Genomic DNA, 144,179 nt, shown 5'->3' with positions numbered 1-144,179 from the left:
AAGCAGATCCAGAAAATAACTTCCCATTTCACAAATCATTTCAGTTTCAGAACAAGTCAGCGCTTCAGTTAGATCCTCATCAGATTTTACTTTGGGCAACAAATATTTCCAAATGTTTGTCACTCTGCAGAGCGCCGAGGATTTCTGGAAAATGTAGCAGGTCATTTCTGCTGGTTGCTCCGTTCGGTTCTGATCCGTCGACCAGCCGAGATTTTCTCTGATTGTCTTCAGTTATAAACATGTTTCTGTGAGCAGGAGGAGGAAAGCAGGCAGTTCATCCTAAAACGTTAAAACGGTGATAAAAGTTTATTAGAGAAATCTAAATCAGACACATCAGTAACAACTTCTCTTTTCCAGTCATGGTTTCTACAGCGCCCCCTGCTGGGCAGGAGTTTCCTGAGGGAGTTGGTTGGAAACATCTGTGTTGGTGGATAAACTGGAAGTTTTACTGAGGATCTTTATCATCACTTCACCTCCAGTAACATTCTGGTTATTAGAAAAACATAAATACATCAAATACAAGCAGAGAACAGAAACACTGAACAGTTCTTTAAAGATCCACTTGATGGCGCTGTTGTCCAATAAAACAGCCAGCGTGAAGGACGCCACCTGCAGGAAGCTGGAGTCCTAGCAGCCACCTTCAGATTCCACTGAAATGATTTGATTCAAATCAGAAATAAAAACACAGAAGAAAGAAAACTGAGGAATTGTGGGATGTTTTAATTTCTATCGGTTTATTTCAGATCATCAGATTAATCTCTGTTAGACACCAGCTGTAATGAAAGGATGAGAGAAATGATGTTTTATTAGAGGAAATTTATATTTAGAAACTTTAAGAAAGAGAAATAACCTGAGCTTCTGTAGCTTTATTTGTTCTGATGGATGTTTAAATGATTTTAATGTGAATATTTTGTATTTTATGATCGTTGAAGCTTTTAGAGTCTACTCACCTGGTGATCCAGACACTTCTGTGTTTTGTTGCTGCTGGTTTGTTGTTTCCAGTCTGAAGGAGGCTGAGAAGTGTTTCTGTTGACCTTTACAGAAACCAGATCAGTGAATCGTCTTGGGTTCAGTCACTGACTGGTGAAACTCAGCTCTGAAGGTTCTGGAAACAGAAACATGATTCAAATAATCTGATCGTTTCATGACTCAAAACAATCGTCTCGTTTCTCTGAACAGGAAGTGACTTCAGACTTCATTAGCAGGAAATCCAGAGGATTGAAATCAACATCAATGATTCATCAGGTTGATGCTCAGAAATGTCATTAAGGCAATATTTAATGTTGCCGTCATTAAATGTTGCTTTGTAAACCTTCTGAAGATAAATATGATGAGATTATAATCCAGAACAGAAATAAAAACCATTAATATGAGCCACAGGGGGAAACATTGACAGTTAGCTAGCATAGCTACAGTTACATCCAAAACTATTCAACTCCAAATGAAAATTAGTTTGATGTTTTTCAGGTTCCAGAAAAACTTTTGATCTCAGGATTTGATCAAAATTCAGCAGAAAACCTGTAAATTTTACTGATTACTTTTACTTGACCTCCAGCTCTGTTCTGAACCCTGATCATGTTTTCATGTTAAAAACTTTTTTTTTTTGTTTCTGTATAAAAATTCATTTTATCTCTAAGAATCTGAACTTTTCTGGGTTTTAATTAAATTATTCAAAGTAATTAAAAGTTTCCCTTTTTACCACAAAGCAAACTGAATTAAATCCTTTTAATGTTTATGAAAGCATATTTTATTAATCTAAGTTAATCTGATGAAGGTTGATAGATTGGATCTGATTAATCTGATCATTATTGATCCTGTTCTGTCATATTTCATAAACATTAAATGAATATTTACAGTAAAAGTTGTTTTGGTCTGTTTACTGTTGACTCTGAGGTTCTGAGGTCAAAGGTCATCCAGATGTTATTTAATCTAGATTTTCTTCCTGCTTTAATAATTCTGGTTCCAAACTGACAGTTTTAATCCAGATTATAGATGTGAATGTGTAGCGATGACCAGCTGCTGCTGTGGTTCATGTTGTCATATTTATAACTGAATGAATGATTCTTGTTTCCTGGAAGTTGCAGCTGCAGGTTTTTTTTTTCCGTCGGAAACTTTCTGTGGTCGAGTTTCTCTGGTTCAGCCGGATGTTTGTCAGATTCTGGGTCGACCACGAGGCTGCAGCGCTGCTGCTGCTGCTGCTGCTGCTGCTGCTGCTGCTGCTGCTGCTGATGATGATGATGATGATGATGATGATGATGCCGCCATCGACTCGTTTCTCAGCTGCTGCCTTCCGGTGCGGTTGGCCTAGTCAAAGCAACAAACAGCTTCTGCTGAACCTCTGACACAAAAACAATTCAAACTGATTTCTGTAGTTTAATGGACGCTGCTGCTGCTCATCCTGGGGAGGGTCAAAGGTCATCTCCAAACCGGCCCAGCAGATTCAGGCCAAGGTCAGAGGTCAGAGTGTGAAGCGAGCCTCAGTTAGCAGGCCAAAGGTTAAAGGTCATGGTACTGACGGTATCCAGAAACAAGATGGCAGCCGGATCTGAAGAACATCGCCGGCTGGACCAAAGTGTGATGTCATCAGGGTGAAAGTGATGTCATCAGGGTTAACCCAGCTGAAGGCTCGGCGGTGGAGGAGTGATGCTGTGGGCCGCAGAGTGACCAGGACCTTCCTGTTAGCTTCCTCTGTGTTGGTCTTTTCTTCCTGACATTAAATCATGTTGAGCTTCTCGTTTTTCTGATTCTTCTGGTAAATTAATATTTAAACACGTTTATATTAAAGTCGTATTTTGAGGAAAAAGCTACGGCGGCCTGGTTTCGGCCCCTGCGCCTCATGTTTGACAGCGGGGCTCCAGATGAAGTTTTAGTGTTTATTGAAAAATTAAAAAATATATGATAATAATAACAAACAGCAGCAAACCCGACTGAATCCAGGTGCTGCGATGGCCTAGTCAAAGTCGAGACGTCAGCCACAGACTCAGGCAGAGTAGAGTGGACCTGATGGTTCTGATGGTTCTGATGGTTCTGAAGGTTCTGATGGTTCTGATGGTTCTGAAGGTTCTGAAGGTTCTGATGGTTCTGAAGGTTCTGAGCTGCTGAGTGACTTTATGATCGTTTGAATCCAGAAGAAATGAAACAATTTTATTTATAAAATATTTTAATTTCATATTTAAATATTTTGACCTTAAAACCATAAAAGTATCAATAAGTTAGTTATGGATCTAATCAATAATCAATAAGTATCTGCTGGTTCTTCCAGTTATTTTATGATTTAAAAAATATTTCTGCTGTTTAACATAAATTCCTCTAGTTAGTTTCTCTTTTAATGCTCAAATATATATAAATATTATAAACATTATAAATATTATAAATATTGTAAATATTATAAATATAAATATTATAAACATTGTAAATATTATAAATATTATAAATATTGTAAATATTATAAATATAAACATTATAAATATTATAAACATTATAAATATTATAAATATTGTAAATATTATAAATATAAACATTATAAATATTATAAACATTGTAAATATTATAAATATTATAAACATTGTAAATATTATAAATATAAACTTATAAATATCATTTTAAATAAACTCAGCTGCATCTTGAACATTATTTCTAATAACTGCAGAATATTTATGTTCAGTATTTTTATTCTTTATTCTGTTTTTTGTTTTTTATTTTCTATTCATTTTGATTTAATCGTCACTGATTGATAATAAATTAAGTTCTAATTTATTCTAATTTATAAAATAATATGTAATGTTGGTAAAAAGTTTATTTAAATATCTGTAGTATTTATTTTTAAATTATTCGGTTTGAATCACTAAATCATTTAATTATTTATGTAAAAGCAGAAATGACCATAAAATGTGTTTTATTCTCATTTATATAAAGATGACTGAATGAATGAGTGAATGAATGAATTCATCTGCAGGCTGCTGTGACCTCTGACCTCTGCTGCTCCACTGTGGCTCTGAAGGTTTCCTGGATGTTTCTGCAGCTGCTGATCGTTCGCCTGCTGCGCTCTCACCATGTTGGCGGCGGCAGGAAGTGTGTGACCCGCTCCGGTTCTGATCGGGGCGCCTGGCCCGGTTTGCCGGCTCCGCCCCGCCCGCTTCCTGTCCCAGAGGCTTTGAGCCGCAGCCGCCCTCGCCTGTGACGCTCGAGCGACCGCATCCTGTGGAAACTGAGAGCAGAAGATCCTCAGCAGCCAATCAGAACGCAGGAGCAGGCGCCCACGCCGTGACATCACAGCCGCCACAGGAAGTCTGCAGCTTCAGCTCACAATAACATGATTTTACATGAACTTAAGCTACTGATTTACAGGAAAATATGTGGATTATTTAGATAGAAATTATGTTGTTTTCTGATTATTTTCACAATTTCTAAAACATAAAATAAAATAAATTTTATTTTGATTCATTTAAACGGATTCAGTAAAAAAAAAAAAGATACAAGTTTTGAATGTTTTTATTCCTCTGAATGTAAATCATCCACGAACCAGACAGGAATAATCATAAAGATAATAAAAACAATAATAAAGATCATAAAGATAATTAAAACAATAATAAAGATCATAAAGATAATTAAAACAATAATAAAGATCATAAAGATAATTAAAACAATAATAAGGATAACAACAACAGTAATAACAATAATAATAAAGATAATAATGGAGGTTTATAATGTCATATAAATCTCTGACTGTAATTTAAGGAACAGAATTGATTCTGTTATGGATCAGAGAATAATTAATAACCAATATTTTGGTTGATTGATGATCTGCAGGGATCCTCATATGACCAAGTTATTATTATAATAAAATAATTTCTGTTTTCAGCGTCTTTAATGAACCTTCAGGTTCAGGATTTAAGATTAAACGATTTTTATTTATCTAAAAATCTTAAATCTTGAATTTAACTTTAATAAATAATAAATTTATTAAAATCCAAATTAAACATCAGATTTTGAGTGAAAACAGAGAAAACTGATCAGAACCTTCAGCCACTGGATCAGGATCTGAATGGTTGACCCAGAACCATTTTGGACCCAGAACCATTTAGGACCCAGAACCATTTTGACTCGGAACCATTTTGACCCGGAACCATTTTGACTCGGAACCATTTTGACCCAGAACCATTTTGACTCGGAACCATTTTGACCCGGTTCGGCTTATTTTAGCTCCTGGAGGTTAAAATACTGTATAAAATCTCCGGTTCTGGTGGGTGGTTCTGTTGGGTTCTGCTCCAAGTTCAATCATTCAGACATTGGATCAAAGCTTTTATAGAAGAACCAAATCTGTCCTGATCAGAACCAGAACCAGAACTAGAACCAGAACCAGAACCAGAACTAGAACCAGAACCAGAACCATGACCAGAACGAGAACCAGGACCAGGACCAGGACCAGAACCAGGACCAGGACCAGAACCGGAACCGGGACCAGAATCAGAACCAGGACCAGAACCGGGTCCAGCCTGGCAGCATGTAGCAGGCCAGACGTCTGAACTGCAGCAGAAACAGAAGCCTGGATTCGGACAGAACGACGACATTTATGAAAATATTTAACACCAAAGCAAAGAAGAAGAATGAGAGAAACTGGAGCTCAGGTCAGAGGTCAGAGGTCAGAGGATCCCAGACTTTTACTCCTAATTAAACCCTCCAAGCTAAGATGCTAACGTTCATAATCCTGTTAGCTTCTCCTGTAGCGACATATTAAACGTGACGATGTCTGAATTATAAATGTCATAAATATCATCAAACTGAAGACATTTTACAAAACAATTTAAACCCAAATATAAAGAATCAGTTCAGATGAATCAGTGACTGATTCATTCAGTCATTCAGATCAATTCAAATTATAGTTTCAATAAACTTATTAAAGTCATAAATGGTGAAAATTCATCAGATGATTTTATGAAAACGTATTGATCTTTCAGCTGGTGACATGTTGCTGTTTTCTGAAATATTTATGCTAAAATAATAATAATAATAATAATAATAATAATAATAATAATTAACGAGACTCGGTTTAACTCCTGTTACCATGACGATAAAAATGCCATGTTAAATCTTCTCGTCTTTTAACTCCAACATTCTGGAAATCAGTTTTATTTCCTCATAATGAGGTTTAAACAGCCGATCAAAGTTATAACAGATATAATGAAACAAAATAAAAATATAAAATATGTTCAGATGTTTAAATAAAACTGTTTGTAATAAATGAGATTAAAATAATGAGGCCATGAATGATCCAGAGATCTGATCTCAGTGGAAAACAGGTGGATCACACACACACCAACACACACACCAACACACACACCAACACACCAACACACACAAACACACACACACACACACACCAACACACACACCAACACACCAACACACACAAACACACACACCAACACACACAAACACACACACACACACAAACACACACACCAACACACACACCAACACACACACCAACACACACACACACACACACACACACACACACAAACACACACACACCAACACACACACACCAACACACAAACACACACACACACACACACACCAACACACACAAACACACACACACACACACACACACCAACACACACAAACACACACACACACACACACACACAAACACACACACACACACCAACACACACACACCAACACACACACACACAAACACACACACCAACACACACAAACACACACACACCAACACACACACACACAAACACACACACCAACACACACAAACACACACAAACACACACACACCAACACACACACACACAAACACACACACACACAAACACACACACACACACACACACCAACACACACACACAAACACACAAACACACACACCAACACACACACCAACACACACAAACACACACACCAACACACACACACCAACACACACAAACACACACCAACACACACAAACACACACAAACACACACACACCAACACACACACACACAAACACACACACACACAAACACACACACACACACACACACCAACACACACACACAAACACACAAACACACACACCAACACACACACCAACACACACAAACACACACACCAACACACACACACCAACACACACACACCAACACACACCAACACACACCAACACACACACCAACACACACACCAACACACACACCAACACACACACAAACACACCCAGCTGCTCTGCGGGTTTCCATAGTTTCCATTCGGTCTCTGAACAGGAAGTGATGAAACTCGTTCATCAGATTCATCGCCTCACAGTCGGGATCTGGATTCTGCCAGGAAACCACAGAAGAAGAGCGCGGCTCCTTCATCGTCTCCTCCTCCTCTTCCTCCACCTGCTCAGAACCGCCTTCAGGACATCCTGGAGTTTTTGGGTCAGAACTCTGAGCAGCTTCACATCCAGAACCGGGTCAAAGTCTGGCCTCAAATTATTTCAACTAAACACTGAATATAAAATAAAACCTGATAAAAAACAAAATACTGAAACAGGCAGGAGGGTTGATGCCCCCACCTGTTTCTGAGTCCTGATCAGACAATATTCTGATGATTTTCTGATGATATTCTGATGATATTCTGATGATATTCTGATGATTTTCTGGTTATTGTGGTGTGAAATTGCTGGAATGTTTTCATTTTTTATAAACTTCTCAATCTGAACCTGGAGACTCCCGACCGTTTAGATCAGGGGGGGCAACTCCAGGCCTCGAGGGCCTAAAAGCCTCCTGCAACTTTCAGATGTGTCTCTACTTCAACACACCTGAGTCAAATAATGAGGTCATTAGCAGAACCTGGAGAACCTGACTGCACTTTGGAGGAGATCCAGCTGTTGGATTCAAGTGTTTTGGACCAAAGAGAGATTTGCAGAACACCGGCCCTCCAGGACCAGGATTGCCCTCCCCTGGTTCAGATAAACAACGATTAACCAGGAAGAACGTACCGTTTCCAACTGATGGAAGTTTATAACAGACACAACAGGTCATTAATGGATTACTGACAGCAGAAAGACATCAGAACCAGAACAGAACCAGAACCAGAACCAGTTGAACATTTACCAAGTTTTTTTCCTGAATCCAGATTCAGTAAAATAAAAATATTTATCTCGTAATTTTTTTCTTTGTATTTTTAGGCTCCGGATCTTTAATTATTTTGATCATTTCTAATATTTTCTGTCATTTCTGAAATGTTCAATAAAGATTGTTTATAAAAAGATAATGAGTGAAAGTGTGGAAGATCGCAGCTCATCATGAAGAGCAACGTTACACCAGGAGGAACTAAACCAACGTCATCTGCATAAAGTCGGATATTCTTCTTATTTCAAAGAATAAAATCATAGAGATTCACAACAGAACTGCTTTTCATTTTGTGAGATTAAAACCAAAATATGAACTTATTGTAATGAGATTTTCTGTCACAGATGAACATAGCATCAGTTTTTTCAGCTCTGTTGGATTTTATTTGTCAGACAGGAGAGCAGGAAGAGAGCAGAGACCTGTCGCCTGTCATCATGGAAAAATAATATGGAATGATAAGATCATTTATATTTCTATTTTCACCTGTGGTTTGTACTATAAAATATTTATTTCTCATTTAGCTTAACCAATTTTGATTATTTTTTCTTCAAAATCGCTGAATTTTTGCATTTTCCCATTTAAATGCTAGGAAGCGCAGCAGGTGAGGCAGCAGGTGAGGCAGCAGGTGAGGCAGCAGGTGAGGCAGCAGGTGAGGCAGGCAGTTCTCTGGTCTCATGGCAGGGGGCGCTCATGATCCCAGACACTGAGAGTCCACAACTGCAGAGTAAGAGACAGCGAGCTAGCCGTGGAGCTAACCGTGGTGCTAGCCGTGGAGCTAACCGTGGTGCTAGCCGTGGAGCTAACCGTGGTGCTAGCCGTGGTGCTAGCCATGGAGCTAGCCATAGAGCTATCATGGATGGAGACAGTAAAGTGCAGCAATATATTTATAGTTTTCTCCTCGTACCACAACAATCATTTATTAATAATCACAAAATAAACATTAAGCCTAAAACCAAACTGCTGCAGCAGACTGAATGTTCTGCTCTTTGTGTTTCAGTGTTTTTTTAGGGCCGTTGTTGTCAGTTGCTATAGCAACGAGTCCGGATACAGAGAGCGAGGAAGAAGAAGTTTTGAGTTTTACTTTAACGGTTTTTCCCTTTGCTGTGGAAATTAATAATATCTACATGTTCGATTGAAATAACGGAGTTATTCTACGGCGGCTATGATGACATGTAGAAGAAAAGTATTTTTGCCCTCCATCGTTGTCTGCATGCGCAAAATTTCCTTATGTAAACAATAACATGCAGGGCGTCTATATTTGTAAATATGATTATGATTAAGTCAGAGCCTCATCAGCTATGAACCTCACTGAACGTCACTGGTAGAGAGAGAGACGAGTCAAAGGTCAACAGGCTGGGAATCGAACCCACTGAAGTTCAGTCGCCGCCACAACGCAGCTCCAGTTTTCAGCTCCATCCATCCCACAGAATGCTGCTGCCACCACCATGTTTTCCTTCATGTTTTAGGTCTGCAGATCAGAACATTTCTATTGGCTTTTATTTCAGAAATGTTTTGCTCCACAGTTCCTGCCGTCGCCTGCCGGCCCGTCAGAAAGCGACTCGCTCTGTCATGACGAACCTGTTGGCGTTAAACCTGGACGGCTCAGAAACAGACGGTTGGTGCCTGATGTCACTTCATTTGGTGGATCTAACTGTTAGTCAGGCCAGGTTGCTGCACAATCAGCAGGATGCAACCAAACAAATCATTTTACTGCAAACTGAGGAAACAAGATGGATACAGATGGCAGCCATTTATCAATTCATTGATTTGCAGCAAACAGTTTATGGGAGGCGTCTAATCATCAGTAACCCTGGAGCTCCACCATCATGTAGCCTAGCATGTAGCTAACGCCGCTAGCTAACGCCGCTCCCTGTGAGCTACATCCCAGTTAGACTAACAGGAACCAGTAGAAGCCAAACTGGTCGCTCTGATCAATTCTCCCGTCCATCACTAACAACGTCCATCATGGCGCCTCAGCATGGTCAGGTAGAGTCAACACCTGTTTGACCTCAGGGGTCAGAGGTCACTGATTCCATCTCTGTCAGTCACCAGGAGAGAGACGGGGGACGGTCTGGACCCGTCTGGATGGGTTCAGACGGGCCCGGACGGGTCCGGAACCACCTGGACCGTCTGTGTTCTGGTCAGAGGAAGCTGGAGGACCCAGAAACGCCTTCAGTCTCCATGCAGGCCGGGATTCAAACCATCAACCTTCTGTCTGCAAGGCAGCAATAATCATCATAAACTCATTTTTATATTGTGTGATATTTATGATTCATCCATTCATCCATTCATCCCTAACTGGGTCACCAGATATTTATTCTTTCATTTGATCTCATTTAATTTCATAACTCTGTGAATTTATGACCTCAGAACAAGATGAGCAATAAAACATGTTAATAAAACATGATAAGTCATAAATTTATTTCTGACAATAAATAGACTTTTTCATGTAAATGTTTCTGTCACCAAAACCAAACAGAACCAGTTAGGATTTTTATTTGTATTTTCTAAACATCTCCATTTGTTTCTTTGGTTGTTTCCCTTTAATTCAATAACATTTTATGCATTTTCTCCCTTATGATTTATTAAACTAATCATTTAGTCCGTGGAGGCAGAAGCTGGTTGGTTTCTGCAGCATCAGAAACTGTTTCCCTGATTTCAACATAAAGACATTTATTCTGTTCATTAGTTCTGGTTCTTTAGTTCTGGTTTATCTGACCCGTTTCCGTGCTTGTTGCTCACCCAGCTGTCTGAACAAACACTTTCGTATCTCAGCTCTGCAGGTTTTGCAGCAGAACAAACAGGAAACCACAGAAACATCAGCAGCTTGTTGCAGTTTGAGTTGCTCTGCTGACAGATTACAGATTATGGCTCTGCTGATCTCTGACAGATTACAGATTATCTCTCACATCACTTTGATAATATGTGATAAAATGACTAGAAATCAATAAATCAGGTGGATTCTGCAGCTGAAGGATGAAAAGTTTCATCAAAAGTTTCACTAAAAACCAACCAGATGGTCTAAAGAAACTTTTATTTTTATTGAGCAACAGGAGGAAGTTGAGTTGTGTCAGAGTAAAGATGGCCGCCGCTGCTCAGAGGTCGACCTTTGACATGGTCGGCCATGATAAACAGGCTGAAGGTTCTGGATCTCCCAGGACGTTCAGACCGACCCGTTCTCCTCTGACTGCTTCCTTAACTGCTGAGGTTCCACAAGGTTCTGATTTAGATCCACTTTTATTTTCCTGTTTTATTATTTCACTCTCTGGTTTCATCCTGTTCAGAAATGACTGATGACCCTGAACTGTAATTTCATTCAGATCACATCAGCTGGACGGGTTGGACGGGTTGGACGTGTTGGACCTGTTGGACGGGTTGGACGGGTTGGACGTCGTCCCGTTTGTCCTGATCAGTGATGGTCTCTCCAGTAACTCTCTGGTTTTAGACTCCAGTAAGACAGAAACTGGTTTTTGCTCCCAGTAACCCGAGTCAGAACATCAACTGGATCCTTCTGCCTGTTAGTGGAATGGAAGGAAAAACTCCAGGCGACTCGTTTGACTCGTCATCAAGGTGCGACTCACGTTGAGGCCGTTTGTGTTTCATTACAGAAACTTTTCTAAGATCAGACAGACGAGCTGCTCTGGAGGAAATCCTTCCTGCTTTAGTCTCACCTGCTCTGTTACTGTAACGACCTTTGACCTGCTGGACAAATCCTTCGTTTCTGGTTTGGTATGAATGCAGAACAAATCCTGTCGTCCCTCCGGTTCTGTTCTCTCCGCTGGTCGGTTTTAGGATCGTTGTAAAGTTCTAGTGCCGACCTGCAGAACGTCACATGGCCAGGCTGCTGGTTCTGCTGCTGGTTCTGTAGTAACTAAAAGTTCTGCTGGTTCTGGTTCTGTTCTCCTGGTTGAACCTGTTAAAATCAGTGGGAGGTTTTGGACGGTTTTCTCTCTCAGCTCTATTTTCTGACTGCAGGTTTTTAAAAACCAACTAAAACATTTTATTTTATTTTATTTTATTTTATTTTATTTTATTTTATTTTATTTTATTTTATTTTTTTATTTTTTATTTTGTTGGTTTTCTGGTTTTATGTTTGTGAAAATAATTTTAGAAATAAACTTTACTGACTAGAGAGCAAAGATCAGGTGAAACGAGTCAGACGTGTCTCTGGGTCGCTGATGCTGATCGATCGGCTGCGACCTTTGACCTCTGCAGGGGTCATCGTAACAACGCGGCGGCTTCACTGGAACTTTTCTCTGAATATCTGCATCAGATTTTATGACTTTATTTCAGACAGTTTAGTTAAATTTGCTTCAGTTTAACACAAATGTAACTTTTTCTTTGTAATGAAGATAAAAATAAATCATAAATGTTTCATAATGACTCTATTCTGACCCAAACAAACAGCTTCAGCATTTCTCTATAAATCAGAACCGGATCAGAACCAGAAAAATCTGTTGGTAAATATTAATATTTGTTATCTGAGTTCAGCCTCTGGTTTCATTTCCATCACGTCTTTATTCATATTTCACTTTGATTCTTATTTTCTCCCTGCTGGTTGGTTTCGTTCCATCAGACGGCCGCCCGCCCGCCGCCCGCCGTCCGCCCGCCCGCCGCCCGCCGCCCGCCGTCCGCCCGCCTGCCGTCCGCCGCCCGCTGCCCGCCGCCCGCCGCCGCCGCCCGCCGCCCGCCTGCCGCCCGCCGCCCGCCGCCCGCCGCCCGCTGACGCCTGGGGAGGATTTACCCATAATTCAATATTCTCCTTCATTGATCACAGATTCAGCAGATAAAAGCGAATCCTTCCTGCCGGATCAAAATCATCCAAAGATAAAAAGTTTTTCCTGAACAGATGAAACCAAAACATTCATAAATAAATAAAACCCAAACCAGCAGCAGAACCTCTGCAGCCTCTGACCTCTGACCTTTGACCTTCATCTGACCTGAAGCCCAAAGTCCAACTGGATCTGTCGGGTTTTACTGTAAACATTTTCCTGGATGAACTTTGACCTCCAGCAGGAAAAACACCAAAGATCCAAACTAACCAGAGCAACTATAGATGTTCAATACTAGATGTTTAATAATAGATGTTCAATAATAGATGTTCAATAAAAGATGTTCAATACTAGATGTTCAATAATAGATGTTCAATAATAGATGTTCTGGTTCTGATGGTTCTGATCAGGTTTGTTTCTCAGATTAAAGGCAGATTTTAAACATTAAGATCATAATAATGTCGGACATGATGCTGCCATCGCCGCTTCACGTTTTATTAACAGGAAGTAATCCTGGATCCGTTCTCTTTTATTTTGTCTCAAAGCTCCAGTCGGTTCTGGTTCTGGTTCTGGTTCTGGTTCCTTCTCGTTAGCGGAGAGTTTTTCTCTCCACTGTCGCCTCATGCGGGTTTGTTAGGACTGAATGACTTTAAACTGAACCCAGTTAAACGACTTTGAGATGATTTTAGTTTTGAAATGACATTAAATAAATAAACTGAATCAAATTTAATTTAATATTTAAATCTTAACTGTTTTCTGTGGCAGAAAATTATCATAATTAATAAAAAATAAAAGTTTGAAGACAATAAACTGTGTTTAAATAATCTAATCTAATCTGAGAGATTTTACTGCTGGAATAAATGAACTTGAATAAATATTCTCATTTACTGAATATTAATAAATCATTTTTAATAAATGTTCCCTTATTTGGTGAAAATGTAAATAAAAACCATCAAGTCTCGTTTATTTTTGGTTTTTATTTTATTTTGAAGTTCCACACAGTCGGTCATAAAACTACATATTTCTGTTTTAGATGAAATTAATATTTACACAAACATCAAACAATAATTCATTCATCAGGAATAAAACATTAGAAGTGACTTTAAGACAATCATGTTTATAACTTCATATTTGCTCCGTTTAGGTTTTTAACAGGAAGTTTTATCTACAGATCCTCCAGATCCGGGTCATAACGGGTCATAACGGGTCGGTCCGGATCGGTCCGGGTCGGTCCAGATCGGTCCGGGTCGGTTCGAGTCGTTTCCTTCGTCCTCAACAAATCCTGAAAAACAAAAAGAAAAAATATTTTAATTGATTTGCTGTGAACCAGATTTATTAAAACATGTCAACATGAATCTGGATCTGTGAGGCGACCAGAAGAAAAGCCTGAATAAGAACTGAGACAATCACCTGGTCACCTGGTCACCTGGACACGTCCTGCCGCCGGTCCAGGTGACCGGGACAAAGTTCTGTCTTCATCAGAACCCAGGTCCAAAACATCAACCAGCTTTAACTTTCCTCACGGCGATTCGGACCAGAAGGAGGTTTATCACCGACCGACCGGGAGGTTCTGATGGACCTGATAGGTCTGAATGGGTCTGGTTCTGGTTTTGAACGGATCTGGTTCTGGTTCTGAACAGGTCCGGTTCTGAGTCCAGCTCCTGGACCGAACTTTTAGAAACGTTTCGTTTTAATTCTCTGACTTCGTTTCGTTTCTGCTGCTGGTTTTTATTCCTCTGAATCAGAACCGGGTCAGAAAACCCAAACCGGGTCAGTCGGTTTTCATGTTTCTCTCATTATGAAAATATTTACTGTCATGATAACTGACATTTATTTCCATCTGCTGTTCCTGTTACACTTTCAGAATAAAAGCACTCTTATGAGTTTTAAAGGCTTTTCAAATTAAAATGTTTTTCCTCTGGATGAATTTTATACTGGAGTTACTCCAATAAAACCCGACAGGTTCTGGTTGTGGTTCTGGTTGTGGTTCTGTTTGTGGTTCTGTAAGGTTCTGTGAGGTTCCTGTTTGTGGTTCTGTGAGGTTCTGTTTGTGGTTCTGTAAGGTTCTGTGAGGTTCTGGTTGTGGTTCTGTGAGGTTCTGGTTGTGGTTCTGTGAGGTTCTGTAAGGTTCTGGTTGTGGTTCTGTGAGGTTCTATTTGTGGTTCTGTGAGGTTCTGTGAGGTTCTGTGAGGTTCTGTGTGGTTCTGGTTGTGGTTCTGTGAGGTTCTATTTGTGGTTCTGTGAGGTTCTGGTTGTGGTTCTGTGAGGTTCTGTTTGTGGTTCTGTGAGGTTCTGGTTGTGGTTCTGTAAGGTTCTGTGAGGTTCTGTGAGGTTTTGTGTGGTTCTGTAAGGTTCTGGTTGTGGTTCTGTGAGGTTCTGTGATGTTCTGTGAGGTTCTGTGAGGTTCTGTGTGGTTCTGTGAGGTTCTGTGTGGTTCTGTAAGGTTCTGGTTGTGGTTCTGTGATGTTCTGTGAGGTTCTGTGAGGTTCTGTGTGGTTCTGTGAGGTTCTGTGAGGTTCTGTGTGGTTCTGTTTGTGGTTCTGTAAGGTTCTGTGAGGTTCTGTGAGGTTTTGTGTGGTTCTGTAAGGTTCTGGTTGTGGTTCTGTGAGGTTCTGTGATGTTCTGTGAGGTTCTGTGAGGTTCTGTGTGGTTCTGTGAGGTTCTGTGAGGTTCTATTTGTGGTTCTGTGAGGTTCTGTGTGGTTCTGTGAGGTTCTGTGTGGTTCTGTAAGGTTCTGGTTGTGGTTCTGTGAGGTTCTTTGATGTTCTGTGAGGTTCTGTGAGGTTCTGTGAGGTTCTGTGTGGTTCTGTGAGGTTCTGTGAGGTTCTGTGTGGTTCTGTTTGTGGTTCTGTAAGGTTCTGGTTGTGGTTCTGTGAGGTTCTGTGATGTTCTGTGAGGTTCTGTGAGGTTCTGTGTGGTTCTGTGAGGTTCTGTGAGGTTCTGTGAGGTTCTGGTTGTGGTTCTGTGAGGTTCTGTGAGGTTCTGGTTGTGGTTCTGTGAGGTTCTGTGAGGCCCGGTACTCACACTGACTCATCCACAGCCGCAGCGTCATCAGGACGTTGAAGGCCACCGTCTTCATGAAGATGACTCTCAGGCCGAAGATGGTGATGGAGGCCAGATTCACCATCTCATCTGAAACAGCAGCAGATGAGACGGTTAAAACGGAAACATTAGAACTCAGCAGAACCCGTTCAGGTCACTGGGTTTAACGTACCTGGTTCCAGACTGGCGTCACACTGGACCGGTTCTGTGCTGTTATCTGAACAGCAAACAACAAACAATCATCAGTAACCAGGAAACGAAGTGATGGTGGAAAGTTGGATGATTCCGACTCACCTTCACATTTAACTCCGTCTTTCTGAAAGGTCACCTGGCTGTAGAAACCTGTTGGTTCCCCTCTGTCATTTCTTATCGGGCTGGCCGATCCGTTCTCAAACCCGGCCTTGAGTCGAGTAAATCCAGTTGCCAGACAAACTGTGGTTCCGTCGTCATCCTGACCCAGATCGTAATAATCCGGCTTAATAATTTCCTCTGAAACACAGAAACAGAAATTATGAATATAAAACATTAAACCTTTTTCTTTCCTTCAGTGACAGAAAGCTTGTCGTGTTCTTCATGAGTCCGTCCGGTTCAGTGGTTCTGATCCGGTCCTGCCAAACCCGACCAGAACCAGAACATCAGATAAATGATGATGGTTTCATTAATTCACCGTTTTTACAGATTTTATTGTTTCTGTTGAACTTTGAACTCGTTTCTAGTTTTAGTTTAAAAACGTCGAGTTTTTTCTTATATTTGATCCTCAGTAAGATTTTTATTCAGCCAAACAAACGTCCAAAAAATAAAAACATAAAGAAAATAAAAACATAAAGATAATAAAAATAATAAAGATAATAAAAACATAAAGATAATAAAAATAATAAAGATAATAAAATAATAAAGATAATAAAATCATAAAGATAATAAAAATAATAAAGATAATAAAATCATAAAGAAAATAAAAACATAAAGATAATAAAAACATAAAGATAATAAAAATAATAAAGATAATAAAATAATAAAGATAATAAAATCATAAAGATAATAAAAATAATAAAGATAATAAAATCATAAAGATAATAAAATAATAAAGATAATAAAATCATAAAGATAATAAAATCATAAAGATAATAAAAATAATAAAGATAATAAAATCATAAAGAAAATAAAAACATAAAGATAATAAAAACATAAAGATAATAAAAACATAAAGATAATAAAAATAATAAAGATAATAAAATCATAAAGAAAATAAAAACATAAAGATAATAAAATCATAAAGAAACATAAATGTAAATGTTTTATGGGTTTAAAGTGTCGGTACGAAGCAGTTAGGATTTTGTTTAAAATGATTCCAAACTGTTATTTCCTAAAACTTGATGTTTTTATTAAAGTTTCATATTTTCTGACATATTTAATGTCAGTTATTGGATCAGAACCAGGAGCTGCTACCACAACCAACCAGAGCGTCACAAAAAGGACCAGACAGTTTCCAGCTCAGATTTTAATATTTTTATTCCAAATTAAAAAATGTTTTTATTAAGATCAAAAATAAATCCTCGCTGAGTTTAAATAATTTTTTCTGTTCAGTATTTTTTACTGGATATTTATTTAGATTAATTATTCCTTTTAAACTGAACTTGAGGCCAAACTGCTGAATAAATAACTCAAATTAAATTTAATAACAATTTAATATATTCTATAAAACCCTGCAGCAGATTTTAGCTGCGATGAGAATCATTTAGTTTGTTTGGTGATTTTTCATAAATATTAAATGTTGGGAATCAACTTACTGGAAGAAACAAACAGTTTGAGTCCAGATCCAAACATCAGCTGAACGTTGTTGTTATTCACACTGGAGTGGAACCAGTAACAGAAACCAGTTCACACTGGAACCGGTTCCAGGGTTCATACTGGGCCAAAATGATCAATCTGAATTTCAGATTTCAACTGTTTCATCCTTCAATATTTTCTATGTATTTATAGAAACTTGAAGCATCTTTAAAGTTTGTTTTAATGTTTGGACCAAATTGTTGAAAAAATGAAAGTTTTTTGTTAAATTAGTGAAAAATGTTGAACTGGACTCACTTTGTTCCACTGACAGTTTGGATCCGGATCCAAACTGGATTTTATTGAATCCAGTTTGTGTCACACAGCGACTCAGCGCCAGACAGAAACACTCCATCAGATTATCCATCAGATTATCCATCAGATTATCCATCAGATTATCCATCAGATTATCCAGATTATCCATCAGATTATCCAGATTATCCATCAGATTATCCATCAGATTATCCAGATTATCCATCAGATTATCCATCAGATTATCCATCAGATTATCCAGATTATCCATCAGATTATCCATCAGATTATCCATCAGATTATCCAGATTATCCATCAGATTATCCAGATTATCCATCAGATTATCCATCAGATTATCCAGATTATCCATCAGATTATCCATCAGATTATCCATCAGATTATTTTAGCTCTAATTCTGAGAAAATATGATAATAATGAACAATATTTACATGGAATCAGGTGAATTATTAATTTGTTCCCTTTACTATAAAATCATGAATTTAATGTAATTCTGACTGAAAAGTTGAAAACTTCTGGATTATGTTGAAATTATTTTCTGAATGTTTTCCAGTTTATTGATCTGAATCTGAGCTTCAATTCAACAACATATTATTTAGTTATTAATCTGTTATTGTCATGAATTAAAGTGTAAATAAATTTACACTTTAATTCATGATAATAATAATAAATAAAAGCTGAAGTTGATTTTGTGTTTTTAGATCGTTTTGTTTATGACGGAGATTCTTTATTAAACTACATTTTGCTTTAGAAAATAATGAATTTCTGTAAAAGTGGTTTAATGAACTACAGATGATAAATCCTGTTGAACTGGACTCACTTTGCTCCACTGACAGTTTGGTTCCGGGTCCAAACTGGATTTTGCCGACTCCACTTTGTGTCACACAGCGACTCAGCGCCAGACGGAAACCCGACCGGTTCTGATCCGTTTAACATTTCTTCTAAATAAATCTAAATTCTAAACAATTTAAATAAAAGATTGTTGGTGAGATTAATAAGAACTAAAATCTTCTTCTATTCACATTTATGATTATTATTATTTACAAAAATTTACAAATGGCGAAAATTTGAAGCATCAATTTTGTGCTGCTGTGATGTTTAAAGTAACTTTAAATAAATCTGTAAAAATGGTCAATACTTCACAGGCAGCAGGTTTCCGGGTCCAACTCACGCTGCGACCCGGCGACCCGGACTCCGGGTCCAAACAGGACCAAGAGCCGCAGAACCTTCAGTTCCTCTCCGGTTCTGTTGGTTCTTTAGGGTTTAATTTAGATGAATCTGAGTTTAAAATCCATCAGATATTTTGGTTTAACTTGTAATCAGTAAAGAAATAGTTCTGGATGAAATCATAACGATATAAAATGAACTGGGAAGTTTATCGTTTTTCAGAATAAAAGCAAAGATTTAAAGAACATAAATGTGATTATTGCATAAAAATATTTATGATAATAAGTTTGATTCAAACATTTCAGTAATCAGCTTTAAACAGTAAAGATTTTTATGATTTATTTATGAATATTTTTGTGTTTTTGACCTGAACTCACTCGTTTCCACGGTAACTGAAACTCCAGACCCAAAAACCATTTTCAGATTTCCAGTTTGAGTCTCACATCAGAAAAAACTCCAACAAAAACCGAACCAGCGAACGTTTGGTCATATTTCATAAACCTGACATTATTCCTGCCACTGATTGAGTTGAAATCAATATTTAAATGAAGCTGATTGATAATCGATCATCTTCAGTCAATTTCAGAGTCAACAGCGTTTCTGACTGATGTTTGTTAGACTTTATTTTCTTACGGTGCTGAACCTTTAGCTCGGTTCCGGACCCGAAGTGGATCTTCCAGGTTCCGTCGTTCACACAACGACATCCTGCTCAGCAGAAACCGGCTGGTTGTAATCTGGTTTTAATCTGGTTTTAATCTGGTTTTAATCTGGTTTTAATCTGGTTGTAATCTGGTTGTAATCTGGTTGTAATCTGGTTTTAATCTGGTTTTAATCTGGTTTTAATCTGGTTGTAATCTGGTTTTAATCTGAGCCAGATTAGAACCAGATTAAAATCTGTAATTTGGTCATCAGATTACAGATTTCAACATTTAGAGCAAAACGTTTGGATTCTCTTTAAAGTTTCATATTCAGCCTTTTCAGTAAAATCATGTGCTGCTCTCTTTACAAAACAAAATCAGATCCAAGTAAAATAAACAGTTAATCTGTTTCCTCAGATGTTTGATTTAATAATAATTGATTTATTAATGACCAAAATGATCTGGAGTCTAAAGTGTAAATTATTTTTTTTATCAAGTTTCTGACGTCAGATTAAAAATGATCATTTTCAAAAGGTTTGAAATGATGCTGGAGTTGTATCGATTTATTAATCTCTGTCAGGTTTATCATGAAGTTTTATAAATTCAAATATCAGTTTAGACATAAATGTGAAATTCTTACTGGGCTGGATGAAAAGTTTGACTCCGCTGCCAAACATCATTTTTCTTGCAGCGTCGTTCACACAGTTCACACCATCAACTCAGAAACCTGCCGACTTTTAACATCAACAACTTTTCTCTCTGCGCCATAAAATCTGAATAAATATCATCAAAATACTCCATTATTAATACAGGCATGTCACAGTGAATCAGTTCTTTATAGATTTATCCTCTGGATCCTGACAGTTTCCCCAGAATAACAAAGTCAAAGCGTACGCAGATGATATGAACGTATTTTAACCCTAAAATGTAATAAATGGTCAAATTATTTTATTCAAATGTAACAAAGTGATGAATCTTTGAGGCCTAAATTGGAAATGTTTGTGTTTTTAAAGATAATATTTACTCACTGCAGACCAAACAGGAGGTTCTGGAGTCAAACTGACTGATCAATAACTGATATTGATACATTATCAATAACTGATTGATATGACCACTGGTCTGATTCCAAGCAGATTTTCATATTGTGGATGAAACAAACTTCAACAATAAAAGCCTTAATATTTAAACCATTTTCCATCGTTTTTCTGATATTTGGTGGATTTTGTTGCCATTTTGTGTAAAATGATTATTTATGACGGTTTGTGAAGCTGTACGTTAATAATCTTATTTTTAGCAGCTTCAGCTCAGTTTCTGGTCCAAACATCATTTTTCCAGTCCCACCAGTGACCCACTGGGAGCCACTGGGAACCACTGGGAGCCAACAGGAGCCACTGGGAGCCAACAGGAGCCACTGGGAGCCACTGGGAGCCACTGGGAGCCACTGGGAGCCAACAGGAGCCACTGGGAGCCACTGGGAGCCACTGGGAGCCAACAGGAGCCACTGGGAGCCACTGGGAGCCAACAGGAGCCACTGGGAGCCACTGGGAACCACTGGGAGCCACTGGGAGCCAACAGGAGCCACTGGGAGCCACTGGGAGCCAACAGGAGCCGTCAGAGCAGCTAAAATTCATTTAAACTCCTGGATTTATGCGCATAATTTGGTCTTTAATGAAACTGTATTTATGAGTTTGGAGTTAAAGTTTATTAATATGATTTGATCTTAAATGAGATAAAAACATTTTCAGGTTTTAGAATTAGTGAACTGGTTTCCTTTCCTACCAGTGATTCCAGTTTGGATCCTCAGTTTCACACAGTGAGAACAGGAACAGAATCTGAGCTGGGATTATAATCTGAGCTCCAGATTAACGTGGCGCGTTCAGGTGTCAGCAAGAATAATCTGGAGTTTAATGAATGAATCCAACACCAACAAAACACGAGATATTAAAGTTTATAGTGAGAATCTGCTCCCAGTACAACCAGTTTACCAGTTTAACTGGTTTCCAGTGAAATAAAAACACCTTAAATGTTAAACTGTTACTGGTTAAATGTGCTGGTCTTACTGGTTTCAATGTTAAGACTGGTTCCAGAACCGAAGCGGATCCTGACTCCGTCATTCACACTGTGGAACCCGACCCGACAAAAACCCGCCAGAACCACCAGAACCACTGAGTGGGCCCGGTTCTGTTCTTCATGTTTTAATGGGCAAACTGGTTCATTACCATTTATACTGGAACTGGGGATATTATGTGTAATATTTAAGTTAATTTAATTTTAATAATTTAGTTTTTAGTTTAAATTGAGTTTTTACAGTTAAAATGTCTGTTAATTTTAATAATTTAGTTTTTAGTTTAAATTGAGTTTTTACAGTTAAAATGTCTGTTAATTTTAATAATTTAGTTTTTAGTTTAAATTGAGTTTTTACAGTTAAAATGTCTGTTAATTTTAATAATTTAGTTTTTAGTTTAAATTGAGTTTTTACAGTTAAAATGTCTGTTAATTTTAGTAACGTTTCTGATTTTGATCTGGATGTGAAAGATTTGACTGAAATATGAACTGCAGAATATAAACCAACGATTAAATGAATGTTTATGAATCAAAATGTTTCTGATTTTAAACCATAAAACATCTGGAGTTTAATAAAACGCCGTGAATGAAATCAAACATTAAACTCACTGATCTCCACCAGCAGTTTGGTTCCGTCGCCAAACAAAAGTTTCCAGCCGGATCCAGAATCAGACACACTCTGCATCTGACCCGACCAAAAACCCAGCTGACTTTTTACAGTGTAACATTCAGCAGCTGCTCTAAAAATAAAAACTTTTATTAAATCTACTGATGGGATTCAGATTTCAGAAAAATCACATTTTCGTTTTCACAGTTTAGTTCAGAATAAACTAAATTAAAACATAATAGTTTTATTTTACACAGTAAACTGAATATATGTTTGTTTTCAAAATGTCTGAAGTTAAATATGACAAATAATAAATGATTCTCACTGGAATAGAATATGAGTTTAACTCTTTTACCATCACATTTATTTACTTTACTTTAAGTCTGAGGTGTTCATATTTCTATATTTTTCGATGTTTTTGTTTGACTTCAGATTAATTTGTTTTTAATCTATAAACAACATAAAGTCACAAACTCGCTCACAGAAACCGTTTTACCTCACAGATTAAATATTCCTCATTTATTGATTATTTTCTCATAAATAATAAAAACTTACTGGGTCCAATGTTTAGTTTGGTACCAGAACCAAACAGCAGCTTCGTGCTGCTGCTCGTTTTCACACAGCAGAAAAACTGATTCATAAATCCATAATAAATGTTCATGGAAAGAAACAATTTAAATATTTATTCAGGTTCATTAACTTTGTTTTGCAGAAGTTGCAGTTTAATAGTTTCAGTAAAATAAGATACTAAATATGAACTAGATTATTATAAATCCCCAATGAATGAATGAAATATTTTATTCACGAGTTTTTATGACATTTATGATGATTCTGAGTTGCAGCAACATGTAAAATGTTTTAAAGAATAAAAACTCACTTGATTCAACCGTCAGTTTGGTTCCTGAACCAAGAATGAATTTTGTGTTTCCAGACACACAATCAAACGACCAGCAGCAGAAACTGACAGAAATATGATCAAAATAAATTCAGATGGAAACTAATAAACCTCTGAATAATATAAATTATTATTAGTGATTAAAACCTAAAACCTGCTGTAACATTTAGAAGGTTTTATCTCCTGATGAAGATTTGATATTAAATTACATGAAACTGATAAACGTTCTGGACTGAACCAAAGATCCAGAACCAAAGATCCAGAACCAAAGATCCAGAACCAAAGATCCAAAACCAAAGATCCAGAACCAAAGATCCAAAACCAAAGATCCAAAACCAAAGATCCAGAACCAAAGATCCAAAACCAAAGATCCAGAACCAAAGATCCAAAACCAAAGATCCAGAACCAAAGATCCAAAACCAAAGATCCAAAACCAAAGCTCCAGAACCAAAGATCCAAAACCAAAGATCCAAAACCAAAGATCCAGAACCAAAGATCCAAAACCAAAGATCCAGAACCAAAGATCCAAAACCAAAGATCCAGAACCAAAGATCCAAAACCAAAGATCCAAAACCAAAGATCCAGAACCAAAGATCCAAAACCAAAGATCCAAAACCAAAGATCCAAAACCAAAGATCCAGAACCAAAGATCCAAAACCAAAGATCCAGAACCAAAGATCCAAAACCAAAGATCCAGAACCAAAGATCCAAAACCAAAGATCCAAAACCAAAGATCCAGAACCAAAGATCCAGAACCAAAGATCCAAAACCAAAGATCCAGAACCAAAGATCCAAAACCAAAGATCCAAAACCAAAGATCCAGAACCAAAGATCCAAAACCAAAGATCCAGAACCAAAGATCCAAAACCAAAGATCCAGAACCAAAGATCCAAAACCAAAGATCCAAAACCAAAGATCCAGAACCAAAGATCCAAAACCAAAGATCCAAAACCAAAGATCCAAAACCAAAGATCCAGAACCAAAGATCCAAAACCAAAGATCCAAAACCAAAGATCCAAAACCAAAGATCCAAAACCAAAGATCCAGAACCAAAGATCCAAAACCAAAGATCCAAAACCAAAGATCCAAAACCAAAGATCCAGAACCAAAGATCCAGAACCAAAGATCCAAAACCAAAGATCCAGAACCAAAGATCCAGAACCAAAGATCCAAAACCAAAGATCCAAAACCAAAGATCCAGAACCAAAGATCCAAAACCAAAGATCCAAAACCAAAGATCCAGAACCAAAGATCCAGAACCACAGATCCAGAACCAAAGATCCAGAACCAAAGATCCAAAACCAAAGATCCAAAACCAAAGATCCAGAACCAAAGATCCAGAACCAAAGATCCAGAACCAAAGCAGAAAGTCATCAGCATAAACTCTGATTTCTGACAGGAACTATTATTAAAATATCACTAATATCATTTATCTGAGGAAAATCACTTTGGTGAAAAGTTTTTTCATCAAATCTAAAGTTTATAAATTAAATCTGGATTTAAACCAAAATGTGACGTCATAGTTTGATTTATAAATGAAATGAATTAAACGTACTTGACTGAACGATCAGTTTGGATCCAGAACCGAAGACGGTTTTTGAGTTTCCATATCCAGACACACAGTCAGAAAGTTACCAGCAGAAACTCAGAGAACTCAACTATTTATAACATTTTAATAACCAAACAGGAATAAACTGATTATTTTAACATAATCAATAAACCCTGGAGACGCAACCAGGTTTTTTACCTGTGAACCAATAATCTGAGTGTTTATGATGTAATTTAAATTATTTGTGATGTAAACAATAAACTGAGATAAACTTACTTTTCTGAACCGTCAGTTTGGTACCAGAACCAAAGATGAATTTATTTCCATAATTATTCACACAGCAGGAGAAACCAGAGCAGAAACTCTGAGGATGAACTTTTCATTTCATATCAATAATTCAGATTAAATCTGAGGATTCAATTAAAATACTGATGTTTGTTTTCATGTTAAATATTAACTTATTCTGCACTTTAATGTCTTACAACACTAATATTTTATGGTTTAATTCTGTTAGTTTATTTTGGTGTCCATGATTTATTGAAGCCATAAATCGCTTTAAAATCTGACTTTTGTTTTTTGTCCATAATAAAAATTAACATTTTATTTCTACTCACGTTTCTGAACTGTTAGTTTGGTTCCCGACCCAAAAAATATTTTCCAGTTTCCAGCTCCAGTCACACTGTGCTGCAGCACTGAGCAAAAACTACAGCAACAAACTACAGCAACAAACTACCAAACTACAGCAAACAAACTACAGCAACAAACTACAGCAACAAACTACCAAACTACAGCAAACAAACTACAGCAACAAACTACAGCAACAAACTACCAAACTACAGCAAACAAACTACAGCAACAAACTACAGCAACAAACTACCAAACTACAGCAAATAAACTCTGAAACTACAGAGTTTAAATTTTTACTCCCAGTGGATTCAACATGTTTCCCAGATTAACATATTTCGTTTTTAGTGACCATGTTGATGTTTTATTGTGTTTTATTTTGTTTTATTGTGTTTTATTTTGTTTTATTGTGTTTTATTTTGTTTTATTTTGTTTTGTTGTGTGTTTGTATGAAGAGTCGTAACTTTATGTAGTAAAATATTGTTTAGATGAAACAAAATAACTGGAAATGATGAATAAACCCAGTCAGACTGGGATGTAAACGGTACAAATAGAACAACATCATCAGCAAATCATTTGACCTTCTGGGTCTGAACTCATTTTAACAACTAAATATTTGAAACTAAAACTAAAACGTTCAGAAAATGTTTCCTCCAGCTTCAAATCAGAACTAAATATTTTTACTCACTGTTTTCTATCGTTAGTTTAGTTCCTTCCCCAAAGATCAGCTTTCTGTTTCCTGCTGTTGTCACACAGTAACTCTGACCTGGACTTTAACTAGACCAACATCTGATGGTAAAAATAAAACCTTTAAAATTATTAAAGCTCCAGATTTGGTTTAATAAAATATTCCTTTCTAGACAAAAGTAGTCATGATATTTACAATACCAGCCAATAATCAAGTAAACTATGAATTTTACTCTTGATTTTATGATTTACTTTGGTGGAAAATATTTATAATTATTAAATACTAAATCAAACAGGTTAAAGAATAAATAAGGTTGAAAACATTCAGTTAGTGGATTATTTTAATCTAATGTGTGCAGCAGCTTTTTCCTCTAAATATTAACAAATGTTTTTAAATCTGGTATAATTTAACTCATTAATAGATAAATTAATAGTTTCTATCAGGAATTTGGTTCCTTTTCCAAATGTGGGTTTAAAGTTTCTGGAGCCGACAGACGATTACAGATCAGCTGCTGTTCAGGTTATTAGATTCAGTTAAAATTATTATAAAAACTTCCTGATTGTTTTCATTACAGTTTATGATTTTAAAATTAGTTTATTGTAACGATGAAACCGCTGGATGTTACTTATTAACTTTTATGTAGTTTAAACATTTATATACCAGATATAAATATTGTTTTCTAAAATCACTGAAGGAGCAGAAATAAAAACTAAACAAGCTGATCGAATTATTCCGTTTTTGAAATTAAAAACATTTCTTACTTTTAATCAGATTCAAAACCAAATTTTCCTGCAGATAAAATAAATGATGTTCACTAAACTTCAGTTTCTAATTTCACCAAATGATGACGACAATAATCGACTCACTGGTTGCTATGGTTACCGCGGCTCCTTTCCCGAAGCTCAGTTTCTAGTTTCCAGATGAAAGTTAAAGTTACATTAACTGGTTATTAACAGTTTATTTTATGTTTCATATCAAACCTGAAGTTCAAACCTGGTCAACAATAAATAATCTCAGTTCATATTTAACATTCATTTTCTTGGGTTTTTTTCATCATGTAAAGTTTGATGGATTAAAGAATAAACTATAAAAATAAAGCAGTTTTAGTTCAAATGTTGTTACTATGGAGAATTTTGTTCCTGAACCAAAAATGATTTTAGCTCCAGAGACAAACGCAGCGACAGAAACTGATTCAACGTCAAACCTTCAGAAAACCTGAACAAATTTATGTTTGATTATTTATGGAAATATCAGAATCAGCCAAGAGAAAAATACTGCAACAGTTTTAATAAAAGTTTGTTTATCCTTCTGATTAAAATAAGATCCTGATCAAAGCTGAGAGACAGAATCACATCATCTGCATAATGTCAACGTTTTTATGATCATCAGTTTTTAAGCTCAGAGTTGGATTAATATCAGTAGATGTTTTATTATAACATCATTACTGATCGATTACTGATCGATTATTGATTGATTATTGATTGATTATTGATCGATACTCACTGCTTTCGACTCTCAGTTTGATTCTGTTTCCAAAAACCAGTTTAAAATTATTCAGAGATTTTGGCCAGATTAATTTTTACTCACGATGTTCAACAGTTAACTTGGTTCCTTCACCAAAAATCATTTTCCTGTTTCCAGATCCAGACACACAGCGGCACCGTTCTCAACAAGAACCAGCAGAACCAGACAGAACCAGCAGAACCAGCAGAACCGAACAGAACCGAACTGAACCAAACAGAACCGAACAGAACCAAACAGAACCAAACAGAACCAGACAGAACCAGCAGAACCAGCAGAACCGAACAGAACCAGCAGAACCAGCAGAACCGAACAGAACCAGCAGAACCGAACAGAACCAAACAGAACTGAGCTTCAAACTGGTTTGATCTCATGAAGAAACTAAAGGTTTGAATTTATTTGTTTCTGTTGTGAAAATCAGTTTTAAAGACTTTTTATCTGAATAAATGAATAAACTGAAAATGTTTCGGTTTTATTCCTAATTTAAGATGTTTTATGTCTAAAACTGATTTTAATCCATAATTTGTCCAGTTTATTCATGTAATCCTGTCTATGAAATGGAAACATGGAGGATTCTGTTAATTTAACGTTTTATGACAAAACGAAGCAAAAATCAGCAAAAGAGCATCAAGTTTAAACGTTTTTATCTGAATGTTATTAATAATTTAAACCTGCCTGGTTCTGAACTTTATGTTTACGGATGAAAACGTTTCTCATCTCGTTTTCCGCCTGATGAATGAAACCGACTCGGGATCCAGTTTGACTCCAGATTCAAACGTTATTTTAGCTGAAACCAGAAAAACCTCCAAGTTTCTTCTGATCAAAAATCATCGACATGAAGGAGATGAAATATTTCATGTTCTGAGTCCAGAGATGGAAATAAATCCTGCCTGGTTTTCCTCCTGACTGATTTCTGCTCTCTGATTTTGTTGATCAGGTTTTTATTAATTTCTGATAAAAATCAAATGTTTAGATTCCTGTTTGGTAAAATCTGTTTAAATCTTTATATTAATTTGCTTGAGCAGAAAAATGAAAATATTTCCACTTACTGGAATAAACCAGCAGTTTGGTTCCTTTGCCAAAGATAATCCTGTTAGCGTTCACACAGCGATTGGAACCGGATCACAAAGTGATCAGAGAGTCAAACTGAAAATCCGTCAGAAAAACTTTAATTTGTCCTAAAACAAAACTGAAGATTTTATTTCTGTTTCTAAACTCCTGAATTAAAAGTTCAAGGAGAAAAATGAAAGATTTAAACTGAATTTTAATAATTTCTGACTCGATTCCATAATTAACCAGAAAACAAAGAAAACTGGTTTCTGTTTTAGTTTTTACAGTGCAACATCTCACTGTAAAAACCTGCTGGATGTTTTTATACTTTAATTTAAATTAATACTCATTATGTTCGAGGATTCATTTTGTTCCAGACGCAAACGTGATCCGGCCTGCAGCTCCGGAACCAGAACCAGAACCCCGGTTCTGATTCAACCCGGTTCTGGTTCTGAGATGAAAAACCTTTAGATTGAAACAGGAAATATTATTTCTGACGTGATTTTCCAGTAAATCAATAACAGATTTCTGCTCATTGATCAGATTAATAACTGAGTTAATCTCATAATCTCAGATTAACAGAAAACGTTCAGGAAATTCGGATTCATATTTTCAGATGTTTGAATTTAATAAAACGGTTTTCATTTCAACAGAACTGGAAGCTTACTGGGTTCAATGGTCAAACTGGTTCCGGTACCAAAGAGGATCCTAGTAGACGTCACACAGCATGAAGCTCCAGAACCAGAACCGGGTGATCAGAACCGGACCTGAGGAAACTGAAAACTGGATCTTTGTGGTTCTGAACGGACAGAATGTCGGTTCTGATTATTTCAGCTTCTATTGGATCTTTTGTTCCGGTCGACCAGAACCTTTACATTAACCAAGGGAGAAACTCAGAACTTACTGGGTTCAATGGTCAAACTGGTTCCGGTACCAAAGATCATCTTAACTCCACCAGTTCCAGTCACACAGCCTGAAGCTCCCCGACAAGAACCCGGTTCTGACTGGTTCTGACTGGTTCTGACCAGTTCTGACCAGTTCTTACTGGTTCTGACCGGTTCTGACCGGTTCTGACCGGTTCTGACTGGTTCTGACCAGTTCTGACCAGTTCTTACTGGTTCTGACCGGTTCTGACCGGTTCTGACTGGTTCTGACCGGTTCTGACCGGTTCTGACCGGTTCTGACTGGTTCTGACCAGTTCTGACCGGTTCTTACTGGTTCTGACCGGTTCTGACCGGTTCTGACCGGTTCTGACCGGTTCTGACTGGTTCTGACCAGTTCTGACCAGTTCTTACTGGTTCTGACCGGTTCTGACCGGTTCTGACTGGTTCTGACCAGTTCTGACCAGTTCTTACTGGTTCTGACCGGTTCTGACCGGTTCTGACTGGTTCTGACTGGTTCTGACTGGTTCTTACTGGTGAAACATAAAATCTGTTCCTTTCATTTCTATTTGGTTTGTTAATTTGATATTTTTTTTATTTAGTTTTAAATAAAATTTTATTTTATTTACTTTCAGTTTTTTGTTGGATTAAATAAAAAAAGATGAAATAAATTTTTTTATCTAGTTTAGAAAAACTTCATGAGCTGAAAATGTTTTTCTGAATAAACAGATAAAAACAGAAAATCTTACTGGTTTCAATGGTTAAACTGGTTCCGGTACCAAAGATCAGGATGAAGCTTCAGAACCCAAACCGACGATCCGGACCGACCCGATTAATTAAGTCAATTAAATCTGAACATTCTGAATATTTAGGAACCAAATTTAAAAAGTTTAATTTAGTGACGATTAAATAATAAATTATATGTTTGACTTACTGGTTTCAATGGTTAAACTGGTTCCAGGTCCAAATATCATTTTATTATATGAACTGCCAGCATTCACACAGCAGGAAGCTCCAGAACCAGAACTACCAGAACCGGTCCGGTTGATAAACTCTGGTACCAGAACTGATGAGATTAAAATCTGATTATTAGAATAAATTTAATCTTTAATCTGGATTATTTTCTAAAGGTTTTATCTGGTTCTGATTGGTTCTGATCGGGTTTTGATTTAAACGTTTTATTCATTTTTAAACTTTTATCATAAAAACATTTCAGAAAAAAACGACGAGGAACTAAATTTACCATTTGATCAGAACTTACTGGTTTCAATGGTTAAACTGGTTCCGGTACCAAACAGGATCTTATTAAATCCACCTGAACCAGTCACACAGCACAACGACTCAGAACACAAACAGGTTCAGCAGAACCAGAGCCGGGTTCTACAGATAGACGGGTTCCAGAGGCCGATTTCTGAAGTTATAAAATTTTAATATGAAATTTTTAAACATTTTTTATTTTTTTTCCTCTGAATCGAATAAAGATCCAGAAACTCCCTAATCCAGATGTTCTGGTATCAAACCGGATCCGGTTCTGAAGAGTCCAGAAAACAAAATCAGAACTTACTGGTTTCAATGGTTAAACTGGTTCCGGTACCAAAGATCAGGATGAAGCTTCAGAACCCAAACCGACGATCCGGACCGACCCGATTAATTAACTCAATTAAATCTGAACATTCTGAATATTTAGGAACCAAATTTAAAAAGTTTAATTTAGTGACGATTAAATAATAAATTATATGTTTGACTTACTGGTTTCAATGGTTAAACTGGTTCCGGTACCAAACAGGATCCTGTTCACACCTCCAGTATTCACACAGCAGGGAGGTCCAGAACCAAAACCCAAACTGACAAACTGCAGCAGGTTCTGATCCAAACCATTTAAATTAATTATTATAAACAGATTTATTGACTATAAATTAAATGATTTTAATAAATTTTAAATGTTTGTATTGATAATTTAACTAATTTATAAATTTAATTCAACATTAATCAGAACCTACTGGGTTCGATGGTTAAACTGGTTCCGGTACCAAACAGGATCCTGGCAACACAGCAAGGAGCTCAGGGACGGAAACCAGCTGGGTCCAGAACCAGAACCAGAACCAGGACCGGGATCAGAACCAGAACCAGAACCAGAACCAGAACCGGGATCAGAACCAGAACCAGAACCAGGACCGGGACCGGGATCAGAACCAGAACCAGAACCAGAACCGGGATCAGAACCAGAACCAGGTCAGAACCAGAACCGGGACTGGGACCAGAACCAGAACCAGGATCAGAACCAGAACCAGGATCAGAACCAGAACCAGAACCAGAACCAGGTCAGAACCAGAACCAGAACCAGAACCAGAACCAGAACCGGGATCAGAACCAGAACCAGAACCAGAACCAGAACCAGAACCAGGACCGGGACCGGGATCAGAACCAGAACCAGAACCAGAACCGGGATCAGAACCAGAACCAGAACCAGGTCAGAACCAGAACCGGGACTGGGACCAGAACCAGAACCAGGATTAGAACCAGAACCAGGATCAGAACCAGAACCAGAACCAGAACCAGGTCAGAACCAGAACCAGAACCAGAACCAGAACCAGAACCAGGACCGGGACCGGGATCAGAACCAGAACCAGAACCAGAACCAGAACCGGGATCAGAACCAGAACCAGAACCAGAACCAGGTCAGAACCAGAACCGGGACTGGGACCAGAACCAGAACCAGGATCAGAACCAGAACCAGGATCAGAACCAGAACCAGAACCAGAACCAGAACCAGGTCAGAACCAGAACCAGAACCAGAACCAGAACCAGAACCGGGATCAGAACCAGAACCAGAACCAGAACCAGAACCAGAACCAGGACCGGGACCGGGATCAGAACCAGAACCAGAACCAGAACCAGGTCAGAACCAGAACCGGGACTGGGACCAGAACCAGAACCAGGTCAGAACCAGAACCGGGTCTTTCCCACGGCTCTTGATGACAATAATCAGATTAATATTTAGAATAAAATATTTTAACTTTTTTAAGGTAAATAAAGATTTTTAGTTAAATTGATAATAAAACATAAACAATAAAATATTTTTATTTTTTCTGCAGGTTCCAGAACCTTCCAGAACTAAACATGATAAACTGACATTAGTTGGTCAAACAGAACCTTTGGGTCGGTGTACCGGTCCCACAGAACCAGTACTTTAATGGTTGTCACTGAAACAACCATTTTAAATGGAAAACCTTACTGGGTTCGATGGTCAAACTGGTTCCGGATCCAAATAAGATCTTGTATCCGGTTCCAGTCACACATCATGAGGTTCGGTACCAGAAACCCAGCAGCCGTTTGGACCAACTGGTTCTGATAGTTGGGCCATAAATTCAGCTTTTTTTAATTTAATTTTTACGTCCGGTTCTGGACGGGAAGATGCTGCACTGTAAAAAATAACTCCAACTTTAATTATTCATATGTTTCTGATCTCCATCAGAACTTACTGGGTTCAATGGTCAAACTGGTTCCAGTACCAAAGATCATCTTATATCCACTGGTTCCAGTCACACAGCCTGAACCTCCCCAACAAGAACCCAGTAATTACTGGTTCTGATCAGTTCTGACTGGTTCTTACTGGTTACTACTGGTTCTTACTGGTTACTACTGGTTACTACTGGTTCTTACTGGTTCTTCCTGGTTACTACTGGTTACTACTGGTTCTGATCAGTTCTGACTGGTTCTTACTGGTTACTACTGGTTCTTACTGGTTCTTACTGGTTACTACTGGTTACTACTGGTTCTGATCAGTTCTGACTGGTTCTTACTGGTTACTACTGGTTCTTACTGGTTACTACTGGTTCTTACTGGTTCTTACTGGTGAAACATAAAATCTGTTCCTTTCATTTTTGCATGAAATAATTTTTATTTGGTAATTTGAAAAAAAAAATTATTTTGTTTTAAATAAAATTTTATTTTATTTATTTTCAGTTTTTTGTTGGATTAAATAAAAAAAGATGAAATAAAAAATTTTCATCTAGTTTAGAAAAACTTCATGAGCTGAAAATGTTTTTCTGAATAAACAGATAAAAACAGAAAATCTTACTGGTTTCAATGGTTAAACTGGTTCCGGTACCAAAGAGGATCCTGTTCCCAGTAAACACACAACATGAGTCTCCTCAACAACAACTGAGCAGAACCAACCAGAACCAACCAGAACCAAACCGCTTCAAAAGAATCCAGTTTTGGGTCTCAGATTTAATGTAAATTGTTGAACTGGTTTCCATTAATTATTTTATTTTTACTGGTTTTATTCAATTTTACGTGTTTATTTTTCCATCAGTGGACGGATCCAGAGTACCAGAACTGGAACTGTTTTGGTTCTGAAACTTTGGATCTGAATTGTCTCCAACTGGAAAAGTTTATTTATAGCAGAAACACTCAACTGGTTAAACTGGTTCTACTGGTTAAACTGGTACAGAATCACCGAACAGAACCAGACCCAGTAAAAGAACTTTTTGATTTAAAGTTTTAAAAAGTTACTCCAGAACATTTTAGGACCAAACGATTCCATTTCCAGAACTGGAACCAGTAAAGATCTGGATCAGAACTTACTGGTTTCAATGGTTAAACTGGTTCCAGAACCAAAGATCATCTTTAATCCACCTGCAGCGTTCACACAGCATGAAGGTCCAGAACCTTATCTGTGATGAACAGAACCAGAATCTATTGCAGAACCTCTGGTTACTGGATCTAAACTGGGTTTATACTGGTTTTGTACTGGTTCTGCTGCTGTTTTGTCCAGTCTTCAATAAATTATTTTTTATGTTTTTGTGAAGTTTTGGCAGATCAAAAACATTTTATAATTCTGAAGAAGTTTTAGTAAAAACACATTTTGAACTTACTGGTTTCAATGGTTAAACTGGTTCCAGAACCAAAGAGGATCTTATTATATCCTCCATCAGTCACACAGCAGGACGACCCAGAACATTAACGGGTCCAGGAGAACCAGAACCGGGTTTTATAGACAAGCTGGTGACACGTGAAGGTTAGTTATAAAATATTAAAATAAAAATTTTAAAGATTTTTTTTTTTTTTTTTTAATTATTATTTTTTATATTTTTATTTCTTAATGAATAAAGATCCAGAAACTCCCTGATCCAGATGTTCTGGTATCAAACCGGATCCGGTACTGAAGAGTCCAGAAAACAAAATCAGAACTTACTGGTTTCAATGGTTAAACTGGTTCCGGTACCAAAGATCAGGATGAAGCTTCAGAACCCAAACCGACGATCCGGACCGACCCGATTAATTAAGTCAATTAAATCTGAACATTCTGAATATTTAGGAACCAAATTTAAAAAGTTTAATTTAGTGACGATTAAATAATAAATTATATGTTTGACTTACTGGTTTCAATGGTTAAACTGGTTCCAGTACCAAAGATCATCTTCTGCCCAGCAAACACACAGCATGAAGCTCCAGAACCAAAACTCAGCAGGTACCAACCGGATCAGAACCGCTCCAGTCCCAGGAAGTAAATTATTTCTGAGTCTTAAAGACTTTTATTTTGAAAGGCCCAAATCAATATTAAATATTTTTTAATTCATTAAAAAAATTGATTTCTTTTTTTATTTTAATTTTCTCTTTCAGAACCAAAACCTTTGGGTCGACTGGACCTCTTCTGTAATGACTGGATAGAATCAGAACTTACTGGGTTCAATGGTTAAACTGGTTCCGGTACCAAAGAAGATCTTAAATCCACCAGATCCAGTCACACAGCCTGAACCTAACCAACAAGAACCCGGTTCTGATTGGTTCTGACCAGTTCTGACCGGTTCTGATTGGTTCTGATTGGTTCTGACCAGTTCTGACCGGTTCTGACCGGTTCTGATTGGTTCTGACCGGTTCTGATCAGATTGAGGAGTAAAACATAAAATCTGATTTATTAAAGATAATTTTAATTTCCTTTGGATTGAAAAATAATTAAATCTTTTGATTAATTTTCATTTTTCAGAATTTTGTTGGGTTGAATTAAAATTAGATTTAAAACTGAAATAAATAAAATCTTTAAATAATTTAATCTGGTTGGAAAAGTTTCTCTTATTGATTCATGAAAATAGATTTGAAACGATTTTCCTCAGAAACAGATAAAAATATTAAATCTTACTGGTTTCAATGGTTAAACTGGTTCCAGAACCAAAGATCATCTTGTATCCTCCTCCAGCATTCACACAGCATGAATCTCCAGAACCAGAACTATCAGAACCGGTCCGGTTGATAAACTCTGGTACCAGAACTGATGAGATTAAAATCTGATCATTAGAATAAATTTAATCTTTAATCTGGATTATTTTCTAAAGGTTTTATCTGGACCTGAAGCTGGACTGGTTACAGAACCAGTTCTGTTACTGGTTCTGATTGGTTCTGATCGGGTTTTGATTTAAACATTTTATTCATTTTTAAACTTTTATGATAAAAATATTTCAGAGAAATTAAATCTGCAGCGTCTGAGACTGGAACCATTAAAGATCTGGATCAGAACTTACTGGGTTCAATGGTTAAACTGGTTCCGGAACCAAAGAGCATCTTAGATCCATCAGTCACACAGCATGAAGGTCCAGAACATAAACGGGTTCAGCAGAACCAGAACCAGGTTCTACAGAATAACAGGTTTCAGAAAATTCATATTTTTAAAAATATTTTTCATTTTTCCTCTGGAATGTAAAAATGGTCCGGTATCGATCCGCATTTTATAGAACCGACCCGGTTCTGAAAAGACAATTAAAGGCAGAACTTACTGGGTTCGATGGTTAAACTGGTTCCAGAACCAAATATGATCCTGTTCTGGTTTGAGTTCACACTGTGTGAAACGTCATGACACAATCTGGATCAATAATCCATCAATAATCAATAACCGATCAGCGGACTGAGCGCGCTCCGTTTCAGTCTGAATCATCAATAATTATTATTAATGTTAATAAACGTTTGTTATTCTGATACTGGTCAGAATCACAACTTACTGGTTTCAATGGTTAAACTGGTTCCAGAACCAAAGATCATCTTCACTTGATTCACACAACATGAAGCTTCTGATCACAAACCGGGCCGAGCAGAACCGGCCCGGGTCGGCTGGAAACGTTCACCGATATGAAATATTGATTTGAATAAAAGGCAGAATTTGTTTTAATTTTCCAGAATAAATATTTTAAATATTCAATAATTAGAGAAGAAATAAAATTTTAACTTTACAAGAAACGTTGATAAATTTATCATTTAAAGTCTTTTAGTTTCAGGTCTGATCAGAAAGTTCTGGTTCCGGTCCAAACAGCATCAGAACCAGAAAAACATTCAATCATTTCACATTTATTCTGCAGAACTTACGGTTCTGGACGCTCAGCCTGGTTCCGGTACCAAACAGAATCTTGAACTGGTTTCCACCAGAATTCACACAGCGTGAAGCGCCCTGACATTAAGCTGCAGAACCAGAACCAGAACCAGAACCAGACAACCGGGTCGGCCCAGACCTGGCAGAACCTTCTGGATTCTTTAAATTTAGTTCCTTAGGTTTTAGTTTCTGCCCGGTTCTGGTTCTAAGACCCAACGGGTTTGGTTCTGTCTCCAAACCAACTTCATCAGAACCAAACTGGAGCTACGAACGATCCAAACGGGCCAGAGGACAGAACTTACTGGGTTCAATGGTTAAACTGGTTCCGGTACCAAAGATCATCTTCTGACCAACATTCACACAGCATGAAGCTCCAGAACCAAAACTCAGCAGGTACCAACCGGATCAGAACCGCTCCAGTCCCAGGAAGTAAATTATTTCTGAGTCTTAAAGACTTTTATTTTGAAAGGTCCGAATAAATATTAAATATTTTTTAATTCATTAAAAAAATTGATTTCTTTTTTTATTTTAATTTTCTCTTTCAGAACCAAAACCTTTGGGTCGACTGGACCTCTTCTGTAATGACTGGATAGAATCAGAACTTACTGGGTTCAATGGTTAAACTGGTTCCGGTACCAAAGAAGATCTTAAATCCATCAGATCCAGTCACACAGCCTGAACCTAACCAACAAGAACCCGGTTCTGATTGGTTCTGACTGGTTCTGACCAGTTCTGATTGGTTCTGATCGGTTCTGATCAGATTGAGGAGTAAAACATAAAATCTGATTTATTAAAGATAATTTTAATTTCCTTTGGATTGAAAAATAATTAAATCTTTTGATTAATTTTAATAAAATCTGTTTCCAGATTAATGTTTTCACAGATTATTTTACTTTATGAACCTGAAACTTTTTAATGAAACTAAATTTTTAATAAAAATTCATGAAACATTAAATAAAAGAAGAACTTACTGGTTTCAATGGTTAAACTGGTTTGGTACCAAAGATCAGGTGAAGCTGATCTGATTGGTTCTGATCGGGTTTTGATTTAAACATTTTATTAATTTTTAAACTTTTATCAGAAAAACATTTTAGAAAAAACGACGAGGAACTAAATTTACCATTTGATCAGAACTTACTGGTTTCAATGGTTAAACTGGTTCCGGAATCAAAGATCATCTTGGTTCCACCTCCAGTATTCACACAGCATGAAGCTCCAGAACCAAAACCCAGACGGATCAGAACCGGGCCAGAACCGCTGCAGTTTCAGGATTATTTCCAAAAACTAAATTATTATTTCAGATCATTAAGCAAGGCTTTTACTTTGAAAAACTAAATATTCAATAAACAAATCAATATTAAATATCTAATAAAAATAAATATTTTTGTCTCATTTCAGTAAAACAAAAAACATCCAATAATTATCTTTAATTTTATCAGAACTGGTTCTGGACCCGGTTCAGATGAGGTTCTGGAACCAAACAGTCACAACTCCAGAACCATAGAGATCTGGATCAGAACTTACTGGTTTCAATGGTTAAACTGGTTCCGGAACCAAACAGGATCCTGTTTGTGTTCACACTGTGTGAAACATCATGACTCAATCTGGATCAATAATCCATCAATAACTGATAAGTGATGAGCGAACTGAGCGCGCTCCGTTTCATCAATAATTATTATTGACGTTAATAAATGTTTATTATTCTGATTTAAGGAACAAATTAGATCAGAATTAATATTTTTTAAATCTGGAATTTAAACTACGAATAATTAATGTGAAATTTAACGATTCAATAAAAAACATTTAATATTTAACGAGATGATTTATGAATAAATAAAATTGATCTGAACTGATTAATAGTTTCTGCCAATAATCAGGATTGATCAGTAAAAGTTCTGGTTCCGGGTCCAAACAGCATCAGAACCAGATTCATGTAAAGTCCAATAAAATAATGGATGTTAATCAGAACTTACTGGTTCTGATGGTCAGACTGGTTCCGGTACCAAAGAACATCTTATAGCCAGAATTCACACAGCATGAAGCTCCATGACGGTAACCGGGCCGAGCCGGGCCGGACCAGAACGCCTCTCAGAACTTTATTTATAATCAAACTATTTTCAATAAACTCCAGAAACAAATTTAAATTTTATTTTTGATCAAATAAATCAAAGTTTTTCTCTAAACGATTTTTATTCAAATCAAATTTAGAAAAAAAATTGTTTCACATTTCAGAGAAACTTTTTATTTTTAAACGTTTAATTTTGAGCCGATTCTCAGAACTGGACCAGGCGATGGTTCTGAACTCGGTTCTGAACTGGGTTCTGAACTGGGTTCTGGTTTGAGCCCAGTTCTAATCCAGATTAAATGTCAGAACTTACTGGTTTCAATGGTTAATCTGGTTCCGGTACCAAAGATCATCTTCTGCCCAGTATTCACACAGCATGAAGCTCCAGAACCAAAACCCAACCGGATCAGAACCGGGCCAGAACCGCTGCATTTTCAGGATTATTTCCAAAAACTAAATTATTATTTCAGATCATTAAGCAAGGCTTTTACTTTGAAAAACTAAATATTCAATAAAAATAAACATTTTTGTCTCATTTCAGTAAAAAAAAAAAATATAAGAATTTTTTGTTGTCTTAACCTTTTATTTTATCAGAACTGGTTCTGGACCCGGTTCAGATGAGGTTCTGGAACCAAACAGTCACAACTCCAGAACCATAGAGATCTGGATCAGAACTTACTGGGTTCAATGGTTAAACTGGTTCCAGGTCCAAACAGGAACTTGTTGCTACCAGTCACACAGCATGAAGGTCCAGAACATAAACGGGTTCAGCAGAACCAGAACCAGAAACAGATACTATGGATGAACCGGTTCTGGTTCTGAGTTTTTAAGATAAATAATTTATTTTTTTTACATTTTAAAAAGTTTTCAAAATCTTTCAGTTTTTCCCTGAAATGTAAAAATGATCCAGTTTTGATCTTTATTTTATGGAACCGGATCCGGTTCTGAAAAGAACAATTAAGAGCAGAACTTACTGGGTTCAATGGTTAAACTGGTTCCAGAACCAAAGATCATCTTAAATCCACCACCATCAGTCACACAGCCTGAACCTCCATAACAAGAACCCGGTTCTGATTGGTTCTGACCAGTTCTGACCGGTTCTGATTGGTTCTGATTGGTTCTGACCAGTTCTGACCGGTTCTGACCAGTTCTGACCAGTTCTGACCGGTTCTGATTGGTTCTGATTGGTTCTGACCAGTTCTGACCGGTTCTGACCGGTTCTGATTGGTTCTGACCGGTTCTGATCAGATTGAGGAGTAAAACATAAAATCTGATTTATTAAAGATAATTTTAATTTCCTTTGGATTGAAAAATAATTAAATCTTTTGATTAATTTTCATTTTTCAGAATTTTGTTGGGTTGAATTAAAATTAGATTTAAAACTGAAATAAATAAAATCTTTAAATAATTTAATCTGGTTGGAAAAGTTTCTCTTATTGATTCATGAAAATGGATTTGAAACGATTTTCCTCAGAAACAGATAAAAATATTAAATCTTACTGGTTTCAATGGTTAAACTGGTTCCAGAACCAAAGATCATCTTGTATCCTCCTCCAGCATTCACACAGCATGAATCTCCAGAACCAGAACTATCAGAACCGGTCCGGTTGATAAACTCTGGTACCAGAACTGATGAGATTAAAATCTGATCATTAGAATAAATTTAATCTTTAATCTGGATTATTTTCTAAAGGTTTTATCTGGACCTGAAGCTGGACTGGTTACAGAACCAGTTCTGTTACTGGTTCTGATTGGTTCTGATCGGGTTTTGATTTAAACATTTTATTCATTTTTAAACTTTTATGATAAAAATATTTCAGAGAAATTAAATCTGCAGCGTCTGAGACTGGAACCATTAAAGATCTGGATCAGAACTTACTGGGTTCAATGGTTAAACTGGTTCCGGAACCAAAGAGCATCTTAGATCCATCAGTCACACAGCATGAAGGTCCAGAACATAAACGGGTTCAGCAGAACCAGAACCAGGTTCTACAGAATAACAGGTTTCAGAAAATTCATATTTTTAAAAATATTTGTCATTTTTTCTCTGGAATGTAAAAATGGTCCGGTATCGATCCGCATTTTATAGAACCGACCCGGTTCTGAAAAGAACAATTAAAGGCAGAACTTACTGGGTTCGATGGTTAAACTGGTTCCAGAACCAAATATGATCCTGTTCTGGTTTGAGTTCACACTGTGTGAAACGTCATGACACAATCTGGATCAATAATCCATCAATAATCAATAACCGATCAGCGGACTGAGCGCGCTCCGTTTCAGTCTGAATCATCAATAATTATTATTAATGTTAATAAACGTTTGTTATTCTGATACTGGTCAGAATCACAACTTACTGGTTTCAATGGTTAAACTGGTTCCAGAACCAAAGATCATCTTCACTTGATTCACACAACATGAAGCTTCTGATCACAAACCGGGCCGAGCAGAACCGGCCCGGGTCGGCTGGAAACGTTCACCGATATGAAATATTGATTTGAATAAAAGGCAGAATTTGTTTTAATTTTCCAGAATAAATATTTTAAATATTCAATAATTAGAGAAGAAATAAAATTTTAACTTTACAAGAAACGTTGATAAATTTATCATTTAAAGTCTTTTAGTTTCAGGTCTGATCAGAAAGTTCTGGTTCCGGTCCAAACAGCATCAGAACCAGAAAAACATTCAATCATTTCACATTTATTCTGCAGAACTTACGGTTCTGGACGCTCAGCCTGGTTCCGGTACCAAACAGAATCTTGAACTGGTTTCCACCAGAATTCACACAGCGTGAAGCGCCCTGACATTAAGCTGCAGAACCAGAACCAGAACCAGAACCAGACAACCGGGTCGGCCCAGACCTGGCAGAACCTTCTGGATTCTTTAAATTTAGTTCCTTAGGTTTTAGTTTCTGCCCGGTTCTGGTTCTAAGACCCAACGGGTTTGGTTCTGTCTCCAAACCAACTTCATCAGAACCAAACTGGAGCTACGAACGATCCAAACGGGCCAGAGGACAGAACTTACTGGGTTCAATGGTTAAACTGGTTCCGGTACCAAAGATCATCTTCTGACCAACATTCACACAGCATGAAGCTCCAGAACCAAAACTCAGCAGGTACCAACCGGATCAGAACCGCTCCAGTCCCAGGAAGTAAATTATTTCTGAGTCTTAAAGACTTTTATTTTGAAAGGTCCGAATAAATATTAAATATTTTTTAATTCATTAAAAAAATTGATTTCTTTTTTTATTTTAATTTTCTCTTTCAGAACCAAAACCTTTGGGTCGACTGGACCTCTTCTGTAATGACTGGATAGAATCAGAACTTACTGGGTTCAATGGTTAAACTGGTTCCGGTACCAAAGAAGATCTTAAATCCATCAGATCCAGTCACACAGCCTGAACCTAACCAACAAGAACCCGGTTCTGATTGGTTCTGACTGGTTCTGACCAGTTCTGATTGGTTCTGATCGGTTCTGATCAGATTGAGGAGTAAAACATAAAATCTGATTTATTAAAGATAATTTTAATTTCCTTTGGATTGAAAAATAATTAAATCTTTTGATTAATTTTAATAAAATCTGTTTCCAGATTAATGTTTTCACAGATTATTTTACTTTATGAACCTGAAACTTTTTAATGAAACTAAATTTTTAATAAAAATTCATGAAACATTAAATAAAAGAAGAACTTACTGGTTTCAATGGTTAAACTGGTTTGGTACCAAAGATCAGGTGAAGCTGATCTGATTGGTTCTGATCGGGTTTTGATTTAAACATTTTATTAATTTTTAAACTTTTATCAGAAAAACATTTTAGAAAAAACGACGAGGAACTAAATTTACCATTTGATCAGAACTTACTGGTTTCAATGGTTAAACTGGTTCCGGAACCAAAGATCATCTTGGTTCCACCTCCAGTATTCACACAGCATGAAGCTCCAGAACCAAAACCCAGACGGATCAGAACCGGGCCAGAACCGCTGCAGTTTCAGGATTATTTCCAAAAACTAAATTATTATTTCAGATCATTAAGCAAGGCTTTTACTTTGAAAAACTAAATATTCAATAAACAAATCAATATTAAATATCTAATAAAAATAAATATTTTTGTCTCATTTCAGTAAAACAAAAAACATCCAATAATTATCTTTAATTTTATCAGAACTGGTTCTGGACCCGGTTCAGATGAGGTTCTGGAACCAAACAGTCACAACTCCAGAACCATAGAGATCTGGATCAGAACTTACTGGTTTCAATGGTTAAACTGGTTCCGGAACCAAACAGGATCCTGTTTGTGTTCACACTGTGTGAAACATCATGACTCAATCTGGATCAATAATCCATCAATAACTGATAAGTGATGAGCGAACTGAGCGCGCTCCGTTTCATCAATAATTATTATTGACGTTAATAAATGTTTATTATTCTGATTTAAGGAACAAATTAGATCAGAATTAATATTTTTTAAATCTGGAATTTAAACTACGAATAATTAATGTGAAATTTAACGATTCAATAAAAAACATTTAATATTTAACGAGATGATTTATGAATAAATAAAATTGATCTGAACTGATTAATAGTTTCTGCCAATAATCAGGATTGATCAGTAAAAGTTCTGGTTCCGGGTCCAAACAGCATCAGAACCAGATTCATGTAAAGTCCAATAAAATAATGGATGTTAATCAGAACTTACTGGTTCTGATGGTCAGACTGGTTCCGGTACCAAAGAACATCTTATAGCCAGAATTCACACAGCATGAAGCTCCATGACGGTAACCGGGCCGAGCCGGGCCGGACCAGAACGCCTCTCAGAACTTTATTTATAATCAAACTATTTTCAATAAACTCCAGAAACAAATTTAAATTTTATTTTTGATCAAATAAATCAAAGTTTTTCTCTAAACGATTTTTATTCAAATCAAATTTAGAAAAAAAATTGTTTCACATTTCAGAGAAACTTTTTATTTTTAAACGTTTAATTTTGAGCCGATTCTCAGAACTGGACCAGGCGATGGTTCTGAACTCGGTTCTGAACTGGGTTCTGAACTGGGTTCTGGTTTGAGCCCAGTTCTAATCCAGATTAAATGTCAGAACTTACTGGTTTCAATGGTTAATCTGGTTCCGGTACCAAAGAAGATCTTATAAACTCCTCCAGAATTCACACAACCAGAACCTCCAGAACAAAAACCCAGCAGAACCAACAGAACCATTTCTAAAGCTCAGGTTCTGCCTGGATTAAATTACCGTTATTGACAATATTAATAGTTTAATCTGACAATAATCTGACATAATTTAAACTGGGATTATTATTCTGGTTGCTGCGGATTTAAAATGAGGAACAGAAACTTTTATTTAGAGATTTATGATGAAAAATGTAAAAAAATCACTGAAGGAAGCAGGATTATTAAATATTCTGAGTAAAATTAGCAGATTATGACTGGGATTATAGATTATTAAACTCAAACTAATCAGTTGGTTTAATTTTTTTATTTTACTAATTTTTTACAGTGAAATTTAAATGTTACTAAAGTTTTTTCCAGTTTACTTACTGGTTTGAATGGTTAGTCTGGTTCCAGAACCAAAGACGATCCGGTTCACAGCTCCAACATTCACACAACCAGAACCTCCAGAGCAGAAACCGGGCCGAACCAGAACCAGAACCTTTTCTGCCTGCTGGTGAAAAACTTTTCTGATTTTGTTTTTTTTAATTTATTTTAATTTGGTTCTCAGTTTGAAATAAAAATAATCTGAATTTATTTTCCAATCAACATTTTCTGTAATTTTCATATTTTTCCTGTTGAGCATAAAATGTTCTGATGGTTCTGGTTCTGGTTCTGTTTGCAGGTCCAACATGAAGCTTCATGAATCAAAACCTCATTTAAATTTCATCTAAAAATAATTTTATCTGATTATTTCTGGTTATTTTATCAGTTGGGTGATTTTTATTTTATCATCTTTTCTTAATTCTTATTAAATTCAGAGAAAAAAATATAAAATCAGCAGAAAGTTTCTGACAATATTAAATCCAGTTAAACGTTCTTACTGGTTTCAATGGTTAAACTGGTTCCGGTACCAAAGATCATCTTCCCTGATCCTCCTCCGTAATTCACACAGCAAGAGAGCTGGTGTCAAGAACCGGACCGAACCGGATCCAACCAGAGCAGAACCGGACCAGATCAGAACCGGACCCGATCAGAACCGGGCCAGAGCAGAACCAGATCAGATCAGAACCGGACCGGATCAGAACCGGTTTAGCCTCAGAATAAACTCGACATCCAGAATCAGATCCAGATTTTTATCAACAAGCGTTTTTAGTTTTAACTGCATTTTAAATAATCCTTAAAGTTTTCTGTCAACTAATCAGAACCGGCACCAAACGGACCCAAACAGAACTTTATGGTTCTACTCTGTACCCGTCCGTAGAGACAACAATCAACACTTACTGGTTTCAATGGTTAAACTGGTTCCAGCAGCGAACAGAAGCTTCCTCTGGTTGGAACCAGTCACACATCATGAAACGCCCCAACATAAACCAGTTCAACCAGTTCAACCAGTTCAACCAGTAAAACTAAAACTGGTTTAGTTTTTTTAAAGGCTGAATTTGACATGAATCATAAATTATTTAAAAAGGTTTTTAGTTTTTTAACTCATCGTGTTTAAACATTTTTATTATTTTCATCTTGTCATTTTATTTTAAAACATTTTGGCATAAAAGTTGTAAATGGTGTCAGAACGCACTGGTTTCACTGGTTTCACTGGTTTCACTGGTTCCAGCTCTAACTGGATCCTGTTTAGTCATAAAATCTGGTTTTAAAACTGAAATTTATTAAATATGAATTATTAATTAAATATAAATTTAGATATTTACCTAAAATACAAAACAACAATTTCTTACTGGTTTCAATGGTTAAACTGGTTCCACTGGCAAAGATCATCTTATTCTGGTTAGCACCAGTCGCACAGCACGATGCTGCCCAACATAAACCAGTTCAACCAGTACAACCAGTACAAACCAAACTCAATACTTGGTTTTATATAAATTTATATAAATATTAATATTAATATGTTTAGATTTATTTGTATTGATGTCTTTGAGTTGAAAAAACATTTATAATTCTTTACTTACTGGTTTCAATGGTTAAACTGGTTCCACTGGCAAACAGCAGCTGGTTTCGATTAGCATTAGTCACACAGCAAGAAGCTCCACAACATAAACCAGTTCAACCAGTTTAAACCAGTTCAACCAGTATAAACCAGTTCAACCAGTATAAACCAGTTCAACCAGTATAAACCAGTTCAACCAGTATAAACCAGTTCAACCAGATCAAATCAAATCTTTCGCTTAAATTTAAACATTTTCTTGGGAACTGAAGAGTTTTTGCTTTAAAGGTTTATTTCATTTATTAAATTAAATCAGATTCTGTTTTACAGTTTTATACAAACTTTAAATAAATGTTAAGATAAAACAAGTTTCTGCTACTTACTGGTTTCACTGGTTAATCTGGTTCCACTGGACAAAGACCAGCTTATTCCAGTCTGAACCAGTCACACAACACCAAGCTCCACAACGCAAACCAGTTTAACCAGTTTAACCAGTTTAACCAGTTTAACCAGTTTAACCAGACAGATCGTAGTTTAATTTAAGTTAATTTAACGACCAAATTAAATCCTAAAATAAAACAATTTTTTTAATTTCTTTGTTTCTTCCTAAAAACATTTTAATTTTAAAATTTGTTTAATGCTCGTCATCACTTACTGGTTTCACTGGTTAGTCTGGTTCCAGTTCCAAAAATCATCCTCCTCCCAGTTCCATCAGTCACACAGCATGAGGCTCCACAACGTAAACCAGTTCAACCAGTTCAACCAGTTCCATACTGGGACGGTTCATGTTAACCAGTTGGTTTTTACACTGTAAACCTGAATACTAAACTAAAGTAATTTTATAAACTTGTCTTCAGATGTCTTACATCAGAAACCAGTCTGAACCAGTTTGAACCAGACTGGTTCAGACTGGTCCTTCAAACTGGTTCAGACTGGTTTCTATCTGAAGGCTTATAATGGGAAATCTAATCAGCACTTACTGGTTTCACTGGTTAATCTGGTTCCTCTAGTAAACAGCAGCTTGCTCCTGTCTGCTCCAGTCACACAGCATGAGGCTCCACAACGTAAACCAGTTCAACCAGTTCAACCAGTTCAACCAGAATCCAGCTAAAACCTTCCTGATCTCAGGATGTAAATTAGAAACAGAAATTTGACTTTAAACCAGTTTAATATTTAATTATCAGGTTTTTTTACTCTATAAATGTTTTATGTTTAATCTTTGCTAAAATAATATTTATAACCTGCTACTTACTGGTGTCAATGGTTAATCTGGTTCCACTGGCAAACAGCAGTTTGTTCACACTGGTTCCAGTCACACAGCATGAAGCTGCCCAGCATAAACCAGTTCAACCAGTTCAACCATTTAAAATCAAACTTTCCATCATCAGTCTAATAAAATAAAATAAAATAAAATAAAATCTGAGTTTATTATTTTCTAAAACATGATGTTTTACAGTTCACTGCGATTAATATTAATATTTATAATTTATATTTCTGGCTCCTCAATTTTATCATTTTATATTTTCAGACATTTTCATTTTTAAATAAATCTGATTTAAAAATAGAATTGGATCCTGGTTCTGTTTGGTTCTGTTCGGTTCTGTTTGGTTCTGTTCGGTTCTGTTTGGTTCTGTTCGGTTCAGTCCGAACAGAACCAAACAGAACCGCAGCTGAGCTGGAAATTATTTCATAAATTATTTCCTATAAAGTTAGCAATGAATTTAAAATATTATTTTCAGAAGCAACACCTACCTGTTAAACTGGTTAGACTGGTTAAACTGGTTAGACTGGTTAAACTGGTTGAACTGGTTAGACTGGTTGAACTGGTTAGACTGGTTAAACTGGTCCAGGCTCCACAGATCATTTAAATTTAATAAAAATATTAATATAAAAGTTAAACGTTTTTATTTCTGGATTCTAATAATTTAACTGTAAATATTAAAATGATTAAATAAACGTTTATATAAATGATATTTCTGAACTTACTGGTTTCCACCATCAAACTGGTCCCAGTTCCAAAGTAGATCTTATACTGGGAACCAGTCACACAGCAGGAGGAACCAGTACATGAACTGGCAATACAGATAATCAATTACTTTATCGATCAGTTATTGGAACTCATTAAGCGGTTCTGGTTCTGATCCACTGAGGCTGAAAAATTATTTAAAATAATTTTAACATTTAGAAAAAATCAGCTGGTTTCAGATGATTCTCCACTTACTGGTTTCACTGGTTAAACTGGTTCCAGATCCAAACAGAATCTTCCTCCCATCAGTCACACAGCAAGCAGCTCCTCAGCACAAACCAGAACCAGAACCAGAACCACGTTCTGGTTCTGGTTCTCCTGCTTAGTTTTACTCTCAGAACAAACAAACTGGTTTTACTGGTTTTACTGGAGTTTCTGTTCTCACTGGTTTCAACACATCATGAAGGTCCAAACCCAAACGGAACCGGTTCTGATCCGGATTGTAATCTGAACAAAACTGGACTCACTGCTGGTCACCGACAGCCTGGTTCCGGATCCGAACAGAATCCGGTTCCCTCCAGAGGAATAAGTCACACAGCCAGAACCGTCAGAACAAAAACCCCAACCGGGCCCGGACCCAACAGAACCTTCAGAGCCGGTCCGATCCGCTGAGGAGCAGAACCCTGATGACCCAACAGAACCTCCAGAACCATCAGAACCTCCAGAACCATCACTCTAAAAGACTGAGCCGAACAGAACCACAGAATCGGACCCTGAGGAGCCGCTGACCAGAACGATCGGTTCTGATTAAAACCAGTTAAAACTCGTGCGACCCAAACTGGATCAAACTTACTGGTTCTGATGGTTAAACTGGTTCCGGGTCCAAAGAACATCTTGTACTGGTTGGTTCCAGTCACACAGCCTGGCGGCCCGGTCCAAAAACCCAGAACTTTAGGAACCAGCAGGTTCTGACCCAGATGTGCCTCATCGGACTGAAAACGACTCCACTGGTTCTACTGGTTCTGAACTGGGAGCGCTGGGTCATTTCCAGAACCAGTGACACGTCGAAACACTTCAAAACAGAATCGTTTGATTTTCTTCATCATTTTATTAAATATGATCAAAATTTAAATTCATGAAACAGAAAAATTTTATTTTCTCATCTCAATGTTTCTGATTTTATTTCTGAAAATATTAAATTCTTCAGGATAAAGTTTTAAAACAATCAGAAATATTTCACATTATTATAATTATTATATTTAAGATCAACATTAGAACTTACTGGTTTCACTGGTTAAACTGGTTCCAGTTCCAAAGACGATTTTATCAGAACTTCCAGTCGCACATCAGGAAGTTTCCTGACGAAAACTAAAAACTTTTAAAACTTTTTTCCTCCATGATCCGAATTTTATCAACATTTCTGGTTTTCATTTGATTAAATTGCAACAAATTTTTAAAATTCAGATAATTTTACTGAAATATCATTTTAGTGAATATTTTATTCATCACAATAAAATTATTTATGTAATTTATGATTTATTTAAAGGTTTTTCATCTCTTACTGGTTTCGATGGTTAAACTGGTTCCAGTTCCAAACACCATCTTGTCGTTTCCTCCAGTCACACAGCAGGAAGATTCAGGACAAAAACTAAAATCTGGTTTTAATCTTCGATCATATCAGTAAAAATGTTTTCATTTATAAAAACTACATTTTATGTTTTTATCTCATTAAATTAAATCACATTTAAAACATTTTTTCCAACAAAAACTTTAATTTCTACGTTAATTTTACAATTAAACTTTAGATTTATGGCAACAATAAAACATAATTTATTATTTTTATGCCTTCAGATGATTTTATTTTCTTCTTTAAAGGTTTTTCATCTCTTACTGGTTTCACTGGTTAAACTGGTTCCAGTTCCAAAGATGGTTTTCTGGAAGCTGCTGTCAGTCACAGAGCCAGTCAGATTAAATCCAGAATAATCCAGATTAAATCCAGAATAATCCAGATTAAATCCAGAATAATCCAGATTAAATTCAGAATAATCCAGATTAAATTCAGAATAATCCAGATTAAATCCAGGATAATCCAGATTAAACCCAGGATAATCCAGATTAAATCCAGAATAATCCAGATTAAATCCAGAATAATCCAGATTAAATTCAGAATAATCCAGATTAAATTCAGAATAATCCAGATTAAATCCAGGATAATCCAGATTAAATCCAGGATAATCCAGATTAAATTCAGGATAATCCAGATTAAATCCAGAATTGAATTCTACCGTTAAAAGTTGTCAGATTTTTATGTCTATCTTCAGAACCCGGCTCTCCTGGTTCTTTTCTATTTTCTCTCCTTTTTCTTCAATATTTCGGCGTTTTGCTCATTTTTTGATTCATTTTAATTTTTAACTTCCTGTTTTCTGATCTCTTACTGGTTTCGATGGTTAAACTGGTTCCGGCTCCAAACAGCAGCTTCTGGGTTCCAGTTTTCACACATCATGAAGCTTCAGGACAGAAACTCAGAAACACGACGAGCTGCTTGGATTAAGTTTTTAATCTCATCTAAAATAATTTAATCCAGGATTAAATATAAACTTTGATTCTTTATTTTTACTAAAATTTATTTTGTTTTTTAGTTTTAATTTATTTTCTTTCTGATTTACAAAAAAACTTCAGCTTCATATTTACATGAATTCAGATCAAAAATAAATTTCTTAAATAAATCCAGTCTGGTGAACTTACTGGTTTCACTGGTTAAACTGGTTTCACTGGTTTCACTGGTTAAACTGGTTTCACTGGTTAAACTGGTTTTGCCCAGAAACCAAAAGTTCTAAAAACAAGCTGGTTTTGATTTAAGTTATTTTTTAATTGTGATTTTTAGCGTCTTTAAAATCAATAATTCTCAGAACTCACTGGACCCGACGCTCAGCTTGGTTCCAGAACCGAACAGAACTTTATCGCCGCCTCCAGATTTCACACAACAAGAAGCTTCAGAACAAAAACCGCCGGGCCGAACCGGGCCTTTGGTTCTGGTCCAAACAGCAGCTGGACTCTGAACCGGAAAGAAAATCTGAATTTAATCGACTCCAAAAGGCCCGGTTCTCCTGGTTCTGAAACTGTCCATGTTCCTCCAGAACCGCAAACAGAACCTGGCGCTGTTCATGGTGAGTTTAGCTCCAGGTCCAAACAGGATTTGGACCCGACCAGAACCCGTCACCCAGCCACATACAGAAACCCAAACCAGCCGACCGGGTCGGTTCTGGTTCTGCCTCTCAGAGAAGCTGAAAACACAAAGCGGGCCGGTTCTGACAGCAGGTTCTAGAGGAGAACAAACTCAGAACCGTTTCATTTTTCAGATAGAAAACCCAAATTCTGTCAGAACCAGAACCTTAACTGGACCTCAGTCCGGAACCAGAACCAGAACCAGCAAAATGGTTTCCGCTCATAAATGATTCCAACAAGTCCAGGTTCTGATCGGGTTCAGACCGAGACCCGGTTCACGGAGCAGCCCGGTCCGACCGACCAGAACCAGCTCGGCTCATTTTACTGGAAATTCAAATAAAGTTCTGACCCGGTTGGACTTGCAGCAGAACTCCGTCTCCAAAGAGCATCTTGTCGTTTCCTCTTGTCACACAGTGACAGACAGCCAACCCGAAACCCAGAACCAGAACCAGAACCAGAACCAGAACCCAGGCCCGTTTGGACTCTCAGAATTTCATAATTTATTCACCAAATTTAAAGTAATAAATTTATTTTCCCGTCTTTAAACCCAAAGAGCCTCAGACTGACGGCCGGTCCATCCAGAGGTTCTGAAGCAACAGAACCGGTCCCTGATCAGAACCGGTCTCTGATCAGAACCGGTCCCTGATCAGAACCGGTCTCTGATCAGAACCGGTCCCTGAACAGAACCGGTCCCTGATCAGAACCGGTCCCTGATCAGAACCGGTTCTGATCAGAACCGGTCCCTGATCAGAACCGGTCTCTGATCAGAACCGGTCCCTGAACAGAACCGGTCTCTGATCAGAACCGGTCTCTGATCAGAACCGGTTCTTCAAGCTTCTGTTGCTAAAATAATCGGATCAAAATGTTCAGAGTCCAGAACAGAACTTACGGTTCTGAACGGTGAGTCGGGTTCCGGGTCCAAACAGCAGGTTCCCATAAGCAGAACCAGAATTCACACACCAGGAAACAGCAGAACAAAAACGGAGCGGGTCCAAACGCAGCAGAACTTTGATCGTTTCAGTTTGATAAAATTTAAATTCACAGAAAAATTAATTTTTTTCTAAAATCTAAAAACCTGAAGATTTTCTTTCTAAATCTTTTCTAATATTCTGATCCATTTTTATTTGTTAAACTGAATCCGACCCGTCGTTCTGCTCCAGAACCAGAACCGGGTCCGATTCAACAGGTTTTTACCGACCAGCTGCTCCAGTCCGTTGTGGTTCTGATGGATGAAACGGTGATTTATGTCTGGATGTTTATTAAAGCCTGAACTTGTTGCTATTTTATGAACTAAAATAAAATATTTTATGTAAATAATTTTAATAATTTTCTGAATTTCTGCAGGTTTTCATTTTTTCTTTAAATAAAATCTAAAATCAGTTTAGTTGATCATTTTCTTCAGATTCTCTGTGTTTAAATCTGTTATTATTATTAAAAACAGAAACTTTTTAATAATCTGCAGTTTGTCTGAAGAAACTGAAACATTCAGTTTTTCTCACCGGACCGAACCAGGAGTCGGGTTCCGGATCCAAAGCTCAGCTTGTCATCGTTTCCTCTCACACTGCGACTCACAGCTCAGCAAAAACATCAACCAGAATAATTATTATTATTATTATCAACGTTTATTATTTACTGGATGAATATGAAAAACTCACAGAGACGATAAAATATCAAAGCCAATAAATAAATTTATGTTCCTGAGCAAAAATCAGCCAAACATCATAACTGATCATTTTAACTGATGTCATAAAGTTTTTACAGTTTATTATATTTTAACTGATGTAATAAAGTTTTTACAGTTTATTATATTTTAACTGATGTAATAAAGTTTTTACAGTTTATTATATTTTAACTGATGTCATAAAGTCATAAACCTTCAAAAATCTGAAGGAAAATTATTTTCTCTACGTTTTTCTTCGCAGCAGAGTAATAGGACATTTTTACTCACGGTTCTGGACAAACAGTTTGGATCCTGGTCCAAACACGGTTCTGTATCGACCCTGAGCGGTCCCACCGAGACGCACGGCTCAGCAAAAACCAGTCTGGACTGGGAACCAGTTCAGACCTGAGGACCAGCTGATCTGGGCTTCAGGTTCTAAACCCGGTTCTGAAGCTGCTGCAGCTCCGTTCTCATCTGGACTCTGTTGGTTCTCTCTCTCTCTGTCTGTCAGGTTCTGCAGAACTTTCTGGGTTTTTATGCCAAACTGGGTCTGATTTGAACCCAAATGGGTCTCAGTCAGAACCGGACCGAACCGGACCGGCTGTAGAACCGGTCCGGTTCCGACTCCCAACACCACCTCGGTTCCTCCCTGGTTTTTTTTTTGTTTGTTTGTTTGTTTTTTGCTGGATCCAGTTTTTAATATTTGGACCAAACAGAAATATTTTAACAATCATGAAATAATTTTTTATTCCAACTAGAACTTTATTTAAATCATTTGAATGTTTTTAGTTTTATTTTTGTAATAATAATAAAAATCTTTTGGATTTTCTTAGTTTTTCTGTTTTCTGGTTTTATTCCATTTGATGAGTTTTAACTTTTTCTCTGATCTGATTATTAAACGATGAAACTTTGATTTAATATCCAGATTCTTTGATCTCATTAAATCTGACGTTTGTTTTAATATTCCATCTTTTCTAATCGAACATCTTCAGACGTTAATAATTCACCTGAAAGTTTGAATTCAGATCAAATGTTTGCTTCTCACCAGCTTCAGTGTGGAGTTCAGTTGCTCTGCTGAGGGAAACCGACGGAACCAGAACCCGATCCGGTTTCAGTTTTATTCACCTGCTGATTTAAACTCAACTTTTCTAATAATCATGTTTATTACTGGAAAATAAAATGTTTATCAGATTTTCATCTTCTGCTGTTTTAACAGTTTAGTTTCCATCATTAACGCATTAAAAAAAACTCAATAAATGACCAAAATAAGAACTAAAATAATCCTGCAGAGGTTATAAAAATAATCTAATTTGAATAATCTATTAAAATAATCTAATCCCACCTGTTTCTACAGACACTTTGGTTCCTGATCCAAAGTAAATCCTGTTGTTTCCTCCCTGAGTCACACGTTGATTCAGCCTGAAGCTCAAACTGCTGCTTGATTCTCTGGATCATTTCTAGATTCTTCCTGCTGCCTGATCTAATCTGGTCATCAAACGTCTATAAAGCTGAGAAAAATAATCAATAAATCTATAAAATGAGCTGAAGTTCAGTTTGATCAGGACGTATTTTCTCTTACCGTTCTCTGCTCTCAGTTTGGTTCCTTTTCCAAAATACATTTTTTCAGCTCCTTGATTCACACACAAATAAAAACGGCGACAAAAACTGCTGCGACCTTCAGAGGCCAATAATCTGGATTATCTGATCCTAATCTGGTCTTAATCTGGTGCTGCTGTAAAACTGAAAACATTCAATTTGTCCAAATCTTCACAGTTTGTTCATTTATATTGTTATATGTATTTTTGGGACTCAGATATTTTTGTTTCAATGTTTTAATCATTTCAGAACAAAGTTTCCCATTAATCATAAATTCTGTTCAAAGCTTCAGTTTATAAATTGACATTTTTCTTCACCCTTTCATCAAATTTTAAATAAAAATAAACACTGACCTGCATCATATCTTCTCCAGAACATCGAGGTACCGAACCGACGGTTAAAGTCCAAACTGTCCAGGATGAACTGATGGGGGCGCCAGCGAGTCGTGAGCCTATCAGACTGGTCTCTGCTCTCAGGCTCCGCCTCCTTTGGACCGGCGAGGCCTGGAAGTGAATGGAGAGAAACAGGAGCAGGTCAGACCAGCACCGTCTGACCGGACGTGTTGCTGCCTCAGGACTTAGTTCAGCTGCAGGTTGGGACGTTTCAGGACAGAAACCGTTTTTAAAATCTGGACTCGTTTTCTGTGAAGTTTAAATCTCACATTAACTGAAATTCAGAAAGTAACCAGTAAATCTTTAGTCATCATTTCCAAACAAAACTATGATCTGCATAGAGGTTCATCTGAGACCCATTATTTTAAAAGCTCGTTCATTAATAATAACTTAATAAATCAGATATTTCTGTGAAGACAGCAGCCTGTGAGCCGTCGGTCCGCTCAGGTTCTGGATCCTGAACCAGGATCAGTTTTACTGTTTTCTGCTTCAGATAAAAAGTCCTGAATGGAAACTTTCAGTTTGTGTTGAAAGGCAGGAAACTGATGTGACCCGGTTCTGAACCCAACTTCACCTGCAGCCTAAAAACTCCTGCAGAGACGAAACAGCAGCTGCTCAACGGGGTTCTGACCCAGAAGGCTCAGCGCAGCAGAACCGCCAGAGCAACACGACTAAAACAGGAAGGCAGCATTTGGGTCGTCAGTTGTTCTGTATGCAGACGGTGAAACCAGCTTCCATGGTAACGGTTTGTTCTGGATCAGAAACCTGGAATTATTAAAACAATAACTGCTGCAGCAGCAGAAACTTCCACACCAAATGTTTTGAACTAGAGTCCAAACCAGAGTGTCGAGTTAGAACATAAAGTAGAAACTCTCTAACGTTTGGACCAACCTGTGTGGCTCCGGCTCCGGTCCAGTCGGTGTTCCTCGTCAGAATGAGACGCAGGAACCAGGAGGACCAGGAGGAGGCGCTGCAAGCTCCTTCACCGTCGCTAAGCAACCACCCCAACACTCCATCACCGTCGCTAAGCAACCACTCCAACACTCCATCACCGTCGCTAAGCAACCACTCCAACACTCCATCACCGTCGCTAAGCAACCACTCCAACACTCCATCACCGTCGCTAAGCAACCACTCCAAAACTCCATCACTGTTGCTAAGCAACCACTCCACATCCTTTCAGACGACCTCCAGGCTGCAGACTCCATCAGTTTGATGTACAAATAAAAATCCAACAGAAGCTCTATTTTAATTTTGACCATAACTAGTGTGAGTTCATATAATAGCAAGAAAGATGAAATATTTAATAAGGTCACATTTTTTGAAATTCTTTGAATGTTTTGTTTGGCTGATTTCTTCTCTGATTAGAATTAAAATCTGAATAATTTTGTTTTCCTTCCATCCTGTTGCAAAAATAAACGTTTCTCATTTTCGAACATCTGCTGCCAGACGGAGCGGCCTGAAGCGGTTCTGATCCGTCTGCTATCAACCGTTTCAATGCGTAGAAGAAGAGCAGATGCTGCTCGTTGTGTCTGAGGCTCAGCACTGCCCCCTGTCAGCGAGGCACGGTACTTCCTGCCTCAGGCAGTTATGGCCGATCAGAAAAACTAAATGTGTCCAACATTATTAAACATGTCAGACTGTGGAACGTTAAAGTAGAAACGTAATTAAACAAGAACATTGGCGACATGAAGACAGACATGAACCACTTGCCTGCTTCATTCAGTGACACAGCGCCCCTACAGGTGAGGCACAGCACTGCCTCATCCTGGCCTTTCAACAGACAATCTGTGAATTCAGAAACTTTGACCAATAAAAAAACATTTCTGTATTAACTTCAGGAGGAGAATTGATTTTCTTTCATCGCTGTTAGCATCTACTTTACGTCCCGTGTGTTTACCTTTACCTGAGGACCAGGTGAGGTTCTGCCTCAGCTGCCTGACCCGACAGAACATCACTGCAGGCTGTGGTCAAACGTCTGAGGATGTTGAAGGTTTTTCCTTCTTTCATTGTGACTGAGGCTCTGCACATGTTGCAGTTGCCCTGGAAACGTCTTGTTACTGAAACGCAACTAAACTTTGGAGCGTCTGTGGCCAGACGCCATCTTGGAAATGTTCTAACCTAACGGGGCAAAACGCCGTCATGATGTTGGAACCAACAAGCAGAATCAGGAGAACTGAAGAACTGAAGAACTGGTTCATGGAGAGAAGTGATTCCTGGTTCCCTTCCTTAGACCTGAACCTCGGTGTGACCTTATCGTGACCTCGGTGTGACCTTATCGTGACCTCGGTGTGACCTGATGGTGACCTCGGTGTGACCTACTCTTCTTTTTGATCAAAACTAAATCCATTTTCATCCAGTCATGAGGAAATGATGGAGGATAATCTAAAAGCAGAACAAGATTTTTTAACCTGAATATAAAAGTTTAAATTCTTCTGGTTGTTTTTTTGCAGGTTTCTCCAGCCTGGCTGGTTTTTCTGTTTCATTTATTAAATTTATTTCTATTCATTAAAATATAAAACAGTGAAGCAGTTTGTTTTTTTAGGTTTTTATTGAAGCTGTCAAGAAGTAAAACATGAATCAGAAAGAGGAAGCTGATGTTGAACCGTTTCCTGTCGAGGTGAAACCGACCTGCTGCTGCCGTTTAGTTTCTCACTGATTTTATCTGCAGCTTCAGCTTCCTGTTGAAATGCGGTTCCAACCGATCAAACTGACACAGGCTGGAGACGCTCAGGTCAAATTCAGGAGGAAATCGATGAACAACATGGAGTTCATCAGCCTCTGCTGGAGTTTCAACAAGATTCAATCAAAGAAAGAACAAAGCGTCTGAGAGCGGCGCCCTGAGGGACGCCTGCTGTCTGACACACTCATCACCAACCTGCTCAAATCCTTCATCCAAACAAACAAACAGAACTGAAGCAAAACTACCAGAAAAATAAAGGATTCAGTCAAAATGATTGTTAAGAGAATATTCTAACATTCTGAACTTTTCTTTCATTAAAGCCTGAAACTATTTTGAAGTCATGAAGTTAAAATCCTGTTAAACGTTTCTGGTCAAATCATAAAGAATATTGAATTTAACTGCTTTCTTCATTATTGTGAATTTTATGTTTAAGTGAAGACAAAAAGATAAAAACTTATATTTCATAAGCAGAAGCATGTTGTTAAACTGAACTCATGTTTAATAACCTTATTTCTCTCTTGGTGATTTTCTTTTGAAAACTTTGTTTTGAGGCCTTTTTGTAAGAATCAAATAAATTAATAAGTTTAAGTTGATAAAAACAGGTGAGAGTTCATGTTTATGTTTTTCAGTATTTGGGTGAAAAATTCCCTCCGTTTGAGTCGCTGCTCAATTTAATCAAATAAAACCTCAAATTTGATTTTTAACTTTTAGACTCCACTTTCTTCCTGTTTCTCCTTCTGGATTATTTTTCATCAAATTAAGAGGATAAAATCCGGCGCGACGCGTTTCTTTGTCCCGCAGTCGGTTCGGACGGCGGCCCAGAAGGGTCACATGATCAAGGTTCTGATGGTCAGGATGGCGCTGGAGGCCACAGCTTTGGCGAAGATCAGCCGGACGGCGCTGATCAGCAGCACGAAGAAGTTCTGCTTGGATTTCTCTGGATTTCCAGACAGAAACCAGGAATCAAACGCAGATCCAGAGAAAAACATCATTAAAACAGGAGAGAGTTCAGGTGTGTGTTCAGGTGTGAGTTCAGGTGTGAGTTCAGGTGTGTGTTCAGGTGTGTGTTCAGGTGTGTGTTCAGGTGTGTGTTCAGGTGAGAGTTCAGGTGTGTGTTCAGGTGTGTGTTCAGGTGTGTGTTCAGGTGTGAGTTCAGGTGTGTGTTCAGGTGTGTGTTCAGGTGTGAGTTCAGGTGTGTGTTCAGGTGTGAGTTCAGGTGTGTGTTCAGGTGTGTGTTCAGGTGTGTGTTCAGGTGTGTGTTCAGGTGTGTGTTCAGGTGTGAGTTCAGGTGTGAGTTCAGGTGTGTGTTCAGGTGTGAGTTCAGGTGTGAGTTCAGGTGTGAGTTCAGGTGTGTGTTCAGGTGTGAGTTCAGGTGTGTGTTCAGGTGTGAGTTCAGGTGTGTGTTCAGGTGTGAGTTCAGGTGTGAGTTCAGGTGTGTGTTCAGGTGTGAGTTCAGGTGTGTGTTCAGGTGTGAGTTCAGGTGTGTGTTCAGGTGTGAGTTCAGGTGTGAGTTCAGGTGTGAGTTCAGGTGTGAGTTCAGGTGTGTGTTCAGGTGTGAGTTCAGGTGTGAGTTCAGGTGTGTGTTCAGGTGTGAGTTCAGGTGTGTGTTCAGGTGTGAGTTCAGGTGTGTGTTCAGGTGTGTGTTCAGGTGTGTGTTCACTTACCTGGATAAATCCTGTCAGCTTCATCACCTGTTTGAGAGACAATCAGAGGTAAAAACTCCCGAATGTCGTCCAGAACCTCCTGATCAGAACCAGAACCTGAATTCTGCCTCCAGGTGTTTCATACCTGCTTTCTCGCCGCTGGACGTGGTTTGGCCGCCGCTGGACGTGGTTTGGCCCAGCCTGCAGGAGCTGATGGTGCCGTTGCTGAAGCCGGGGTAATAGTAGGTCTTGGTGGTTGCCGACAGGCGGGCTGGGTTCGTTTTCACCGGGACCGGACCCACCGTCGTCTCCAGAACCATGTCGTCCCCGTTCGGACGGAAACCTGTGGCCAGACAGACATCTGGACCCGACTGGGACCCGACGTCCTGGGAGGAACCGGCGGGCTGCAGGCGACCGAGGAGGAAGAGGGTCGGACTGACGGGGGAATCGTCTGAGGGGAACCAGAACCGGGTCAAACATTAAACAGAAACCATAAAAACTTCAGACTGGACTTAAAAACACTGCAGGGAATTTCAATAAAGTTATTAAAATAAACTTTCATAATTCAATAGTTGATCATTTTCAGGTTTGGACAAAATGTCATGAAAGCCAGTTAATTATAAAATGATTTAATACTTTAAACATTAAAATCATCATTTTCACCGTTTTCTGGCTCCATGATGAAGATTCACAACAAAACATCCGAAATATTAAAGTCATGCAACTTATTTCTGACAAATATTCATAATGCAGGAATCCTGCATCATAGCTTCAGTTGAAAAGGCAATAAAACAAAATATGAAGGTTTGATTTTGTTACATTGTGTTAAATTATTTTATCCTGCATTAAACTGAACATTTTTTATCTGGCTAATATTAGCAGATTTTTATTTTAAAGCATTTTTTCGCTGCTATATGTTGAATATTAGACTGTAATTTTCTGGTTTTGCATCAAGAGGAAACATTAAGATTAAAAACAGAAACAAACGATTCATGATTAAAAACTAAAAACTGATTTAATGGACAAACTGGATTTTTACATCCATAAATTTGATGTTTATTCACAGATTGAATTAATATTCTGACAAACGTGAATAAAAACAGTTTTCCTTCTTTTAGTCTCTTCTTTGCTTTAACTAAGATATTAAATATTGGCATTAATTTATTCCTTCCACTTTATGAAGTTTTATAAATATTACGTTTTCAGATATTTTTCTCTCTGATGAACTTTTATGTTCTAAACCATTTTAAAGGTTGACGGTGAAATCCTGGTTTAGATATTATATTACACACTTTATTATATTTAAAAGTCTTTGTTTTATTTTGTAGAAAGTAAATTGATGAAAATTATTCAGTAATTTGTTTGTTTTTTGATGCAGTTCAGGTTTAAGTTTTTGTTCCTGGATAATATCATCTCTACTGTGAGCAAACATTTATCTTTTTAATGCAGATTCAACATTTTTATTTTTAGCACATTTCTGATTATTCATCTCAATTATTCCAATAAACTAAATCAACATTTTTCTCAGATCAAAGAGTCAAAATCAACAGTTTCTAAAACATTCAAAGATTAATTCATAGGTTTATTTTTCAATATTTTCACACTGATATTTTAATTCCAACGATTTTTAATCAATTTAATTTTGGATACTGAAAATAAAAACCTTTATTTCTTAAAGAAAACATTTAATAAGTTAAGGTGAGGATTTATTCATCACATCACAACATAAATATGTTCTTAAAACTATGATGTTGTTAAAGTTTGGGTTCTTTTAAACGTCCTAAATAAATCTGAACTTTTCTGTCTCCATCGGTTCGTTTTGCTCGATTTACAGAGAAACGAGTCAAAGTCACTGCAGCTCAGATTTTCCTCCTCTGCTCATTTATGCATTTGGAAGATAAAACATTAAAGTTTGAATCTAAATTTGCATCAATGCAGTAAAGGTTTGTATTTCTGAAGAGTTTTTTCTTACCTTTAGGAAAGACGGTGAGTCGGATGGGCTTTCCGAACGTCAGTGCATCACAATGCGACAGCCTCACACAAAAACCTGAGAGCTGAAAACATCTTCAGAGGAGAAGAACCAGGAGGAAAATCCACTTCCACCTCCAACGGTGCCGTTATGAAACCTGGAGCATTGAAGGAGATTTTGTTAGGATTTTAAAGGGAGGATTTCACGCTGACAAGACTTGGATCAGCAGCAGAGCAGAAATGTGAGCCGAAGAAAAGTGAAGGAAAGTTTCAGGTTTTCTTTATAAAAGAGCCTGTAGAGAAGTGACCTGAAACCCAGCTTGGTTCCGGTTGTTTGGGTCTCCATGGGGGGTTTTAAGGGTTTTCCAGGTGGATCAGGAGAGCCTGGAGGTTTTTGTTGCGCTGTGTGTGCAGGTTCAGTCAGAGTGGTACCCCAGTCAACACGGTGAAAAACCCTGCAACAAAAACCTGCAGCAGGAAACCAGCTGGAGCCACCAGACTGAACGCTTCTGAAACCGTTCTGCTGCTTTTCCTCCATCATCATGTAAAAAATCTATCAATACTGAACATGAAACAAAGTTTATATTTTCATCTCTACCAGAACATTTATGTCTGTGAGTTTTTTGCTTTGGCTGTTTACAAACTAAACATCCAAATAATCAAAACTGATTTATCTCTAAACGTATTAGGAATAATTACATATTCAGGGGAAAAGCTCTGATCCACACGCTGTGGGTCAGATCTGATCATCAACAGAACCGATTACAGAACCGGCTTCAATCAGCACCGAACTGCTGCAGTTCCTCCACCAGGCCTGTAAGTGGCGCTACACAGGTCAGGGAAATAAACACTGAAATAAAAATACTAAACAAAACCATAACTGGAGGTTTGTAGAGGTTTTTGCTGCTGTACCAATTCATCAGGGTTTCCTCCAGTGTGTTTTCAGCCTGGCAGCCCACCAGGCTTTACTTGAGCTACACCAGGCTTAGCATTGCTTATTTCATTTTTTTAATGTTTACATTTTTTAAGCTGCTGTTCAGATATTAATCTTCCAATAACACATAATCAAGTGATATTTTAAAATTTCCTGTCAACTTTAAACATTTTTAAACTCAAACCCGGCTGGATGAACGACTGAGCGCCCAGCCAGCGGGGTTAGCAGGTTCTCTGGGGGAAACCTTGGACATCATCGTTGTCGTTTGTGTGACGTCTTCGGGGTTAAAGGTCAGGTTAGAGGTGCATCAGCGATTTCACAAATATGAGCTTTCTCTGTGAACATGAAAATAAACATTTTCTGTGTAAACGCAGGGAAAAAACGGTCAACATTCCTGTTTTAGGCCTCGTCTACACAGAGAAACATGGAAAAGTTGTAAGAACAAAAATGAGCATCCACAAAACGGGGAGCAACGCTGCAGAAAATGGTGTAGTAGGTATGCCAGGCCACTCGGGGGCGCTGTAGCGCTGCTACAGAATGAGAAAACACACACCAAACTGCCCCGTGTAATTTCAGAGAGCACGGTGAAAGCACAACACAGATGGAGCTATGAAGTTTGTGCTTAAAAATAAAAAAGAGGCATGGATTTCATGCACACATGCAAACAGGAAACACCATTTTGAAATGTATCCACTCTGGGACCTGGTTTCAGAACCATCAATCCTGGGCTCCAACAAACAATTCAAACAAACCTTTTCACTTCCAGGTGAGGAAAAAGTTCTGATGGTTTGAGTAGATTCTCCAGGCAGCTGTCCAGAGTCTCCAACCTTCAGCAGGCGGTCTGTGAAGTCCAGGCAGCTGGACTCCAGCGCTGGGGCTGGAGTCCAGTCAGGCTTCTGGACGCCGTGCCAAGAAACATCTCAAGGTTTCAAACTTAAATCCCCATGGAGCCAAATGGTTGCAGACATTTTGAAGAACATTTGAACCAGAACTGTTTCAAAGGATGCTGATGGTGTCACTTTTCCAGGACATTCTGCAGCCTCCGTATCACTGGGATCATCGCTGAAAGGATTCTACCGTCTTACTGAGGAGTTTCTGCAACCATGTAGGAGAGACAGAGCCAGTCTGCACTGTAGAGAACCACGTTGGTTTGTGAGTGACCATAGCTGGATGCAGCACCATCACATCAGAGACGACTGGTTTGGATTTGTACTGGAGTCTCTGCTGGCTCAGAAGTTGCAGTCTCTGGGTTGTTGGTGTCTGTTGTGGTGTTTAGTTTCCTCAGGGGTTACCTTACCTGAAGTAAGGTCCTGCAAGTCCACAGAAAGGATCCTGTGTAATCCCTGATTCATCAATACAGTAGCTGGCTGCATAATCTCAACTGTAAGCAAACTGCAGGGTCTTCAGCAACCTGTGAAGTTCTTCAGAGGCCTCAAGTGCTCTCAAAAAACTTCAGGATCATAGACTGCAGGAATCACAGCTGCTGTCTGACAGCAGGAGGGAACATCAGAAACATCAGAGTGAAGATGAGGGTCAGTTCATCAGCTCAAGCCTTTAGGCAGAAGACAGAATAAGATCAGGTTGTCTGGTCTTTGACATTTCCTCTTCTTGTGATGCTGAAACAGCCTGTTGAACCAGCGAAAGACTTTAGACTCAACTTGGACTCTGCCGTTGCTCCTCGTCTGTCCATGTGGTTGGACTTTGGAAGTATGGAGCTTTTCTTTTCCTTCGGATCATTTGGTTCTTGTGAATCTGGACTTTAAACCTGGTTGATTCTGACTGAAGGTCAAAGTTTTCACTGGTCTTACAAATTTCAAGAGACAGCTGAGGCCCTGTAAGATTCACATTCTTTAGATTCTGTGTGGTTTGGCAGGTGAAGTGGTTCTGTTGGGTCTCCCAGCAAGAACAGAACCAGCTTGTACTTGAATGTTTAAAAGTCTTCTGTGGGTCAAACTGAATCGCTGTGGCTGAGTTTTAGTGTCTCTGGGTTTTGGAACAACAGTTGAGGGAAGAAAAATGTGGAGGTGAGAAGTTAACTTTAGTTAAAGGACGGATAAAAAGACAGACGGGAATTAAATTGTAATTTTTCTGCCTAAAACCTCATCAGGCAACATTTGACCACATCTGGGCCACCAGTCCAACCTGCACTGAGATGACTTGGTGGTTTAAATCAGCTGGAAGCTTTTGTTCTACATAAAGTAGTTCTAGTTGACTCCAGGAGCAGAAGAAACATTTAGTCTTCAGTATCTTTGTTTTGCAGCAGACGGAGCCGTTTTAAGTTGTAATATTTAGTTTTTATGTAGGCAACAACCAATCGGGTTTTAGTGGTTATGTCAGTAATATAATGTTTCCACTGTCTGAAAAGAGCTTTAGTTTCCAAAGTTCCACATATTTAATAAGGATTGGAAGAATCAGAGCTTCGTGTTGAACATCAGCGGCTCGACGTAAAGCTCAGAGGTTTTTGTCAAACGTTCAGGCTGCCTTCAGTCACTGTGGTCCGTAAACACGGTGAGAAACACTCGTACAAAAACTGTTGAATTGTTTCTCTATGGGAGCGTCGCAGCAGCAGCTGAAGGTGGTTTGAGGTTTTCCATATCGACTCGCTGCGGTTGGATTGAAGGGAGGAGGATCGTTATCTACTCCGGCTTATCACACTGCAAAAACAAAACCTTACCAAGTCATTTAGTTTCTAGAGAAAATAACTCAGCACACTTGAAATAAGACTAACTAAAAAGAAACTTTTCAGCTAGAAAGAGGAAATGGTTTCAAGAACAATTCCTTAATATTGATGAAAATGTAGCAACTGGCAGATTAATTAACTTAGAACATGAGAAAAATGTCTTGATCCAAGTGAAACCATCAGCCAGTGAAACTAATCCTTTTCCATCAATAGTAAGGAATTATGTACTTAAATCAACATCTACTTCATGATGAACTTACTTGTAATCTAGTACACTTAAAATAAGACATTCACACGAGAAATTAGACCAAAAATACCTGGTAAGACTTTATGTTTTGCAAAAAAAAACACAGCAATGATGTTTACGAAGTAAATTTACTCTCTGACAAAAACCTTCTGAATAAATGAATATATATAACGATGGACGGACGGACGGACGGACGTCTTCAGCAGATCGATTCCCTTCTGGAGGCATCAGAAGGTTTTTAAGGCAGTCAGTGAAAATCTCTATTCCTTCAGCAATAAAGCAGCTGATCTTAGCAGGACGGCTGCAGGTTTCAGGTCAAACTGTCTAAGGAATGAAATCTACACTTTAAAAACTGGCACCAATAAATGATCAGCAGAATACCTGCAGCGTTCCTGTGTTTCTGTTCCGGTTGCCGTTCCTCAGATCAGAGATCCTACCTTTCAAATACTCGATCATGTTTTTCTTGAGTGGAGCTTTAATGCGGCGACGGTTTTGTTGTCATCATTTCCTTGATCTGTTTCTGAATCTTCTCAGTCCATCAGCATGTGGTTCGACCACAACTTCTCAACCAAGAGCTCCAAACTATCATCCATCACCAGGCAGACAAAATGCCAGACGTGGGACCGAGTCTTTATCCTCAAGTCCTGAGTCGAGTCCCAAGTATGAAACTTGGCTTCAAGTCCTTCAGTCTTTTTTTAACAATGTTACAATTATATGTAATAATGGACCATGTGTTCTTTCTTAAATCCGTTTATCTCAAATCTTGATCAAATATGTGCAGCTGAACACAAAGTATAAAAACACCTTTAACAGTTCAGTTAAACTGCAATAATAAACATATTTTATCATTTTACAGAATGAACTTTGACCTGCAGGCCATGGATCCTCTGATGGACCCGGTTCAGCTTGATGATGGATTCAGAGGGAAACTCTTCCCTGAGTTCAGTGCAGAACCTGCTTTCTGATCCGGATCCCCGATCACCATCCACCGCCGATCCTGAGCTGTGTGAACGCGTCTGAAGACCGGATTCATGTAGCATGACAAGCGTAGCATGACAAGCGTAGCATGACCAGTGAAAGCTAAACGGCATCATCATCGTAGCCCGACGTTCACTTCCCAGTAACTACAGTCAACAACCTCCCAGCTCTCTGTCTCACAGCAAAGGAAAAATACCACCGACCTCTTTGTGGAACTTCAGCTGAGGTCGTCTTCTCACAGGTTTTACTTGTTGCACTTTGTTTATAGTTGGATAATTCATAACTGATGAACCCAAAAGAACTTATTCAGGGGAGAGTTTCTGCTTGAAGCGATTTTTCATCTCTTGTCTCCCCCACTCTTTTTATTTATTTTTCAATTTTGTTAATTTGATTGGTTGTGCTGCAGCATACACACACACACACACACACACACACACACACACACAGATACAAAACAGAGATGGTCTGCATCAGCAGTGTCTCACCGAGGATCCATGTGGCGACAGTGGAAACAAATAACTTGTCTTTAACAGGAAGACTTCATAAAACAAGTCAACGCTGCACCAGTTATTTAAACTGGTTAATCAAGTTAAAGAAATGTCTGGTATGGAGGATCCATGTGGCGACAGCGTGAAGGCCGCCACCGCCGCCGCCGCCGCCGCCGCCGCAGATCTGTGTCGTCGTCCAAAAGAAATTAATCGCAAGATGATGCACATTTTTTTGGCACAAATATTAGTTTATGTTTAAATTCAAGTTCCTGTTTAATGCAAATACAATTTTCGTTTTTGAATTATTAAAGTATGAACCTTGTTTTTGAAATATTTTGATTAAATTTCAAGTATTAAGTTGATATAAAAATAAAAAAGTATATATGTTGAAATGTAAAAGATCTTATTTTCACTCAAACATTTGATAATTTTCATAGAAAGATCATCTTGATGCAACCATGTTGATGTCAACAGAGCCACATTACTAAGCCTAAAGTTAATCACTACTTCTAGCCTCTGTGTTGGCAGCCATCTTTCTTTCACATCACAACTAACTGTCAACTGTGAACTTCTGATTCCAACAAGCTAGTTGCACCTCAACAGGTCAAATAACTGCAGCAACTGTTGCTTCAAACAGCACAAAAACCCCAAACAGAAGATTTTCAGCAGCAGAATCCTCCTCAGCCCAAAGACGCTCAGCTCAGGCCTTCAACAGCGTTAGCATCAGCGTTAGCATAGCATCAAGCCATTTAGCTCTGTACATGTGCAAGGTATGAAGTGGAGACCAGATTTTAAGTGCAGTCCAGTTAAGAGTTCAGCAGTCTGATGGCAAGTGGGAAAAAGCTGTTTCGGAACCTGGTGGACCTGCACCGGATGCTGCAGAACCTCTTTCCAGAGGGCAGCAGGGAGAACAGTCCATGGTGGGGGTGTGAGGGGTCACTGATGATGTTTCGGCCTCGGGACACGCAGCGCTGGGATGAAATGTCCTGAATGGAGGGAAGGGGGGCCCCGATGATCCTCTCAGCTGTCCGCACCACTCTCCTCACGTTCTTCCAGTCGGAGGCGCTGCAGCCTCCACACCACACAGAGAGGCAGCTGGTCAGAATGCTCTCTATGGTGCTTCTGTAGAACGTCTTGAGGATGGGCGGGGGCAGGTGTGCTCTTCTCATCCTCCGCAGGAAATACAAACGTTTCTGTGCCCTCTTGACCAGAGACGTGGTGTTCACAGTCCAGGTGAGGTCGTTAGTGATGTGCACCCTCAGAAATTTGGTGCTGCTGACCACCTCCACAGCCGAGCTGTTGATGAGCAGTGGAGCGTGGCTGGGCCGGTTCTTCCTGAAGTTGACGATCATCTCCTTCGTCTTGTCAACGTTCAGGATCAGGCTGTTGTCTCTGCACCAGTCCACCAGCTGCTCCACCTCCTCTCTGTAGTCCAGGTCGTTGTCGTCTCTGATGAGGCCCACCACCGTTGTGTCGTCCGCGAACTTCACGATGTGGTTGGTGGCGAACCTGGGGACGCAGTCGTGTGTCATCAGAGTGAACAGCAGAGGGCTCAGGATGCAGCCCTGAGGGGAGCCTGTGCTGAGGGTGATGACATCGGAGGTGTGTTGTCCGATCCGGACTGACTGAGGTCTGTCGGTGAGGAAGTCTATAAATACCCTATATTTTTCTTCAACAGCTTCCGGGTCATGTGACCCCTTCAGGAAATCAGTGAAATTATTCTACTAGACTTTATGAGGCAAATTCATTTTATGCCATCTGAACCTTTTTATATTTTTCAGCTGATTTTATATTTAAAAAATAAGTTTTCTCTTTAATAGCATCCAGGTCATGTGACCTATTGATAACAAATCAATGTGAACTTATTGAGGATCATCATGACGTCTCTGTAGAGTAACTGCAGTCATATATTAATGTTGTATTTTGCATCAGTTTGTTGTTCTTGACTTTGATAAATTCTGAATTTATGAGAAACTTAAACGTGTTTAAATTAAGAAGCCGAGTCGAGGCAGAACACAGTCGACATTTATTTAAATCTGAAAGTCTACAGAGACAAACACAAGAAGTCAAAGGTCAGACCTGAACCAGAACACCAGGCTGATGTTCCAACCCACCAGAACCAGAACCAGATCCGGACCCGTTCCTTCGTCCTCAGGTCCGCTCAGGCAGCTCGTCCTCAGAGGAAGCAACATGAAAAGCACGATCACAGAAAGTCTGAAGAAAACATCCGAAGGTTTGATTCCAGGAGAGCAGCTGAACGCTGGTCTGAACCGGGTCCAACCGGGTCCGCTCTGACTGGATGGGAGACACCAGAACCGAGCCTTGAACTGCAGAACTTCCAGGACTTCAGATTAAAACCCAAACTCCAGGTGATTTTAGCTCCACTTTAAAACGAAGTGAGCAGAAAACAAACTGATCAGACATTATTCCTGATGGTTCCTGGAACTGTTCAGACCGAAAGAATCACTTTAATAAAAACAGTCAGCAGATCAATAATTAATAATCTGCTGAGCTTTCAGAACCGTCTGATCATCTGATTATTTTTTAGATATTTTCAAACAAAAAGTCACGTGACAAAAACTGCACCTCATTTTTTCATAACTGAATATTTACAATACTGTAACAGTTAAATAAAAAGTGATGTTTAAACGGTAACAGCTGCAGACGTCTGAAAGTTTCTAGTTTTTTTTATCCTGCTGGCGTCTCAGAGCTTCGTCCTACTTAGAAACTTTTCCCCAAGGATCCAGAACCAGAACCAGAACCAGAACAAGCAGCAATCCTGACTGGCTGCGTTAAAATCACATGAAATCCCAGCAGCTGCAGAGTTCATCTCTGTCCACCAGATGTCGCTGTTGAGCTCATGGGCTGAAAATATTAAAACATGGATCTAAATCAGGGCAAAAACTGTTGATGTTTTAGGATTCTGGACCTTCCTGGTCCTGAAGGTAGTTTCTAGTTGAAACATGAATTTCCTGGTTTTAGGAAACTTTCAGCCTTTCTAATAAACTCCAACAGGATCTGATCAGAGAAGCTTTTCAAACCATTTTGTTCACATCATGCGATTAATCACCTCTTTTCTACAGCAACCTGACTGAAGCTTTTGTGTTTTTGGTCGTCAGGGAGACGCTGCGGCCCGGCGGACCGGACTCACAGCAGCTGCTACTAAAACCAGGCAGAACAGGAACAGAAAGTAAAGGAGCAGATGCAGGTTCAGCAAGCAAGCAGGTCACACCTGGAGTATTTTTTCTTCATCAGGTAAAGCGTTCCAGGAAGTAGAGGCAGGAAACCCCGGAAGTATTCAAGCAGGAAGCTAACGGATGAAGCCGTTCACCTCGAGGGCGAGAAGCTAAAACTGCTACAAACAAATCACAAAATACAGTTTTTTCTTTTTCAGTTAATATCTGGAATCTCTGTAAGCTAACAGTAACACTACTGGGCCGCCCTTAGCCCCGCCCACTGCGCCGCCGTCAGGTGTCTGAACCCTGGTTCAGCCCACCAGCCCCCACAGTGCAGCTACGCCCATATATAATCAGTAGGTATTTAAAGAGCCTTCCTCCTCCTCCTCCTCCTCCTTCACTCCAATGAAAATGAAAGGAGAGTCAGAAAGTCCAGTCTGGTTGTCCGCCCCCGGCGCTCCACCTGGCCTCCCCTTAAACCCGAACACCAGCCCGCCCTCGCCCCCCGTCTGCCTCAGGACCAAGCAGACGTCCAGGAGCTCCAACCGTTTTCCCAAGAAGAAACCAGATTTCTGGGTGAGGGGGGAGGCGTCTGTCTGAATCAGGGGGTCCGAGGTGTTGCTGGGGGGGTTCCTCAAAGTTCAGGTTCCCGCCGGTTGAAGGAAGCCGGCGGCGGCGTGGCACCGCGGTCGCCCTCCGATGCGGGCGCCACCGCTCCTCGAACAGCCGAGAGGGGTGGGGTGGTGATTGAGCCTCGTCGGGGGGTCGCGTCGCCTCCCCAGCCTCCACCGCTCCTCGCCACTTTAATTTTTTGTGTGTTTGGTTCCTTCCGTTCCTCCTGGTGGTGATTCTTCCGGACAAAAGCGCCGCCTGGCGCTGCCCTTCAGTGCGGCGGGTTCATGGCGCCGTGGCCTCGCTGCAGCTTCTGCTTCTGCTGCAGGAGGAGCTGCTCCAGCGCCGACGGGCCGGGCTGCATCATGGAGCTGGACCAGATGGACTGCAGGGGAAACATCATTACTGGACTCACATTAATATTACGATGCATGAAAATGACAAACAATAAAACCTGAAGAAGAAACGCGTGTTTACCTTTTGTCAAAAGTACAGCTAGATAATATCTGAGATTACATTTCAGTTTTATTTAAAAAAAGGTTTACACACACACACACACACACACACACAGCTGCAGGTCAGCTGTCCTAGTCTGTCAACCTCAACATGAGGCTCTGCTGCAGTTTGATGCGTTTCGATGAACATTAATCCTCCTACCGTCTGACAGATCAGCTGATTACATATCTGATCAATACGCTGCGATCAGACGATCACTTATTAATGATCACTAAATGAACAGGAAGCCAACAGACTGAATGTTTTTAATGTTGATGTTTCTGATGCAGCCGAGTCGTTTTTTCACAAACCGCTGGAAAAAACGTTCAATAAAAGATAAAAACTGGACCAACTCTCATTCATTCACAGAACATTGACATATTTATAACACTTATCAAATAGTTTAATACTTAATGAGATTTTTTTCCTGTTAAATTGTCTAATATAAAAGATAAATTTCTTAAATATTGACAGAAGCTGTTTATAGATTTACATTAATGGATAATTTAGATTTTATGTTTTCAAACATCTGCACTTTCCTCATCTTTAACTGAAATCATATTTAAAGGAAATGTGATAAGAAGTAAAGTCCATCCGGCATCAGAACCGTCTGGTTTTATGGACGTCGCTCGGTTTGCAGTAATGGCTGCGTTAGCTTTAGTGGCTAACAGCCGTCCCAACCAGGAAGTGAGTGACGATGTGGTCAGAGGAGAGCCGGTACCTTCAGGCTGTCCAGCAGCACGGTGGAGGACGACTCCTCCATGGGAGACTCCTGATTGGTCCAGGAGCTCCCCGCCGAGCCGGCCTGATGCCAGCTGGAGTCGGGCGGCGCGGCGGAGGCAGCAGCTGGGAGGTAGTCCAGGCCGAAGCCGGTCCCTGAACGCAGCATCACAAACACGAAATGACTTCATTTTCCCACAGTGGAAGAATCAGATAAACACATCACAACAGATACAAAGCAAAACTAAAAATATTATATTGGACAGAAGGAAGAATCAAAAGTAGCACTTTGGTCCAAAGGAATGAGTTTATTACAATATCTGATGATAAACCGTTATTAGAAAAGAGTAAACTGGAAAGGGAAGCTGAACTCATTCACTCATCAGATCTCTACGCCTCTAAACGCAGAAGAAAACTAAAAGTTTTCATTGATTTCAACAGGAAAACAGATTCACACTGCAGAGCCTCAGATCGCCACTGGGGGTCACTGCAGCACCACAGCTCAAAATCAAAACCAGTCTGGACAGGAAATGAAGTCAGAGCGCCAACATCAGCCTGATGTTTCCAGCCTCAGCGGAGACCCAGAGCAGCAGACTGCGGTCCAACCAGAGGACGGGAGCCTCATGTTTACCCCCCGACCCTGAAACTCACCCGGTTTCTCGGCTTTCCATCGGTCCACCACCCGCCGGTCCCGGCTGTCCGGAGTGCCTATGGGCCCGAAGTTGGAGAAGGACGCGGCTCCGTGGTTGTGGGTGGGGGGCGAGGAGGGCAGGCTGCTGGGGTTGGAGGAGTGAGGGGATTGGCTGGCCGGGGTGGAGTGGTCTGCCAATCAGAGAGCAGCGTGGTTAAAGGCGCCGCAGCCTGGCTAAAGAACACCTGTGTGGCCGGACCGTACCTGAGCTGGCAGGGAGGGAGGGGGACCAGGGGTTTCCCTCGAACAGGGAGTACAGGGAGGGCTCCTGTTGCATCATGGGAGCGTCGGCTTTGGAGCTGGGCGGCAGGTTTTTACCGTACGCCTGACTGAAGATGCTGTTCTGGGTGAAATCCTGCAGAAACACAAACAGACCAGGAAAGTTTTTACTCCTTTATTCGTTCTTTAATGTTCCAGAAATATTCTGAACCGGTTCAGACACTTTGCTTTCTGATCTGTTCCTTTAGATCGTTTCATTTGCTGCTTTCTCAGACGTTTCATGTGACTTGATGTCGTCAGACGGTTCAGTTCGAGTCATTTCTATTTTCTGCAGGTCAGAAATGTTTTATTTATTTAGTCAATAAGTTCTTCCATTTAGGAAGACAAACTTTACATCTGCTGCTACGCATCTGCAAAACAGCTCATCAGGTTCGACACCAGAGAAACACTGCGTTCCTGCACAATCTGCTGGGAAAGTTTTCTGGAAGGACGACCTGCTGAAAACCCAAATAGGAGGAATCACCCTGCTGCTGGACAACATGTTGGAACGGTTTCATTTGGAGCCAATTAAACCAAACAATAATCCTCCTGAGTCCAAAGGTGTAACTTGAGACTGACCCAAACACAGAAAGGTTTGATTTTATTCAGTTTGTTTGATGGCTGAAACATTCTGAGAAGAGAAGAACTGGTTGTTCAGACGGAGGTCCTGACCTGCATGGGGAAGCCGGCGCTGGGCAGCAGAGAGGACGACTGGCTGACGGCCTCCTGGCTGCTCTCCATCCTGCTCTGGCTGGGCAGCTGCAGAGACGGAGGGCAGACTGAAAACCAGCAAACAGGAAGTGACACGTTCATCTGCTTAACAGATCTAACTGAGTCTGAGTTAGGAAGACCGAGGAATGAAGCAGAAAATAACTTTCAGTTTCTAGATCTAAAACAGCCTGGGGAGGAGAGGGAGGGGGCATGCTGAGCAGCTGGATGAGGAAGAGGAAGAGGAAGAGGAGGCTACATACAAAGATATTTGGTCCGGGAGCAGAGCTAAGAGGGCCGGCCAGGGCCTGGAAGAAATCAGGAGGCTTAGCAAAGATCAGCTCCTCGTCCTCCTCCAGGTCTGCTAGAGTTTTTAACAGGTCAGGAGGGAGGAAGGGCGAGCTCTTGTCCTGGTGAGAGAGGGAGCCAGGAGAGGAAGAGCAAGAGGAGGAAGAGGGGAGAACAGAAAGAGAGCAAGCCAGTAAGAACAGTGGAAGGAAGGAAGAGTTTCACTAAAGCTGCAGCAGAGACTCAGTGTGCAGTTCCTAAACTGACCAGCAGGCGGCTAACGCATTCTGAGAAAGAGAGAGAGAGAGAGAGACACAGCAGGGTCTTCTCTCAGCTGACCTCGAATGAAGGCCCACGGGGCCCCGCGGGGCCCTCCAGCTCCGCACACATCCCAGCAGGCGGGGCCCTCTTCATGCGCTCCGCCATCAGGGCCAGCCCCTCCCCCATCCGGTCCATGCGGTACGACGGCTCCCAGTAGAAGTCCTGCATCTTAACGTCAGGGAACTTCATCTTCTTGTCCATGTTGGAGATGTGAGGCTGGGGGCCCGGCAGCTGCTGTTCGTACAGCTTCAGGGCGTCCGGGTCCACCATGAAGAACTGCTGCTGCTGTTTCATGGACATCTGCAGGGGGGAAAGCTTCTGCAGCGCCGCCTGAGACTGGCTCCACAGGGCCGGCTGGTCCTGGACCTGCATGAACTGTTCAGAGAGGAAACGTTCAGGAAGCCGCAGAAACCTGCAGAGTCTCAGAACAGAGTCAGCCTGAAAACAACAACTTCACTGAGACGGCCCTCGTGTTGCATCGTCCTGGAGCTGCTGCACAGTGAAGCGCGCGGCGGGTGGAGCGGAGACGCATGCAGATAAACAGAGAACAACGATTGGCGCTCCGGCTTTGCACCGCAGGTTTATAAAGCGCCACAACTTCATGGACAAACCGCAAAATAACTTCCTTCGTACGATAGGAACCGTCCCTGTCGAACCAAATGGATGGCAGAGTTCATTATTCGCAGGTCAGCCTGGGGTCAGCCTGGGGTCAGACCAGATACTTTTTGTGTTTAGGATCACTACATCAATAAATAAGTTAGTGTGATCGATAACTTGTGTTGAAATATTTTCAAATATATATCATGCATCCCTTCATTCAGATCGAGTGTCAACATAATAAACTCCATGGACAGTTGTCTCATGGCACAGCTGACCCTGTTGGGGAAAGTTTAATCCCAAAACTCACCGTCTCCTTCCCTAAATCAAAGTAACTTCTTCCCATCAAGTATTTTCTATTTTTATACAAGTGGATAAAATTCCTAGAGAACACGTTCTAGTGGAAACAGGATGTGGACAGATTTGCAGAAGTTGTGCCTATGAGTGAATTTGCTTTAATAGTTTAATTAATGCAAGGATAAATTTAAAATATGCGTCACTGGTTCAGCTATGATGTCAGAGTCCTCCAAACCTCAGAGGGTTTCTGAGCCCGTCTTCAAACGAGCTCCAGTCAACCGCTGAGGACGGCTCAACAAGGAGTTTAAATCGGTTTAATGAGTCACCTGACCCGGCTCTGACTCGGGTCGGGGCGGCCGTCCCTACCTGCTGCAGCCCTGGGTGGTGCGGCGGACTCTTGCCCATCCCGCCCTGCTGCCCCGGCTTGGTGGGGGATTGCTGCTGCTGGCCGAGGGCCTGGACCTGCAGCTGCACCGACTGCTGCAGGGCCTGCTGGGGAGACGGCTGCTGCTGCTGGGCTGAGGGGACCTGGCCCGAGGCCCCCGGCCCCGACGGCCTCTGTTGGCTGTAGGGAATGTGGGACTGCTTCCCAGCCTGGCCGCCCGCCTGCTGGTGGACGGCCGACTGCAGGAAGGAAGCGGGGACAGACACTCCGGCAGGGAAGGTGAAACCCGGATTCACCTGGATTCCTGGGAACGCCACCGGGGGCGGGATCACGTAGGCCGAGGGCGGGAAACCTACGGAGAAACACAGGAAGTTAAATCTGCTTTCCTTTCACAGTAAAAGACTGGCAGCATCTAAACATCCTGACCAACGTCTACCAGCTTTCATCAACCTGAACAGAGACTTCAGGATCTCTGTGACCCGGTTCTGTGGGCGACTGAACCGGGCCCAGATTCAGAACCACGGGTCCAATTTAAAGCCTGAACGGCTGGACTAGTGCTGGATATAAGAGTAACACAACAAGCTCTCTCTGGGTCAGATTAGAGGTCAGCCGGTTGTTCCTCGTGTCTCAGACAGGAAGTGGAGCGTCTCCCAGCTCCGTTGCCATGGTAACGTTGTATTGCGGTCGTTTTTCAATCCATGGTGTAAAATTATAGAACAAGTTAATTGAGGAGCTAAAACAAATTCAAAATGTGATTTAAAGGAAACATGAGGTCGTTGTCATAAGAGTTAGAGCTGATGGGTGAATAATAAATCATAAAATGAGTGAATATATTTAGACAGTTGATATTTTTTATTTAATCATGACGATCCATCGAGTTCATAAGTTTCTTCCAACTCATTTCAAACATGTTAAGAAACAGAAATATGTTTATTTCATTCCTTGTTCTAGTGTGATTTTCTACTGGCATCATGTTCTACATAACTAACTGGTTTCAGGGTGAACCTTACTGGGTCTGCTGGGCAGCGGTGGGAAGGCTCCGGGGTGATGGATGGGGATGAACTGGGACGATCCGGTGCTCTGGGTCTGTGTGACCGGAGTCTTCTTGACCTCTGACACCGGAGTCTTTCTCAGCTCCGTCTGAGCCTTCACCTGAGGGGGGACAGCGGTTACTGCGTGGACCAGGACCGGGCCAAGCGGCAGAACCGGGTCAGTTATGGTCCGACCTGCTTCCCGACGTCGGCTGCTTTCTCGTGCGAGGCCTTCTTCACCTCGCTCTTCCTCTTCCCGTCCCTCTTGGGCTCCATCTTGGCGGCGGCCGTGCCGTTGCCCTTGGGGAAGTCGCGGCGCTCCTTGCTGAGCTCTTTCGGCAGCTGGTTCCGGCCCGGTTCCCGGCTCTGCTCCCTGGGCTTGATGTTCTCCTTGAAGGTGACGACGGGCCGCTCGTTGCCGTCGGACCAGGAGCTCTGGGTCTTCCCGGCGGACAGCACCGACTTCAGGCCCGAGTTCCCGCCGTCGTTCAGCGTCTGCTCGCCGTTGGACGACTCCTGCAGCACCGGGGCCTCCTTCTCCTGCGGCTCCTGGACGGCCTCCTCCGGGATGTCGGTGAGGAAGAGGAGCAGGCCGTCCTCGTTCACCTGGCACCGGATCAGCCTGCCGAGACAGGACACGTGTTCGGTTCTGACCCGTCTGGGTCTCAGAGGCGCTGAGAGGCGGAGCGGCGAGTCTCACCCTGGCTGACTGTCGGCGACCCACTTCCCCAGAGCGACGAGGCGCTGGTGGCGGGCATGGACCGGCAGGCCGTCCCGGTCCACCAGAATGCCCTGGTGACCTTTGGTGAAGTCCAGGCAGCGCAGAGCCGGACGCAGCGCCAGGAAGCCTTGCAGCTCAAACTCCTCCGGCAGCGGCAGCGCTGTGGGCGAAACAAACGCACCTCAGGAACCACCAACCTCCTCAGAACATTTACCGCTGCAGCATTCAGAGCCATGGACCGAAGCTCTTCATCCGGGCCGCACCTGAGGAAGAGGACAGGTCTTCCTCCCTGGGCTGGAAGCTGTTGAGGATGGACACCAGCCACGGCCAGACGCTGCGGAGACACAAAGGACACGTTCTGGTCTCAGCGGTTCAGACGCCGCAACGCAACAGCAACAGGAAGCTGGACTCACTACTTCCTGTTCTCCACGGCAGCTTCCTGGAAGATGCTGGTCCTCAGCTTCAGCCAATCCAGAGACAACTTGATGGCCGGCAGAGGACACTCCCCCATGATGTCCTCCCCCCGGGTCTTATTGAGCAGAATCCGGCCGCACATCACACCCAGGAAGGACACTGAGGAGACGGGAGGGACACTGAGGAGACGGGAGGGACACTGAGGAGACGGGAAGGACACTGAGGAGACGGGAAGGACACTGAGGAGACGGGAAGGACACTGAGAAGACGGGAGGGACACTGAGGAGACGGGAGGGACGGCGGTTCTTACTGAAGAGTCCGAGCAGCTGGAACCAGCTGACCTGCTGCTCGGCGCCGCTCGGCTCTCCGCCGTCGGCCGTCAGGTCTCTGAGGTGATGCAGCTCAAACAGGTTGATGACGGTGATGTGGACCAGCTGCTGGGAGCTGAAGGCTTTCTGCAGGATCAGCCTCTGCACACACAGAGAGAGAGAGAGGCGATGACGCCGGGTCCGGGCCCAGAACCGGCTGGTCCAGGTGCAGGTGCGCTACCTGGAACTGCTCCTCCAGTTTCTCCCGCAGAGCGTCCAGCTTGTCCAGACTCTTGCTCAGGTAGACGTGTCCGTGGAACCGGATGAAGGCTTTGATGAAATCAGAAACGCTCCACTTGGTTTTCACGTCGTCGCGGCTGCAGAGACACAGAGGAGCGGTTACACGGTATCGATGCACGGCGTCGGGGCCGGGTTCGGGCCGGTACCTCTCCAGGGCCTTGGACAGGGCCTTCTGCAGGTTGGTGGAGGCAGCAGGGAAGGGGAACTTGACGGCGATGCTGCGGCAGTAGTAGAAGATGGTGGTGAGGTGATCGCCTTTAGAGGAGGCCAGGATGGCCAGCTGGTTGTAGGGCTGACCTGCAGACCGAGCAGAGCCGTCAGCCAGAGACTACAAACATGGCTGCCTATCGTCAGAGACTACAAACATGGCTGCCGAACGTCAGTCAGAGACTACAAACATGGCTGCCGAACGTCAGTCAGAGACTACAAACATGGCTGCTGGAGGTCAGTTGGGTTTCCAACCAGCAACCCAACATTCCTAAACCGGGTCACTGGACCTGGATCAGGGTCACAGGGGAACCGGAGAAAAAGGTCGGGTTCATCCTGAACGGGTCAAAAACTGATACCGAGTCTCTGTGCTGAAACAGAGAACACCTCAACGGTACCAGACCAGCAGGACCGGAGCAGCAGAACCATCAGAACCGAGTGGGTCTGGGGTGGACCCGGTGCGACTCACCGTTGGACGGAACCAGCTGGGCCGCGTGTCGGTAGTACGACTCCGCCTGGCTGGTCTGGTTTCGGTAGCGAGCTGAAAGACAGAAACACGGACCGGGTCAGAGCGGATCAGAGCCAGACGGCGAGCGGCGGGCCGAGGTTCTGCTGACCGATGTCTCCCAGGTGGACCAGGCAGTGCTGGCAGATGTAGGAGCAGGAGCTGGGCTGCGGCGTGACGATGGCGCTGCCGCCGCCCTGCCGGTTGCTGATGATGCCGAGCTGAGACGATCGGACCCGGCACGGCAGGTCCACGTTGAAGACGGTGCAGAGCTCCTGCAGCAGCTGCAACACAGCAGCAGCCGATCAGACACAGCCACTCGGCACCAGAACCGGAACCGGAACCGGGTCGTACCTGGGTGTAGAAGCCGCTGGCGGCCTCCAGGAACAGCGACAGGTTGGCCTGGACCTCGCTGCGGTTCGGGTTGGCCCGGTTCTTGGCCTGGCTCTGCAGCGTGGTGATCTGGTTCTTGAAGGCGTGGTTCCACCTGCAGCAACAGCAAACCAGAAAGGTCAGAGGTCACCAGGGGACAGAGACAAACCCGAAGATGGCGAAGTTTGTTTCATTCCTGAAGGAAAATAAAGATCATAGAGAGAGAGCATAAAAACCTTCAGCTCTCAGTTCAACCGTTAGCTGCTGCTAGCTGCTGCTAACTGCTGCTAGCTGCTGCTAACTGCTGCCAACTTCTTCTTCTTCTCTGGTTCTGAACGGTCGTCATGTTTCCTGGTGATCAACCAGGTGATGATAAAACACAGTTTTCTCATAACTCATAAAACTCGCTGGTCCTGAACTTTAAACTAAGTTATTTATTCTATTAAAAACTTGTTGATAAAAAGAAAAATACTCAGGAGGTAAATTGTATGCCTTTTGTCAGTTAGGTACTTTCTACCTCTTCTATTTCTGTAACCTGTTCGTTTCTATCGATGCCATAAAGAAGATGTATATCACGGCATACTTTGTTAAGAGTAAAGATTTTGCCTGTAATGTCTCTTTCCCTTCTAATACAAATATTAAATAAAAACAACAAAAAAAAACTTGTTGATGGTTCTCAGCTCATTCCGTCTGCGTGGAGCGCTAAGCCCCGCCTCCTCACCAGGTGACCACAGGTATGGAAGCTGCAGCGGCCAAAACAGACAGACTGCTGTCAACATGAACAAAATCATAATGTTGGTGTTTCAGACAAATATAAAGATAATGATATAATAACACAAGAACACATTCACAAAGAACAAACTTTAAATTCTGATGAACATTTAACACTGGATGACATTTTAAATATCCAAAATAAACAAAAATAAATAATCAGAAAACAAAATTATCCTTTAAAATAAGTTTAGCAGAGTTTATCACCCAGTTAGTGGTGGGAAGAGAAAAACAGCAAATAATGCAAATGGAGATTATTGAGTTTAGTTTAATCTATCCTGCGATTAATTGATTCAATGACCACGTGTGTGTGTGTGTGTGTGTGTGTGCAGCAGCAGCTTACAGGTCCTGCTCCACCTTCTTGTCCAGAGCGTACTCCAGGTCCGTCACCAGCATCTTCTGGTAGAGGTCCTGCAGCGCCTGGCGGGACGTCCACACCTCTGCTGCCCCCAGCTTGGAGTCTGGACACCCAGAGAGGAAGAGGAGGGAACTGAACTCAAATCGGATCAGAACCGTTTCTGATGACATTATGATCGGCTGGTGATGAAGATCGACTCCAGCCTGAACTTTTCCTCCAATTCACTTAAATCAACATTCAAAGTTGAGTTTCTGCACATTTATAAACAATTTACATTTTTATTGAAACCTAAATTATTTTTAGTTCTCAAAACCTTAAATAAAAAATATTAAAAGCTGAAATTTGATCAAAATAAACTGAAATATTTTCTTCTGAAGCTTCAAAAGTGAAACGAGCCGTTTCATTGGTTGCCAGACATCCTGTGACTGTGATGTAAACAGGAAGTCCTTCAGCTTTCCATGAGTTCAATGAAACTGGGTTTAATAGAACCCATCCGGACCTGAAGGTCCAGTAAAGTTCTGACCCGAGTCGGACTTCAGCTCAGAGCAAACAGCTGCTGCTTCACTGGACGCCTCAGTCTCCACAGCTTCAGCATAATAATCTGAATAATCTGGCAGAAAAATCTCCACCAATAATCAAGATGTTGAGCAGATTACTGAGTCATAATCCAGCAATAAACTCAGAGTCCATCAAAAACACCAATCAGAACCTGAACCGACTGGGCTGAAGGGTTCTGGGGAGCTAAACTAAAACTGAACTGGTCAGGTCAAAGGTCATCAGAAGAAAAGCAGGTCATCTGTCTGCAGAACTTCAACTATAGGAATCTTCAGATAAGTGAATAAATTAGATAAATGTCTCTACAGAACATGCAATAAACACGTTTATAACATGTTTATAAACATGCCTCTGGCGGTCAGACTGGACACACCTGCACCTGTAACATGTGGCTCACCTGAGGGTCACCAGCAGAACAGACCGAGTCTTTGTTCTGGGTGAAATCAGATTAACCAATCAGAGACCAGAACCAGATAAAAAACTGAGGAACTGGATTATCTGCTGGTCAGTAAATGAATAAAAATCATTTATCCAGAAACAATTTAATTAAAACTTTTCTCAGTGAAAACCAGATAAATGCATTGATTCCTTTTTTAATCAGTTTTATTCTGTATAAAGTATAAAACAAGGAGAAAACATCAGAATCAGTCCAAGAACTCTACATGTTGAACCGGTACTAGCAGGTCAGAGGTCAGAGGTCATCTGATTCTGTTTGCTTTGGTTATGATACGTTTTCCTCAGGTCTTCATCGTTAATCAGTTCAGGAATGAAACATTCAGACTTCTGATGGGTCCAAAACGAACTGATTGATCAATTCTCAATAATTAATTAATTCGTTATGGTAATGTCACAGACTTTAGGCTCCATAAAGCTGTTTTAACCTGCTGGACTAAATGATGTGGAACCAAACGAAGCCCAGGAAGTAGACCGAGCCCGGACAGGTGTGAGTGTGACGTAGTAGACCTACCTGTCATGTCAGCCTTCAGGGCCTCAGCCTGGCTGCTCCGATGTAAACAGAGAGGAGAAGGAGGTTAGACACACACAGCAGGACCTCGGCATTCACCTCTTCATCACACCTGCTCCTCTTCCTCCTCACTAAAACATTTAACAGCTCAGATCACATGTCAACATGAAGCCAAGGGGCTCCGGCTACTTCCTGGGTCTAACCCTAACCACCCACACTAAGAGGCTTCCTACAGATGAAACTCTTCCTCTCAGCTGTTATTAACTCTGACTATGAGCAGACAGCGAGTCTGACACGACGGTTTTCACCTGGAAGAGGCTCCAGCCCAGTAATTAGCCCATAGATGTAGCAGTTTCGATGCTAACCAGACAGCCGCAGAGAGAAGCTAACAGGCTAACAACAAACAAACCGTGTATAAAAACTATTAAACACAAATTAATACGCTTGTCTGCCTCTAGCCACAGATTAACTCAATATCCAACATTAGTGGCTGAGAATAAAAGCTGCTGCTGCCTCTGATCACAAATTTATGAAGCTAACAACTCATAATGCTAGCTAAGCTAGCTCCAGGCTAACAGCCGAGCAAAACAATCCAGCAGCGGGGAGAAACCTGCTCCTGCCCGGACCTCCAGAACCTCCGGAACCACCGGAACCACCGGGCCAGAACACGGAGCCCAACTCACCGCAGGTACTGGGCGCAGAGGTTCATTCTCCCGGGTCAAAACCGGTCCTTTATACTACGACTGGTTCCGAATCTAACTCTCCTCCAGGCGCCATAATGTTCCTGTGTGACCTGCAGAGGGCCCGTGGTGCGGGGGCGGAGCAGGGGCGGAGAGCCGGGGGGCCCGCGGGGGCCCGAGTATCAAGTACCGTTTACTATTTAGTGAAAAATACACACACACACATATATACAGGTACTTTGTGGTTCTGTGCTGTTTTGTGAAATTATCATTTGCTTAAATATCATATCCTCCCGACCCCATTAATGACAAGGGTGTACAGAAAATGGATGGATGGATGGATAAATATGATATCAGTCAAAATGAACAATACTTATACATGCTGAACACTCATTCTCTCTAAAACCAATGGTCCTCGATTCACTGCTCGAGTCATTATAAACATAGATGTTTAACTAGTTCTCAATATCCATAAATTTTATGCATTTCTTTATCATTCTTAGCAGAAAATATCCCAGATTGAACAGTTTCTTTCAGGTGAATCTCAGTTTTCACTGCTGCTCCTGTTGACATAAACATGGTATCAGGACGTTTCATCCTGTGATGTTAGAGATGCACTGAAGTGCCTGAAAAAATATGTAAACCAATAATCCCCACAGACTGCAGAACTACCTCATATTAAGCTCAAATATTATTATACATTAAGAGATTGTAGCATTGAATCCGGACAGACATACAAGGCTGAACATATGGAGACAAATGAGGCTTGTCCATTTAAATCTCCCACATGTTCACTCAGAAGGTCTGGAGCTAAACTGACTCCAGTCAGACTTAAAAACCAGAATAAAAAAGATACTTTGTGAACACAGCCCAGGCATGTGATCAAAGTTAAAGTGGGGAAGGTTTCCAACCGCCAGAAGATGTTCTGTTTCTGTCCAGCAGGGGGCAGCAGAGGAGCAGCTCTGCTGAATCACTTCCTGTGATTCAGTGAAACTAAACAGACTGAAAGAGACTTGATGGGAGGAGCAGAGTCTGACTGGACAGTGGAGATATTCCTGCTTCTGCATTGAACTCTTTTAAAAATGAAAATAAAATAAAATAAAACGAGGATAAAATCAATAAAAAAAACATGTTTTATTCCATATATTTGAGTCTCTTTCTATGTTTTAAATGTAAAGGGAGGAGCAACACTGAGCCAACAGATGAAAACGGCATTTCTACAGAAATGAAAGTGAAAGTTTGTCAAAGTGATTCCTGAGTTGCTGTGGAGGAAAACGTCCCGTTTCCTTCTGAAGACAAATTTAGTTTATGTTTCTCTTCTGGTCCTGGTGAGTGCAGCAGAAAACTGCTTTACTGTCTTTCTACAAACAGCAAACAGGAAGTTTGAGCCTTTTCATCTGGACTCAGATCATCTGAAAGGAAGAGGAAAAACTTCAGGATCACAAAGAAACTAACATTTCACAACTTTACACTCATTGTTTCACCTGAAGTTTTCCCTGATCTGTCCTCAGATTCAGACATGTCTTCTGGCAGCAGCCGAAGGTCTGAGGATCAGTTTCTGTGCTCCATCTGTCTGGATGTGTTCACTGATCCAGTCAGCACACCATGTGGACACAACTTCTGCAAGACCTGCATCACTCAGGACTGGGACGGAAATGTTCCCTACAAATGTCCTCTGTGTAATGAACATTTCACCTGCAGACCTCAGCTCAGAGTCAACACCTTCATCAAAGAGATGGTTGATCAGTTCAGACGTGAAGCTCAGCAGGAAGCCAGCAGCAGCTCAGAGCAACAAGCTGCCAAGCCAGGAGAAGTTCCCTGTGACGTCTGCACTGGACCCAAACTGAAGGCCCTGAAGTCCTGCATGGTGTGTCTGACCTCCTACTGCCAGACTCACCTGGAGCCTCACCTGACCGCTCCACGTCTGAAGAAACATCAGCTGATGGAGCCGGTGGAGAACCTGGAGGACAGGATGTGTCTGCAGCACGATAAACCTCTGGAGCTGTTCTGTAGGAACGACCAGACATGCGTCTGCTTGGTCTGTCCTGTTTTAGACCACAAGAACCACGAGCTGGTTCCTCTGAGAGAAGAATCTGAAGGAAAGAAGGCAGAGCTGAGGAAGACGGAGGCTGAAGTTCAGGAGATGATCCAGGAGAGACGACTGAAGATCCAGGAGATCAGAGAGTCGGTGAAGATCAGTAAAGATGCTGCAGACAGAGAGAAAGCAGAAGGTGTTCAGGTCTTCACGGCTCTGATAGAGTCTGCTGAGAGAGGCCTGAAGGAGCTCCTCAAGGAGATCCAAGACAAACAGGAAACTACAGAGAAACAGGCTGAAGACTTCATCAGAGATCTGGAACAGGAGATCTCTGAGCTGAAGAAGAGGAGCTCTGAGGTCAAGCAGCTCTCACAGGATGAAGATCACCTCCACCTCCTCCAAAGATTCTCCTCCCTGAAAGATGCTCCACCCACCAAGACCTGGACAGAGGTCAGAGTTCATCCACCATTATATGAGGAGACTGTGGTGAGAGCTCTGGCTCTGTTTGAGCAGAATAAGGAGAAGATATTGGAGATGAAGAGGATCCAGCAGTTTGCAGTGGATGTGACTCTGGATCCTGATACGGCTCATCCTAACCTCATCCTGTCTGATGATGGAAAACAAGTGAAACATGGAGATGTGAAGAAGAAACTTTCAGACAATCCAGAGAGATTTTCTAAGTGTGTTAATGTTTTAGGACAGCAGAGTTTCTCTTCAGGCAGATTTTACTTGAGGTTCAAGTTAAAGGAAAAACTAAATGGACTTTAGGAGTGGTTAGAGAGTCTGTTGACAGGAAGGGAGACACCATTCTCAGGCCTCAGAACGGTTTCTGGGCTGTTGGGTTGAGAAATGGATATGAGTACTTAGCTTTTGTTGGATCTCTAATCCGTCTCCATCTCCATCCTGGTCCTCAGAAGGTGGGGGTGTTTGTGGATTATGAGGAGGGTCTGGTCTCCTTCTATGATGTAGATGCTGCAGCTCTGCTCTACTCCTTTACTGGCTGCTGCTTCAATGAGAAACTCTACCCATTCTTTAGTCCTTATCTGAATAATGGAGGTCGAAACTCTGCTCCTCTGATCATCTGTCCTGTTGATCAGTCTGATGATGAAGAAGATGATGATGGATGAAAATGTCTAATCTCAATGACTGCAGATGAAGTCACAGTTCAGTTCACTGCTGGATTATTTGCTGCAGTTTTTCTTCTTCTTTGTTTCTGATTGATCATAAAGTCAAATCAAAATGTTTTCATTTTATTTCATTGTTCTACTGATTGTTTCCTTTGTTTTATTAAGTTTCAACATGTAGATCAAATTAAAACTGATTATATTTCTAATAATGGGAACAAAACATTCAAAGTCTGTTTCTCCCAGTTTTGGTTCCTGTTGGTTTTATCTGAACTTTTAATAATAAGTGAAAACGTAACGTGACGGACGCTTGATGAATAAAAATGTAAAACTGTGGAATTGACTGTTGTATTTATTTTTCATGTTAAAGGTTTTAATATCTATCTTTAAAGTTTTATTACAGAAAGAATATGAATCCCACAAGTTTATAATAATTAAAATAGAGCAGAAACTAAAGATTAATATCCGGTGCCCATATTCTCAGTGTCCTGAAAATAAAAGTAGCTCCTTGTGAAAATCTAAGAATTTCTGGATTTCTTGTATTTTTCCCAGAATTTTTCTTGGTCAGATAAAAGTTACTCACAGAACATCTCAGGCCTTCAGAGCTGCTGATCTGACAAAACGTTAGAAATAATGACAACGAACTTTAATGAGCCAAAGACGAATGAGACCCCTAACCGTTTGTGGATGGAGGAAAGGCAGAAAGGAGAGATATTCTTTAAAACGACGGAGCTCTGCAAGCAGCAGGTTCTGCATCCTGATGCTGTGGAGCAGTTAGCTTCAGTTTCATCATCCTGACCCATTTCTGCCTCCAGGCTGGATGAGGCTGGATGAGGATGGATAAGGCTGGATGAGGATGGATGAGGCTGGATAAGGCTGGATGAGGCTGGATGAGGATGGATGACGATGGAAAAGGCTGGATGAGGATGGATGAGGCTGGATGAGGATGGATAAGGCTGGATGAGGCTGGATGACGATGGATGAGGCTGGATGAGGCTGGATGACGATGGAAAAGGCTGGATGAGGATGGATAAGGCTGGATGAGGATGGATAAGGCTGGATGAGGATGGATGAGGATGGATAAGGCTGGATGAGGATGGATGAGGCTGGATGAGGATGGATGAGGATGGATGAGGCTGGATGAGGATGGATAAGGCTGGATGAGGATGGATGACGATGGAAAAGGCTGGATGAGGATGGATGAGGCTGGATGAGGATGGATAAGGCTGGATAAGGCTGGATGAGGCTGGATGACGATGGAAAAGGCTGGATGAGGATGGATGAGGCTGGATGAGGATGGATAAGGCTGGATGAGGCTGGATGAGGATGGATGAGGCTGGATGAGGCTGGATGACGATGGAAAAGGCTGGATGAGGATGGATGAGGATGGATAAGGCTGGATGAGGATGGATAAGGCTGGATGAGGATGGATAAGGCTGGATGAGGATGGATGAGGCTGGATAAGGCTGGATGAGGATGGATGACGATGGAAAAGGCTGGATGAGGCTGGATGAGGATGGATAAGGCTGGATGAGGCTGGATGAGGATGGATGAGGCTGGATGACGATGGAAAAGGCTGGATGAGGATGGATAAGGCTGGATGAGGATGGATAAGGCTGGATGAGGATGGATAAGGCTGGATGAGGCTGGATGAGGATGGATGAGGATGGATAAGGCTGGATGAGGATGGATGAGGCTGGATGAGGATGGATGAGGATGGATGAGGCTGGATGAGGATGGATAAGGCTGGATGAGGATGGATGACGATGGAAAAGGCTGGATGAGGATGGATGAGGCTGGATGAGGATGGATAAGGCTGGATGAGGATGGATGACGATGGAAAAGGCTGGATGAGGATGGATGAGGCTGGATGAGGATGGATAAGGCTGGATGAGGCTGGATGACGATGGAAAAGGCTGGATGAGGATGGATAAGGCTGGATGAGGATGGATAAGGCTGGATGAGGCTGGATGAGGATGGATGAGGATGGATGAGGCTGGATGAGGATGGATAAGGCTGGATGAGGATGGATGAGGCTGGATGAGGATGGATGAGGATGGATAAGGCTGGATGAGGATGGATGAGGCTGGATGAGGATGGATGACGATGGAAAAGGCTGGATGAGGATGGATACGGCTGGATGAGGCTGGATGAGGATGGATAAGGCTGGATGAGGATGGATGAGGCTGGATGAGGATGGATAAGGCTGGATGAGGATGGATGAGGCTGGATGAGGATGGATGAGGATGGATAAGGCTGGATGAGGCTGGATGAGGATGGATGAGGCTGGATGAGGCTGGATGAGGCTGGATAAGGATGGATGAGGCTGGATGACGATGGAAAAGGCTGGATGAGGCTGGATGAGGATGGATGACGATGGAAAAGGCTGGATGAGGATGGATGAGGCTGGATGAGGATGGATAAGGCTGGATGAGGATGGATGAGGCTGGATGAGGATGGATGAGGCTGGATGATGATGGATGAGGCTGGATGAGGATGGATGAGGCTGGATGAGGATGGATAAGGCTGAATGAGGCTGGATAAGGCTGAATGAGGATGGATGAGGCTGGATGAGGCTGGATGAGGATGCGGTGCTGATTGGTCCAGGTGTTTCTGGCGGATCCTGGTGGTTCTACCAGCAGAACGTGAATCAGATCCTTTAGTGTCAGCAGAGAACCAAACAAACTCAAGCTAAGTGGTTAGTTGATGCATTAATCTTGGTGAAAGCCGCTGATCACCAGCTGCATCATCTCTCCCTTTATTTACAAATTATGTCCACTCTGAATTTTACTAATTAACATTTTTAGTAAAACCACGGAGGATTTCCCTCCATCGTTGGACTTGGCAGGTTTCCTGGGGGAAACTCAACTTTAGTAACTCAGTTTTTCAATATAAACTTTTCAAATATTTAAAGGTTTTATATATATGGATTTTTGAAACAGACTAAAGTTTCTGCAGTTACATCATTAAAATAACGTTTGTGCACAAACAAGATGTCTGTTGTTAAAACCTGCTTGGAGGAAGGAGACCGATGGCGGGAAAATAAACGTCAATCCACTGAACCAGACTGGACCGGACCGGACTGGACCGAACCAGACTGGACTGGACCGGACCAGACTGGACCGAACCAGACTGGACCGGACCAGACTGGACCGGTCCAGACTGGACCGGACCGCACCAAACTGGACCGGACCGCACCAAACTGGACTGAACCAGACTGGACCGGACCAGACTGAACCAGTCCAAGTCCAGCTGGACATGAGCAGAAACAGAAGCTGCTCCTGAACAAAGATGGACTCTGACAGGACAGAGATGCTTTCAGACAGTTTTATTCTCAACATGGGACAGCAGACAGGTGTGACCTTTGACCCTGGTCCTTCAGAGGTCTGTTCAGTAGATCAGCAACGGGACGAGAACAAGGAGGAATAAATTAAAACCCACAACAACTCGTCAGGTAAAAAACTAAATTCAGTCAGAAACATTAAATCAGGAAAAGAAAAAAATCAAAGCTTCAAACTTGACAACAAAAACTAGAAGCTTCAAAATAAAAACCATAAAAAAGTCGGTTAGAAAACGTTCAGATTGTGTTTTTGGTTCGTTTCTTTCTCACTGTGCTTCTGTGGCGCTGCAAACGAACCTCCAAACACACACACACACCCCCACACACACCCACACACACACACACTCTCTCTGTACAACAATCAGCTTAGCCTTCAGTATTTACACCAGAAATCGGTTCTGTCTCTTTAAACGTCCACAGCGTGTCACAGAGAGGTGGGCGGAGTCAATCGCATGCTCCGCCTCTGGATCCGCGTGGGCCAATCAGCAGCTGCTGTTCTTGAACTCTCCGTTCTCAGTGATGGACAGCTTGGTGGGGTTGCTCGGCGACAGGCCGTTGCGGACGCTGGGCGCGCTGTAACGCTCCTTCACCTGCGTCAGCGCCGCCATCAGCCGAGAGTTCGCCGCGTCCAGGGAGTCGATCCGCTTCTCCTGATTGGACAGAGACAGGAAGGGGAGGGGCTAGAAGTCAGACTCACACTGGTGACTTTCAGAATAAAGGTTTGTGGGGGGCTGATAATAAATGCTATCGGGTTAAAACCACCCAGTCCGTCTCAGAGAGGAAAGAACCAAGCTAAGACTCAACAGGTTCCGTTTCCACCAGGTTTTAAAGGATAATGCTTTAAATGTTTTGTCAACTTAAAACTTTAACTCAGAACCTTTTAAACCCTCAGTAACGATAACTGGAGGACCAACGCAGTGGTTCTGACCCGACAGCAGCTTGAAGGCAGCAGCCAAATAAAACTAGAAGCTGAAACATGACATGAAGGTTTCCTCCACGCTGCCGCCGCCTCGCCGCGACCTGAGGAGGAGAAGCTCTGGTGGGTCAGGGGTCAAGGGTCAGGGGGTCAGCAGCCAAACCGAAAACAAACACAAGCCAACACGCCTGCATCACGGAGAACCTGCTGCAAACACAGGATGGAAAACAGGAAGGTTCTAGAGCCAGGAACAGAAAAGAACCACTTCACTGATAGACGGTTCTGATAGAAGGTTCTGATACAAAGTTCTGATAGACGGTTCTGATAGACGGTTCTGATAGAAGGTTCTGATAGACGGTTCTGATAGAAGGTTCTGATAGAAGGTTCTGATAGACGGTTCTGATAGAAGGTTCTGATACAAGGTTCTGATAGACGGTTCTGATAGAAGGTTCTGATACAAGGTTCTGATAGACGGTTCTGATAGAAGGTTCTGATAGACGGTTCTGATAGACGGTTCTGATACAAGGTTCTGATAGACGGTTCTGATAGACGGTTCTGATAGAAGGTTCTGATAGAAGGTTCTGATAGACGGTTCTGATAGAAGGTTCTGATAGACGGTTCTGATAGAAGGTTCTGATACAAGGTTCTGATAGACGGTTCTGATAGACGGTTCTGATAGACGGTTCTGATACAAGGTTCTGATACAAGGTTCTGATACAAGGTTCTGATAGAAGGTTCTGATAGACGGTTCTGATACAAGGTTCTGATAGACGGTTCTGATACAAGGTTCTGATAGACGGTTCTGATAGAAGGTTCTGATAGACGGTTCTGATAGACGGTTCTGATACAAGGTTCTGATAGACGGTTCTGATAGAAGGTTCTGATACAAGGTTCTGATAGACGGTTCTGATACAAGGTTCTGATACAAGGTTCTGATACAAGGTTCTGATAGAAGGTTCTGATAGACGGTTCTGATAGACGGTTCTGATAGACGGTTCTGATACAAGGTTCTGATAGAAGGTTCTGATAGACGGTTCTGATAGACGGTTCTGATAGACGGTTCTGATACAAGGTTCTGATAGACGGTTCTGATAGACGGTTCTGATAGAAGGTTCTGATAGAAGGTTCTGATAGACGGTTCTGATAGAAGGTTCTGATACAAGGTTCTGATAGACGGTTCTGATAGAAGTTTCTGATACAAGGTTCTGATAGACGGTTCTGATACAAGGTTCTGATAGACGGTTCTGATAGACGGTTCTGATAGACGGTTCTGATAGACGGTTCTGATAGAAGGTTCTGATAGACGGTTCTGATAGAAGGTTCTGATAGACGGTTCTGATAGACGGTTCTGATAGACGGTTCTGATAGACGGTTCTGATACAAGGTTCTGATAGACGGTTCTGATAGAAGGTTCTGATAGAAGGTTCTGATAGACGGTTCTGATACAAGGTTCTGATACAAGGTTCTGATACAAGGTTCTGATAGAAGGTTCTGATAGACGGTTCTGATAGACGGTTCTGATACAAGGTTCTGATAGAAGGTTCTGATAGACGGTTCTGATAGACGGTTCTGATACAAGGTTCTGATACAAGGTTCTGATAGACGGTTCTGATAGACGGTTCTGATAGACGGTTCTGATACAAGGTTCTGATAGACGGTTCTGATAGACGGTTCTGATACAAGGTTCTGATAGAAGTTTCTGATACAAGGTTCTGATAGACGGTTCTGATAGACGGTTCTGATAGAAGGTTCTGATACAAGGTTCTGATAGACGGTTCTGATACAAGGTTCTGATAGAAGGTTCTGATACAAGGTTCTGATAGACGGTTCTGATAGACGGTTCTGATAGAAGTTTCTGATACAAGGTTCTGATAGACGGTTCTGATACAAGGTTCTGATAGACGGTTCTGATAGAAGGTTCTGATACAAGGTTCTGATAGACGGTTCTGATAGACGGTTCTGATAGACGGTTCTGATAGAAGGTTCTGATACAAGGTTCTGATAGACGGTTCTGATAGAAGGTTCTGATAGAAGGTTCTGATAGACGGTTCTGATAGAAGGTTCTGATAGACGGTTCTGATAGACGGTTCTGATAGAAGGTTCTGATAGACGGTTCTGATAGAAGGTTCTGATAGACGGTTCTGATAGACGGTTCTGATAGACGGTTCTGATACAAGGTTCTGATAGACGGTTCTGATAGACGGTTCTGATAGACGGTTCTGATACAAGGTTCTGATAGAAGGTTCTGATAGACGGTTCTGATAGACGGTTCTGATGGACGGTCCTGATGGACGGTCCTGATGGACGGTTCTGATGGACGGTTCTGATAGACGGTTCTGATAGAAGGTTCTGATACAAGGTTCTGATAGACGGTTCTGATAGACGGTTCTGATAGAAGGTTCTGATAGACGGTTCTGATAGACGGTTCTGATGGACGGACCTGATGGACGGTCCTGATGGACGGTTCTGATAGAAGGTTCTGATAGACGGTTCTGATAGACGGTTCTGATGGACGGTCCTGATGGACGGTCCTGATGGACGGTTCTGATAGAAGGTTCTGATAGACGGTTCTGATGGACGGTTCTGATAGAAGGTTCTGATAGAAGGTTCTGATAGACGGTTCTGATAGACGGTTCTGATAGAAGGTTCTGATAGACGGTTCTGATAGACGGTTCTGATAGAAGGTTCTGATAGACGGTTCTGATAGACGGTTCTGATGGACGGTTCTGATGGACGGTTCTGATAGACGGTTCTGATAGAAGGTTCTGATAGACGGTTCTGATGGACGGTTCTGATGGACGGTTCTGATAGAAGGTTCTGATAGACGGTTCTGATAGACGGTTCTGATACAAGGTTCTGATAGACGGTTCTGATAGACGGTTCTGATACAAGGTTCTGATGGACGGTTCTGATGGACGGTTCTGATAGACGGTTCTGATACAAGGTTCTGATAGAAGGTTCTGATAGACGGTTCTGATGGACGGTTCTGATAGAAGGTTCTGATAGACGGTTCTGATGGACGGTTCTGATAGAAGGTTCTGATAGACGGTTCTGATAGACGGTTCTGATAGAAGGTTCTGATAGACGGTTCTGATAGACGGTTCTGATAGACGGTTCTGATAGAAGGTTCTGATAGACGGTTCTGATAGACGGTTCTGATAGAAGGTTCTGATGGACGGTTCTGATGGACGGTTCTGATAGACGGTTCTGATAGACGGTTCTGATAGACGGTTCTGATGGACGGTTCTGATAGACGGTTCTGATGGACGGTTCTGATGGACGGTTCTGATGGAAGGTTCTGATAGACGGTTCTGATACAAGGTTCTGATAGAAGGTTCTGATAGAAGGTTCTGATGGACGGTTCTGATAGAAGGTTCTGATAGAAGGTTCTGATAGACGGTTCTGATAGACGGTTCTGATAGAAGGTTCTGATAGACGGTTCTGATAGACGGTTCTGATACAAGGTTCTGATAGAAGGTTCTGATAGAAGGTTCTGATGGACGGTTCTGATAGACGGTTCTGATACAAGGTTCTGATAGAAGGTTCTGATAGACGGTTCTGATAGACGGTTCTGATGGACGGTTCTGATAGAAGGTTCTGATGGACGGTTCTGATAGACGGTTCTGATGGACGGTTCTGATAGAAGGTTCTGATGGACGGTTCTGATAGACGGTTCTGATGGACGGTTCTGATAGAAGGTTCTGATAGACGGTTCTGATAGACGGTTCTGATAGAAGGTTCTGATAGACGGTTCTGATGGACGGTTCTGATAGACGGTTCTGATAGAAGGTTCTGATGGACGGTTCTGATAGACGGTTCTGATAGAAGGTTCTGATAGACGGTTCTGATAGACGGTTCTGATACAAGGTTCTGATAGACGGTTCTGATACAAGGTTCTGATAGACGGTTCTGATAGACGGTTCTGATGGACGGTTCTGATAGACGGTTCTGATAGACGGTTCTGATACAAGGTTCTGATAGACGGTTCTGATGGACGGTTCTGATACAAGGTTCTGATAGACGGTTCTGATAGACGGTTCTGATAGAAGGTTCTGATAGACGGTTCTGATAGAAGGTTCTGATGGACGGTTCTGATAGACGGTTCTGATAGACGGTTCTGATGGACGGTTCTGATGGACGGTTCTGATAGACGGTTCTGATACAAGGTTCTGATAGAAGGTTCTGATAGACGGTTCTGATAGACGGTTCTGATGGACGGTTCTGATAGACGGTTCTGATGGACGGTTCTGATGGACGGTTCTGATAGACGGTTCTGATAGACGGTTCTGATACAAGGTTCTGATAGACGGTTCTGATAGACGGTTCTGATAGACGGTTCTGATGGACGGTTCTGATGGACGGTTCTGATAGACGGTTCTGATAGAAGGTTCTGATAGACGGTTCTGATACAAGGTTCTGATAGACGGTTCTGATAGACGGTTCTGATAGACGGTTCTGATGGACGGTTCTGATAGACGGTTCTGATGGACGGTTCTGATAGACGGTTCTGATAGACGGTTCTGATACAAGGTTCTGATAGAAGGTTCTGATAGACGGTTCTGATAGACGGTTCTGATGGACGGTTCTGATGGACGGTTCTGATGGAAGGTTCTGATAGAAGGTTCTGATAGACGGTTCTGATAGACGGTTCTGATACAAGGTTCTGATACAAGGTTCTGATGGACGGTTCTGATAGACGGTTCTGATGGACGGTTCTGATGGACGGTTCTGATAGACGGTTCTGATGGACGGTTCTGATGGACGGTTCTGATAGACGGTTCTGATGGACGGTTCTGATGGACGGTTCTGATGGACGGTTCTGATAGACGGTTCTGATACAAGGTTCTGATAGAAGGTTCTGATAGACGGTTCTGATAGACGGTTCTGATAGACGGTTCTGATGGACGGTTCTGATGGACGGTTCTGATAGACGGTTCTGATAGACGGTTCTGATGGACGGTTCTGATAGACGGTTCTGATAGACGGTTCTGATACAAGGTTCTGATAGAAGGTTCTGATAGACGGTTCTGATGGACGGTTCTGATAGAAGGTTCTGATGGACGGTTCTGATAGAAGGTTCTGATAGAAGGTTCTGATAGACGGTTCTGATGGACGGTTCTGATGGACGGTTCTGATAGACGGTTCTGATGGACGGTTCTGATGGACGGTTCTGATAGACGGTTCTGATGGACGGTTCTGATGGACGGTTCTGATGGACGGTTCTGATGGACGGTTCTGATAAGAGCCCAGGCTGAAACATTAAAGGGTTTTAACAGAAGGTGAATTAAACTAAACTGGATAATAATTGATGACAGTTTGACGTTAAACTGACTTTAAATATGTTTGTAATAAAGAATAAAGAAGAATTTCAGTTCTGGCCAAATCAAGATATTATCTGAACAGGAAGCCACAATATCAGTCATTGATTCAGACAAATCTAAGTTATGTGCAATATGAATAAATCGACATTAGTTGGAGCCTATTAAGAATTAGATAAATTAATTTTTTGCTAAATTATTAAGGTTCTGTGAATAATGATGTGTTGTTTGTTCCTCTGGTTCAGCTGATCGTTTGCTGAAAGAGTGAAAGTTTTTCATTTTTTGTATGAAATCAACCTGGAGAGTATTTCTGTTATTTATAAATAAGATAATAGATAAAACTCTTTTTGAAAGCAGAAAACTGATTTTTATTTTGAGTCAAAAACCTTCAGAGAAAAAAACTCAACATTTTGGATCTTTGGACGTTTTTAGGATGAGAAAAACAAGCAGAATAATCTCATCACCGACGGAAACGAGAAGTCAGAGTCAAACATGATGAGAGGTTTCTGACACACAAATCCTTTATAATTTATTAAAACTGCAGCGAATATGAAATATCAAACTGTCCTATTTATGTATAAGATCTGTTATAATCTGTTAATCTGTTCCATGAACATCTACAGGGGAACTAAAGAGGAAACTGAGCTTCAAAATACAAATAATCTGAACTATGAGATGATTTTATGGAGTCAAACAACGAAACTGAATATGGAACTAAATCAATGTCCAAACATCAAAAATAAATACGAAGCTCATACTTGGTACAGGAAACATCAGAGACAGGGTGTTATGTAACAATCATCTTTATTATTATTATTGTTGTTATTATTATTATTATTGTTATTATTATTGTTATTATTGTTATTATTATTGTTGTTATTATTATTATTGTTATTATTGTTATTATTATTGTTATTATTATTATTGTTATTATTGTTATTATTGTTGTTATTATTATTATTGTTATTATTATTGTTATTATTATTATTGTTATTATTACTATTATTGTTGTTGTTATTACTATTATTATTGTTGTTATTATTATTATTGTTATTATTACTATTATTATTGTTGTTATTACTATTATTATTGTTGTTATTATTGTTATTATTATTGTTATTATTATTGTTATTGTTATTATTATTATTATTGTTATTATTATTATTGTTATTATTATTGTTGTTATTATTATTGTTATTATTGTTATTATTATTATTATCATCTGAACTTTTTCTTGTCATGACAGTTTGTAACCATCTTGTCTCTGTAATATAATTTATAATGTTTTATGTAATAACATGGTTTTATTTGCCATGTTTGATGATTGTTGAGTCATCAGGTGATTTATGTCATTAAATTGAGAAAATGGTTAAAAGGATGAAATAAACTTATTCCTACTGAAAATAATATAAAAAAAGAAAAACTTTTGTACTTGGTTATGAATGAACATGTTTCCTCTGGTGGCTTGTTCTCTTGTGTTTAAACCTGTTTGAAATGAATGAATGAATGAATGAATGAATAAATGAATGAATAAATAAACGAATGAATGAATGAATGAATGAATGAATGACTAAACGAATGAATGAATAAATGAATAAATGAATAAACGAATGAATAAACGAATGAATGAATAAATGAATGAATGAATAAATGAATGAATGAATAAATGAATGAATAAATGAATGAATAAACGAATGAATGAATGAATGAATGAATGAATAAACGAATGAATGAATGAATGAATGAATAAACGAATGAATGAATAAATGAATGAATGAATAAACGAATGAATGAATGAATAAACGAATGAATGAATAAATGAATGAATGAATAAACGAATGAATGAATAAACGAATGAATGAATGAATGAATGAATGAATAAACGAATGAATGAATAAATGAATGAATGAATAAATAAATGAATGAATAAATGAATAAATAAACGAATGAATGAATAAATGAATGAATGAATAAACGAATGAATGAATAAATGAATGAATGAATAAACGAATGAATGAATAAACGAATGAATGAATAAATGAATGAATGAATAAATAAATGAATGAATAAATGAATGAATGAATAAATGAATGAATAAATGAATGAATGAATAAATGAATGAATAAACGAATGAATGAATGAATAAACGAATGAATGAATAAATGAATGAATGAATAAACGAATGAATGAATAAATGAATGAATAAACGAATGAATGAATAAACGAATGAATGAATAAATGAATGAATAAACGAATGAATGAATAAACGAATGAATGAATAAATGAATGAATGAATAAATAAATGAATGAATAAATGAATAAATAAACGAATGAATGAATAAATGAATGAATGAATAAACGAATGAATGAATAAATGAATGAATAAACGAATGAATGAATAAACGAATGAATGAATAAATGAATGAATGAATAAATAAATGAATGAATAAATGAATAAATAAACGAATGAATGAATAAATGAATGAATGAATGAATGAATGAATGAAAGTCATCTGAAGGTTTGTTGCTGAACTTCAGAGGCTTTAAATAATTAAATATATTACTTAATGTGAGATTTTTCTACAGGAAACTGTAACTATTAATTATCATATTTTTGATGACCCAACAGATTTCATCTTCCTGGTTGCCATGGTGATTCCCTCCTTTTCTGAATCCCACAGCATGACTGAGAAACTATCAGCTCGATTCTCCAAGTTGTGTTTTTCTGTCTGCAGTGAGACTGGAGGAGATCCGACAGAACCTGATGGACCAAAACCGGACCAAAGTTCTGCAGGTCCGGGTTCCTCCGACTCTGGAGGACTCTGGTTAAATCTGGTTCACATTTACTGGAAACACCAGAAGAAGAAGAAACAACCAATCAATGAGCTTCAGTCATTTAGAGAGAATTAACCAGAAACATTTTAAATCTCATTAATTAGTTAAAATCATGAGGTCAAAGTCAGTTTGTTCTGCAGCTGCTGCTCCGGAGTGACGCTCAGGTTTACTGGTTTATTCCCAGAGTTCCCAGCAGGAAAACCAGCAACAGTCAGTGTTCTGACTGGGAAAGTCACAGTTCAGCCTGCGACCATCACTCAGTCACCTGAACTCATAAATAAGAGAAATACCAGGTCACAGGCAGAAATGGGCCTGTAACCAGGTCTGGTGACAGACCAGTAACAGACCAGTTAAACACCAGTTACAGAACATGAATCCCAGCATGAGCCTCCTCTGAGCTCTCTGATTGGCTGGCTGCGCTCTGGAGGCGTGTTGGCGTTAAGTTGTGAACGTGTGAAATCAAAACCAGTAAAAACAGAAACGGCGTGGCGGAGGTGCAGGTGGAGGTGGAGGGGGCGGAGCTACAGTTACTTGCCTGGTTGGTTTATTTCACTTCCGTTACTGACCTGAAATCAGTGAAAAGACGTGAGAAGAAACCTAAACGCCACCTGCTGGTCATGTGATGCAGCAGCTGCTTCATGACCTGACTGGCTTCAGCACCTGGTGATGATGATGATGATGATGATGGTGATGATGGTGTTTCTGTACCTGAGCGTCGATGATCTTCTGCTTGGCTTCGATCACCGCCTGCATCTCTGCGTGGTCCCTCTTCAGCTCCTCCTCCACCGCCATCAGCCTGCAGGAACGCATCATGACGCTGCGCACTGCTTCTCATCCAGGTGTGCTGCTCAGGTGAGGCTTTACCTGCAGATGATGCTCTTCATCTGGGAGTCCTTCTCCTCCTGCTGCCTCCGCAGACGCTCCTCGCTGTCCTCCAGGCGGTTCTTATATTCCAGCAGGAGCTTCTGCATCTGCTGCTCCTGAGCCAGCAGCCGCCGCTCGTACTCCTCCAGACGGCGACCCGACACGCGCAGACGCTCCTTCAGCCGGGAGATCTCCAGCTCGTACTGCAGACCAGTTACAGACCAGTTACAGACCAGTTACACACTAGTCACAGACCAGTATCAGACCAGTTACCTTCTCCGTGTTCCGGCCTTCCTCCCTGCTCCGCTCTCCTCCCTCCTCCTCCTCATACTGGCCGTTGTTCAGGACCCACGCCGCCGTTCTCTCCACCGGAGACATGGCCGCCGCCTCCACTGGCGCTCCCACCTGGATACAGACGGTGACATCATCACAGGCTGTGGAGGTTCCTCCCTCGTTTCCCCAGTGTTATTTATTTCAATGTTTTCATACAATCCATTTATAATTTCACTCTTTTTGTGTTTATTGCATGAGGTTGTTTACTATTATGGGTGCACACATTTAGTAAACTCCTTTTGTTTCTTTGAATCATGAACTATTTTGTTTTGCTGAGTTTGAAGGACTGGTTGAAAGGCAAACCAGGAAGTGGAACAAACCATCAGGCTGCTGGAAACAGGACTTGATGTTAAAGGACCTGCCTCTCTATTAATATCATAAGTCCTTAAACAATTTTGGTGTTAGGTTGTTTTGTTTTTATAGTTGTTTTGTAGTCAAAATGTGTTGGTCTGAATTACTTATTTATGTTTATGCATTGTCTGTCTTTGCCTCATCTCCTTTGTGTATAAATTCATGTGTTCATCGCGAGGTCAGTTTTTGGTTTGTTGTCCTGAGCTAGGTCTGCCTTAGTTGATTTCTTTTGGGCCCATTTTGTTATATTTTTTAGATTTGCTGTTGTAAGGCTTTTGTTAAGAATTTTTGAAAAATAAATAGAAAATATTTTTTCATATATGCCTTTGTCCTTGAGCCTTACTGGTCGGACCGTAACACAGGCCCTCAGCCAATCAGAGGGCAGTAATGTAATGTAGTTACTTTATCCAGGTGAACAGAAACTAAACTGAAGTTATTATTTTTGCAGCTAAAGAGGAACGAACTGGAGCTTCAGTTGCTACAGCTGGAAACTAGAGATCAGGTTGAACCTGGGAGTAGTGGTGACCTTTGACCTGAACCTTCAGAGCCACATAAAGACAGTTACATAGTTGGCCTTCCACCACCAGAACATTTCCGGGATTAAACCTCTCGCAGTCTTAAGAGATGGGGTTGCAATGACCCTGCGTGCTTTTATGAGGATTGTTTAGTGTGGTTTTGGGAACTGACGGTCTGACGGAGCCTCCACCTCACAGCTGTCAGACCGTCACATCTGCCGCGCTCCTCCTGAGTGTCGTACTGCCTAACATCAAAGCCTTGCTGGAAAGTGCTGCTCAGATAAAGGTGACTGCGTACCTGAGGCGACTGCTTGGCGGCACTCCTGGAGGGCGGAGTCAGGTTCTCCATGGCGCTGGTGGACGGCTGGCGGGTGGAGGGCGTCGGCTCGGTGTTGGCGCTGCTGCTGCTTCGCAGCGAAGCGCTCTGAGGCTGAGAGCGCGGCGTCCTGGCCCCGCCCCCTCCGCGGCTCTGCTGTTCGACCTTGACGATGTGGGCGGTGCCCGCCATGGCAGTCTGGCGGGGGATGGCGACAGCGACAGCGGTGGCGGCGCCCAGCGGCAGGTCGGGCGGCGGGTGGCGGCGTGGGGTGGAGCACTCTTCGCTCTGGGTGCTCCGCCTGCTGCCGACCTCGTCCAGGCTGCTGTTGGACGCCACGCGACCTTTGCCCCCCACCTGGCTGCCGAAGTCGTCCGAGTTGCTGTGGCTGTTGTGCGAGCTCTCGGTGCTCAGGTTGTCGGAGCTGGAGTCGTGCAGGGAGTGGGCGGAGCGAGTGGACAGGCTGTGGGCGGCGTTGCTCAGGTGGTAGACGGGGTTCTGGAAGGACAGCGGCTGCAGGCTGCGCTGCTGGCCGAGCGACGGCGGCAGCGGACGTCTCACCTGCGGCGCGCTCTGCGGCTGGCCGTCTCTGGGCGGGGCTTTGGATTGGTGCGTCACCGGCTGAGGGGTCACCGGATTGGAGTGGGGGTAAGTCACTGGGGGCGGGGCGTGGCCTACAGAGGCCTGAGAGCCTACCCTGCTGAGGCGGGGAGGGGCCTCGTGGGGCGCTGGGGGCCCTTTGGGGTCATGAAGGCTCTGAGAGTCCTGGAGGTCCACCAGAGAGACGCTGCGGCCGTTGGGCAGCGGGCCGTCCCGCTCCTCCTGATCCGAGAAGCCGGTGTGGGCAGAGGGATGCTGCTGAGCCAGCAGGGGGCGCTGGCTGCGACCGTAAGCCTCGGCCTGCTCACCGACCGAAGACTGAAGGCTGCGGCTGCAGGAAGTGACACAAACACAGACATTAGAGACAGAACGCAGCTTCTTCCTGTCTCTAATAATTGCTGGGTTTTATAATAAATTTTATTCATAATTCTGCAGAAGGAATCTTTGGATTATAGTTTCCACAAAATGGCCGTGGACAGAGTGGCTGCCATTCCTCTGACAGCATGGCAGCAAGGGCCTAGTTCAAGTCCAGAGCCAAGAGGAGGAGCTTCACCGCAGCCTGAAGCCAACCAGAGCTAAACATTAGCCCAACCGCAAGCTAGCATGTTGTAACCAGACACGGCTGAGCAGCTAACCGGAGCGTTGCCGGACCAAGCTAACCGGAGCGTTGCCGTAGTGTCCAGGACCAGACAGCTGAGGAGGCTGCAGCCGGTGAACCAGTGCAAGATCCTCTGATCACTTAGATAAGAGATCTACGTGATCAGAGGATCACTTCCCTCATTCGCTGGAACGTCCCTGATCCAGCGATCAGGTCAGAGGTTTTCTGACACATTTCAATATGTCTGACTGTGTTGTTGAGTTCTGCAGGTTTCTAAACCTTCAAACCGCAGATAAAGATTTCTGTCTTCCTGTTTTGAGGAACGTTGTTCACATTAATGTTACACCAAACGTAACTTCACTTCCTGTCTAACTGAGTAACCTGGTTATCTGGTTTCTGATTGGTTACCTGTCGGCCGGGTCCTCAAAGATGCGCTGCAGTCCTGACGACACGCTGCCGCTGGCGTTGTGGGCGGGGCTGTTGTCCTGGAAACGCCTCAGCTGTTGCTGGACGGGCGTGGGCGCCGACAGACAGCGGGAGATGTCTCCCAGAATCCTCGGCAGCGGGCCCAGCTTAGCTACGGTGGCCTGCAGGAATGAATTTTCACCCTGCGGTCGCCGTTTGGTGGTGTGTTTGAGTGCAGACGGACGGAGGGGGAGCGTCGGGTGGAGGCGGGAAAAGCAAAAGATGGAGGCAGGAAGTGAACAGAAAGAGGAAAACGGGAGGGAAGAAAACATGAGGAAAACGTCATGGAAACCAAAACGAACTGGAACATCATGCTTCTACTGAACAGAACCAGAACACAGCAGAGCCATGCTGAGAGCGCCTCCTACAGGTGAGACGGGTGAGGGGGTGAGCACAGCAGGGCTGGTGGGGGCGGGGCATGCTGTGATGGTCGCTCCGGCGGCGTTAATCAGGTTATATGAAGTCCAGACAAACACACCAATAATCAATAATCACACAATGATTAATTAGTTTAGCTGAAGATAAATCCTGTTTCATTTGGTCTCAGTGATGAATCAGTTTGACCTGCAGTTTATTAAAACACTTTTCATTTCCTGGAAATCATTTCTACAGATATAAAATAGATCTGATCTGTTCATGAATAAAAACCTGCTTTGTTTCTGAACAGTTTTAGAATAAAACTGTTTTAATCATAAAATCACCTGAAAATAAAGATTTTTTTACAACAGCATCCAGTTTAAAGGTTTCAAATCATTCTTTGATGTTTGTGTTTCCAGTTTAACTGAAATATTTAAACCTGTTGAGATTCATCTGCAGATGGCTTTTATCTGGAAGCAGTTCATTCGTTTCTGTGAATCTGAACGGATTCAGATTCATTTCAACCTGACCGACTTTAAAGATCTGAGCATTTCTGCAGAAAACGTCTGACCAATCACACGCCACGGAGGAACCGCTGGACCCGGCCCGTTGCCATGACGACCACCGTTTAAAACTACCATCATGACGTTTTGTCACATTGTGGGACGAAATAAATCCAGGATTTTTGTACAATAACTAAACAAATGTGAGACCTGAGGAGAGACAGTTCCAGAATCCAAACGGATCCAAGATATAATATTTTTATGTGGTGGACATATTTAATCCACAGGGATTACTGGTTTTCTGTTGTCCATTTGGACCAGATTATTTTCCTTGATCAGAGAATAATAGTTTCTCTAGGATGTAAATATCCTGTTTGATTCTGATTCATTCATCAGCAGGTTTTAATCACTGAAGGTCTTTCTGGTGATTTGATGTTCCAGGGTCCAGTTTTCACTCAGAACTTCATGTTTACTGGGTCCAAAGTAACGATGACCACAGTTTAATCACCGGACAACCCAGAAAACACGGCTGCAGTTACTGAATCATGACTGGGCTTAAGGGCCTCATAAGGCCCATCAGGTCCTAAACAGGAACACACACACACACACACACCTTGTCGAGCTGGGAGACGACCTCCCACAGCAGGGCGTGCAGCACCGACAGCTCGCGGCCCAGGTCGATGTAGCCCTCGAAGCCCGGCGTGTTGGACAGAGTCTCCGGGTTGGAGATCTCCGACAGGAAACGCATCATCCCGGCCCACTCGTGCTCCAGGAAGTCGTTCATGAAGGCCATGTACTCCTCCTTGTTCCCGAACCTGCTGAGGAGGCCGGCGTCAGTCCGAGGAGAGACGGGCCGGACCCGACGGATCGGCTGCAGACTCACTTGGTGAAGTTGGCGAGGTTCTGGATGACCTTGGCGATGAGCGTGAGCGTCCTGGAGGTCCGGTCGTCGGGATACTCCTGCATCAGGTTGAAGAGCGACGGCGACATGATGGCGGGACACAGGAAGCGCAGGAAGAGCGAGGCGCTGATCAGACGCTTGCTGATGTCATGAGGATGGCCGCGCGCCACACACTGCTGCTTCCACGACGCAAACACTTCCTTCAGCTCCCGAGGGAAAACGCTGCAACACAACGGGACGGAACCGAGCGGGTCACAGGGAGCCCACAGAGGTTCCACTGGGTCTTACTGGTTCTACTGGGTCTGCTGGTTCTACTGGTCCTATTGGGTCTGCTGGTCCTACTGGGTCTGCTGGTTCTACTGGTCCTACTGGGTCTGCTGGTCCTACTGGGTCTGCTGGTTCTACTGGGTCTGCTGGTCCTACTGGGTCTGCTGGTTCTACTGGTCTTACTGGGTCTGCTGGTTCTACTGGGTCTGCTGGTTCTACTGGTCTTACTGGGTCTGCTGGTTCTACTGGTCTTACTGGGTCTGCTGGTCCTACTGGGTCTGCTGGTTCTACTGGTCTTACTGGGTCTGCTGGTTCTGGTCCAACTCACCACTGCAGTACTGAATCCAATATTAAAACCAAGAAAACACAACAACCAACTACGGCTGTAAATAATAATTATTTTAGTTATTAATGACTGAAATGCCAAATTCTGCTGATTTATAAAATGTAGAAACATTAAATTGAAACGATTCCTCCAATGATTCCAGTTCCTCCATTATTAAAATTCTTCCAGGAAAATTGTGTTAATTTATGTTTTATTATTTAGCGTGCCGTGTTCCAGCCGGAACATTATTTGTGCTGCGCGGATCTCTGACTTCCTCCTCTAGTTGTTGGCAGCATAACGTCCAATGTTCAAGTTCGGCCTGGGAGGATTTTATTGATTAGTGATAACGTCCGGGTTTTTATGGTTTTTGGGAACCAATAAGCATCTTTAAAATGACTGGCGCCATGCCTGCAGTACGGCAGCCTTTCTCCTCCGGGAGCTGCTGGTTCAGAGCTGCAGGTATTAATACAGGTGAGCTGATAGACTGAACACGGCGGGCGGCTGAGTAGCTGATGGTTACAGTGTAAGTGTAGCTTTACAGACGAACCGCACAATAAATTTCATATCATCCTGGTCTGAACAAACAGCTGGCGGAGCGTCATGGCGGTTCATGGCTGTAGACGAGTTTCTGAGTGTGACGAACGAAGGTGGGGTAAAAATCCCATATTGCTGCCCCAGTTCTTACGTTCTGGTCTGAGTCAGAGTTCATCCATTAAACATGAACATAAAGATGAATACAGAAACCAAAAGCTGGAGCATAAACATTTTTTATAAGCGTATCTGTGAGTCTTTTTATTATTAAACTGGATATAATTTCAGATTCTTGTATAACTTTTCTACAGGTTAACTTAGAAAGTGAGATATTATTGTTACAGGTTAGTTTTCTAAACTACAGAAAATTAACTGTTAGAGAAACTAAAAATGAAAAACTGGACTGATGTTGATGTCTGATAGTAACACTGGTGTTGTGCCAGATTTACCAATATTTTATTCATTTATTTTATCCGATTAGTCGATTAATAGTAAAAATAATCGATAGATTATTCGATTACAACAGCCCTACATTAAATAAATAAATAGATTTTAACAGAAGTAGGAGAAACTAAAACTGAACAAATAATTTGTTCAGTTTTAGTTTCATTATTTCATTATTGCTGCAAGTTAATTATTGTTTTTATTCTTCCAGCAGATGGAGCCACTATGACCACTAATCAATGGCAAAAATTTCAATAATCGATTAGTCATGAGTCAGTTTCAGCCTTAATCCAGCATCTGTTCCAGAACCTTTACAACCTCCAGAACCTTTAGAACTTCAAGAACCTCAAGAACCTTTACAACCTCCAGAACCTTTAGAACTTCTAGAGTCTCTAGAGCCTCCAGAACCTCCAGAACCCGCGGGTCGGCGCCGGCTCACCAGTAGGAGTTGATGATCTTGCAGAAGGCGAGCTCGCAGCACATCTTCAGGTTGCTCTGATGGTCCGACAGGTCGCTGCCGGAACATCGGCTCGGGTCCACCTCGCAGTTCTCGTCCGACTCGTACAGAGCCTTGATGAACTCCCCTGGGGAAACACAGAACCCGTCAGAACCGGCCCGATCCAGACCAGCGGAACCTTCTGACTGATTCTACGTCTGGAGGAGCGGCGATGCGTTCACCGTCAGCACAGAAGCTGGGATTTTACAACTTTAACGGGTCGCCCAGTGAGCCGGAACCGACTCGACCCGATCCACCGGGAGGGTTAATATTTAATAACCGCAGCTGAAAATAAAACAGGAGCGCCGAGCCGCTGCAGCATTCAAGCCCAGCAGAACCGACCTGAAGCCAGCGGGTCCAGAAATAGATTTAAAGTTTGTGACAGAAACGCAGGAGGAGAAATTTTATCTCCTTCTGAAACGTTAACGAGCCGCAGGGGAGGAAGAGGAGGAGGAGCTGCTTCATCGTTCAGAGAGAAACAGACCAGAACATCCGACAAGGAAAGGTCGTTAAGAAGTCGGTGATCGGACCCGGCCGGACTCACCCAAAGCGTCGTGGAGGTACTTCTGGCCCACCAGCTTCAGGTACTCCTCGATGGCCTTGGTGGCCAGCGTGTTCTCCCTGAAGATCAGGACGTCGTGGTCGGCGCAGCGGTCCACCTCTGACATCACCAGGTCGGTCAGGAAGTCCTGAACAGAACATGAAGGTCACTGACCCGATGACCACGACTGGACCTCAGCCTGAGGAACCAGAACCAGTCGGGTTCTGAACATCTGAAAGTAGCAGCAGAACCTCAGCGGCTCGAGGCGTTCCTCAGGGACCGGTCCTCAGATCATTAAAGTTCATATCAGAAATAAATCTACAGAAATTCTTAAAATAACAGAAAAGAAAAATTAAAGAGAATTTATTCCATTTAAAAGAAATAAAACTTCAGTAAAGTTAAAACTTTAATTTAAGATTTGAAATGTTTTAAAGTAGTTTTTCTGACTTGCAGAGTTGGTGAATAAATATTTCACTCTGCAGCTTTAAAACTCATTAAATGATTAAAGTTTAACTTCCTCACTAACTGCTTCATCTAGAATCCGTTTCATGTATTCATCACACCACAGGTTTCCAAACCCTGAGCATTTTGGGCTCAGAGGATCAGAACCTGGAAGTTCAGTAAAACTCTAAAGGAAACAAACGCAGTGGTCTGGATCCGGGCAGCAGGGGGCGCCACACCTCCAGCCTCAGCTCGGAACAGGAAGACCGAAGTTAAAGGAAGGAAGTGATTCTTCCTACCCAGATGTTTGTCTCCATATTTATCTGACCTGAGCGGAGCGGAGGCAGAGTGCGATGCTGGTTCTGACCTTGGCCCGGCCCGTGCTCTGCAGGATGTGCACCAGGGCGCACGCCATCTCCTCCTTGTTGCGGACGCTGATGACGGGTTCCAGCACGGAGCACAGCATGCCGTAGTTGTTGGTGACGAACTCGGCAAACTCCTTGTACTGCTCCATGGGCAGGATGGAGATGGTCTGGAAGCGGGACTTGATCCGGATGGACGGGCCGCCGCCCTTGGCCTTGCTGGCGGTCGGCGTGCTGACCGGGTACCACTTCTCCACGAACTGCCGGCCCGTCACGCCGGCCACCGGGATGTTCACCAGCCCCACGTAGTTGTTCTTGTCCTTCTTCTTCTTCTTGTCGCCGTCGCGGTAGATGTGCACGGTGATGCTGCGCACGGCAGGCAGGCTGCAGAAGTCGAAGTGCTCGCCCCAGAACAGGCTGTCCAACCGGGCCTTGCTGGTGGTCCGGGCGTACAGGACGTCGTCCAGGCACAGCTCGCAGAAGTACCGCTTCTTCGGCGCCAGGTCTTTGGCCTCGATGATCCACAGCCGCAGCAGGTTCTCCGCCCGCCGGCAGTTGTCCTGGAAACGAGCAAGAACCCGTTCAAACGGCATCGACAGAACCAGAACTTTAAGGAAGGTTCTGAACCAGACCCGACGGGTACAACCAACCAGAACCAACCAGAACCAGCGTTGGGCGATGCAGCCAATAATTATTCTATTTCAGACCAGATCTGATTTCTAGTTTTCATAAAGTGGATTTTATTTCAATCTCTGGTGGGAATTATTAATTATGAGAATAAAATCTGAATATTAAATCTACAAAATCTCAACATGTTTCTGATCTACTTTCTATCTTACAGCATCTGAAACAAAACAAGATTAGCTGACAGCACAGGAGATTATTTTAGATTAAAATAATTAAAATACGAGTTATTAGAGAAATAATCTGCCAGGGAGCAAAACATTAAAACCTAATCTGAGGAAAATGAGACGTTTATTTCAAATCTACTAAAATATTTAGACTAGAAAGTCGACCAACAATATTTGGTAAGATTTTAATGATCAATAATCTTGTGGAGTTAAAATTATCTGACTCTTTAATCAAATGTTTCAAAGTCCTGCTGATAATAATAATGATTTAATATTTAATAAAAGATAAAAATGTTTATCTGTAAAACTTTTATTTCACAAGTCGCTCCAGATTCAGGTTTGATTTGGTTGTTTTTCATGTTTAATGTTATTTTAATAAATATTCCAATAAATGAAACATAAATAAAATAAATTCTCCTGAAATCACGACTTTATTCTGGTAATGAATGTTGTAGGAAGCCTGGCTGTAACTCTGCGCTCCGGTTCCCCTCAATCCACTTTAAATAACAGAAACTTCTGGTGGAGCCGGTACTGGGTCCAGAGCCGGGTCCAGAACCGGGTCCAGAACCGGGCCGGGCCTCACCTTGTTGGGCTGGACGGTTCTCCTCAGGTTCTCCATCCACTTGTCGCGCTCCGAGGCCGAGGTGCAGCTGAAGCACTTGCTGCCTCCGGCGTAGGTCACCTGGGGGCGAGAGGGCAGGTGAGCGACCCGACGGGCGGGACCGGGCCGGGACCGGGCCGGGACTCACCTCGAAGCAGAACTCCTGGCCCAGGACGCTGCTGTGCAGAGGCTTGATGAACACGTCCTCCTCCATGCTGAGGTCCAGAGCCTCGGCGCTGCTGGGGCTCAGCAAGGACTCATGGGAAACCGCCTCCTTCAGCCGGGGCAGCCCGCGGGCCCTGCAGCAGAACCGGGCCAGAACCAGGACCAGGGGGGAGAGGGTCACAACCGGATTAATGACGGGCCAGAACCGGGTTAATACAGGCCAGAACCGGGTCAGAACCAGGGAGGATTACTGGGATGGGTTCTGTTTCAGGGCCGGTCCAACAGAACCAGAACCAGTTACAGAATCTTTCCTTCTTCTGGTTTCTGCAGCCGTGTTTCAGCCGGTTCTGGTCCGGTCGGAGGCGATCAGAACCACAGCCAGAACTTCCTGGGTTCTGCTGATCCAACCCGTAGTTCTGGTTGCAGTTCACTGAGACGACACCGGGTTCAGTATCTTACAGCTGAATAAACCTACAACTTGTGATCAGAACCAGAACCAGAACCATCTGCATCATCGATGAGTTCATTCACAAACAGACTTGTGATTCTGGTTCTGGTCGGGTTGTGAGCCGAGCGGTACCTGTCCGGGTCGGCGGGCCGCAGCGACGGCAGTCTGAAGCTGGTGTTCCGGTCCAGTTTGGTCTGGCTCTTGGTTCTCTTGATGGAGCCTTTCAGACGTTTGCTGAAGAAGTTCTGAAAGAGAAGCAGAACCCGGTCAGGCCCAGGCGATGACCTCTGACCCCCAGCTGTCCCAGTTAGGGAATCTTTTCCTCCCACTCAACTTTCCCTGAGTCTGAGCCCAGCTGCTTCCGCCAGTCAGAACCGGGTCGCCTGGTTCTGCTGCTGACCAGGTCAGAACTTTCAACCTGCAGCTGGTCCGTCACTAACGAGGCAGAGCGGCCTCGTTTCCTGAGATATCGCTGTCCTCAAACGCATCGTCAGACGCTCGCTGCCAGGAGAACATTAACTTGGAGGACTTGGACCAAAGCTACATGTTCTAATAAAGTAAGACAAGACGTGGACTAGTCTTTTGCCAAGTCCTTCAGATGACCAGGATGTGACCTGTAGCTGAGAAACAGCACAACTAAACTAGGACTTGGTTTTCTAAAGAACGGACTGGGACCTTCAAAAACCGTCCTGATGTGTCTCCAGGATATAAATGTCCTGAAGGACAGACCTGTCCAACTCCAGTCCTGCAGGTCCTGGACGAGTCTCTAGTTCACCTCGACTCGTTTATCTCATTGAGGCGTCTGGAATCAGAGCAACTTCTAAACCAGGCAGATCACCTGGTCCTTAAAGACCCGACTGCTGCAGGAGGACATGGAGGGCATGGGGACATGGAGGACATGGGACACGGAGGACATGGAGGACATGGGGACACGGAGGACATGGAGGACATGGAGGACATGGGGACATGGAGGACATGGGGACACGGAGGACATGGGGACACGGAGGACATGGAGGACATGGGACACGGAGGACATGGAGGACATGGGGACATGGAGGACATGGAGGACATGGGACACGGAGGACATGGAGGACATGGGGACATGGAGGACATGGAGGACATGGGGACACGGAGGACATGGAGGACATGGGACACGGAGGACATGGAGGACATGGAGGACATGGGGACACGGAGGACATGGAGGACATGGAGGACATGGGGACACGGAGGACATGGAGGACATGGAGGACTCACCGGCACTTTGAAAGGAGAAGAGTTGGGATTGTCGACCGCGAGGTTCTTCTCTGAGCTGCCCAAACCGGAAATGCTCCTCCTCCTCGGAGAACGCTCCGAAGACACTTCTGAGGAGACGGACAGAGAGAGAAAGAAAATTAGTTCATATCAACCAGAGAAGCCTCTTCTTTTCCCTCTTTTTTTCCTGTTTTTCCCGTTTTTTGCTGTTTTTCCCACCAATGTCCGACCGTCATCATCTGGACGGACGGACTGCTGTCATTCAGAGACGATGGAGGACAAACAGGACGGGGGACGGATGGACGTTAGATGGCAGCTGGTTCCAGCAGGAAGAGGAACCTCACAGTGGAGCGTTTAGCTCAACGCTCCACTGCTGAAGGAAAACTGCTGCAAACTGACCCAAACCTGCAGGAACTAAACCGGAGACAGACATTGGCTCAGATCTGATTCCGTCCAATCAGCAGCGAGCGCCGTCGTCATGATGTTTACATGCGATGGAGGCTTCCCGCAGCAGGAACGTCGGAGCTGCAGCGAACGCAGCATGCAGCAGCAGCCGGGCTGGAGGACGCTCGCCGCAGCAGGACGTCGCCGCTGCAGCAGCGCCGCAGCAGGAACTTTCATGCACACACACACAGAAGCAGCTGGGGGGGGGGAGAGCCGCGGCGGCGGTCCCAAACGCGGACGCCGTCGCCGCTCTGCGTCCCAGACACAAAGTTCAGGCAGCATGCTGCAGGAAGTGAGACGGATCGGTCACATGACAGAAACATACCTCGATCGCAGCTGTTCCCCATCATCTGAGGACGACACACACACACACACACACACACACACACACACACAGGGTCAGACGGGATTGGCCGGAGCAGCCGCCGCCTGCCAGCCAATCAGCTCCAGCTGCAAACATCCGTCTGCATCCCGTCGACATCCTCCATCCTGCCTCTCCCTCCTCTGCATCCTCACTCAGCAGAAACTCGATCCTCCAGGTTTACCGCATCTAACCAATCAATCTGCAGCTTCCTCCTCTCTCTCTTCCTCCTCCTCTCTATCCTCTTTCTTGTCTCTCCTCCTCTTCCTGCTCCTCCTCCTTCTCATCATCATCCTCCTCTCTCTCTTCCTCATCCTCCTCCTCTCTCCTGTCCTGATGTGGGATGCCGCTCTGGGCGCCGTTATCCCAGTGGCTCAGATTCGCCGTTTCCTCTCCCACTGCAGCTCTGAAGCTTCCTGACTGAGCCGGCTCTGGGTCAGAGGTCGTCTGATGGTTTGGTTCCTGAAGGCGGCTCAGCTCTGGGTCAGAGGTCGTCTGATGGTTTGGTTCCTGAAGGCGGCTCAGCTCTGGGTCAGAGGTCGTCTGATGGTTTGGTTCCTGAAGGCGGCTCAGCTCTGGGTCAGAGGTCGTCTGATGGTTTGGTTCCTGAAGGCGGCTCAGCTCTGGGTCAGAGGTCGGCTGATCTCAGCTCCAAAGAGCCAGCAGCTCAGCTTGACAACACTCTTCAGTGTGGACGTTCCTGCTGCAGGAAGCTGTCCTTTACGATTTTTAAAACGAAGCCAGAGGAACCAGAGAGAGTCAGGCTGCGACAGAGCGAGAGAGAGCAGGACTTCCCACAGATAACGGGAAGGTTAACCAGCTTTCAGCCTCTGTGTTGGAAAACGCTGCAGCCTGTTTGCTATTTTAGAAAATGTAGTGATGAAGATGTTTTCTGTTTTCTGCCTTTCTTGAACTAAATGATCTGGAGTTTCATGTTTTCCTGTTTTGAGTTTTTGTTGCTGTGAAACTTTCCAACTGGCTAAACGTTAGCATGAAAAACACATCAGGCAACAATTACTGCACAGTGTGATATGAATATTACAAACCCTGATGTTGTGATAACTTCCTGCACCAACATGGAGGGCCTTAATGCTAACTGCTAACCGCTAACACAAGGCAGTTTAAATGGGAAACTTGCAGCCATTTGAACTTAGTTAGTAAATCTCTGTTTAACAGCGACTGCTGCCACACACAGTGTGACGTCGCCTCTGGGGAGAATATGAAGAACCTAAAAGTTCCCAATGTCGTTCTGTGACAGGATGACCTTTGACCCAGAGCAGGAGACAGAAGGACGTCATCAGGTGAACAACGTTCCCCACATGTGAATCAGTGTTCACATCCCTGCTGCCATTTGCACATTTACTGTTTTAATGAGAATCATCAGAGATTTTATATAATAATCAGTTTATTATTATTGTTCATTTGGTTTTTTATATATTTAGTTATTTTGTGTGAAGCTGCGTTTCCTGATGCTTCCTGCTGTCGCTTCAACCGGATCAGAACGTTTTAGAAAACTGGGCCAGAACCGAACAGAACCGGACTTCAGCTTCTGTCACCTGAAGGTTTTCTTGTTTCCAGTCGTCTGGGTGACGGCGGTATCGATTGGACCTGGCTCGGCTGACCTTCACAGACTGGGTCAGAGGAACTGGGACAGACTGGAGCCCAGCAGCAGCTCCAGTTTCTGTGTAACCTGCTCCTGTTTCCAGAACCAGCAGGGCCCGTTTGGGTCGAATCCCGTCCTCAGAGCCTACAGCTCTCGCAAAGATTCACAGGAAAAACGCTGCTCAAGATAAACCAGAGGAAACTCAGAGAGCCGGTCTGAGTCGGTGCTGGGAAGACCCGGAGAGACCCGGAGAGAACCGGGCAGACCCGGTTCTACTGGCAGGATGGCTGCTGGTTCTGAAGAGCTGCTGCTCCGGTTTCACATCCCTGGATCATTATAACTGAAGCGTTTTTCCTGCAGCAGAGTGATGGATGGGAATGGGATCAGGGGATCCACTCCAGAACCAGAACCAGATGTTTCTGACTGCAGAAAACCCAAAGTACCTGAGCAGATTCTGCAGAACTCTGCATTAAAGCAGGTGAGTTTCAGCAGGAAGCTGTAGATCCTGAATCCTTCCAGAAATATCCCAGAAACAGTTGAATCGGAACCAGAACCGGGTCAGAGCGGGTCAGCAGGTGCAGCAAACATCCTGGGAACCTGTCATTACATTCCCGCCTGCGCTGGAAACAAACAGCCAGAAATAACTCCAGACTCCATCAGGTGGTTTTGGTTTGGGACGGCGCAGGAATGCAGGTCCGAAACCGTCGGGTTCAGCTCTGCCAGTCCAGAACCGCTGCCTTCAGGTCCAACTCAACATGCTGGGACAAATCTCTGCAGCTGAGCAGGAAAACAAGCTGAGGCTGATCCGTTTCTGGTCGTGTTCCTGGGAACGCCCCGGATCATAAAATGAACCGACACGTTTTCAGTTTTCATTCTGGATTCGGGTTCTTCCTGAAAACCCAAACCAACGGAACCAGAACTTCAACCAGGAAAACACACCTGCCGACCGACTCCACCTGTTCGGACCCGGAGAACGTCTGACACATCTGCCTCTGTTCGGATCGAAGCTTCCCACGATGAGAAACTGAACTTTCACCTGTTTACCCTTTGACCCCGGACGTGGGCGGAGCCGCGCTGCAGACGGACTGAAGGTGAGGAGTGATGTCAACTGGCGGCAGGAATGCTGGGAATGTCTTGAGACTCGGAATGTTGGTTCATTCAGGATCTCAGACAGGAAGCAGCTGCTGACCGAAACCTTTGTGTCGTTGGGTGGAGTTCAAACAACAGCAAACCTGAACGCACCTGAACACACCAACACCGGAACACACCTGAACGCACCTGAACACGCCTGAACGCACCTGAACACACCAACACCGGAACACACCTGAACGCACCTGAACGCACCTGAACACGCCTGAACGCACCTGAACACACCAACACCGGAACACACCTGAACGCACCTGAACGCACCTGAACACGCCTGAACACACCAACACCTGAACCCACCTGAACGCACCTGAACACACCAACACCTGAACACGCCTGAACGCACCTGAACACACCAACACCTGAACACGCCTGAACGCACCTGAACACACCAACACCTGAACACGCCTGAACGCACCTGAACACACCAACACCGGAACACACCTGAACGCACCTGAACACGCCTGAACGCACCTGAACACACCAACACCGGAACACGCCTGAACGCACCTGAACACGCCTGAACGCACCTGAACACACCAACACCGGAACGCACCTGAACACGCCTGAATGCACCTGAACACACCAACACCTGAACACGCCTGAACGCACCTGAACACACCAACACCTGAACACACCTGAACGCACCTGAACACACCAACACCTGAACGCACCTGAATACACCAACACCTGAACGCACCTGAACACACCAACACCTGAACGCAAGAACACCTGAACACGCCTGAAAGCACCTGAACGCATCACAGTTTCCCTTCAGTTCTTCTGACTAATGAATCATTTAAAGAAAATGAATTAAAGCGGAAAATTTTACTGTTTCACATTTAAAAATAAAAGACAAAAGTCAGACAGAAAAGATTTAGACCTTAATGAACATTTTAGCTAAAAATGTGTCTTATATTGTTGGACATAATTACCACTCAGTTTTTATTAATACATAAAATTTTTCAAGCTTTTAGGAAATTATTGTAGAAAATCCCAGGACTTAGCCAGAGGTGTTAGCATTAGCATGCTAATGGAGGCGCGCTAAGTGCTTTGTCTACAACATGTTTAAGATAATGTTAGCATGCTAATGTTTATTTGTTGTAGTGATAATAACTAAAATTCCTGTATTAGTACCACCTCTGTATGCTAACACCAGCTTGCTAAATGTTATATGATTGTTATTTTTAATATTTTTGTCATACTGGCTGAAATTTGATATTCTTATGCTATTATTAGCATGCTATCTTAGCTATATTTTGTATTTTTCTAGCTAAGTCTGGAAGACCAACACAGTATGCTAAATATTGTTTCTGTCATTTTCACAGTAATATTACAAAACAAGATGAGTTATTTTTGGTCTGTTTATTGCTAATATAGCACGCTAACCATGTCATACTTGGTATGTTTCAGGCTAAGTTCTGCACATGATCTTAGCACCTGACGTGTGTCAGCACTGATTTTGCTTTTATGAATGTTGTCAGGATAAATGTTTTGTCTAAATGTGATATTTTGATATGTTAAAATGTAATTTAGAAAGCTGGTTGGAGGGAAAACAGAAAAACACCAGCATGAGATTTTCTGGTTTTGTGTCAGAAGCTCCTGAGGAATCCATCCAAAATGGTGGCTGTCAGTTTCTGCATCTCTGATGTTTGTCATGAATCTTAGTGAACTTTCTCCTGCTTCTCCAGAGAACAAACAAACAGCAGCTCCAGACTCGTCCTTCGTCCCTGACATCGTCACAGAGCTCAGCTTTCACAGCAAATATTCAAAGAATGGAGGAACCTCTGCCTCCGCCGGCATTCCTCTGAATTTATTAACAGAGCCGTCGGGTCGGGTCGGGCTGGACCGGGATCAGCCAGGACCCAACGGAGAGCGCCGAGCTCCAGAGCCGACCCGCAGCATCACGCACCCCGGATCAGAACAAATTAAATCAGCTGGTCAGGACGTTTAAACGCCATGAAACTCGGTTCTGGGTACCAAACGTTCTGGTTCTGTTGGATCCATCAGAGGAGGAGGAGGTCGGGCTCGGCATTTTGAGCATTTTAATTCTGTTTCTGACAGTTCTTGGACTTCCTTCATAGCTTACATAGTTTTTTTTTAATGGATAAAATTCTGCCTTAGATAAACCAAAAACTGAGAATTTAAACTGGAATTAAACTGAGACAAAACCTTGTGCCACAAAACAGAACGATGATATTAACGAAACAAAAGATTCTCCTGGACGACCTGAGAGTCCAGATGGGAGGAAACTCCTGCAGGCGTTCCACAGAAAAACCAACTTTAAACCGAGACAAAGAGCAGAACCAAACAGAACCACAATGAAACCTGAATCAGGAAAATCAACATCAGGCAGAATACAAACATAATGGAATAAAACCAGAATAAAAATAGAATCCAAGTAGAAAAAACCATAAAAATCAGAGCAAAATTCAGATTAAAACTGAATTTATTTTCAGGATAAAAACGGGATGAAAAGAATAAAAACACCTGTCATAAAACAGGATGAAACCTGAATAAAATTAGATTTAAAAACCAAACAAACTGGGAGAAAATAGACACAAAAAAGAGGAAAAGAAATCAGTGACAAAAAGAATAAAACAATGTAAAAAAAAATGGGCTAAATTTAGTTTGAATGGAGATAAAACTGAGATGAAAAACAGAAAAAAGTCCAGATGAAATCAGAATAAACTACATATATGAATTATATTTTTATTTTTACCATAATTAGTAAAAAAATAAACCTGATAAAAGTGAGACATAACTAGAATAAAATCAAGGTGAAGTGAAAATAAAACCAGAATTAAATCTGAAAAATCAAAATCAGACGGAACACAAAGTGGAATAAAACCCGGAATGAAACTTGACCAGAACCAGATTGAAACTGGATCAAATCTGAATAAAACCCAAGAATTGATTCAGAAATGGGATAAATTCTGCTGAATCAACATAAAACTGACTGGACCTGATAAAACAAATAAAAGTGGTAAAAACTAAAATGTTTATGGAATCAGATCAGGATTATGAAAACCTCATCAGAACCAGAACCAGAACCAGATCCGGATGTTTGGGATTCCGGGAAATTAAACATTTATTTAAACCGAACCGACCGGTTCAGTTTCTCATTCTAACTGGACTCCGTTTGAATAAATCCAGCCGAACCGGACCTGTTCAGTCAGTTACTGTCAGATTTTTGGGTCGAACCTGGAAAACTCATTTCAACAGATTCTCTAACGGACCAAACACGAACTCAGCGGTTCTGGTTCTGAAGCTCGGATTAAACCTGGAGTTCGGTTCTGTTCGGGATCGATAAGTGCTAGTTCAGACTAGCTGCGCTGACCGGTACCGGCTCAGTTCGGCTGGAAGCAGCAGGTTCCTGCAGCCGGACACCAACTACTTCAGCGGTGTTTCAGAGAGCCGAGAGCCGGAGGACAGAGCCCCGCAGCCGGCCACAGAGGCTGCCCGCGCTCCGGTGACCAGCCACCGGGCTCGGAGCAGCGAACGGGACGGGACTCACCTACGAGGTCCATCAGAACCGAGGTCCGGACATGTCCCGAGCCGGAGACATATTCATTCAGTATGAGAGACTCCGCCGATTCAGCACACTCACTTCCGCTCAGACCTTCACAATAAGAGCCCGGCACTTCAGACCGAGGTGAGCGAAGGATTTCTGCTATTCTTCCTTTACTTTTCAGACAGTTGCTATGATGCGCTACCATGGCAACAAGGTATTGTTTTCACAACAGGAAGAGGCTGATTAGCATCTCAAAAGCTCAAATAACACCTGAACTTTGACCCCAAATCCCAGAGGAGTTGAAAAGGAGGCTTCATGGATGCAGCAGCGAGAAGGAAGGAATCAAATCCGACTCCAAGCAGCCCAGCAGAGAGCTGGAGAGCAGCAGCAAAAGCAAATGAGGTGGATTAGCAGAGCTAGCTAACAGCTTGTGGAGCCGTTAGCATGTCAGGACAGTCATGGCACTTCAGTTACTACATTTAGTTTCTCTTTGGGATAAATTAATGGTTTTTCATGTGAGTTGAAAATCAGAATATTTACAGGAACATTAAGAACAGCTGAATCATAACAGTTAGAAAAACTATTGAGTTTGTTGGGAACAGTCATGGTGTTGCATCCTGGGAGGAAGGATCTGTGATAACGCTCCTTTATGCACCAAGGATGCACCTCTCACCTGCTGGACCTTCACAATAAGAGCCCAGAACCTCCAGGTGGAGATTATTGTTTCTTTATTGGTTTCTGCATGAAAAACTTGTTAGTTTTACTGACAAAAACTTTTATTTACGACTTAATGAACTGATTAAAACACAAATCTAGATTATTTAGATCTGAATGCATCTAAAAGTTCAGAGTTTGTTTATTATATTATAGTTAGATTATTTTTTAAATAATTTGATTGGAACTTCATTTTGTTGTTTTATTTTATTCCTCTTTTCAAATTATTCAATGAAGTTTGTTAGAAATACAGATTGTAGTGAAAAAGTTTCATCTTTGTAGAGCTAACTTTTATTCTGAAGACTTAAGACTGCGGGATGCTTTTATTTTGAAAGGGAGGGCAGCAGCAGGAAGTGGGGAGACGGGACAGGAGCAGGACCACAGAGGAACACTGAGATGTCTGAGCCGCACTGAAGCAGCCACTGGGGTCTTCATCCACAGCAGGAGGAGGAGGAGGAGGAGCAAGAGGAGGAGATCAAACCCTCAGAGTTTATTATTAAAGCTGAATTAATGTGACATAAAGAAGCAGGAAGGTCCTCCCACCTGCAGGGGGCAGTAAGCATCAATGTGTCCAAAACAGAAAACCTCCATTAAGCTAAAGTTTCTAAAACTAATCCAGAAACTTTCCGAGGTTTCCCAAAGATCCCAGAGCGAGTCGTCCCAGTTTTCTCTCCTCCTGGGAAAACGTTACTGCTCTATTTAAAGATTGAATCTTCCAGATTAGTCTAATTTCTGGTGATCCAGTTCACCCAGTCACAGGAAAAGATGGCGGATGATCTTTGGGATATTTCCACACAGGAGCCGTGTGTGGAAATACGGCTCCTGTGTGGAAAAAAAAGGTTTAGATTCCCAAACCGGTTTGATGTGTGAACACAAAACAAACTGGGATCAGAAAACAGTTTAAATCTCAGATTCTTTCATTAATTTAGCTCCACATTCAGATTTCATGATTCAAAAATCCAAACAATTTATTTTCCAGACTCTTCGTCGCCGTTAAAGGATTTAAACTCCAACAGATTCCCAGATGTTTTCCCAAGAGGACGGCGAGGAAGAGGAGGAGGAGGAAGAGTGTTTGTGGCGGGACAGTCAGACGGTCAGACACTGTAATTAGACCGAGCCGGGAACTGAAATTACACCTGAGCCGCTGCTGACAGGAGGAAGAGGAGGAGGAGGAAGAGGAAGGTTCAGTTCTGGTTTCCATTCAGCCTGAACTCCCAACGCTCCAATTAAACCAGTTCAACCAGTAAAAACCAAAACAAACCAGAATCAGTCAAAGCAGCAGGAAGCAGAAGACATTTCTGCTTTCAACCAGTGACCAGTCTGAACCACCCATTAAAACCATTAAAGCCAGTAAGAAGTCTGAACTGACCATTAAAATAATTAAAACCAGTAAGCAGTCTGAACTGACCATTAAAACCAGTGACACATGAAGCCATATTCCCAGTATGAATTCAGTTGGAAGCTATTTTAAAACCAGTTTAAAACCTGAACACTTCCAGCAGGAAGATGTTCATGAAACTGGTGTAAAACCAGTGGCTCGCCCAGTTTAACCACTGCTTCAGCTCCAGCATTAATCCCAGTATAAACTGATGCAACAGGAGGATTATTTCCAGTATTCCCAGTTAGGTTTGTTGTGAAACTTAAAGGAGTTAAAAATCCACCACTCCCATTCCAGTTCATACTGGTGGAAAGGCCCGGTTGTTCCCAGTAAAGCTCAGAACCAAACTGAGTAGAACCCAGTCTGAACCAGAACCAGAACCAGTATAAATCCAGTTTAAGTCCAGTTAAAACTGGTTGTTAAAGGTCAGATTAACATATAAATGCCCCTCAGAGATCAATGACCTCATCACGGACTCAGACCCTCCCAGTGTTCCCAGTTAAACCGGGTCAGGACCCCTGCAGCTCTGCGTGGGAATCCCCTCGGCCCGCCGTCTCACAGGGGCGGGGGTCAGCGGGGCGGGGGGCGGACAGCGGACGCTTTGTCCTCTGACATTCCTCAGTTCACACACACTGGGAAGTTACACGCTGCACCCGAACGCCTCATGGAGGGAAAGCTCCTCTCAACACGCTGCACCCGAACGCCTCATGGAGGGAAAGCTCCTCTCAACACGCTGCACCCAAACGCCTCATGGAGGGAAAGCTCCTCTCAACACGCTGCACCCAAACGCCTCATGGAGGGAAACCTCCTCTCAACACGCTGCACCCAAACGCCTCATGGAGGGAAACCTCCTCTCAACACGCTGCACCCAAACGCCTCATGGAGGGAAACCTCCTCTCAACACGCTGCACCCGAACGCCTCATGGAGGGAAAGCTCCTCTCAACACGCTGCACCCAAACGCCTCATGGAGGGAAACCTCCTCTCAACACGCTGCACCTGAACGCCTCATGGAGGGAAACCTCCTCTCAACACGCTGCACCTGAACGCCTCATGGAGGGAAACCTCCTCTCAACACGCTGCACCTGAACGCCTCATGGAGGGAAAGCTCCTCTCAACACGCTGCACCTGAACGCCTCATGGAGGGAAAGCTCCTCTCAACACGCTGCACCTGAACGCCTCATGGAGGGAAAGCTCCTCTCAACACGCTGCACCTGAACGCCTCATGTTGTGTTTCCATCATGCAGGATTTTATTTGTTTGTGAGGAATTAATTCACCTCATGATGGTTAAACATCAGGAGCTGCTGAGTCACAACTAAAACGCTGAATCATTAGTTGCCATGGAGATCGTCTCCATGGCAACAACCTATAAGGTAGAGTGATGCTGTGGGTGAAGCCCACTCCTTCCAGCAGACAGGAGAAACTTCTGCAGGAGTCAGAACCTTAAACAGAACCTTGTTGAACAGAACCAGAGTCAGAACCGGCTGCAGAGGTTCTGGACCCAATCCAGAAAAACTCCAGAATATTCCAGGAATCCAACATTTGGGATTAAAAGAAGCATCTGACAGATTTCTGTAACTGAACAGCTCTGACCTCAACACACACACACACACACACACACACACACACACCAGAAACCAACTGCTCTCTGTTTGGAATATCATCACATCCGCCTCTTTGTTCCCATTAATCCCAATAATCTGCTGGGTTTGGCCACACACACACACACACACACACACACACTCACACACACACTCAGTAATCTGGTTACGCAATCACCCTGCTGCACCGGCAACACCCCGTTACCACGGTAACCCAGCTCCTACCCAGCATGGCAGCGCCCTCTGGCTGGAACTCTGGGAACTGTCCCTCTGAGGGGACGCTGACGGTGCGGCGGAGGCTCCGGGCCCTGGAGGGGTCGGCCGGGGCGTCCTGGGGGTCCGCGGCCTGCGGAGGGGTCAGAGGTCAGAGGTCAGAGCGTGGCGGTGGGGGGGACAGGAAGGTGAAGGGTCAGAGCGAGGCGGACCTCCTCGTCCTTGTTGAGCAGGATGAGCTGGCTGTCTGTCAGGATGCAGAACCTCCGCTCCCAGGCGGCGCCGTCCGAGTACGGGCTCTGACCGCACGAGAAACGGTGGGCCGGCGGGCCCTTCACATCTGGAGGGGAGGAGGAGGGAGGCAGAGGAGGAGAGGAAGAGGAGGAGGGAGGAAGAGGAGGAGAGGAAGAGGAGGAGGGAGGAAGAGGAGAAAGAGGAAACACAGAAACTCATAAATGTTTGCAGATGATTCCCGTCTTTAGCATCTCATTCTGATCCTCACCGGAGAAATAAATGAATATTTGATGTTTCATCAATTGTGTCTTAATATTCCAAATAATTTCATGATTTTTCAGAACAAAAAAAAAAAAATTAATAAATATGTGAAATTAAAATTAGACAAAAGCCTCAAACCAAAATGTTTAGGAGTTATTATTGATGAGAAACAAACAGAAACATCAACAGAGTTTATTTTAGTAACTATTCTGTTCATTCAGTTTCATCCATTCATTTTCTAACACCTTGTTCCTAAAGGGTCAGGAGGAGCTGCTGCCTCTCCAGGTAACGTTTGGGGCGAGAGGCGGGGTCACCTGGACAGGTCACCTGGACAGGTCAAACTCTATTTCATCTAAAATATTAGAACTGATTTAAAATACAACGATTCCTTCTACAGCTTCCGGTTTGGTTCTGAGCTTCGTCTCATAAAAACATTTTTTTTCTGTGATCGGCTCATTAAAGACGTTGATGGTTTTTAGTTTCCAGAGTTTGGAGCCTTAAAGGAGAAACGCGGCGGCAGAAAGAATCGATAAACCACTGAGGACAGCTTGATTCGAAACCATAAAAATCATCTTTTATTAAACAAAACAGAAACACGTAATAAACTAGATACTGTAAGTACCAGCAGGTCCAGAACGGATCCTACTGGTTCTGATGGCAGAGATCGACTCTCTGCTGTTTCCCCAAACGTAACATGGAAACATAACAAATCTGAAGACAAAATTTAAAAGTCCGACTTTTATTTATTAATATGCGAAGATCCACCGAGTCAAACGGCGACATCAGGAACCAACCCGACCCACTCTGGCCGGGTTTCTGTCCGACATCCGAACCCAAACTGCTGCGGGGGCAGCAGTTCTGATCGGGCGGTTCTGGACCAGGCGGTTCTGTTCTGGTTAGAGCAGCAGAGGAAGCTGCAGAGCTGCAGTTCCTCCAGCAGAGGGCGCCGTCGGATCAAAGGGTGACGATGATGGAAGGCGAGTGTCACAGTCGCCTCAGCAGAGGTCAAAGGTCACAGGGTTAGCGCAGCAGGGAGACCTGAGGACGGGTGGGTTGGCCCGGTTCTGATGGTTCTGATGGGCTCGTTAGACTGGAGACACTCAGGAGCTTCACAGAACCAACTACTGCAGGTTCTGGTAATCAAACAGAACCAGACAGAACCAGACTGAACCAGACAGAACCAAACAGAACCAGACTGAACCAGACAGAACCAGACAGAACCAAACAGAACTCTGAGCAGGAAGGACCGACAGGAACCGACAGAAACTCGTTTAAATCAAATCGTTTAATTTCTTTTCAGTTAAATAAAATAATTTAAACAGCAGGACATCAGGATCTGGTTCTGGACCCGGTCCGGTCCGCAGCAGAACCCGGCAGCAGCTGGGTCTGCGCTGTCAGCTGGTTATTTCTGGCTGAGCAATAATTCATCCACACCTGCTGCAGCCGGCACCACCAGAACCCGCTCCGGTTCTGCCTCCTGGGATTCCGGCCCGGATGATTAGCGGCTCCAAGGTCCGGTCCGGCAGCAGAGACGGACAAAGACAGGAAGGAGGACGGAGCGGCATCCTGCTGCTGAGACGGACCGAACCAGGTCCGATTCATCTGCACCGGGTCAGATTCTGGTCCGATTCATCTGAACCAAACACTGGCTGCAGAACAAAGCGGACCTGCTGTTGGTTCTCTGCAGTCGGGTTGGAACCGCCGGGACATAATACGTGCCGGTTAAGCCGCAGCGTTCCTCGGTCCGGAGGGAAACCGGACCCGGCCGAGCCTCCAGAGGGAATGTTCGGACCGGGCCGCCCACCTGTCCCCTCCAGGCATGTCTGCTATTCCTCTGAAGCCGCATGTCTGTTTGTGTTTACATGAAACTGGACCGGCACCAACTGGGATCAGGTTCTGGTTTCATTACTAGGCAGAACCAGAACCGGTCCAGACACCTGAAGCGGAGGAGGGAATAAAAACCTTCCCCTGCAGCAGGGAAGCAGCAGCTGCTGGGTTTACCGGGTTCTGGTTCTGGTTCCGGTCCGATCCACTCCAGGTGTTACCCGGCTCCCGGTAAACCTCCCAGCAGGATTCCCAGAGCGGACCGGAACCGGAGAGGAGTTCCCGAAGGGTTAACGGCTGCTGCACCGACGGGACAACAGAGAGGCTTTGTCTGCAGACCTGCAGGTCGCCATGGCAACCTGTAAACACGGCAGCCCCCAGCCAATCAGGGCGCAGCTACATCACATCACCGCTTTATCAAGATGGGACCATTGAACTGGAGGCGGAACGACACACACACACACACACACACACGCCGACACCGACACACACACAGCGGTACAGAGCTGCTGCAGTTCTCTGATGAGTTTCAGAGCCAGTCTGAACCTCAGACACCAGCTGAAGGTGAGGTTCTACTGGACCCGGTCCGGTGGTTCTGCTGTCCACCATGAGCTCAGCCTGTTACATGACCCGATGCCTGCTGAAGGTCCATTGGGCTGGTTCTGAACGCCCACACACACCTCTGAGACGGTTCCAATCCAGACCAGTTCACAGGGAGACGGATCCAAATCCAGATCCAGATCCAGATCCAGTTCCAGTTCCAGATCCAGATCCAGATCCAGACCCATCCTTCTGTCCATCCTAACATTCAGTAGGATGGACAGATCCTACTGTAGGACCATCCTCCTGATGGTCCGGTCGACCCGGTTCTGCTGGAACCAGGTCGACCGGGTGGAGCAGAACTCCATCATCTGTTCCACCTCCAGCTGCTGTGGCTCTGAGTCAAGCCAACCTGTTCCCCTCCTGGCCTGTGGGGGCGCTGCACCAAGAACCACTGAAGGAAACGACACAAAAACCTCTGAAGACACTGAGAGCAACTTCCTTCTTCACCAGATGGAAACAAGATGGAGGCGTCAGATTTTAGTGTTGGAGGATTTCTCTTTAGTCTTTGGCTAAAGACCAGGAGCCATTTCTACTGCTAACGCTAGGCTAGCATGTTAGCTTTGGCATTTACCCAGAATGCCCTGCACTGTAGTCCACTTCCTGCTTTTGGAGCGGTCTCCGGTCCGCTTCAAGTTCACATATGAAACCAAACCAGAGTTCACTTCAGTCGAACCCAGACCCAGGTCTGGAGGACCAGAGGTCAAAGGTCGATTAGCGTTCACACCTCACCAACCGGACCGGAGTGTGTAGGTGAACGGACTGGAGTGGGATGAAGCCTCAGACATTTTGAGCCAAATAAAAATGAACGAGTTCATCTTCATTCAAAACGTTTCCTGGTACCACGAGTCACCTGGTCCAGTTCAAGCTCATCTACAGAACTCAGACCAGAACCAACCAGAACCCACCAGGAAGGTTCATTACCAAATGATGAGACCACAACAGAACCTCTGCCTCTTCAACAGAACCAGGTAAACTCAAAGGTCTCTTCATGAATATTTCATGCAGAACAAATATCAGAACCTTTTCCTGCTGGTCTCTGTGGAACCCGGCAGCGGTTCTGTTTAATATTTAAACCTGCTGACTGCAGCAGCGTCTGCAGAGCCGGTTCTGCCCCTCGGTTGTCAGTCACTGGATGGGTGGGGGCTGGGGGGGCTTTCAGGGGTCAGAGGTCAATGGTGGCGTCGCCTCGGATCAGGCTGACGGGGGCAGCGGAGCAGAGAGAGCACGACAAAGAGCCGAGGGAGGCGAAGCAGAACCGGAGGCCACAGGACAGAGAACGCTGGTTCTGATCCGTTCCGGGTCCAACAAGCTGAGTTCTACTGGACCTCAGACTGATCCGCAGTCAGGTCACAGCCTGATCAGAGAGGAACAAACCCGACAGCAGGAATCCCAACGTTCCCACTGAACGTTCCCACCGGAGTCTGAAAGGTTGATGAGCCTCCCTTTGTTCTGCACGGGCTTTTATTCTGAAAGGATCATTTACATACAAAAGGACGAGTCACTCCTGGCTGGAATACCCAAACACTGGAATTCCTGCCAACATTCCCAGCTCCTTATAACCAGAACCTGGATCTACCAGAACCCAGAGTTACAGAACCCGGTTCTGCTGGACCCGGAGTTACCAGAACCCGGTTCTGCTGGACCCAGACTGCAGCAGCGTCCCAGGGCGGGTGGATGCTCGGTCAGCTCTGTCTTCGCTGACTCAGGCTTCTGTCTGTGAGAAGTGAGAACTCTGTGGTTTTTATTACCCAGCATGCACTGCGGCAGCCTGGAGAAAACTCTCACTGAGCGTCTCTGTTCACATGTTTACTAGAAGCCGACCCTGTTTTGACGCGTCAGACCTGCTGCAGGTTCTCATATCCTGATCTGGACCAGAACCAGAGGTTGTTGCTGAGCGGAGCAGGAGCCATCATCATGTTAATGAGTGAAAACGGGTCAGAGCCCAGGACCGGCACGGACAGCGTCCAGCCAGACTGACGGCCATGACGGTTTGCCTCAGCCGCTCCCCACCTGACATACAGATTACAGCAAAACACAACATCCCCAAACTGCTCTGCATGTTCAGAACTTATCGCAGGTTTCACCACATCGCTCAGCCCGCTGCATTTCCTAACACACCCAACACAACCTTCACCAGTTCAGTCTATTTATAATCAGCAACAGCAGCTCATGTGAAGGTACTGTCCAATTACACCGAATCTACTTCAGTCCAAATAAACTGAAGACAACACAGTTAGCATGCTAACACAGGTAACATCAAAGACAGCAACACAATCATAACATCAGCGTAATAACATGCTAGCATTAGCATGGAAATACCCGACTTAACACGTCTAGTTCGCTAGAAGAATAACAAAGTACCAAGAACCAGAACCAGTCCTGAATTATCCAGAGAAAATAGCAAACAACACAGTTAGCACACTGACATAGTATGGAAACGTTAGCATGCACAAAAGAAAACAGCATGCTAATATTAGTGCACCAAAGTTACCATCAAATACTAAACACTGCTAATGATAGCTAGCATCAGTGAGCTAATGTTATTAACCCTTTGAAGGAGACGTCTTCACAAAGCGGCCAACTGCGACGTGACAAAGGTCCAAACAACCTGTGAGCACGTTAACGTCTGTAGAGCTGGTCAAAACAACAGACAGCTGGTGGCCTACACCCTGAAATATTTCATTTAGTCCATCTCACTGAAAAATGTAGGATGATGTGCAGCAGGCTGAAAACGGGAAAGGATGCAAAACATCTGATGAGTAGAGAAGTTGGTGATGGACAGTCAATCACAAGGACTGGCAGCCCTGGGTGTATTTCTAGATTTGCAGTGAATACTTTTCCCCAAGATAAGAAGATCAATGTTCATAAACCTTATAGGTAAGTAAGATTAGTGAGATGCAATCAAATATTGCATCACGGACATTTAATGGCGCATTTAATTAGTATTAATTAGTAACCCTGGAGAAAATGACCCACCATTCAGTCCCACTCACAAACAAAACTGGTAAACATCTAGACTTTTGTCCAATTTAAGTTTGCTCTGGTGTACGGGGAAAGACCGTTTATGAGACAGTGGCATAAATTCAAGTAAAGTCAATGATTTGATCAAATCAACCAACGTCCGGAAAGAAAGTTAAGGATCGGTTTCCAAACCAATTATTCAATAAGCTCCAAGTATAGGTTCCACTTCCACAGATAAATCATCTCAACTAGAACAAGTAGCTGCTACATTAGCAAAAACGAGTTTGGTAAACAATCACAGCTGCTCCATTCAATACTCGAGTTCCTCACTTCCAACGTGAGTCATGGCGCCTCACATGATGAAGTGACAGTTGCAAAAGGTCAATGAAAAGACAACAGTTAGCTAACATTATCACGTAAATATGAACATGAAAAACTACCAAAACTTAACACAGCAGCTAATGTTAGCATCGATAGCATGCTAATCCAATTAAAAGAAAGAACAGTAAGCATGCTAACATTAGCGTAATAATTTGAACATGAGACGATCCTGGATGACAGAGTTAGCTGCAGCTTCTCACCATGGCTGATCCAGGCTTCAACATCAGAAACAGGCTGATGTGTGCTGAACTACTTTCAGTTTATAACCATGCACTCAATGGCCAGTCATGAAACACGTTGATATTTTTTTTACATTTTCAGAATGTCAACAATAGTCTGCAGGTTCCCTCCTTGTTATGGAAGCTCATATGGATCCAACACATTTAAGAGCCTCCTGATTACAGCCTGCAGTTTCTCTCCCAGTAAACACAAACATCGTTCAGCTCTGAGTCTTTCATGACTCATTCTAGGAGTTTAGCTTATCCAGAGCTACCTCTGTAGTTATGCTGCTACAGGCTCAGGCAGCTGCAGGACAAACTGACCACTTTTTCATAGAAACGCTGCCAACAGTCAACTGTTTAGCGGAGAAGACAGTAAGGCCCAAACAATCCCAGAATGCAATGCAGTGTGCCATTTCCCTGGTGAAAATATGAAAACAATGTTAATGTTAGCTGGAAAGGATAACACATGTAACATGCTACTGTTACAAGGCTAATATAGACATGAAAGAAAGGAAGTCCACACAGTAGGCTAATGTTAGCATAAAGAGCTAGCATGCTATCATTAGCACGAAATGTTCTGGAAATACTAAAAATAGTTCTAGAAATACTACAATGTTGAACTAATCCACCAGGAACACAGAGAGCTGCAGCCGTCCAGTACAGAAAACCAGCAGAAAGTCTGGAGAACCAGTATGGAGAACCAGTATGAAGAACCAGTCTGGAGGACCAGTATGGAGGACCAGTCTGGAGGACCAGTCTGGAGAACCAGTATGGAGGACCAGTATGGAGAACCAGTCTGGAGAACCAGTCTGGAGAACCAGTATGGAGGACCAGTCTGGAGGACCAGTCTGGCGAACCAGTCTGGTGAACCAGTATGGAGGACCAGTATGGAAAACCAGTCTGGAGGACCAGTCTGGAGGACCAGTATGGAGGACCAGTCTGGAGAACCAGACTGGAGGACCAGTCTGGAGGACCAGTATGGAGAACCAGTATGGAGAACCAGTCTGTAGAACCAGTATGGAGAACCAGTCAGTTTACAGCTGGAACTGAAAACATCACCAGTCCAACTTCCTGTCTGCTGCTGTGTCCAAATAAAACTCTGCAGCTGCTCAGCATGTTTCTCTACTTCCTGTTGTCGTTTAGTGATGATATTTCTGCAGAGCTTCATGCCTCCACAGTCAGAGCTAACAGAAGCTGTAATGTTTGTTCTTTCTGCCGGAACTGGACCGATCCGGACCTGCAGTGAGAGAAGCTTGGATCATTTGGAGGTTGAAGTGACTGAATCTGTTCGTCTCCCTGCAGAGAACCGTCACATGTGAAACATGTGAAACCTCCGGCTGTTCTTCTCACATGGCGGTGTATCAGTGCAAATCAATTAAACCTTCTTCCAAATCCTCCACCCAACCAACGTTCCTCCTGAAGGAAAATCATCCCTCAGACTGAAACTGTTGGGTTGACCACATCCTGGATCCGGGGTCAGAGGTTAATCAGAGGAGGAGGAGAAGCTGGAAGTTTCAGGGCCAGTTTTGTGAAACTCTTCAGCCTCTGATCTGCCTGAACTCGATGATTTACGCTGTGTTTGCAGCCTGCAGAGCGTGAAGGGCGAACAATGAGCCGATTTAAAGGGACGGTGTGTTCTGGCAGGTAAACACCACTGAGGTGTAGACAAACAGAGCCGCAGGAACACGTTCTGCCTCCAACAGCCACAAAACAAACCCAACATTCATGAACAGCTAAACCAGAATATGATGGTGAAGAACCTAAACTACAACGTCCCACACTAACTGGTACCTGAACAGACCAGGAGACTTGCTGGGTGGGTCTCAGTAAGTGTGTCCAACCTGAAAGAGGTGAAGCTATATGAAGGTTAAAGGTCTGGATGGATCCCAGTATCCTGGAGTTCCTGTGTAGCAGAGGGGGTCTGGTATGTCCCACAGCAGCCCACTGGACAGGAACCACAGGACTCTGTGGAAGGATAACAGCCTCTTGTGGTCTGCAAACACTTGGTGAATGAGTGTTACCGGGTAGAGGACTTACAGTCCGCTGGGGCAATGGTTGGTTCATCTGCACAGATGGTGGGATCATTCACAGAGTGCTGGTTTGAAGGAAGACCTCAAACACTCGTCTGCCATCAACCAAATCTGCCAGACGTCAGTGTTTAACTTTGACATCGTCGATCAAAATCTGTTCAAAGTCGGGAAAAATGAACGTTCCAAGAGAAAACGTCCGTCTCATTCACGAAGAAACTCAAACTACAGATGGTAACGTCTTACTTCTATCTGGAAACATCCAGTAATTAAGAGAAAGTTGTTGAATTTTTTCCTCTTTTATGTGAATTTAAAACTTTTTGAACTATTAAGGAAGGTTTTGTTGTAGCCATTTCTGATTCTGCCACATTTCTAGAATAGAATAGAAATATACTTCGTTGTCCCACAAAGGTGAAATTGTGGTTCACTACAGCAACGTGACAGGAAGTCAAAGCAAGTAGATTCATACAAAGACAGAAATATAAAACATCCATGTAAAGACAAAGACTTTATTGGGAACAGAGATGTTTTAGAGACTATCAGCTGCTGGGAGGAAGGATTTCCTATAACGCTCCTTTGTGCACATAGGATGCAGAAGTCTGTCACCAGCTCACTGAGTTTACGATAAAATTATTTCATGGCAGAGCAACAGATAAAATCACCAGTTTCATCTGCATGCTGTGTGACATTCAATAGAAAATATAATTTAGAAGAAATTATCTTCTATTTTCTATGTTTTAAGAGGGAATAATGTAGAACACGGACAGATTGTGAAGGTCCCAACCTCTGCAACCCGGTTTGGTTCTGGTACTACCAGCCGAGGATGATTGTTTGGGTTTAACAAGGCGATCAGATAAACAGGAAGAGAGGAGAACCAATCAGCAGAGCCGATCGTTACACAAACAGCTAAACATGAAGCAGCTTCATTCTCCTACCGGACTCTGGTTCCGGCTCGTCTCTCAGAACCCGGCCAATCCGGCGGGACAGCGTACTGATGAAGCTGCTGACGGATGGCGCTCTGCGCTCGGCGTTCCTGAGCGGCGTTCTGTCCGAGCCGCCGGCGGCACCAGGTTCTGACATGGACCGGAAGAAGGGAATGATTCTGCGCAGAGATCCATGCTTGTCCGGATCCTGGTTCTGGTTCCGACGCCGGGGCAGAGTGCTGGTTTTGAGCAGGCCGAACAGCTGAGGGCGTTCCAGGTTCTGGTCTTCAGATGTTCTCCACTGGTATCGGTCCAATGGCTGCTCAGAACCAGGCTCAAACACCTTCCAGGGTTTCCTGTAGAGGTGCCTGCGGTACGGACCGGGCTGAACCGGGCCCTCGAGGCCCTCAGGGGGAGTTCCACTCCCACTCATGGTCCAGACCGGATGGGCTCGGTTCAAGGCGCAGCGACTCCGCCGGTTCTACAGCCGGGTTCTAGATGGGTCATAATTCAAACCCAACAGCAGGGCTCTGGTCCAAATTTGACGGCGCTGGGCCCTCAGGTCGTCGTCATGCTGCCGTTTCTCAACAGGCAGCCAGCGAGCGAGCGTCTTCCTGGGAGGAAGTCAGTCAGAGGAAGAGCAAGCCTCAGCCAATCACAGGGCAGCAGACTGTAAACCAGCAGACTGTGGTTTTCTGCCTGAAGAAAATCTGGTTTATGGCTCCGCACCCTGATCAGAACCGCTCAGGCTCTGAACCAGTTCACTCCAGGGTCCGGCTTCTCCCTAGTTCTGGTCCACAGAGTCCGGAACCAATGAAGAGCAGGGCTTCCACAGGAAACCACAACCCAGGGTGCTTTTACCTCAGCAGCGATGGTTTCGTCACACCACCATGTTTCCACTGATCTGCTGTGTGAAAGAGTGTGTGTGTGTGTGTGTGTAGGATTATTAATAAAACAGGAACCGAGAGCTGACACACATCTGATAACCTTCTTTATTTACACACATGTATCATCTCAGTCCCTCTGCTGCTTCTCCAGAAGATTTTTCTTGAAATGAAACTGGATTTAGAAACCACAGCGACTCCAGTTCAGCAGACCTCCACCTGATACTCGAGGGTTGGAGAAGTCTTGGTGTAAGGCGACCAAAGCCAGCGGCTGGTCCAAAGGCGTTCCCCGGGTCCAGAGGCGTTCCCCGGCTGGTCCAGAGGCGTTCCCCGGGTCCAGAGGCGTTCCCCGGGTCCAGAGGCGTTTCCCGGCTGGTCTATTCCCTCTGCTTCTCACTCTTTGACAGTTATTATGATGCGTAACCGTGGTAACAAGGTATTGTTTTTACAACTGGGTCCAGTTTGTATTAGCATCTCAGAAGCTGAAATAATTCCTGAACTTTGACCCCAAGTCCCAGAGAAATTCAAAAGGATGAGAGAGAGAAGGAGGAAGTTCAACTCATCTCAGAGCGAATCCCCTACTCCAACATCTCTCTGCCTGGCTTTCTAATGGCAGGGCAGAGATTTTGAGCTGTTAGTCATGTCATGCAACAGTCTTCAGTAAGAGGCCAATTCAAATTCACTACGATACTGACTGCTACATGAGATCCTTACTGCCCACAGCATCGCCATCCACAGCAACTCTTTTTAGACACATTGACTTTCCGATTGGGATAAAAAAAAAAAAGGGTTTATAAATTTTATTTCTTCACATCAACATCATGATGGCTTTTAACAGCAGAACATCTAACATCTCCTGAAACTGGGGTGGAATAACTGCAGCTTTTAAAGGCTGAACAGATGTTCTGAAATATTTGAGGAGATATGAGGAAGGGGCTCTAGCAGAGATCCAGACCTGGGTTTCCCAACCAGCCCTCCAGCAATCCCAGTTGACCCTCCAGGTGTCCCAGTTGACCCTCCGGCAGTCCCAGTTGACCCACCAGGTGTCCCAGTCGACCCTCCAGGTGTCCCAGTTGACCCTCCAGGTGTCCCAGTTGACCCTCCGGCTGTCCCAGTTGACCCTCCGGCAGTCCCAGTTGACCCACCAGGTGTCCCAGTCGACCCTCCAGGTGTCCCAGTTGACCCTCCAGGTGTCCCAGTCGACAATCCAGGTGTCCCAGTTGACCCTCCGGCAGTCCCAGTTGACCCACCAGGTGTCCCAGTTGACAATCCAGGTGTCCCAGTCGACCCTCCGGCAGTCCCAGTTGACCCACCAGGTGTCCCAGTTGACAATCCAGGTGTCCCAGTCGACCCTCCGGCAGTCCCAGTTGACCCACCAGGTGTCCCAGTCGACCCTCCAGGTGTCCCAGTTGACCCTCCGGCAGTCCCAGTTGACCCACCAGGTGTCCCAGTTGACCCTCCAGGTGTCCCAGTCGACCCTCCAGGTGTCCCAGTCGACCCTCCAGGTGTCCTGTGGGGCTGGAACAGGTGGAGTTGTGAAAAGCTCTCTGCTCACTGACCCACATTCGGAGCTGATGGGATCAGGAAGTGGCGGGTGTCCTGGACGGCGCCGCTGCATCTGGGTCAGCGCTAAGACCCGGCGATGATAATCCCAAGAATCCGAACCAGAGCCAAGTCATCCAGGCGCTGCTGCCCAGGAGGAGCTCAGGGAGTCAAGAGGATCAGGAAGTTCATCCGCTTCGTCCAACACCAGGAAAATCAGGAGGTCTTCAGCTGATAAATGATTCATCAGAGGAACGCAGGGAAGCAGAAGAAGTCGCCGTCACATCCAACATCATTTATTAATGCTCCACTCTAAAGACCGAGCAGAACCGTCCTCCGTCAACGCTGCTGCTGCGTCAGACGCCCCAGCAGCTCCAACTGGTTTCATCTGAGGGAATCTGGAGTCACTGGGAACAGAAACCTGACAGAAATCAATCCCACCTCTCGGATGAGGAGTTTCACACCTGCAGCCTCACCTGGGAACCAACTTTGGAACCAACTGGAACCAAGCTGGGAACAAACTGGGAACGCTCAGCGTCACATTCCTGATTCTCTGCTATCCCAGATAAACCCAACAGAACACCCAGAGACGGGAAGGTTGATGAAACTGATGAAGCTCATCGGTTCCTGAACATCAGAAACACAAAGACCTGAAAGGGGTGGAGGGGCTTTACCACACCTAGAGGATTATTACAGAGCAGCGCAGATGAAAGTGTTAGTGGGTTGGTGTGACCCAACATGTGAAGCTAAATGGAAAGAGGTAGATCTGTCTTATAGAGATATACCTCTACAATCCTGGCTCGGAGATCATTGTCTTATTAAAAAACATATAGATTCTGACCTAATACCCTTATGGATAAAAGTACCATTATATGGCATGGTCAGACATATGGCATAAAATATTAAAGCAAGTAAAGACTGAAAGAAATGCTCGAATTTTAAGATGGCCAGTTTATGATAGAAATTTTCTCCCTGCAAGAATGGATAAGAGATTTGCACAGTGGTCACAAAAAGGCTTAACAAGTTATTGGAAGATTACAAAGAATAATGAATTAAAAAGTTTTAAACAACTTCAAGATAACTATAACCTGGAAAAATGTGACTTTTTTAGATACCTCCAGTTAAGACACTACTACAATAAAAGTATAAAATATTTGGAGGAGGACGAGGCAGGTATACTTAAAATCCTATTAGATTCGAGCAACGGAAGATCTCCCAAAAAAACAATATCCAAACTATATGCATGTCTACAAACGGAGAGGAAATGTAATAAAACATATATTAAGACTAAATGGGAAAAAGAAGCCAAAATAACAATAACTGACCATGTTTGGTTAAATATATGTAACTCTGTGATTCACACGTCAAGTTCTGGCCTGTGGAAGGAATTTTCCTGGAAATGCCTGGTGCGTTTTTTTGTTACACCTGATATTAAAAGTAAATATTGTAACGATACTGAAAAGGCAAAATGTTGGAGGAACTGTGGGAATGTGTCTGCAGGACATTTTCTGGGAATGCATTAAGATCGCACCCTATTGGTCAGAAGTGATAAAAGAAATCAACACTAAAATGGACTTAAATTTATGTTGTGACTTTACTGTGGTTTTCCTGGGTAATTTACCCAGGAACTGGAGAAATCTGATAGATACCTCCTACTGATATCTCCAGGTGCAAAGAAAGCTGTAACTCGCCGGTGGCTGGATGTGGAACCACCGTCATGTTTGGACTGGAAGGACATTATTGAGGAAATTCACGCAATGGAGAGACTGACTTTCATTAAGACTTGCCACTTAGAAATACAATAAATACTGGAAGAAATGGATCAGTCGTCCGACACCAACTGTATAATTTATGTAATTACCTATTTTCTTATTTTAGTTTTTTCCTTGTTATCACTCAACTGCTCCTGTCAAACTAGCTGCTCTGTAACTTTTTGTTAGCGGGTCTAACTGTTCAATGTATGTATGTGAGTCTCTAAAACTGCAAAAATAACAAAAATAAAGTTTAAAAAAAAAAAGAAACACAAAGACCTGCCTGGATGGAAGAGGTTCTGGAACCAGAACCAGAACCGGACCTCAGCTTCAACAGACTCCAACCTGACATCAGAACCACATCAGCAGGTCGGATCTGTGGTTCCGGGTCTCGATCAATGTCCTGGTCAATCAGCCAATATTTCCCTTCCTCTGCGGCTCCAGAACTGAAATTTCGGATTATTCTCCTGATCACTAAACGAGCCGCTGCTGAAGCGTCGCAGTTTGTTGGTCTTTGTGTCCGACGGCAGGTGAAGTTCGAGACGCTGTGAGCCGTAAACTGGGATCATCAGAATAAGTTTTATTTATTTATTAAAGATCCTGCAGTCATAATTTACTGCTGAAATGAACCAAATAAATCTGGGAGTCAGAGAATCTGAGGGAACAAGAATCAACGTTTACATTTGTCCGTCGCACCACTCCTGCAGTTTAAGGTGCAAAGCTTTCTTCAGCTGAAAGTAGCTTCCAGTAATGCAGCGCTGCCCCTACCCCCACATGTTGCTGCACACTGCCAGCCAGCTGGCTGAAAGGAGACTCATACATCTTTGTCAGAAAAAAGTTCAGTTCAGCTTTTTGGAAAATTTTTCCCACCACCAAAAACTATAAGAGCGCCCCCTATGGCTCCAGTCAGACTCTAAAACTCTAAAGCTGTTTTATTTTTTACTACTCATCACTGATCAGAACCAAAAGACCCGGTTTTTTGGTTCTGATCCATTCGGTCGTTTTCCCCTGGGGTGTGAAAACTTCAGAAATATTCCCATGAACTTCCTGATTTCTGCTGGTTTAAAGCCTGTAAATGTGAGCTGGCAGCAGGATGAGCTGTAATGTGAAGGAGAGAAGTGATGTCACTTCCTGGAAACGGAGTAAAAATACCAGTGAGTCAGACTGGACCAGTAACTCCCTCCCAGCACCGTCTGAACTTCTGTTTTACTGGAAACATAAACTTCATGGGAACTGCAGCGAATTCACCTGCTGGTTAAACCATAACTCCTGTTTATTCTGCAGATTCTGGTTCCTGTTCTGACCCGACCCGACCCGCGTTCTGCTTACATCAACACCCAGACATGCTCGCCCTCCAGGCCTGACCTACGACTGGAATCCCATCCATTTCCTGGCCGGCAGCCCGGAAACCAAACATTCCAGCCCGTAAAAATCACCAGGCCCCGGAACCGGGCCAAGAACTGGGCCAAGAACCGGGCCGGAGAGGAAGGCAGGGGAGGGAAACCAGAGGAGGACACGGAAACATGCCAAACATTCCAGACACAAAACCTGGACAACAGCAACTCAGAGGGAGGAGCAACGTTCCCGTTTCATCCAGACCCAACAGGAAAACCCGACCCGGTCCTCCAGGCCGGACCTCCAGGCCGGTCCTCCAGGCCAGACCGCCAGGCCGGACCTCCAGGCCAGACCTGCAGACCGGACCTCCAGGCCGGACCTCCAGGTCGGACCGCCTGGCCGGTCCTCCAGGCTGGACCTCCGGGCCGGACCTCCAGGCCGGTCCTCCAGGCCGGTCCTCAGCAAACTTTCACGTTTCAGTCTGGAAAATGAGACAAACTGAAGCTGTGAAATGTTTTTGTTCAAATCATAAATACCGATGAATAAATCCAGAAATTCAGGAAGTCTTTAAATTTTCCTTCAAATATCTCTGATTTCAGTTCTGTTGGGTTTCCGGAACTTCCAGGTTTCTTTGCCAGAAAACAAAGTCAAAAATGATTGGCAGCGCTAAGCCCCGCCTCCTGGCTCTGATTGTTGGTTTCTCCAGGCGGCAGCAGCAGCTCAGATGGATCTGTTCTCAGATGATTTTCAGAAACGGTAACATGGTGGAAACGGATTGAACTGATGCAGAAAAACAAGTTTTAGAAAAATCTGCAGTTTTAATGCAGGCGAGTCCTGGACGGTTCTGATCCGGTCTCTGCAGCTCGATGAGGTAATGTTCTGGGTCCAGCAGCTGCCTCACCTCGCAGTCACTTCCTGTTTTAGTCACTGTGTGATGATGTCATAGATTAGGTCATCAGGCTGGTGGAAACCCGGTTCTGATTCTGGTTCTGGTTCTGACCTGGGGCCAGCAGGGAGGAGGATCCCACCGTCCAAACTTCAGGAGGAAACTGGTCCGACTTTTAGGAACAGTTTGAACCGGAACCCGTCTCGGATCTGTTCGGGGTCAAAGGTCAGAGGTTGGATCCAGAAGGAGGAAGCTTTCAGAACAGAACGTGAAGAGGAACAAACCCGCTTCAGTTCCTCTGCAGAACGTTTCCTCTCCTGCTCCGAGGCCACCGCGAAAGTAATCAGATTACTTCCTGTCGGCCGCCTGTCCGGCCACCCTGAAAGCAATCAGATTACTTCCTGTCGGCCGCCTGTCCGGCCCGCTCAGGAATGTAAACAAAAACCTGGATTCCTTCAATCAGCTGCAGGGAGGAAACAGGAAAGCTGCTGCTGGTTCTTCCACCCAGCAGAACCGACCCGGTTCTGTTTCAGGAGACACACAGGAAGTTCAGCCGGTTTACAGGAAGACGCTGCTCCTCTTGGCTGAAGAGATCTTGAACAAAACTTCAGATAAAATGTATATAAATAACTGAACTGGTGCAAATTAAACTGCAGGAATTGTGAAAATAAATGATGACTCAGCAAAACGGACTCAGATGTTTTAATGCGATTTGAAGCAGAACCTTCAGCTCTTCAAAGCGGTTCTGAAGCTGCATCATTTTCAGAGAATAAATAACTTTCAGATTTCTGCAGCATCAAAAATTATCTACAAATAATAGATAATAATAGAAAAATGTTCATTTTGACTTGTGATAATTAAGTTTATGTCACAATAATCACATTATGTTTGTGCTTTGATCTGTTGAAATGTATCAATAAATTTAATTATCGCTGCTCAGTAGAAACAGATGATTTTATGCTCAAACCTGCGAGTTTAAAAATCCGGTACCAGAACCGGTACCAGACCTGGGAGAGAAACCAGTTCAGTCTGGATCCCAGGAACCAGAACCAGAAGTCCAGCAGCGTTCTGGACGATTCTGTTCTGCAGAGGCGGTCCGGTTGGGTTTTTCCACTCCGGGTCCAGAAATAGAACTGGACTTATTTTGGGCCGGCGCTGTTTGTCCGGAGAGGAAATCCTGGCCTCCCCCCCCACCGGGCCGGGTCGGGAGGAAATGGAAAGTTCCTCCCGACCCGGTTCTATTGTCCTACAGAACCTGCAGTCTGACAGGACAAAGAGGCCGTCCGGGTCCAAACCCAAACAGCATGGTTCTGGTTCTGGTCCTAACCTGCCAGGACCCGAAGGAACCAGAGTCAGAACCAGACTGTCTGGACCGTTCTACTAGGATCAGAACTGGTGGAGGAGATCCGAAACCGGGTCGAAACCAGGTCACTGCATGTTAAATGTTCTGGATCAGAACCAGAGGATGAAGGATCAACCGACACCTAACCAATAAAACCAGAGGAGAACCGGGCTGAACCGGCCCTGGAACCATGAAGAGGTTTTTATCTTGACCCAAACAGAAACGATCCGGCGAAACCCAGAACCAGAACGTCCTACAGAGAAGCTGACCCTGAAGGCAGCATGGCGCCGGTCCAGCAGGGAGTATCTGGTACCAGCGCCAGAGTCCAGCCGGGTGAGATCAGCTGACAGAACCGGCTGCTGACATCACAACCTGAGAGGGTTCTGGTGATGCATTCAGGAACTGTGGGATAAAACCCTGCTGCTGGTCAACATGCAGTCACCACCTGGAAGCTCCTGTTTCCTGTGGGCAGTGAACGCATCACCCAGAGCGCTGACAGCAGTGAGGCGTTCAGGTGACTCACGTCACCATCAGACTTCTGAGTCACGTTGCTGGGCTTTGGTCAGAACCCATACGGGCGACCCGGTTCTGAAACACCTGCAGGCCGGTTCCAGGTCACCTGGATGACATCACAGGTCACAGGTCACATGATCTGCTTCTCGGCCCACCTCCAGGTTCTGTCCAGGTCCGGTTTGGGCTTCATCCCATCAGAACCCGTCAGAACCGGCCTTCAGCTCCTGCAGCTGATTTAGCGGTGAAACATTTGAACACCATGGATGACCTCTGACCTCCACCTGGAGAACCCCTCAGGAGTCGGTGACTAAAATATTCACCCTGACCAGATTATTGATGATTAATCTGAAGAACCGGGTCGGTTCCAGCAGAAGAGTTCAGCCCAGAAGGTTCTGGGTAACTAAAGCTTCTGGACCGAGCAGAAAGGTTCTGGAGCTTCTGGCCTGGAGGTCAACACCTGACCCGGTTCTCAGTCTGACCCAAACTGCTCCAACAGAACCTGAACACTGGTTCTGACCCGAAAACTCCTTCAACTTTACAGGGAAAACCCAACAGGTTCTGGATCTCCACAGAGGTTCTGCTCTGGCTGAACAACCTTCAGGACGGGTTCGGAGAAGTTGGACCTCAGAAACTGGATCCTGGCTCGGCTCAGGACCAACTGGGTCTATTTTTAGAGAACCGGTTTCAGGGTCAAACCTCCATGAAGTCCAGCTGCTGCGGGTTCTGACCCTCCTGGACCGGACCGTGTCCCGGTACCGGCCTCCCCTCCCCCTGGGTGAGTTCTGCTTACCGTAAACCCGGAGCCATCCCTGCTGCTGGGACACGGAATCCCCCAGGATCCGGTCCACCAGCGGATCCAGGAGACCAGGTCCGCCCTGGAGGGAGTCCGGGTCCGCCGGTACCGAGTCAGGCTCCATGTCCGCCGAGGAAACTCGCTGTGCCGGGGAGAGGCTCCGGAGGGGCGCGTTAAGCCGGGAGGAGTGTGTGAAAGTGGGATAAAGTGAGAGTGTGATCCCGCATGGAGGCTCCGGGGCTCTGGCCGCCCCGCTGCTCCCTGCAGGCCGCTAGCTGCTCCCGCTGCCGCCGGCGGCGCTCCGGCTGGCCCCCCGGTCCTGCCTCATGGCTCCAGTTCTGGGAAAAACGGTCCAAACTTCAACCAAAGCTGCAGAAACAGGAAGCCGGGAACTTCCCCTGTCCTTCCCGCTGAATTATTCCCCACAGTCCGGCAGGCGGAGCGCAGAAAGCGGCTGGAAGTCCGGGATCCAGGCGGAGGACGGCGAGTCTCCGGCGGGCTGGAGGTCTGAGCTGCTGCCGCTCCACGGGAGCGCGCAGGCAGCGGGGCTGCGCTGCGACGTGCCAGCCCCGCGGGAGCGCGCAAGGAGATCCGGGAGGAAAGCTAGGGAGTGAAGCTGACACCCCACCCACCTCAAAAAATTCAGCAAATAGTCTGAGTGGTTAGTGCTCCGTTTGTGCAGGTTTGTGCCGTTAAAATGGACGTTTGTGCAGCTTTGGTTTCTGAAATATTAAAAATTATATTTTAGGTCATCAGAGTTCACCATCCCCCCATGTTGCTCCGAAACAAACCAAACTGGGCTACTGCTCATCATGAGATATTACATAATTTTCTTTCATACGCCAACTGACTTCACCTAAACTGATGACTGTGTCCTGCTCTGGACATAACCACAAAGTAAGCAGTTATTTCGTATGTTATTGTGTAAGTTAAATTCTGCAGATTTTCAGCTGTTGTACAATCTGTACCTTCTTTTGTTTTGAACTTCAATAAAGATTTAGAACAAGAAGAAATTTGTCTCATTTCAAGAAATGTTATTAGATAGTAATGTTTTCTCACCAATAAAACTTTCTCCACAATAAATGAATCCTGTCAATACAGGACCTGCGGCTGTGACCGTGACGTAATGTGTGTATTTGTATGACTGTTCAACTGTGCTTTGGTTTCAGAGGTGGTTTCAACAATTACATTCACATTGTTGACTTACTTTCTGCTGATTATGCAGCAAAAGGGTAAAAAACGACAACAACAAAAAAATCCATAGCTAACATGCTAGTTGCTTGAGCAAATAAAGTTTTTGCAGAGTAAAACCGGAAGTGCACTGCAGCGTCATTGGTTCAACAAAGTTCATCCAAGTAATGTACTTAATATTTAGTAAATATATTTTAAATGCAACGAGTTTCATTTCATCCAATTTCTGACATTAAATGTATGTGCGTGGGCTTCAAGGATTTTTAAAAGCACGTAAAATGTTTTGCCAACTTTGACAAAGTTCTCACACAACGTCAGCTGTGATTGGCTCCGCCCACACTGTAGCGAGTGTTGTTTTTGCGGAAGAGCAAGTGTAATTTCAGCCTCTCGTTGAAATTATTCTAGCAGTTTGAAAGAAATCGTTTTGAAAGAGTCATCTTTGGAATTTTTCCAACCCTGATTTTGATTTTTGAACAAGGTAAGTAAATTAATGTTCAGGTTTCATATAAAATGTTGACTCGATGCAAAGCAGAGAGGATGGATGCATGGATAGCTTACATATCCATTTGTTTAAATTCACAAGTTATATTTGAAGTCCAGAATTTTTAAACCTGTTGAAACATAATTTATTCCAAAGGGAAATAAAAATTTAACAGGTACTTAAATTGCCAGTTCACAAGACTAGTAACAATACATTATTGAAAATTATCTTGTAAAAAAAAATTTGCTAAAATAGTAGAAATGAGGCGTGCTGTGGTGGCGCAGGGGGTTAGCACGCCCCACGTTTGGAGGACGTCGCGGGTTCGGCTCCCGGTCCCGACGACCTTTACCGCATGTCTTCCCCCCTCTCCTCACCCTCCTTCCTGTCTGCCTACTGTGGAAAAAATATGAGCCACTAGCGCAGCAAAAACTCTTCGGAGAAAAAAAAAAATAGTAAAAATGAGAAACTGGGAAAGCTAACTTAACTTTTTTTAGTTCAAGACTATTGTAATTGTGCAGCCTCTGCTAGAATGTCAATGTTTTGTGGCTTCTTCGAAATTATGTAGACCAGAATTATTATTTTGAGCAATGCTAATCAAAGTCTTTTTATTTTTTAACTAGATGCCTCGACAGCCAGCAGTGGACAGAGAGTCTCTTTTCGCAGTTCTCTGCAAGTCAAAAGAGGCTATCCTAGAAAACGGCAATATAGCCACTCCAGCTGCCGCTGTCTGGACAGAACTAAGTCAGCAGTTGGGAAATAAAATGTCTGCAAAAGCCCTGTACACATTTGTAAAGCTAAACAGACAAAAGATATGGGCAAGCTTGGAAATAAATGATCAAGAAAGTGATCCTGAAAGCCCCGTGGACACAGAGTTTGACTCAGACACAACTTCTTCTGGACAATTTACAGATTTTCAGCTTGAAGTTCCATTTGAAGAATGGATTAAATTTATACCAGAAAGAGTTGAATACAGTGACAAGTTTTCATCATCTGGCAAAAGGGAATACACAGTTTTAAAACCTGGCACTTGGAGTCACATAATTAATGATCTGGTTTGGAAAAAGTTGAAAAGCACATGTACATTTGTATTCCAAAGAGCAAAAGTTTATCCAACTGTCACTAGTAAGTACATTGATATCAAAGGCTTCTGTAAAGAGTGTCAAGGCCATGTTAAAATGACATGTGACAGAGAGCCAACGGTCAACAGCCCAATGGTGCTCCAGTGCTCCATCCAAGGCGCCGACATCTCCCTGCACACTGGCCAGTCCAAAAGATTCATGTCAGGAACCCTTCATGCACAGGTTTCAAAAGAGTTGTGTGAGGGTAGGATGGAACCAGCTGCATGGAGGTCAGCGAAGGCATCAGAGTTGATGGATATTGGAGATCCCGAGCCAAGTCACCTTCCAAACCTGGCAACCTTACGAAAAGCCAAGCAGGAGAGAAAAGATTTGGAATTAGGTGACAAAGACCCCATTTTGTCTTTGCAGTTATTAAAGTATAGCACACCTAACAGTGGCAGTATAAGACATATTGGTCTGGATAAATTCTTCTGTCACTATTGGAGTCAAACTCAGATACATGTTTATAAGGCACTGACCAAAAAATGTCCCTCAGTAGTTTGCTTTGATGCAACTGGTTCAGTTGTCAGAAAACTGGCACGACCAAATGGTACATCTGGCCACATCTTCTTATATCAAGGTGTTCTGAGGGGAGACAACTGCTCAGTCCCAGTGGTACAAATGCTATCAGAAAGGCATGACATTAATGCAATTGCAACATGGCTGACAGAATGGCTTCGTGCAGGCGCAGCTGTTCCAAGGGAAGCTGTGAGTGACTTTTCCCTGGCTATTCTTGGTGCTCTGGTGAAGGCCTTCACTCCTCTTTCTAACCTGAAGTCATACATTGATGAATGCTTCCATGTGCTACTTGGGAACCAGTCTGCAAAACTTCCTCCCTGTTACATCAGGGTTGATGTTGCCCACTGCATAAAGATGGTCTGCCAGTGGGACTGCCTGAAAAACAAGTCACACCGTGTCAAAGACTTCTTTGTCAGGGGAATAGCAAAGCTTCTTCAAGCACAAAGCTTGGACCATGCAAAGCAGTTAATACATGCCATCACTGTTGTGGCTCTCAGTGAGGCAGAAGGTGATGATAGTTCTGGAATCCCTCTTGAATCAGAGAGGTGCAAAAAATACCTGAAAGCCCAGATTGCGGAAGACTCCATCCTCATTCCAGATGAAGACACAAAGGAAGTGCATCAAGTGGATCCATGTGATGACATCCAGACTAACCTACGAGACTGGGTGTCAAACATTTGTGAGGAGAGCAGGACACACGCTGCAGCTAATGGGGATAGGGATAACATCCATTTCCTCCCTGAGATTGTGCCACACATTATAAGACTTGCAAGTTACTTACCACTGTGGACAGGAATAATGGTTCCACTCTTCAAAAGCACCAGCCTCACAGCAAGCTCAGCCAATGTTGAAGCTGAATTCAAAAATGTAAAACATGGCCTGTTCAAACAT

The 144,179-nt window shown here is 42.9% G+C and overlaps 2 protein-coding genes, 1 long non-coding RNA gene and 1 pseudogene across 15 annotated transcripts; 1 reads left to right on the top strand and 3 right to left on the bottom strand.

The window, feature by feature from the left end:
• Window positions 1-290: 290 nt before the first annotated feature.
• On the bottom strand, window positions 291-4,229 carry LOC114145771 (uncharacterized). Of its 2 annotated transcripts, XR_003595764.1 has the most exons (3): window positions 3,974-4,229; window positions 951-1,105; window positions 291-650 (listed from the first exon to the last, which is right to left on the bottom strand). It is a non-coding gene; the product is annotated as an uncharacterized LOC114145771 (long non-coding RNA). The 2 variants fall into 2 exon arrangements; XR_003595763.1 differs by lacking the exon at window positions 3,974-4,229 and having other exon boundaries at window positions 951-2,689.
• A 64,471-nt stretch (window positions 4,230-68,700) lies between these two features.
• On the bottom strand, window positions 68,701-82,592 carry smg7 (SMG7 nonsense mediated mRNA decay factor). 2 transcript variants are annotated; one of them, XM_028020718.1, is made up of 22 exons: window positions 82,435-82,592; window positions 81,755-81,786; window positions 80,218-80,335; window positions 79,086-79,218; window positions 78,844-79,015; window positions 78,696-78,767; window positions 78,166-78,316; window positions 77,961-78,096; window positions 77,722-77,881; window positions 77,411-77,570; window positions 77,261-77,331; window positions 76,977-77,157; window positions 76,472-76,898; window positions 76,256-76,397; window positions 75,227-75,597; window positions 73,985-74,341; window positions 73,621-73,767; window positions 73,322-73,408; window positions 72,596-72,746; window positions 72,352-72,522; window positions 71,702-71,856; window positions 68,701-70,870 (listed from the first exon to the last, which is right to left on the bottom strand). In XM_028020718.1, exons 1-22 carry the CDS (start codon window positions 82,458-82,460, stop codon window positions 70,757-70,759), a joined length of 3,534 nt encoding a protein of 1,177 aa, XP_027876519.1. In that variant the 5' UTR covers window positions 82,461-82,592; the 3' UTR covers window positions 68,701-70,756. The 2 variants fall into 2 exon arrangements, with proteins under 2 accessions (XP_027876519.1, XP_027876520.1); XM_028020719.1 differs by lacking the exon at window positions 73,621-73,767.
• An 894-nt stretch (window positions 82,593-83,486) lies between these two features.
• On the top strand, window positions 83,487-85,926 carry LOC114145975 (E3 ubiquitin-protein ligase TRIM21-like; annotated as a pseudogene).
• A 2,975-nt stretch (window positions 85,927-88,901) lies between these two features.
• On the bottom strand, window positions 88,902-140,472 carry rasal2 (RAS protein activator like 2). 11 transcript variants are annotated; one of them, XM_028019682.1, is made up of 19 exons: window positions 130,946-131,641; window positions 121,711-121,838; window positions 121,511-121,631; window positions 110,529-110,635; window positions 109,407-109,519; window positions 108,810-108,960; window positions 108,644-108,742; window positions 107,215-107,769; window positions 106,410-106,554; window positions 105,809-105,953; window positions 103,785-104,024; window positions 103,515-103,719; window positions 101,985-102,184; window positions 100,361-101,309; window positions 99,137-99,268; window positions 98,864-99,066; window positions 98,708-98,795; window positions 98,535-98,565; window positions 88,902-89,580 (listed from the first exon to the last, which is right to left on the bottom strand). In XM_028019682.1, the coding sequence occupies exons 1-19, from the start codon at window positions 131,364-131,366 to the stop codon at window positions 89,444-89,446; spliced, it is 4,170 nt and encodes a 1,389-aa protein (XP_027875483.1). In that variant the 5' UTR covers window positions 131,367-131,641; the 3' UTR covers window positions 88,902-89,443. The 11 variants fall into 11 exon arrangements, with proteins under 11 accessions (XP_027875483.1, XP_027875489.1, XP_027875490.1 ...); XM_028019688.1 differs by lacking the exons at window positions 98,535-98,565; window positions 130,946-131,641 and adding exons at window positions 129,825-129,948; window positions 130,021-130,125; XM_028019689.1 differs by lacking the exons at window positions 98,535-98,565; window positions 130,946-131,641 and adding an exon at window positions 139,977-140,472.
• Window positions 140,473-144,179: the final 3,707 nt, after the last annotated feature.

This window comes from Xiphophorus couchianus, chromosome 6 (assembly GCF_001444195.1).
Source record: "Xiphophorus couchianus chromosome 6, X_couchianus-1.0, whole genome shotgun sequence".
Taxonomy (NCBI): domain Eukaryota; kingdom Metazoa; phylum Chordata; class Actinopteri; order Cyprinodontiformes; family Poeciliidae; genus Xiphophorus; species Xiphophorus couchianus.
Note: the sequence above shows the minus strand (reverse complement) of the source record. Positions and strands in the feature narration are given on the sequence as shown.

Bases quoted from the DNA above. Each gene is read 5' to 3' on its own strand.
- rasal2 (XM_028019682.1), bottom strand. From the start codon at position 131,366: ATGAGTGGGAGTGGAACTCCCCCTGAGGGCCTCGAGGGCCCGGTTCAG. The intron at 108,961-109,406 runs GTACCGCTCGGC...GTTCTGCTGCAG, and splicing joins CGGCCCGCCGACCCGGACAG to GGCCCGCGGGCTGCCCCGGC. The intron at 99,269-100,360 runs GTACGCAGTCAC...GTCTGTATCCAG, and splicing joins CCGCCAAGCAGTCGCCTCAG to GTGGGAGCGCCAGTGGAGGC.
- smg7 (XM_028020718.1), bottom strand. From the start codon at position 82,460: ATGAACCTCTGCGCCCAGTACCTGCG. The intron at 77,158-77,260 runs GTGCGGCCCGGA...TTTCGCCCACAG, and splicing joins AGACCTGTCCTCTTCCTCAG to CGCTGCCGCTGCCGGAGGAG. The intron at 76,899-76,976 runs GTGAGACTCGCC...CTGTCTCGGCAG, and splicing joins GTCGCCGACAGTCAGCCAGG to GCTGATCCGGTGCCAGGTGA.